At 34.1% G+C, this 144179-nt stretch overlaps 2 pseudogenes; both read right to left on the bottom strand.

Moving 5' to 3' along the window:
• Positions 1-27334: 27334 nt before the first annotated feature.
• LOC127878363 (glutamate receptor 2-like) lies at positions 27335-92657 on the bottom strand (annotated as a pseudogene).
• Positions 92654-137296, bottom strand: LOC127878362 (glutamate receptor 2-like; annotated as a pseudogene).
• Positions 137297-144179: the final 6883 nt, after the last annotated feature.

Below are 144179 nucleotides of genomic sequence, written 5' to 3'. Positions count from 1 at the left end.
TTTTGGACGATTTATTATAAACGCGACTTATTTCACATGTTTTCTACATGTACTGTATGTCGACATATCTGAATTGTCAATTGATCACATTTTCCTTATTTCGTGTAATGTGCATTGTTTATAACCAAAGCATATACTTTTGACATTTAACTTAAATATTAAGAATGTACAACAAGCCATACACATATCGCACAGTTCATGAATAATCTGCTACGTTTGCTTTCCTTTTTAATTCACGTAAGGCATAGAGCTGTGTAAAGTATAAGATGGTAGAAATAGCACCACACTGGAATTGGGAACGTCCCATTTTGTACATGGGTATTTTCTACTCATTTATCTGTTGTGTACTGGAATGTTTTCCATTCTTTGTGTATTTATATATTAAATTATTTTCTCGTAGAATAAGGGCATTTACCATAGATAAATAAAACATTGTGCAAGTTTAAACATAATTATGTTTGTATGCAGAAATCTGCAAATGCAACCGAGTTTACCAACAGCTATTATTAGATAAACTGCTCCGGTTCATTTGAACAGCAGTAATGTAGAGTACATGACGTAGCGTGTGACGAAGAAGAAAGTTTATCGCGTTCATAAACTCATTTGAATAAAGTGATAGAATGGCATGAGGGTCTTTATTTAACTATGCTTAAATAATTATTGAAGACCCTGGATGCAAATCGTCAATTATTGAGTTAAATGGATTATTAAATGGATTTTAAAGGATAATTAAAGGTAAGATACTAGTTCTTACGTGTTTTGATTTTTGTTTGTACTTTTGTCGTTTCCCTGTTCTCGGGGAAATGATTTTAATATGGCCCATGTCATGGGCGCCATTGATGCATCGGATCACACACGGCATACCCATAACATTATATAAAAAACACGTTCTGCGCGTCCTTAAATTCGTCGTCCGAAGTCGGAAAACGTATTGCCCTGTATTATATTTTGTCAAATAAAGTGTCAGTCGCTGCAATTGTCTGTTTACTCGTCAAAATTGTCAAGGTCTTCGATAGCTAAAGAAACTTCAGCGTACAGTTTATTTAGACTATTGACAGACCTGTACAAAGTCGCGCCAGTCAAAAATCATAAAAAGCGACATTTAAAGTTATGGTAGCCAGAACTAGGTCGTCGATGGTGTACATGTATGTTGACATCGACAGCATTTTGTCAGGAGCAATCGCCGCCATATTGGATTTTGATCATTTTCTTTCGAAAATAAAATGAATTATAGTAAAGTAAAATCTTCTTTTCGCGGTCGTAATGTGTTAAAATTCGCATACTGCGTAAAATTAAATGTAGGCATATGGTGATATTTTTACTTGTTTTACAGTTTGTGTGAATTTTTTAAAGACTATTTTTCGTACCAGAACAAATACATGTATATCACTACGCATGGTTACATTTGTTAGATTTTAAGCGCTATTATGACTGAATTAAAATTATTAGTAAGGTTATTAGATCTATTTTTGTTGAATGTCACGTTGAAAAAATCAAATGGGATAAATAGAATACTAGGATTAGCGTTGAATACAGAGAAGTTTATGTTGCTCGGCTCGAACACCGAAAGCGCTCGCCAAGGCTCGCGCTTCCGGCGTTCTAAGCCTCGCAACATAAACTTCTCTGTATTCAACGCTAACCTAGTATTCTCTATATATTTTAATGTAACATTAACACAATGTAATATGTTGACATATTTTAGTGATGATGTGTTCGCAACTACAAACATGTGTTATATTTTGTATCAAATACTGTGTATTTTGGGCCAACGGCCTTTATTTACCTAATAAACTGAGTTGAGTTGAGTTGATAAGTGTAAGACAATATTTTATGATATCGACCCAAACGTACAATTCAGTAGCTATTTGATATAATAACACTCGTTGCATCCAAAATTAATTTCTCATAAGGGCTACTTGAAGGGCTGCTGTTGTCAACGATCATGTGGTATTACTATCAGATGGACTATGACAAATAAAATATTGTATACAAATCAACTATTATGATGTACACACCAGATCAAGACGCCTAAATGCAATCTGGTCCCACATCAAATAACATAGTGCGATCATAGCAAATTATTTGAAGATATGTGGTATTTGTTCTTCTTACACCCAATATTATGGAAATTATGTATTATTAATCTGCATCTAATCCAAATCCATGTATATTGTATAAATTATAATTTTCAATTTACTGGCTATTTACTGACTGACATTTTGTCATTGCATACGTGCAAAAGCGAAATTTAAACCACGGAGACAGAAACTGTACCGTTTGTTATTTGTATGCATCGTTAGATTTGTGTAAATAAACAATTACACAAAGCATGCGTTTCATTTAGTTGCGAAGCAAAAATACCATTAATGAAAAACTATAATATTCTTATCGCCCATCTTTGAATCGATAGCACTGTTTAAGACGTATAAGATTTCATCTGGTATCAGTTTGTTTAAAATAATGGTAATCATCAAGACATGCATCAATCCATCAATGCGCTGTGACAGAAAGATAACTGAAATTGGGAATCGATGTTGCTCATGTAAATTGACTTTTAAGATTGATCACAATGGACATATGTGTCCTGCTCTAACCAACGATTTGTATATATCTATGTACATTTCCACTTTGCGTGTATCTCAATACGAATGGGATAGCGGCCTGGTTGTTATCGGTATCACTGGACAGTTAGCAAACAAGTTGCATGTATTTCTTTAACTGCACGGAACTAAAAATGTATCTCTATAAATGTGTAACAGACATGTTTCATTTTACATGTTGCTGCCTTATATAGCCAGTGCTATATATGTTGGCTTTTTCCTTCTATTAAATAGCATAACAGCGCAAATTAAATACTTAAAATGACTAATTTGTATTTAGTCCCTTTTCATATATGTTAACAGCATAATAGCTGATTGCCACCCTTTCGCATATTTTTTGTTGTAAAATGTAGTCACTGTTTTTTAAGTATTCCCACTACTGCCATGTATTATGTTTATATATGTTCATTACTTAATTCTGTATTATCACTTACTTTTCACATGACCTATTGATATATCTATTATAGTATGGTTAACACTGACGATGTACTATGTACAAGTCGTAATAAATATTCTGTTCTGTTTAACGGCATCATCTTTCAGAAAAGAGAAATGCATATGTATGTTTAGATAACACCAACATTTTATTTGCTTACGGTGACAGCAACTAGTTAAGTCTATCCGCTAATTGTTCCAATCAATATATAAAGATGGCACTTGGGTGCCGATCATCAAATGATCTTACCATCTCAATTTTTCTGATTTATTATTTAAGTTAACGAAAAATTATGCAGTCAAAATGTAGCGTAAGAACGTGGTCGATTGCTTAATGTTTTTGCCTTCTGGTTTGGTCTTGTGCAGAGTGCAAACATTGAGTTCGTCATCTCATATGAAACGCTAGGTAAACTACAACTTATGAAGGCATTTACAAACCGCACTTAATTTTACAATCATACAATAATAAACAACCATAAACATCCACTAGATGCATGAGTTGACATTGTGGCAAATATGTTCAATGACGATATAACAGTTAACCAAACTGCTGGTCTCGTGTTCAAGGCGCATGTAGTCGGTATTTACCTGAAATTTAGATACGTATCAAAACATTGCATATTCCGAGTTTTGAAAACTAATGAATTATCTAACAATCATTGAAAAGCATAATGAAAAATCATTTCACAAATTGCTACACAGTTCCAGACGTATTAGAACTCATGCCTGCATGCGCCTACACAAAACGCAAACTTCGATAAGATTTTTAAAACACTACAGTGCCGTTATCATTTGTGATCATGCTCATTACGATACATCATAAACATAACATTCATAAATTTCACTTTTACTTATAGTTTTCAAATTTAAAATGTTATTAATAATATATAATTTTTAATTCATGTAATGATTTTTGGTTGCCAATAATGCAAGACTACATTTGGAGTGTCTGTGTTTATTTGTATTTATAACGAAGCAATGTTATGTATTACTACCACCACTATAACGAATCTCATAAAATAGTTTAATGATATGTGCAATAGGTCTAGTAAGTGTTTTTGGTGTATTAGATAATGCAGTGTTAAAACATTAAACGACACACGTCATAACTGTCCTCGTGGCAAGCTTTATTTAAACTTGTTCATAAACAATGGCCGCCTTTGGGTGAGAGTATTTTGTTTAATCAGTTCAACTTCTACTGTGCGGTACGAACATTACACGAACATTAATTACAGTAGAACAGTAATGTGTTATGCGGACACAATTGAATGGAAGTTAAGGAAACCGCTTCTATGCATGCGTTTGTTACATTTGTTTTAATGACTAATTTGACAACGGGACTAAATAAACTAATTGAGGACAAACAATCCAAAGTGGAATAAAACAAGTGCATCTAAAATACGAATAAATCAAATTAAAACCAAACTTAACTCAGAACGTTGTTATATTATTTAGGTACGAGATGAACACTCTCTCCCGCTTTTGCAACTTCTAGCACCGTGTACAGATGTTTAAACGTGAATACACGTCTATACATTCTCACGTAACATCTTAATGCGTGTTTGTTCATTATTAGAAAAACGTAACTTGGTGCATAGTATACACCGGCAACAAATATTACTGAGTATCGGTGGAAATTTTCTCGGTTAAAAATTCCAATGGTTGAGTGACAACATACCATTATACCCGTAACAACTTAAATTTCTTTGTGCGCGCAAATTAAAAACCATGTGTCGATGTGGATATGATTTTTAACATATATTCAACGTTTCACTAACATGCTATAATTTTTACGAGCCAAACGCGACGAATTCCGCGGAACAATTTACATTTGACATGACACCTAAATATTGGCAATCTCCACGCAGAGTTGTCGTTCCTTGCTCTCACATACACCTCTGCGTAAGGCTCAGCATGCCATTTTGCCTATCAAATAGGTAAAACCGAACAAACGCATTCAATGTATAGTTGAGTGGATATTTAAGATCGCATGCATTTAATTAAGAAATATGACTTTTAAATTTACGATTAATCGTGCAAAAACTTGCGAGTTTAAATGCAACTCTTTGAACTATTTTATTGCCCATTTACGCAGATGGAATCATTCCACTCACTTCACAAATGTAAACAATTGAACATAATTTTTATTGAGTGACTCAGGAATTGCTTCGACGTGTGTATGTATGTTGGTTTCTTAACATAAAAAAACCATATTAATTTTATAATAATGAATTAAGACTGATATAAGATATCATGGTATGAGATGGTTTTCTTTAATGATGTGAATGCAATGTAACCGTCGTGCAAGATATTGTTTAGTATACTGTAACCTCAATGATGAACGCTTGGAATGATCATGACATGAATGAGACGCTTTCATAACAATAGTCCGTTCTGAGCCCAACACAGAGGTGAATGTAATGTAACCGTCGTGCAAGAGATTGAAATATTGGAAGAAAAATGTGTTTTCAAAAAAACAAAATTTGTGTATATCACTTTACCCGGTTTAAGAACTTGATCTCGTTGTTGCTGTGCGAAATATAGACTTAATTGTAACAATAGTTAACGGTATTTCATACGATTATAAAAATGTGAGTTAGTATTGTGTGACCATACTATACACACCGACACAAACTTAATTTATATATTGGCAAATGAATTCCCAAAGGAAACTACTCGAACAAACCTATGCGTATTTGTGTATTAGTTTCCATTCAAACTGTTATTCTATATTATCGATGTGCGATGCTTAAATCTATCGCATTGTATTTGTACGGGCATATGCGGGCATTAACCGCTTAAACATCAGTTGTGTACCCATCTAAAGACCTACCTTTATCACTCAAAATTGTTTGCCACGCGTCTTTTTTTTTCGTGATGATATGTATTTAAATTTAAAGCTACATTTACACTTCAACAAATTCTATACCACATGTTTAAACATACCTCAAGAGAAAAAAACCACTGGACGTCATTATTTTGTGTCAAAGTGTATTCAAAATTTCGCATTTTTTTTCTCCCTGAACATAAGTCTTTTGTTACAATTTTATTTTGCATCCTGTTTCTGTTCACCGGCCTTAAAAGGGAAGTAAGGCAAGCCGTCAGTAAAACACTGATTCACTTTAGGTCATGATACTTTTTAATAAAGCATTTTTATAAAGATATAAACTCATATAAAATGCATTCCCTGAATCTCGATGCAATTAAAGAAAAATCAGTGTGTCGCTTCAAAACGGCGGCGTGGCGCATCGCTGCGGAGAAATGACCGGATAAAATACTTACTCTGATTCAAGAAAGGCTACAAAGTCGATCATTTTAAGTGAAGACAGTATATTAAACTGCGGACAGAATTTATACCCAGCGATATACCTTCATTTATGAAATAGTTCGTTTGAAAACAAGCGTATTGTATAATTAAACGTGGATAATCATTGTCATGAAAATTTATTTGACACATTTTATTCTTATGTTTGTGTTAAATCTGTTTATAATGTAATCAAAAGCTATAGCCAGCGTGTATTCCTTCTGCTGAAGAAATATACCACACACGCAAACACATCTAAATTATATAACAGCGTAGAAGATGTGAAAAGCATTGTGTTTTACCAAGAAACGTAATACATTAAATTATCCTGCTGAAATAAGTATTTTTTGACAAGCATTAAACTGATTTTGTGAACAATAATGTCATGACATGTATTGTTTTATTACCGTACATGGCTATCAAATAAGCAAAAGCCCGTAAAAAATGTAGCACCTTTTATCATCTAATCTGAAAAAATATCAATTTATCGTATCAAAAGAGTAACAAAATGAATAAATCGCTGATTGACAAATAGATAACAGTCAATCTTTTAATTATTAAACTAACTAACTAGGTACAAAAAATAAGGGCCAAAATATTGTGTTATAAAACCTACTCATTTTCTTTTATATAAACGACAACAAACGCATTTTTTATCAAACCCAAACAAAACACCAAGCAAAAGCAATTACTGACACTCATTCAGAGGTCAGAGGTCAGGCAAGATTTGGCTTCTATTAATGTAAAAATTGACGATGTAAACACTACCCTTAATAATCTTAAACATAAAAATAAACAAACCTAAATCGGAAAATAAAATGTTATGGAATGAAACATCATCAATGAAACCTAAAATGGATAAATTAGAATCACAGTCACGACGAAATAACCTGAGTTTTAATGGTATAAATGGAACTTTATGAAAAGTGGAGCAGAAAGTATGATCATTTATGAGAGACGAACTAAATATGCCAAACTATGCGAATGTGGAGATCGAACGAGCACACAGACTTAAATCTAGGGACGCTCAAAATTGTACGATTATTGTTAAATTTTGTAAATACAAGGACAGAGAATCCATTCTCTCAATGGCCATACGAAGGCTTAAAATTACATAATTTTCAGTCAACGAGGATTTCACTGAACGTGTTAAGTCACACAGGCGTGAACTCGGCAAACGATTGTTTGAAGAGAGAGCACGAGGAAACTACGCGGTTATGAACTATTACAAGCCGTTTATATAGTAAACAATAAGGTATTCGCATACGATGAAAACAACCAAACAATTATCGAAATTGGCACAGCACGTGGACGTGCTAATCGTCGACTAGGGGCGTGGTCGAGGCCCAACGAATACACGTGCTGGTGTTTATGAACTATTGAACGTTTTAAGCTGGAACGTGAATGGACTTGGTAAATTTAGAAATAACGTATGCGTAAAACAATATATAAATGAAGTTGATGTCATAGGATTACTTGAAATATGGAGTAATTTTAACTCTGAATTCGATAATTTTCTCGAGCAATATACACACTTTGAAAATGCACGCCTAAGGCATTACATGCAATACGCAATAGTGAAGGAGTCAGTGTTTTTAAAAGAGACCACTTTATTACATCAGGTTTTGTAAAACGGATTTTTTAATGATTTTAAAGATTGTATTTTACTTTTTTATAAAATCAAGTATATTCACTAATTTGAAGGATTTAATAATGTACTCTGCGTATGTAGCACCAGAAGGCTCTATAATTTACGATACGTTATGTGAACATAATGGTATCGTATTACTTGAAAGCAATTTATTACTGATAAAAGAACAATATCCAAATTGTTACATATACCTTACCGGTGATTTTAATGCAAAAAAAACGAAAGATTTAAAGGATTTTATATTATCAGATAGTTTGAAAAATTTATATTATTGCGAAGTTGATTATGATGAAGATTTGTTTGATCTCTCTCGGCAAAATAGAGATAGAGAAGTTAATAGATATGGATTGTCTTTGATTGATTCGTGTTGTAGTCATAATTTGCATATTGTAAATGGCCGATTTGTAGATGATTGTAATGGTAATTTTACATGTATTGCCAACGGAGGCCATAGTGTGGTAGACTATCATATCGTATCAAGTGAATTGTTTAACTGTATCGCAAACTTTAAATGTACAAAATTATGATATCTCTGTTCATTTCCCTTTGTACGCTCAGTTAAAGTTCCAAACTACCGAGAAATTGCAGGAGGAGCAAGTCGAGTTATCCGACACGATAAGTTATAATCGTTATATCTGGCGCAAATATGGTCATGAAACGTTCATAGAAAATTTTACGCGTAATTTCGCGTCTTTGAAAGATAATATTGAAAGTAATATCCGAACAAATGGCAACGATGCAGCTTTAAAAATAATACATGTTTATAAGATGTCTGCCGAACATATGATTTTTAGGCACAATAACCCATTACGTAACAAACAAGAGCCTTGGTGGGACAGGCAATGCTTGTTAGCAAAACGAAAGAAATACTCTCTTCTGACGCTTTCGTTCAACTAATAATAACGTCGATTTTTTAAAAGTATAAGGTAGCTAGATCATCTTTTAAAAAACATGTGTAATGCAAAACTATGCACGTATCAACGTAAAAACGATTTTCACTTATAAAATCTATCAATAATCCAAAAACGTTCTGGAAACTAGTAAGAGGACGCACACAGCCTGAAACGGAAAGCAATTCTGTTTCCCCTGGAAACTTGCGATATTATTTTCAATCTTTTCTTTACAGTGATGACAAGATTCCAATCAATAATGCCCGATTTGATAACAGTGACGATTATGATAAAAATAGCCCTTTTAATAGACCAATAAGAGATGAAGAAATAAATATCAGTATATCTAAGCTGAAAACTGGTAAATCCCACGGTAAGGATGGGAAAGGGGCGGAATTTTATATAAACACACAACATATTGTACTTCCTATCTTGAATAGTCGTTTTAATCAATTTTTATTTACAGGTATATTTCCGGAATCGTGGTGCGAAAGTATTATAATCCCAATATTTAAATCGGGCAGTAAGGAAGAACCGGCTAATTACAAAGGAAATTCACTGGTTAATGTAATGTATAAAATTTTCTCAAGTATAATTATTGACCGTATAAATGAGTGGGCAGAGAAAAACACCATTATAGAAGAGTCACAAGATCTGGGTACTCGGTTTTAGATAACCTTTTTTTTGTCCAGAGCATGATTCAAAAGTATACGTCGAAACCTGGTGGTCGTTTCTACGTACTATACGTGGACTTTAAAAAGTCCTTTGATCCATTGGTTTATTTCAAGCTTTTTACCAGCTTATATGACAAAGGTATGAACGGCAAGATTCTAATTGTCATGCAATCGATGTACGCAAAATTACGCGCACAAATGAAAAAAATGCTGTTACAACATTTTGCGAAGATACCTGGTATGCAGATTAACCTAAATAAAACCGAAATTATAGTCTTCCGTAATGGTGGTCCTTACGCAATTATGAAATGTGGTTTCTAAATGGTCAAAAGGTTAAAGTGGTTTCAGTCTATAAATATAACGGTCTATTATATACTCCAAAGCTATCGTGGACAGCTGCTAAATCCAAGTTGGTGGCACAAGCACGCAAAACATTCTTCTCTGTCAAATAGTTTCGAGTTCCCTTTGGTTATTTAACCCATAGTGACATTTTTAAACTTTATGACACTATGGTTGTGTCCATACTCACAGTTGGGGCTGAAATTTGGGGTTATGAATACTGTGATATAATTGAAAGATCACAAATCGAATTTTGCAAATATTTCTTAGGCGTCGGCTCGACGGTTAATAACAGCATAGTCTTAGGGGAATGTGGTAGATTGTCACTTTGTTGTGTGTATTATCTGAAATGCATTAAATACTGGTGTCATTTACTACAAATGCCTAATCATAGATATCCAGTAAATTGTTACAGAATGCTGAAGTAATTAGATGATATTAGAAGGAAACATTGGGCAATATATGTGAAGGAACTCTTATTTAAATATGTTTTTGGTTTTGTCAGGGTTGCCCAGGACGTAGGCGATATGAATATATTTTACAATGTTTTAAACAGCGTATACAAGACTGTATAACCCAAGACCGGCACAATGAGATTAATGCATCTCCGCGCTGCGACACTTACAAACAGTTCAAGTCACTTTTAACTCCGGAGAAATATTTAACTATAATTGTATCGTTGAAGTCACGATGCGCATTTGCTCGTTTTATGTGTTCTAAGCATAAATTGAACATTGAACTTGGCAGGCATTTTAACGTACAGCGCGAAAACCGAACCTGCTTATTTTGTTTAACAAGATTTGACGTACATGTATTGGAGAACGAATTTCATGCGTTCTTTGAGTGTCCCCAGTACACTGATATATGAACAAGTTATTTGTATAATTGGTTTAACGGCAAAAGAAACGAAACGTCATTTAATATCATAATGAGCAGCACTGATATTTCTGTTGTAAAACAATTAAAATTCTATGTTACGAAATTAATGAATGTCATTGGGAATATAAATTAACCTTGATAACAAACTTTGTTATGTAATAATTTTTGTTGTATAATAGTTAGAAAGACTCTGCTTTTGTCACCAAATGCCGAAAAATAATATGTTTTTCAAATATAGATGATGGAACTATATACGTGTATGCACTGGTAACAAGCATTTTGTATAATTTTGAAAATGTTTATTTGTTAAAACCACCATTTATACTAGGTGGCATTTATCATTATGAAATTGTAAATGAATGATGTATTTTGGGCCGGAGGCCTTTATTTACATGATATCTACTAAATCTTGAAATCTTGATTATCAATTAACCATGACAAACCATCCTACCAAAATAGAATTACAAAAATAATCAATAAACTGCTCATGGGATGTTCTAATTGATCCATTTTGACACGAACTGATAATGTTATCTATTGCTAAGACTGCTATGAATAATTGAGTATATATTAAGTGCATTGGCGTCCAGACATGGGGGCAAGTGGGGTCAGTTGACCCCCCTGTGAAAAATCTAAACTCGTAAAATTATGATTCCTGAATTGAACAATTGTTTTAATATAATATAAACTCCCGTTGACATGTAAACAAATCATGGATATGGTTATTGCACAATTAATTTATTATCAAAACATTGTTTTAAACGTGATTCATTTATGAAAAATCGAGGGAAGAATTAAATCAATTAACATTTATTAAGTCCCTGAATAGGAAATGAAGGCAACATGGTCTCTGCCGAATTTCTCGATGGTTTATTGTATAGAACTATTCTTGTCGGTTTTCGATACGGTCCCTTTGAACGCTCATCATGCATAATCCTGAGAGCCTGTAGTCAGACATGGTGGATCTTAGCCATGTCTTGACTCGTCACAGCGTGCTAAATGATCGTTCCACCGTACAAGTGGTTGCGGGCAGGGTAAGTAATATGATCATCGCCTCATGCACTGCTGGAAACAAATCCGTTTTGGGGGCGATTGCCTTCTGCAATTCGCCCATAGGTAACATAATATACGTATACCGACGAAAGAAGTCCGTTACTGCATTCAACCACTTTGCATCCAGAATTCTGCATTCGCAAACAAAATAGCTCCGATCGCATGATATAAGTATTAATGCGCACAAACATTATCACGTGACCAATTGAACATGTGTTGACAAACACCCTTGGATTGTAACAGTTTGACATCATCAGCTTACAGCGCGCATTCCATCCATGGCAACGTCTTTTCACTGTGGCATTAGCACCCGAGTTACAAGCAGTTCTCATGGAAGGTGTATACAGCGACGAAATATCGGTTCAATACTGAACTGTCTACACTTTACCGATACAGCGCATTTATGTTCTTCCGTTTTAAGAAATCAACTGCGTTCGCGATATGGGCGACACAATTTAATTACCACGCGCTACATATTTACTGTCAAAGTAAACATCTCAGTGTTCTCAAATTTACTTAGATAAAATCATGTGATCATTTGGCAAAACGTAACTTATATATTAAACTGTTATGCAGAATTTGAATGTAAATGGATAAATAAGCAGGCGAAGTCATTTTCATTAATTATTATAAACAAATAATATGTTAAACATAATAATTCTTTTGAGTAAACAGACTGCTAATTTAAGTTGAAGCAGTCTGTTTATTCAAAATAAAGGTTTGATGTGCGAATATTTTTTGATAAAAAAATTACCCAATGCGTTCCACTTTGTCCGTCCAATTAGTCGATAAAAAATTCCCTAGTTGACCAGACTCCTTTTCCCAAAGTTGCCAGGAAAACCCCTGTATATTAAAGTGAACTATCTAGCTGTGAAAAAGTGAAAAAAACTGAAATTTTGTTTTAAAGGACATATCTTTAGAACTTCAGAGATGGGCATAGTTGATAGCTTGAATACATATATGAATAATAATTGAATCTACATGATGTATAGAAACCTTATGACAACGTTTGTCTTCACGAAATCCCAGATACATATTACTCTAAGTCAGAGTAAAAACCTAGGTCACCAGTTCAAATTATAATAATCAACATTGTATTCACAAATTGTTTCGCAGTTATGAATTGGCACGTACGACAATGACTGGTTTTAAAAAGCAGCATTAACTTCTAACCCCAATAGCTTAATCATATATTATGTTGACAGCCTGTCACCCTTCCTTAATTCCATCGGTTTTATTCAACAAAGGTGATTGGTCGGCATCACGGTGTTTAGTGTCTTTACGACCACACAATTTGAGCAAAATCGTCCCATCAGTACTTTCAGTACTTTGATTTGACCAAGTCAACAAAATATGACTTATTCTGTTCGATGGATTCCTTCATGCTTATGTTGTGTATTGTTCAAATATATCGATTCGATAAAATTCGTTGATGGTTCGGACTATCTTTATTGCTCGATCGAAATGTGTATGTGGTTCGGACGGAGTTGACATAACATGAACGCAGGCATATTAGATTCTGAAAATCGGCTACCAAGAGACTGGATCAGTTAGTCAATGAACGCAATATAAATTGTGTCCGCATTTTGTCGGATGATCGGTGAACATCGATTGCAGATTATCGACGTGTTATTTTTTTACACCGATCATGTCTAATTGAACGGCCTGAAATGCTTTCGTGCTGGGCTCTACAATGGACGAATATTTGGCTATTACTAGTATGTGGCGCGTTTTCACAAATGTTTTCGTTCTAGTTGCCGTCCATAGCTGATGTGCAGTCTGTCGTCCTTTCTTATTATGTTTGTTTTGCGCTAAATATTCTTACTGACGGCGTATTTCGATGAAATTGTTAGCGACGGTTCGTATGCTTTAATACTTTGCAGTCAACCATATTTTGCTTAACAATTGTGTGTTCGGAACTAGCCGTCTTCTCTAAGGGCTCCCTCTGAAATAATTAATGATTGTTTCACAGTTCATGGTATTACGTACGTTATGTATGTTATGTACGTCAGAAACTGTTTGTATATCATTTACAACAAGATTAATACGGTAAGCCGAACAATGTACAAACACGGCGATAGGTTAATCGCCTTTAATACGGGCGTGTACACCATGTTCTTTTCCAGCCATATTCGAGAATCCATCGTATCCTCGGCCGCGTAGCTTGTTCAAGTTCAGACCGTACTTCTTGCACTGTGTTACGATTGTCCCTGCAATAGTTTCTGCGTCCATTTAATCAAGTCTGTAAATCCAATGAACTCTTCTCTTATGAAGAGTTTCTCTTCATCGAAAAATCTCCGATAGACAGTTTCTCCGGTCCAGAGATATCTTTTTAAGTGATGACTGATGAGAATGCTAAATGAGAAAAGTACCTATGATCGATAGAAAATAAGTATAATGAACTCAAATACAGTCAATTGCACATCCTGATTCGTAATTCACCAGATATACTTCATAATGCACCATTATCTGGCCTTATTCTCAAAATTGTCTACGCCTCCGGCGGCAAATGGGGACATAACCCCCCTTGACCGCCTCTAGGATTATTCCTGCGGACGCCCATGGTTAATTGGCCGTAAAGTATTGCGTATCAGCGGGATTTTGTGACACATTTCATATTGACAAACTGTGAACAAGTCCCTTTGATAACAGCAACAACGACATTTATAAGCTCTATAGCATTTATTGCCTTTTAGCGGAATACTGAATTCTAAGTACACACGTGTAATTGCAGTGTTATAAGACGGATGAAAAGTAGGTAATTATAGAAGTAAACAAGGACTTACTGATACATAACATAACTTGTATCAATTTTAAATTTATAAAGCTGATATATAAGAAAATTAAAATTACGACATTGTCGATTGATTAAATTATAATTATGTACATGTTTAATCTCGTACTCTTATTTGTATAAATGGATTAATCCAAAATAGTTTACCCTAAATTTAGTAACATCGCAAAATTAACACACTTTAAGTCTTGAAACAGAACAGGACAACCCTCACGGTGCTTATACCATGTGTCTTTTTCGGGTCGGTGTTGGGAAAATAAAGCGTGACCCAGTTAACATTTTTAAGGATCTCTTTTTCAATATTTCACCATATTTTTATGGGACAAAGTGGAGAGCCCGCTCATTCGTAAGAGTTTTCTATAGGTATCATGACCATTTTAAACAAATAAGTTTTTTTTCAGTAAAGTGCAACTGCACGTTTTAACGGTTAGAACAATATCGGATCAATGTGGGGACTTCATATTAAAAACGCGCGGTTGCACTTTACTGAAAAAATACTTATTTGTTTAAAAAGATCACGATTACTATAGAAAACTCTCACGAATGAGCGGGCTCTCCAGTTTAACCCATTAAAATGGTGAAATAGTTCAAAAGACATCATTTAAAATGTTAACTGGGTCGCGCTTTACTCTCCCAACACAGATCTTAAAAAGTCACGTGGTATAGGCACCGTGATCCTATTTCCTCTCTAACAACCCCTCGGTATGAAAAGATGATTCGTAGCATTGCTTTGTAACGCTTGTATTTGACGTCAGCACAGTTTCACGTTTCAATAAATGTACTTTTAGGTCTTTTAAATGCGTATTACTCATAAAGCTTTAAAAATGAACACTAATTGGTATGTGAAATCTTTACAGCTTTGTTTTCTATTTAACACCACTATGACATCACAGAGAATAATAGCGCACTTTAAAAACGTCGCCGAATAGTTATTATGTCAGCAGATGCCTTTATCTTTAACGTGTACAATAATGCATGTCGCGCTAACACAACTATTTGTGCACACGTTTAAATTGCGAGACTGCGACACAACACAATCCGTTCTGCATGGTTGTTAGTTATTTACCTGCCCAACCATTTTCAATGTTGCAACACACACATTAATAGTACATAGAATTAGAATATGATGAACATACAAATCCATTGAACTTGGCGATCTCAAAGACACTGTTGACATATACTTATTTCAAGGCAAGTAAAGGGAAATTATACATTTTCACTAAGTGGTATTTGTTACTGAATGTCGTATTGTTAAGGATTCTAATACATTGTAAAATACATAAATTTGTTATAATTTGATATGCTGATGTCAATAAAAAATGGTATAATGAACAGTTAGCGCAATACTGTAATTGTAAGTACATTTAATTCATATAATATGCCTATTTATAAAGCGTAATGCTAAGTTGTAAATATGTGCACACAGTTAAAGATGATTTAAATTTAATAAATTGCTTAGACAAGAAGTGAGAAAAAATTTATATACATATTAAACTGCCATTACTTATTCTCGATTTAATAAAATATATAAATAAACACGTAACACTATAATACGCATTCATGATTGCGATTTACATCATTTTATGGCACTTACCAATGTTTATTTCAGTCTCTCCAAAAGAGCCGACAGAGAACAGAAATGTGAACACAATACTTACTGAATTGTTGTGTATCATTTTAATGCGATGGTAAATAAATTTACTAGGCTCTTGAAGAGTTAATCACCTGCTGTCAATGGTATAAGCGCTCTCATTAGTTGACGTCAGTAAAAATAGAGATCCAATATCGCTCTACAGTTATCGTATCGAAAATAAATATTATGTTCGATGCTGGTATTTACCAAGTATTGATCAAAGCGCCCAAAGCAAGTTAATGACAACTCGTAATTGTTAATTTATTAAGCACAACTGCCATAGCATTAAAACAATCGTTACAGCGCAACCAAGCATTGAAACATATAATATCCAACTGTAATATTTTTAGTAGACCATGTCAAGGCGCAATTACTCTTCAGTACTTCGACTTTGGAAAACTTGAAACTTAATACAACAGTATTTGCCATGTGCACAAGTGTCTACGTAGCTATACATATTCAACGGCTTTGCAAAATTATGAATATTAACATAAAACAACACTAAGATAATTAAACATATGTAATCAGAAGGGACCTTTGCCAATATCTAACACAGTGGTCACTCCGAGTAAAAAGATAATTGACTGACAAAGAGAAGTTGTTGTCTACAAGAATTTACTGGGACCCGAAAATTGCGGGTTGGACTTTAGACTATATGAGATCATCATCTATAAAACGTCAAATTTATAAAACTGAAGTTGGATGAGTTACCGATACACAGCCAGATATTGAATTGGACTCTTCAAAGCTTTAAAACTGTTCGACGCTAGAAACACCGATGAGAAAAAACGGTAACATACCACCGTTTAGATATAAAACATTAATATATATAAGAATATGTAAACAACGGTCATATCGGAAACATATGTGTATCAATAACGATTGCTTTCAAATTTCACTTAGCCGTGCTAAACCTTAACATGGTTACAACGTTTGCATTTGATTCTTATCATTTGCTAAAGCAATCACGGTAAATGGAAGAACCCATGATTCTGTAATCTCAAGGACGCGCTTTACAAAATAGTAACACGCAGCTTTTTGATTTGAGTGAGTTTTTGATAGCAGTTCATTTTGTGAGGAGATAATGTCAATTATATCATATATTTTCTGAATTTTGAAATTATTTTATCACTGGGAATTTAATACGTAGAACCGTCAATTAATTTAACATTAGTATCTTACATGGTATAATTAATTCAGATTTTGATGATATCGATTATTCATCTGACCAACCCAGTGTGAGGGCCCAAATAGATAAAATACATTAAAGTCATGGTATAAAATAACTTGATTTGTGAAAGTCCACTACATTACGTATTGTCCATGGCGATTATGTGTTTTTGGTAAATTTTCTCAAATTACTGTTTTGAGCGAGGAAAGCAAGTTCCAGTTGTTATCAAAATTCCCAGTAGGTAATTTTAACAAATGGAGCGTTCGAGCACCGTCGCAGAGCATAACAGAATAAATCTTTATTATGTTTCACAGGTCACATAATACAATGAACATACATGTATCGTGACAACAGGTGAGCATTTATTAATTACGTAATTACAAAGTTTCGTGAAACATTTGGAAATCCGTAAGAGAAAAACTATAAGAAATATATGGGTACGGCATGAAGGTAATCTTTTGAGTTTTATCAGCTACTCAGCTGTTACAAAAGATTATATAAGGATATCATTTACCGTTAACCGATAATAATTAATACATATTCTAACACTACACGCGACTTTTTTTTATAGACAAAGAAGGAAATCAAGTGTGGTTTATTCTGCAATAATTATGGGCGGAGCTTAATGTTTTGAAAATAGTTCCGAATAAATAAAGAAAATATTGCAGTAAAATGCTCGTGCTAAAACCCGCTCTTAAAGAAATGTAATAAATGTCACATGAGGGAATCCCGTATTATATATATGTTTTTATAGAAACTGTTATAGCAAATATATAGGATCTGACACGAGTTGTCATATCATACCATATTTTATTAAACGAGTTCAGGATTTTGTTAGTAGGCGAGCCTTTGGCGAGCTTACTAACAAATTTACTGGACTAGTTTAATAAAATATGGTATGATATGTCTGATAATGACAACGAGTGTCAGATCTTTTTTATCACGTGCTTTTAAATGAGCAAATTAAAAAAAAAACGCAGACATAATGATAAATCCCGAATGTTGTTTACATTTTGTGACGTCATTTGACGTTGCAACGTCATTTCAGCAAAATAACAAAATACGATTGGTCAATAAACGAATACTAAGCCATTGAAAACGCTCTAAAAGTAAATAACACATGTGTAGGATAAAAAAAAATTGTAATGGTTATATTACATGGGAAACAGGGTATGGCATGTGATAAATATTTAAAAAAAATAGAAAAAAAATAATAATAAGAGATTCCCTAGTGTGATAAATGTAGCATGTATATAAATGTAATGAAACAACAAATTGTATATCTGGTTATAAGTGGCATAACCACGCCTTAAAAGAATGTTATTTGTTAGGAAACGTAATTAAGCGGCCCATCCACACACAATATCATTGTCAATTGTATTGACTCAATAATATTGACAGAACATGTTTTGCCCTCAAGTGTAAACAAATATTAATCAATATTTTGTTCATTTGTACTTCGGTCATCATTCAAACAAGAAAGAAAATTGACAATGCGTCAATAAATATTTGAGCTCTCTGATTTTCATCAATACATTGACGGTGTCCTTAATATCATCCATTCACTATCAATTTTATTGTCAATCTTCATTATTGACAATAAAATTGACAATGATATTGTGTGTGGATGGGCCGCAAGAATACATTTATAGCATGTCAGCTTTTCAGTAGCATCAATAAACGTGACGTCATTTAGTTTCTTCGATTTTTGTTCTCAATGAAAGTGACGTCATTTGCAAAATATGTATGAATGAAAATGACGTCATATGTTTGTACAATTCAATGACGTCACTAAATAGTGTACTAAGAAGGGCGGAGTATTGAAAAATATAGGTCACGTCCAAAAGCTTGAACCAAATCAATCAGAATCGTGTTAGAATCGAAAAAAAATTATATTTTTCTATGATGGTTTGTTGTCGAATAACCCACAGTAAGTAGTATAGCTGCGTGTTATCAAATCACTCGTGCTTCACATTCGTGATTTAATTCCTACGCATCTATACTCCTTACTGTGGGTTATCCGACAACAAACCATGATAGAAAAATATTTTTTCTTAACTAACCTATATGATAGCGTCCACACAGTGCTGAACTTTATTAAGTGTCAGTGAAACCAATTCAGTAAAGAGGATGTAAAACTACTGTCTTATTTCATGAAAGTGATCAACTACAGGAATGATACAAGGAATGAACACAAAATGACGATACATATGGTAATAACCACTGAGGTTACTCTTATTAGGCAGATAAATTTTTTTATTAATTATCAAATATACAACAAAGTAAGTTATATCGGATCGTTCTCGATTGTTGTATGAGTACACTCCTTGCCTGATGTTTCTATGTGGAATATATGTTTATCTCTTCAACTGCTATTGGTAGGCAAGAAACTTGCCTTCGAATAGCAGTTCTACTGCTACATTTGCTTCATCTTACCGAATATTGACCGCTGTTCGGGTTGCTCAATTATCCTTAAATGGTAGTTTTAATTAGCTCACAGTTAGCATTTTCAAAGAACATGTCATCAAATTATTGAATAATAGTATGTACATTAAAAGGAACTGTGATACGCAAAAATTAATATCTTAAACCAAGCAAACAGGTATGGCATGTGTAAACCTTGAAAAGCATTTGTTCATAAACGACACGTGGATAAGTAAACGATAAAAAGGCAAGAATGGATAAGAAAATAACTAATCAATAAAGATGGCAAAGCTGTAAGCATATTGTGCATAAAGCAATTTAAGTATTTGACTTTATTACAAAGGTTTAATGGCCGTTGCGAACTTAAGAATAAGTGATAGTAAATGTGAAGAAATCATTCCAACATTGAAAACATTTGTATGGAAAAGCGTCAATTTATCAGGCGTATGTTGACGACCTCGAGGAAAGTAAGGTACACTTGTGTCGAAATCTATTGCACGGCGGTAATCAATTATACCGTACATTGTGTAGTTCAGATTCTGAGCAAATTTCATCCAGCATCGACTGATAAAGTCATATATCATAGGAGTTATTTGGTAGGACACACCAATACGTGTTAGTTTTTCAATCGGATTGAACAAACCATGATTTATTTTGGTCTGATAAATCGGGGCTATGAAAACTAATTCAATAATAAGTATTTTGTTGTTAATATTTGCCTTTGTAAGTCAAGTTGAATGAATTATTTTATACAACTTAAATGATTCGAAATTTATTTAAGTTTTATACATATATATATTTTTAATTATATTTTGTTTTATCCGTTTATTGCATGTGTAATCGGACTTTAGCTAGTTCGCGTTCATTTGCGGTCTCAGGAACGCCTCCCTTGCAAACAAAACTGATCCTCATACATTTACATGTATTTAATATGATGTAAGCATGATTCACATGAAATAAACATGGTGGGAACTTGGATATTAGCATATACATTAAACTGCTCCAGACATCGTGCATGGTATACGTACATAGGAGCAACTAGAACGTGTAAACAAGTTTTAGTCTCGAACTTACACAATAGCAAATAACCATTTTGGCATCTATTAAGTTTAACCTTTTTTAGTGGGAATATAGACGAACACTTTCGTATTAACATTTACGACTCATTTATACAATTGTTCCTTAACACCAATTTCTCGTTTTAAATTGTTAATTGCAAGGCTATTTCTTCCATAGGGTTTGTGGTAAAATATTGTGCAAAATAGCAGGTCATTGATCAAACACGCCAACCAAAGAGAAGAACTTTTGCCTTCAATACCTGTCCACACAATGATTATTTTTCAATTTCATCTCGTACTTGCCAGACGAAATATGAGTTGTTACATCAGCAATACAAATTACAATATATTGACAAAATTATGCATGTATATTACGTGATAAGAATATACATTAGGATGTTAAGTTAGAAAACACTTGTCTAAACCAAATTTAGTATATTAGAATTTTGTAATTGCTGATAAGATGAACTTATAATAAATTACTTGTTTATGTTTTGCTTATACTGTTGCCAGTATAACAAACTTGTTCCTGTAGATGTCTGTCAAAAGATCGGAGCACAAAGTTTCAAAAATTCGAAACATATCAAATTGCCAGAGTGTTTATGGTAACTATGGTCTATTAAGCCAAATACAATATCTCAATGACAGTGGATGACTGACGACTAATATGTATAATATAGCGTCTCTGACTTACCAAAAAATCTAAGACCGCTGTATGTCATAGTTGCGGTTTTTAAGCTAACAATTACTATTAAACAAGTCTAATAAACAAAATGTGAAAATATATGGAACGATTTTTGATTGCATCCGATTACTTACGACTCTTGATTCTATGTTCACAGCGCCCAAATTCGCAATTCTCTGAGCTTGATATTGACAGGCTCGCAAGTTGCTTTAGGAAAATCCGTTTATGGGCAGAAAACAAATAGGGCACTGAATAGTAACTGGCTACTTCCTTAATCTTGATTACTGATCTAATTCTCATTTGCTGCGATGAATCGAACATTCGCCGCTGAGCGATGTTTTCTATGTTCATTGAATAGTATTTCTAGTTTTCTCATAGTTGGTATTTTGCAAAAGCTTTAGCTTTATCTGATACCCTATAACAGCAATATAATTCAACATGCAATAGCATTAATGTAAGTTAAACTATTGCGTTTGGTTCATTAAATAAGAAATCGGAATTATAATGGTCTTGTAGATTGTGTTTTCAATCACAATTGCATTAATTCTTAATTTTCTCTTATTCATTAAAAAGCGAAAGGTTGAATAGTTAACTGACTTCTTGTTATGACTATTAAACAGTTAACACGATATACTGATTGTATAAACATAAACAATTAAACATGGGTATCGCTTATGGGTATACTGTACATGATTTTCTTTCCCTTGGTAGCGCATACATTGTTTAATTTTCTTATGTTTAATTGTCGATTGTGGTTTAAAACACAACACACAACGCATGCTAAATCTGCCTTACGGCCTTTAATTGCAATTAACTCAGATCTGTTGCAAAGATTCATTAAACTGTTTTACCAAAATTGTTTATCCTGACCATGTCCATAGGACGCGAAACCTTTGCTTTTGTTAAAATGTAAAATATCGGACATAAATGCACCAAAAATACCCATACGCACATTGTTAAATGATGATATATATTTATACAGTTTCATCACTTAAGCAATTATCATTTTGGATTTAATTTTGTCATTGTTTTACAACTAAGACCATAACTCGGTTAATGCCGTGAAATGCCAATGTTCAGATGCCAGTTTATTTAAATATATATATAAATTGATAGAACTGGATATACAGATAAGGGATTTACAGTACATTAATTTGCCACACATGAAAATTATCACATAATAAATACATAGTAACCTTGTAGCTGGTGTTCCTGATACTGTGGTGAACATCGCTCATGTCTTTCCTGCTAAATGATCAGATCAGACACTGCACAAACACCATATTTAGTAAATTAAGGTTGAGTGTGATTATTTAACTGCTACCGTTGCGTTCTGGCACATGTGTGTTACCTCTAGATCACGGCTCCGCCCCAGTTAAATAGCTGAAGACAAAAGTTATATAAAACAACATAAACATATAAAAGTAAACTTATTTATTGATGTTACTTATCGTTTCTATTTGTATCAGTATATCTGTAAGACCGTCCAAGAAGAACATCTAAGTTTTCTCGTTCTTCCCTCTGTAGTGTTTATTGGACCATCGATAGCTGATTATTATTTTGTAAATAATTGGTTCTCAAATGTATGTTAAAATCATAATTTTGGTAATATTATCGTGTTTCAGTAAGATTTAAAGCAGCTAAACGCTGATTACCGAATCGCAGAATCGCCTATCATAGGTTTAACCCCTTAAAGTAATGATAGTGTTGAACATATATTTTACGCACTCCAAATTACTGGAGTCGCGGGAGAGACCCTTACGGTCACTGCCCCAGCGCGCCTGGAAATATCAAGTGTCCTGAACCACGATCAATGACTTTTTGAGAGTCAGAAAACCCAATCAAGTTTATATTTTTGTTGATGTGTTCCTTTGTTACTCGAGTTTACTTATGTGTTATTTACGCATTGAGTTATGTGACTTTCATTTATTTTTAATATGTATTTATTTATCGTATTCTGTTTTGTTCACTTTATTAAATATGCACTAGCACTACAACTGACAATACAACTAACTCATTCAATCGTTGTCCAAATGGTCGTTCTTTTTCAAAATTGTGTAAGTGAACATTAATACATAAAACTGTTAATCCAACCGCTAACTGTGTGCACACGAAACATTCACTGTTTGTCTTAGTGGGCGTTCTCTCGAAAACTTAACTTACTGATATCAATGAAACAAGTATATATAGAAATCGTGTAAGTGAGCGTGTATACATTAAACTGATCATACAACCATTTACTGTTTGCACACATAAACAATGTGCACATGTAAAATATTTACTGTGACATAGAACTGGACTAAACAAATGCCTTCTTGTGTGTTCATTTTCACGTTTTGATAAATTGACAAAATTGAAAAAAGTAGTTTCAGAATCGCAAATTTTCGTTTTAGTTAGAGGGGCGTTGCTAGCATTTTTTAAGATGTAGGCCCGGATAAGATATATAAAAACGGGGGATCGGTGGTCCACCCCCGGAAATTTTGTATATCCTATGTGTGGTGAGATTTAAAGCATATCTAGAAAAATAATAAGATTAGAAAATGTAAGACTTTGGTCTGTTTTTCTTTGATATTTTACTGTTTTATCTCAATGTAAGAGAACTAAATTGTACTGTATTATATTTATACCAGAGAACTAAATTTTAAAACAATATGGAACAGAAAAACATTTAAAAGTGTAACACTCCACTTATTCACAAGTCAAACCATGGGGAATTCTTTCCAATAGTGCTGTCTGCAAGTCTATTACGGCACGTTTTTGTTCGGCATCAAGGGACCGAACCGACCCGGATTCAGTCAATGGTTCGGGAAACGGGTCAAGTGCTCCATTTTAATTTTCCGCTGTAATAAACATCATTCAGAATGTTTCTTAAAAATCCAACGATAATCGATTACAACTTACCTTAGTGTTGAAAGGGAGACTAGTAGATCTACATGTAGATCTATGTAAACTTGTTACAACAAGTCACGTGAAAAAAAGCGAGCTACAATCTATGCACATAGAAAGAAGTAGAGTTTATAATTGGCAGATATGTCCTTTGAACACGACCTGAATCAATTGTCTGAGGATTATGTCAATATGAAATGCAGATTTCTAACAATTCACACACACCCCGTCCTTAAGGGTCAACATTTTAATGCGTTTTTCGGAGTTGAAGCATTTTTTTCATGTTTCAACCAAAATTGTAGGCCCGGGCCGGCTGGGCTTAATCGCAGCTACGCCACTGAGTTATGATATTTGTGAGGAAAAGTAATAATGAACATTTACCAAGCTCTAATCTAGCCATTATATGCATCTTTTGACGATTTAAAAACCTGAAAATTGCGCCAAAGTGTTATGTCAATCTAGTCTAGTTGACAAAAAATCACATTAGCGGGCCTGGTTTTACTTTTATTGTAAAGCTTATCATATAAATGATTGCTTGAACTAACACGTTTCGTGACGGCTATGCTCAGTTAAACTGTTTGGCCTGGGGGTTTTCTTTGCAACGTAAACCAAAATAACATTACAAGCCAACGATTTAGGAAATTATTAACAGTGTTAAATACTGATGTTTAAACCCGTTTAATATGACGCAAGGGTAAAGTGTTTTGTTATTTGTGTAGAGCTTTAAAAAGCATATTTTCGTACATACCACAGTGCAGATTTGCACAATTCCATCATATTTATTTCTTGTACTAAAATCTTTGCCCCTTCCGACCACCCAACAGCCTTAAAGAGTGTTTAAAATTGCACATTAAAAACCCGAATAATGCATGTTTAGCTAAATTAATATGTTATGCAATAACTTTGTGGAACTCTATCCAAGTCATAATAGTCATCATCATCACTTTCTTGACTGGCCTGGCCGTTCGGAGGGGGGTGGAGGAAAGACGACAAAGGGATCTTCCGCCAGTCATGTCTGTTGCGGGGTGTTGAGAGCAACTTACCCAGTGGGCATCAAACGTTTTACGAACGTTGCTGAAACGTTATATTTAGGTCGCAACGTCGGAAACCGAACGTTGCCATAACGTTGCATACAAAACGTTACCAGGACGTTTCATCCTAACGTTGCAAGGACGTTTCAGAAACGTTGCATTCTGGTCGCAACAGAAGTAACCACTTCCGAACGTTTCTTCAACGTTGCACGCGAAACGTCGGTCGAACGTTTGAGAAGGATGTTGCAACAACGTTGCATCTAGATAATTATGCACTCTTTTATCGTCAGCAGTTTCTGCAGTTTTATCCCTTGAATTCAGTATCGCCGCTAGTTTTTTCCCTCGAATTCAGTATCGCCACTAGATGGAATGTATACTTTGTTTTTCAAATAATTATTCTGATTGTAGAATAACATAAACCTTTGTTAATTATCGATCTGCGAATTTTGAACGACAGAATATTAAACTTAAAATAAAAATTCAAACCACGTTGTTTAATCTCGCATGTTAACTCATGTGCTAGGCGTCGAATTCTGGTCTTTGTTTTGTTTTGCCGGCCAGTTTGAAATGTTTTGCGTAGAGCGATAGTCGGAAGGATAACCAGAAAATTTACCAGTCAAATTCGAAATTATAGTATATTATGTAAATCAGAAACACATCCTTCTTCAAGTATCCACAGGTGGTTAGCGTGTGGCTATGATATTAATAAGTGAAAACATCATTTTGAATGATAAATAATCATATTATAACGAAAAATCAACTTTTCTGAAAGAAATTCACTATCAAATATATATATAACAAGATATTCAATTCAAAATCACCCGAAAACAGGATGCATCGCTTTGAACAGTCATTAATTCATCAATTGTGCAGCGATTTTCATGAATCTGGTCTAATTCAACGCAAAAATGAATTTTCTTTCTGGAAATGTACATATCTTGTACTATTTCTAAAAATGCTGGGTCAAATTTTAAGAAATAACGAGTGGTAAGTTAACAGTACTTTATAATAATACAGTTCCTGCATCGCATGAATGAAAAGATGATTTCTTGTAAATTTTAGAAATTCAATTTTTTAAATTGTACAAATCAGTTGCTTAAACTTTAAGATGCTTAAGATGAACTTTTACTCAAAATCGATGGATAAAATAAATTGTTTAAGTTTCAGTTTAAGTTAACAAAATTTGCTGAAACTATCAAATGTCGCCGATAGATAAATGTGTTTTGTTTTTACATACTTGATAGTAAATATAACAGCTAATTCAAATTTAAAAATACTGCAACGTTTAAATGCAACCTAAATAGAACGTTGCAGCAACGTTGGAAAAAACGTAAGGAAAACTTATATATACACCTTTGTGACAACCAAACTGCAACATTTGAATGGAACCTAAATACAACGTTGCAGCAACGTTGGGTGCCCACTGAGTATCTATTGGGAGGGACTTCCACTCTTTCACATTGTATACCCAGCTTTTTTTCTGACTGCCTCGACAGCGTCACTCTCTAACGAGCCTGTTGATGTGTCCAACAAATACTAGCTTTCGTCGTTTAAATGGACGCCAGGAGGGTTTTTTTGTGGACCAACAAGTGCTGCTGTCATGTTCCGGACGTACTCGTTGGTTTTGTGCACTATGTAGTTGTTCTGAGCAGTCTTATTAGACACTTGTGTTAAATGCCTGTGTTTTGTGCTCGCGTTTAGTGTCCTGGTCTAGGAGCCGCGTAATATACTGGAGACTGTTGAGCCTGTGTCTGTCGGGGAAGCTGATGGAGCTGCTTGTCCACAACCTGCTTATTTATACCATCGCTACGGTTGTCATGGTAATTCTTATTCGGACCTCATAGGTACTGGTACTGTACTTGAACAGAGGTACTTCTTCCAGCTATTTTTCCGTTCATGGTTATACTGGTGTTGTTCCTGATGTTCACCATGAACGTCGACTGCCCCGTGCTGACCTCCATTCGATATTCTTTGCTCTTTCATGGTCTGTTGATGAGGTCTTTGAGTTTACTGCTGGTGCCACCTATTAGGTCAATTTCATTGGCGAATATCACGTTTGAGATCGGTCTTCCACCAATGTTAATGTAGGCGTGGTGATTTCGGAGGGACTTCTTCATTATCTTCTTAAGACAAATATTAAACAAAACGGGGTAGATAAGAAACTTCTGATAGGCACCCACTAATGTCATGAAGAAGTCACCCATTGTCCATTGTTTGTCAATTGAGAAGTACTGCGCTATGGGCGTTTCCGTAGTTAAGTGATGACTTGCACCAGCCCTTGGTCAATGTTGAACTCTCCCATAACCTGCCATGGGCCATCAATCATGCAACACGCTGTTGAACGCTTTCTTTAAGTTGGTGGTATAGTTGAGGAGCTCGAGTTGGTGTTGCAGGTGTGTCTCTATGATCTATCTCTATAGCCGACTTGACGTCAAGTACTAATGTTAAATGTTACTATAACGCAAATATCGATTACACAGCTTTACACTAATAATCTCAACATATCAAGGATCACACGGCCAAAACACGGAACAGCAGAACTGAGAATTTAAATGTTTTTTTCAACCAGTGTTCATTTTGTTATAAATGCAAACGTTTTTGTTTTGTTTTGTTTTTGCAAAAGTTATATTTAATAAATTGTTACATTCGTCCATGCATAAACATAATACATTTTACACAATTAAATTTACTAAACAGTTTATTTTACTATGGTTTTTATGGTACTTACTCCGAGAATAGTGGCTTTCAAATAAGTAACGTTACACCCGATGACACAACGAATATACAATCGGCATTAACACACAAAACCAGTTCGTTTAATGTTTCAAGTATCGTCCCATTCTTCAAATTAATTTGTGGGCGCGTCAATCCTACTGACATTCAATATCTGGAGGCGCAAAATGGCAGACAACAGATTGGAAACGTGGATTGGGAAGCAAGAGGGGAATCTGAGCAATCTATTGGAAATTAATCGACAAGTTGCTATCAATTACTTTGAGAAAAAGTTATCTTTGTTATTAATCAAACATAATAAGGATGTCGTTTTGTTGGGCCAATTGTGTTTTCACAGTAATGAATTTCCGAAATATAAAAGCAGTTATTAAAGGGGCCTTTTCACAGATTGTGGCATGTTTCGAAGTTTGTCATTAAATGCGTTATATTGATACATGTAAACATTGGATTTTAAAAGCTCCAGTAAAAACTCAAGAATAAAATTTAAAATAAGAAAAAAGTAACCCTCAGCAGGGCTCGAACCACTGACCCCTGGAGTCTTGGAGTAAAAGAAAACCACTTAGACCACTCGACCATCCGTCCTCATTCAATGCTGCAAGTATTTTATACCTTATATAAGTAATCCTCGTAGTTTCAAAAATATAACGACAACAACAGAGATCTCCAAATTATTCAATAATTTCTCGTCGCAACGCTGTACAATTTTCAGGTTTTAAAATCGTCAAAAGATGCATATAATGGCTAGTTTAGAGCTTGGTAAACTGTTTCCTCACAAATATCATAACTAAAACGAAAATTTGCGAATCTGAAACAACTTTTTTTAATTTTGTCAATATACCCAAACGTGAAAAGGCCCCTTTAAATGCTCAATGCAATGTTTGAATTCTCGCATAGAATTAGCATCATTATTTGACACAAACCTGACACGATAAATACAAAGTTGTGTGTGAAAGATACTGTCTTAAAGTGAAGTTGTTGTCGTTATATTTTGGAATACTACAAGGATTGCTCATACGAAGCATAAAATACATCGCCTATTGTATGAGCACGGATGGCCCAGTGGTCTAAGCGATAACTTTTACTCCAGGGGTCTGTGGTTCGAACCCAGTTGAGGGTTACTTTTAAAAAAAAAAAATCTTGTTTTTTACTGGAGCTTTTTAGATTCAATGTTTAAATTTATCAATATAAAGCATTTCATGACAAACTTCAATACATGCCGGAATCTGTGAAAAGACCCTATTAAATCCTTTATAGCAAAGTGATTTCGAAGTTTTACAATTATGTATTTCATAAAGCCCTTCTGTATATCGTTGTTATTAGTTCAAGAAATAACAAACTGACATTAATGAAGAAGTGCTGCTTGTGTAAGTTTTTACGAATATTAAATGACCGCATTTCAGAAAAAGGAAAATCTTGAATCAGACCTTATTGACTGCTAATTTAGATTAAACGCTTAACGACAAGGGACAATCTAATAACCCTGAGGTAAATTGCTTTTTGTTCGTAATTCGTCAGTTGCAGATGTAATTTCAGCTACGGTAAATTCCTTCTAGTTATATTACACAAGGTTATAAAAACATAAATTTGCGCTCCAGATTGGTATCGATAGGCTCTCATATTTGTGCAAGGATTGTATATTACAAATATGCAGCAATAGAGATACTATATGTTGCAACGTTTCTTCGCATCAAAATTGAGAACGAATGGTGATCTGGGATTTAAAAATGCGTCATGAAGTGAGTGATCGTATAATACAATATTTAACTAATATGATTTACATGTTCTGTTATGTAACTGATTGTCTTTACTTAACGCATAATTATTGTAATATTCATGCGTACCACAATATAAATTTTTAAGGATATCAGTTTTGAGAACCATGCATTCAATTAGAAACACGCCTTATAGCCGAGGTTTTAGTATTTTTTCAACAAAAAATGAGTCGTTTAATTCCGTTGTATTATTTTTTGTAAGTCGCATGTTGTTGTTTTGTTGTTGTTGTTGTAGGTCGTAGTGGTTTTTCAATTAGTGGAGCCATCCCTGTTTATATAGATAACAGGAAATCGACGGTCATCGTCGAACAAATGAGATATATTAGCTTGTTTCAATCATATATCCAGATGGTAAGAGTACTCACTCAGTACCATGTGAAACGGTGATACATTATTTCAAATTTAGTCTTATAAACTTGATTGATTACGTGGAAATTTGGCACTTTTATTGTTAGCTATTTCATACTGTCTTCTCAAGTCAACAATACAGGGCTATGATTTTCACAACAATCAAAATCAAAATGAATTAAAGTAAACGTGTAAGACGAATATGTTCTCAAATACCTTTTTTTTCTTTTTAGCAGCAAAATCGTTACAGTAGGCCGTTGGCTTGAAAGCATGATCTCGATTTCACTTTGACCGGAAAGCTTTCGAATGGAAATTGTCGATATTCACACTGGCACATCCATTTCATCAACAAGGAATACATTTAATGTACTGTGAAACCATTATATGTCGTCAGGCATTAATTTTCGTATATTTCGTCAGTCGACCGATTGACGAATTCAAGATCCTAACGAACAATTATGTCCCATATTTGAACAAATTAAGACTGAATTACCAAAGGCATGATGCACTAAAATCCAACGTAATCCACGCATACATACTCCGTCTGTTACGTAATCAAGATAAATCCGGTGTTGACACAAAAGGATGTAGATTACACAGTGTACTTAACTGACACGTGACATTGCTCTAAAACGCGAAAGCAGTACAGCTGTATCGACTGCGTTGACTTCGTTAAGTAGAATTGTAATGATAAGCGCTAATTGTTAACAACTTTATTACCCATTGTGTGTATTGTGTTTTTCAGTGTTGTTGCAACTTTATTACCCATTGTGTGTATTGTGTTTTTCAGTGTTGTTGCAGAAGACTATACAGCCTCCACGCACTGAATTAGATCCGGATCAAAGACAATAAACAAAATTATAAGATGGTGATGTATATACTTAACGTTTTCATTCTCCGCATTGATTACAAATAAATACAGAACATTTTGATTTGTGTTTGGTTGTTTGCGTTTAACTACAATACAGGTATACAAATTGCTTGTGCTTCGTTTTATGGGCTATCGATCTTTTAATCATTGACATCTTTTACAAGTTTTACGATACATGTTTCAAATAATTGTTACTTGTAGCAATTGAAAACGTAACAGGTAAAGAGAAATAAGCAATCATGACGATTAGTTCCATCCAAACGTAGGGAAATTGTTTTCAAAAATTCACTTTTATTTTTGCGCGATTTCCAAAAATCCCCGGAAAGCACGTGTTTCGAATGACTTGGGTATGACGCAATAAAACATTGCTTTGTATCCTATTGCATTCAATCCAATTTAAACTCACTCGTCCATTGGTTGTAACAATTAAATGTGAACTTTGCCCTATGAAACCACTGTCCCATAATGCACTGTGAATTTTATACTTCCGAAAATTATTGTACTTAAAGTGATCAAATATTTACGATGCAAAACTCTTGAAACTTATTGAAAACTGACCAAACTGTTTGCTAACACTAATTTTAACCAATAATCTTAGCACCTTCTCTAATTTGCGCCGATTAAGGTAAGATTGTTATTAGTTTGGCCATGATAATAAATTAATCGGACCAATTGGCAATTGGCTTCACTGTTTCAAACCCGGGTTTCAAACACTCGTTAACGGTTATTCGGTCCCACTAATCCGCAAATCATAATAATGATACACTAATGGGGGCAAATTACTGATGGCCTGATAACAAAAGACTAGTATATTGACATGTCACAAACAGGCCCCACCTCCTGCAAGTGACTCTCAAGTGTCCTCCCTCTTTCCCCACTACGATTTTTCGCAACCGCGATATATTTCGGACAAACAAATCGGATATTGACTGAGGCATTTTTTTTCAAAGTCAGAAATTGGCGAATTTAAGTGCTGACGAAAACGTCATTGTTATAAAATGACGAAATTTCGTGCTGGCGAAAATAAATGATTTCACCGTATTTTACGAAAACAATAGGAAATTTAGTTTATTGATCAATAAAGAACGATATTAAGATGCACTAATCATGTAAATGATTGTTTATTGAACAATAAACACCTTCTATACGATGACTGTCCTGAGCTCAAGTTAAAGGCTTTTTATTCGCTGTTATTTGCGTTTGATGATTATCATTCATGAAGACCATTTCGTTTTCGCACAATATTTCAGCAATTAATTACCAGTTTTCTTGAAACCAATGTCAGTCATACTTAAAGGTGATAAAACTGCGAACAATACTTGCCTCGGTATGGACTTCGCCTTCTTGACTAGCACGTGATTACCCCCTCTGTAATATGAGTGTATTTGATGTTTCAGAGATACCTATATTATTGTATCCCATTGAAAATGGGCTACCTAACGTAATGAGATGTGAACGTATGGAAATGATAACATATAAAACGAACGACTTTTTAAATTTGGTTGCAACATTTAATTGCGTATTGCAATCTTAATATTTACACTTGCGTGGTTAAGGCCCTACACGCAATCAACATATTGTTATCAAACCTGAAAAAAACTATAGTTGTAAACCAAATTTAAAATCGGAAAATGACATACGTCTTTTAACTTAAATCTTGCAAAATTAAATAATGTTTTCTTTTTTTAATGAATCACAAAACAACTCACGTAATTTTGAAACGTGACACAAGGAATAGTCCAGGGATATACTAAATTTGTCTTAGAATCGCTTATTTCGTAACATCAATACAGAGGCAAACATACGTATGGCACGCCTGAACCACAAAAATGAGAAAAACTAAGTTTAAGTTACTTAAACTAGGTTTTTCTCTACTTAAATTCAATTTAAGTTACTTAATTCGAATTAACGCTGCTTAAAATGAATTTAAGTAGTTTTTGTGGTTCCCGCGGCGTTAACGCTAATTAAAACACCGAAAATGCATTGACGGTGCTTAATGGTAATTTTCTTACTTAAGTTGAATTAATTCAACTTAACAAGGATTTTCTCTATCAATTGTACTATTTTCAATTAAGTTGCGTTAAAATAGGTTTTTCTACTTAAAATATGTTTTTAGTTACACGAATTCAACTTTAGTAAGGAATTTTACTTAAGTTGTAAAGTCGAATTGTTTTGATTGGTCAGTTAATGATCCGGAAGACCTAAGCCAATCAGAAACTATTAAATTAAATTAAAATATCACCTGGGTAATTTCTGATATGTGTACTTTTTGGGATTGTTTACTTATAAGTTCACTGCCAATACTGAGATACTGGAGACTGTTTTTTTTCCATTTAAATACTAAAATCAAAGCCAAAATTTACATGTATAGAATATAATTAAGTTGGATTCGGTGACACGATATAATCTTTAATTTCTACCTGGGACATATAATATAGTCCCAGCTTCTACATACAAGCTGGTATGACTACTCGTATACAAGACAAGTTATTACTACAGGTAAATGCGATATGACCCGGAAATATATAGACGGGCGGATCGTTTTTGATGTTTATTGCATAGTTACTGACTGTCAGCAAAATTTGATGATGAAAGGGTGTTTTGAATGTTATTCCAGACTAAAACAAATTTTAGCTGACTTAAGATTCTAATCCAAATTTATAATATCTGTATTTTTTGCTCGTACCACATGGCAATCTTTTTCTTCCGACCTCGGGCCTGAATTTATTAACAAACCTGACAACCAATCAAAACGCTTGTTTCATATGCTTATTTTCGGACGCGAGTTTTGACTTAACGATAATTAATAATTCAACTTAAGTAAAAAATTTATTACTTAAGTAATAATTAAATACAATTAACGATGCGAAAGCACTTAAATTAATTTTAAGCAGCGTTAAATGCAATTTAAGTAACTTAACGGTAATTAAAATCAATTTTTGTTGTTCGGGCGCACTTAACGAGTTAAACTAAGTTTTTCTCTGCTTAATTCATTTTTCTCACATAAATAGAAAATAACTCTTCTTAACTACTTAATGCATTTAGTAGCGTTAATTCGAATTAAGTTACTTAAATTGAGTTTAAGTAGTGAAAAACTAAGTTTAAGTTACTTAAACTTAGTTTTTCTCTTTTTTGTGGTTCAGGCGTGCCATACATACGCACAATTTACTAGAAAGATTTGAGTTACATTTCTTCGTCGGAATGTATAATACCAAATGGATAATGAGTTATAACATGCGTTTCGATATACCTATGACTGCTTCAGACCGATTTCAGTCTAATAATAATACTTAAATGCACATCTCAAATGTTTATACGTTTGGTTTCTATTTGTGTATCTAGTAACGTTAACAAAACTGAATTCTGACTTTTGTTACACAATCGTGAAAAATTTCGGTGACTTCAGAGTATTGATAACTATGTGTTTGCGTGAATATAGCCTGTGGCGGAAATAATTGGTATTCACCAATCCTGTATGAAGTGTTATTCATAATAATGTAACGCTACAGAATGACACCTTTTAATGAATGTTGGTAATGTTTCAGCGGGAGAAGTATGTGCCGCGCGGTTTCCAATAATTGTTTCAATAGACGTTCAACCGCTTTATTCTGCCTCTGTTGCAAACATTGACCCAATAAAGCAGGGTCAAATAAAATAGTTGATCTCCGGCAGTACCTCGCGTGACCAAGATCTAGCCGTAAGTACGTATTCCTACGCGCCGATTAACATGTTTTGATATTTAAATTTACAAAATGTACATACGAAGTTCCTTCGAAATGTTCTGTCAAAACAAAATTAATTGATTGTTAAAGTAATTAATGTGTATTAAATTTAAGCAAACATATGGCAATAAAGTTATCAATTTCGCCTTTAAATTTCTCTACTCATAAACTTTAATATACGGCGTTTCTTTAAATAAACAGTAAGTTACACATAACTAATACACACTTATTTTCGGTCGTCTGCATGTGTTTTTTTTAAATGAAATTTCATTAAAACGAACAAACTAACACTATGTTAAATAATTAATTTAAAATGAAGCAGGATCAGTAGAATACATGATTAGTGACGAGATGGAGAACGTTTATCCGGTTCGGCCCGAAAAAAGGAAAAAATGTCTCGCTTTATTTCCTTTTTCTAAGCCTCACCGGATAAACGTTCTCCATCTCGCCGCTAACCATGTATTCTCTATTCATCCGGTTAGTTTAAACTTATGGTGGGGCATGAGTGACTCTTGTTTCCGCCAAAGAATTATTAGGACTCTCAGAAAGGCCAACATTGCAGCTCGCATTTTACATTTATAACGTGAATTTAAATGTCCGCATTCCGTCTGCTGAAGTTGAATTTGACAGCTGGAGCGCCTCGCCCAGAACCGATACGCCTGGGGAAATTTGGTCGGCGGCCTACATGTTGTTAACGTTTCTTGAATGTTAGCTCGGTTGTGAAATGAAGTGTTCATAATATGCAACAGAAAATGTTTATTGCATGGATTTGGAAAATAACGAAAATTAGCAACGTGGAAAATTGCAAAAAAAAGCCTCCGATGGGATTCCAGTGTCAGCATGTCGATTCTTAACATATACATAGACAATGTTTTGGTTTACAACTGCGGCTGGATGATTTTTGATTTTTATGTTTTTAATTCAGATAATTTATTGGTGTGGATAAAGGACCGGTTCTTGTGGGCGTGTATTAATCAATCAGTTTCACGCCTATCCTGTGTTCTTGTGGTCGTGTATTAATCAATCAGTTTCACGCCTATCCTGTGTTCATTCACACCAGCGATACATCTCGCACATCATACATGTGCGGTACATGTGCGTGTAATTATGTTTGTTTTGCTCACCTAAGCGCAAAGTGAATTGTATTAATGTTTAAACCTTTTTATTTTAGCTCGATTTCATAGAAAGCCTCAGTCTTATTGAAACGCTCTCAAGTCCGTTTCCTGGTGTCTTTGGGGGAAATCTAAAGAACGCTCCCACAGTGGGGATCGAACCCATGACCACTCGGTTGCTAGGCAGACACTTGACCCATTAAACCACGGCGACCTCTTTAATGATTGTATTAATGTGTTACATTCTTTTCGCGTTAACCCAAATTCTCTCAAATATAACCATCGCCCCTGTAAGACTTGTTGCAGTAATACAGATCCTAAAATGTGAAATAGATTGAACGCAGTTTGAAATTGCATAGGGTACTAATAAAAATTAATGTTAATGTAATAAGAGGTCGTTAATGTCAACACTAAAGCAATTTTAACATTCTGTAACAATACAAATTATTAGTTTTAGTACGTTTGAATATTGGCGATTACAGTTCTAGAGATATATTAAATGGCTCACATTAGACAAAAATTTTGCAATCCACGACCATCAATTTTCGCAAACATGAGAAAGAAACAGTAATTCATATCTAGTCTCTATCCAAATAGAAGAAACTGAAATGATTTACTGATACAATTAAAATAAAATCAACATAACAAAGTAAAATATAATTATTTGTGTGTAAATTAATAATTATCTTTAGCTATATTTTGTTGATTTTACTATCTTTCTTATAGACCTATCTTGCCTCAGTCTTGTATATATTTTTAATAATATATAAATGCCAATGCCAGATTTAAAGCCTCACACCTTGAAATAGAAGTAAATTAAAGTATAAATAAGAAAATATTCTATCTATGCCAATTAGAATATATTTTATATGCTGGTTACAAGGTAAAAATCTGTCTTTTTGCGTTTTAAAACTTAAAAATTGCCGCGTTTGTTGAAATGGACGTATACGTCTAGAAATCCTACTTTCGGTTTTAAAAGCGGTACCGTTTGAAAAAACATAAATTACTTGCTAACTAGGCTATAGATTTAATAACAATTGTGCACACTTTCGAATTGCATCTATATGTATTGATTTACATGTATTTCATTTCAATGTGTGTTGCGTTAAGGACGTAAGCGGAAGTTTAGTTTTACGCAAACTTGTCTTTACTGCAACACCGGTTGTGCAATAAGTGTATGCTTTTTCGGATATTCAAATAAAAACGGTATGTATATTCAATAAGGGAATGATACCAGGAAATAAAGAGTTATGAAGTTTAGAAAATTGATGAACAATGTATAGCCCCTAAATTACATAATAAGAATCAGCCATCATCCCTACGACCACACAAACCTTTTTTTATCGCATGATTGTAACAACAAGCATTAATCTCATTACGGAAAAACAGTCAATACTTCCTTATAACTGAACATGTTTGGGTCATAAGTAAGATTAAAACGGACAACTTTCCTTCATTTCAAGCAATTTTTATTGAATCATCATATTTTAAATATGCCATCAAAGTATATGTGTTATATATATAAACTATAATCAAAATCGGTATGTACGTTTTATGCTATGTCAAAAAGCGGGACACTTTTATAACTTTAACTCAAACAACGGCTTCAGATATAAACTTTAATGTAATGTTGTTTTAGATAATTTACTACATAGAATATCTGATGAATTAAAATAATTCATGCACGACGCTATGATACGTCTTAAACATGTGCGGATGTGGCTGCATCTTGCCGCACGTGCATATAGTATTACTTGAATAAAAATTGTTCGCTTAATTTATTTCTCTTTGACCAATATGATTCGAAAAAAAACTAAAATTTTGTTTATTTTTGGTAAGCAATTGATTAAAAAAAACATTGATGTACACTAAGTCATTAACAGGCTGGTCAATCGTTTATCAAAGTATTTGAACGCGCGCTGGAACCGCGCGTGCAATCCATTTATAATACACACATGTCGTCAGATAAAACGAATGCTGTGCAATCTAAATCTATCTAACTAAATATTAACGTGTAGCATAGGGGAATTTGATAAGGCCCGTATTCTGTGAAAACAACATCTTTTAAAATACAAGTATATAATGGATTCTCAATAAGATATATTCTTCTAACATTTTATAGAAAAATGACCCGCATTATATTGAGCAAACAGAATCGGATATTTATTTATTTAGTAAATTTTCAGTCGTGACGTGTTGGAACTTAGCATTTATTGTTATATGTTGATTTGAAATGTAATTTTATTTCTATCTAAGCTCGCAATTATGCACTACAAAAACACAATCCCAAATACGTTTTGGAATCGTTCGATGCTTACAAAATATTTCATTGTTATATAAAAACCCTCGTAATTGTCCTTAAATCCAAAGCGTCTAGCTAGTTTCGTCATTGAAATTACGTCACATGAGATACGTCAATTGAATATAGGGATAATACATGTTTTCGAGGGCATGGTCATCTTTCGAGGGCATGCGCAGCACGAGGGCAGGAACGGATTTTGAGAGAGCCCGCAGATGATCATGTCCGAGAAAATGTGTATTTTCGCTATAATTGCATAATAAAAATCACACATACCAAAATAAATTAAAATAACAGTGAAAACATTATGTGTTATTCATTCGACATCGATAAAATAATTCGATTATTTCATATGACGTCATACAGTTCAAGGTTGTGTTTTACATATACCTCACTCGGTCATCATCATAAATGACGAGGCAGTTTTCGATTTAAAATGTGTTTAAACAGTGGATTAATGAAAATTTGAAATGCAGCCGCGAAAAGTAAGAAATGAGGAATTATTTTGGAATTTACTGGTAATGACGGATGAAAATATCGTCAGAATAAGTCATTGTTTTCCTATAAGTCTCTTCCGTCAGGTCAATCTTGTTTCGTTCCAAATAAATTTTCTAAAAATTAATACTGCCAACATATTGTCACTTATTTCAAGCATACGGCAGGAACGTTGAAGGTACATAAACACTTACATTTACAGCACAGTCTTGAGAAAATAACCTTAACTTCATTGACGTTGCCAATTAAATAAAGCTGTTTTCAAGAGTGCATGGTATAATTTTAAAAGTGGATTGAAATATTCATTGCCTTTATCCCTGCGTGCATGAGGAAACTAGTGCTTATTCAGTTCCCCATTTATGCTTATTCCCCATTAATTTATTGTATCTAAAAACACATTCTATTCTATGTTTCAGGTTTGGGTTCACTTGGACATTTGTTTTGTTGGAACTCCCCAAACCTGGCAAATACCGAGTCTGGTTTCCTTTTTCATAGCCCGTTGCCTGGCAACGCGGGACAGACAACTCTCGGTGGGGACCAGTCCGTCAGCTCAGTAAGCCTCCAACCATTTAAGAGATAAGAGCTTCTCTGCCAAATCAGAGGTCCGTAACATGTGGTGATGTTAGCGAGAATTCTTGTGTGGATTTGATGCCTGTTGGTTTTTGAATATTTAGTGCTGAGAATTTGTGGCAATCGTGTTCATGTGAGTCGTTGGATATAATTGTGAATGGTGTTTTAAAATGATATATAATATTATTACTTAATGTAAATTTTTTTAGGTTTATCGTGATAAGTATAAACATCCTCTTGGAATTAAATATGTACAATTGTTCAGTTACTAGTATATGGACTGCGTCTAGTGAAAACGGGTGTCATATGCATCGGCACAGAGTGGTCGGGAGCTATCATGTCCACTTTAAAGACATATACAGATTCGTGTTCTTATTAGCAGATAACGTACCGCCTGCCCATACTGCGAATGGGCAGGCTTGTCTGGAGCTATGCTGGCTGCATATGGCATAAGACTCATTTACGCATGACGCTGATTATTTGAGACCATTTACTCAAATATTTGAATATCGAATATTGAATCGACTACAAAGCTTGTCTCTTAAGCAAAATTGTCATACATATAGTTTCTGAGATATAGCCCTTAAAAATGTGTAACAGATGGAGGGACGAACGGGAAATGCAAAACTATATCCCTTCGCCTTCGGTGGGGGATAAATATAAATACAGTCGAATGCATACGTCACCTGAGAACAACGGTCACCTGCAGACAACGGTCAGTCTGGAATCCCCCCCACACACACACACACGAAAATCACTCTATAATACACTTGAGAATAACGGCCACTTGTCCATAACGGCCAATGGCAACTACATTCCACTCCGAAATTCATTTTTGAACTGTAAACAACGGTAACGCAACAGTCGTTTTCGAGCCGCGAAAATTAAAAACACTGCGCATCAGTTGTCCGTCTATTTTGCGGAAAAGAATCTGATAGCGGTAATTGCCTTTGAAAGTTCTATGACCGTAAGTCATGTTTGAACGAAAAAAATCAACGGTCACGCGTCAGCCGTTTCGAGTCGCGTAAATTACAAACAAAAACGAAAAAGGTGCACATACAAATGCGAATGTTTATAAGTAGCAATTATCGGTTGCATTCATAACAAAAAAGCATGAGCGCGTGACGAAGTCAATACATTTTTATTGCTGATAAGGTGTTAATAACAACACTTAACTATCGAGTGTTGTTATAAGAAGGCGATAGAAGGATTAGTGATCTTCTATTCAGGAAAAATGTACACTAAATTGCAACTTTTATAACAAACTAAATATTTTTTACAAGATTTTGGCGTCTTTTTCTTGAATTAGAACGATACGGTAATACCGTACTGTCGGTTTATGGCAGCGAATCCGCTTTTATAATTGTTCGGACATGACGTCAATGACACGTGCCAATCTTTCTATAAAACTACATCCCAATGAGTGTAATACAAACTGTCGAATTTACTGAATAAACTATCGGTTTATGACAGCGAATCCGCTTTTCAGACTTGTTCGGTCGTGACGTCAATGGCACGTGACAAGTTTTATTTACCGAATTAACCAGATGTATGAGTAGACAACTATACTAGCGTTGATCACGTCGTTGATTTAGTTTAAAGAAATGAAATAAAATCAATTTATACGATATTTATCTGTATTTTTCAATGTAAGTTAATCATGTTATTATGTAAGTTATTGGCAATGAGCCTTTGTTTCAAACTGTATGCAAACGACTGGGTGGAGTAACGACGTAGCAATACAACCAACTGACCAACCATCTAAATATTGTGATCCGGAAACAACGATCACCTGTGGATAACGGCCACTTTGGTAATATCCCTTGGCTGACCGCTGTTTTCAGGTTTGACCATTCATTCATCAAACCGACACATTTATGTGGATTGCTACTGTATCTGAGGGGCATTGTTGTAAAGATTCACTAAAAATAAACGAATATTTCGTACAATATTCCGAAAAAGAAAGTAAACACGTAAAAAAATATATTTTGGCCAAAATTTCAACGCGCAATTGGCTTCGTAGTTCTCATGAATTCGTCGTTCTTCCGACGCTGCCCGAAGCCAGTTTTGCATTCGCTGGTAAATGTTCGGATATAGTGGTGGGAAATTAACATGGAATATATTGTCGTTCAAAACATAATACAAACACTTCAAAACTATTAAAACTCATGAACAAATGCCCATGAAACAATGCGAAATCTCCTTTAAAATACAAAGGCTAAAGACAACGTACTCTGTATGCTACGGGTATTAAGAAAACATTAAAAAACATTTATGTTATTATAGTTTTTGAGGAAAGAATTAATGCACTGCAGTAAAAGAATTGTTCAAGATATATTGTATGGACGTTTTACTATAAACATATTACTATATAAAAAAAATACACGGCTATCGAGCCAACTATCGACGAAAGCTCGTGTGATCACTCACTATTATTTACTCAGACTTGTCTGTCGCTGTCGTAAATAATCGAGCAGATTAGTTATACGAGAAATTCATTCGGGGGCAAGTGTAATGAGATTGTGCTCTTGATGCATGTGTTGTGTCTGACCCTTGTGCATGCTGGATATTGGAGGCAATACATTGTTAGTATTTAAATCAGATGTTTCGTTTTACTTCCAATCTTTGTGCACGTACAAATAAACATACAATCTTGATATGTGCAATAATTAAACAAAAATATTGTTTGGTTCTCAAGTACATGAAACGCATCCAACAATACATATCAGAGGCTTTTTCTCACGTTAGATATAAACTATATCAAGGCATTATGTGAACAGTCTTCGCAGGACGACTTTGGCATGGCTTCATAATCATCGACGCAGAGCGTTAATCAAATGCAAACACAGTGGAACGTCATCTGCCATAAAACGGGAAGAACTCTTATTTTAACACGTGCTACTACACCTATGGTAAAGTGCCAATTACAAACCAGTCGAACACATCATATCAGTATCAACGCAGCACACACAAAAAATGGACAACTTTATCAATACACGTGTTTTAAATTGACCAGAAACGCATTAATATTGATTTACACAAACCTCACGTGGAACGATTTCATGACATCGTCGTTCCTTGATTCTCCCGTTACCTCCGTGAATGACTTGGGACATTTTGTTGGAATACTGAATGGCTGCGTACATTCGAATATTATTGTACCTGGTGTGCAATTCTCGACTTTGAACGGTTTTGGAGTTCTTCGTGTATGCATGTTTATTTTCTATTTAGATTTGCAATTGGATCCCGTGTAATTCATCGTTCATGTTTTCGCACATTCGTCGAGTTTATTAACATCACAAAGTGCTTTACTAAAAACAATAATAAAATGAACATATGTCATTATTGCAAATGTTATTGTTAAGCGCGCCTGGTATTTATCTATAACTTTGAATGATGCAATAATACCTGTGTAATTGCACGGAATATGAATTTCGGGATAAATAATGTATACTATTAATTAAATAGAAAGTATTATAAGAGCAATCTTGAAATTGCAATTAATTTATAATAACATAATGCAAATGAACAAAACAAAATTAGTTTAACTCAAATCATAACTGAGATGTTAACCAACGTGTGTTCACTTATCAGCGCGTTTCCCGAATATAAGATTGATGATCGCATACGCAAACCGTGTTGCCAATATCATTAATCATGGGCGTTTGATTATCAAAACACATTTAGCAAATAAGCAATCAGTCTTGCGATCACTCAAAATAATGTCCCCGGAGCTATACATACTTGCTGTTTTCCACTTTTAATTGAGTAATTTCTTTTGTGCACATCATTATTACTGTTATTATTACTATTACAATTATCATTATTATTATTATTATTATTATTATTATTATTATTATTATTATTATTATTATTATTATCATTATTATTATTATCAGTCATCATCGTCGTCGTCGAAGTAGACATAAAAATGTTGATAAAATGTTTTCGATCTTAGACCGTTAGTAGAAGGAAGGCATTAACCATTGGTAATATCACAAGATTAATGTCTAATTACGTATAATATTTGACCTGTTTTGTCAGGCCCATTCTATATATATTATGTTCATATTCTTACATTTGCATAAGGCAGGAGGCATTGACACCGCGTCAATTTCAAAGTCCAAAGCTCAAACTAATCAAGCGATTATTGTTGTTAAAGAAACAAACAACATAAAAAATTATTTCTTTGTTGGATTGTAAAGTAATAATTAAAATGTATTATCGTAGTCCATGAGGCCCCTATATTAAATACTCTTAAAAGGTTTTGGTGTAGTGTACTTTACTCATGGTTACAATAAAAATAAATACCTTATACTCGTTGAAGAAATTGACTGTAATATGCGTATTCATTACCTATTAAGCTGTCGAAATTTTGTTTCTTATCGTAGTTTCTCGTCAACGCTGACAACCTAATCCAGAACGATAGGAAATCGAATAATATTTACCCAGACACTATTAAATCTTTTGTAATTCAAAGGCTAAAATAAATACATGAATCATCCGGATGAGTGTAGGGAGATCGGAGTTGATCCATTAACCATGGCTGCAAATGAACATTTGCCATGCAAACATTTCCGACTATATAAGTTTTCATGTAGAAAATAAGTGGCATGTTTCAAGCTCTGATTATGTATGTAAGCATCATTCAAGTAGTATGTGTTTATTGGGATTGTATTAGTTGTGTCTTAGTTAACTTGTTGTTATTGTTGTTTTCTATATTGAAACACAATACAGTGAGCTATTCTCGGATGCACTATTCTTATTAAGGATGCGTAGCCTTTCTTATCTAATGAAGTATTTCGCAGTCTGTTATTCGTTGATGAATGGTTAACATAAAGTTAACTGAGCAATTCGAACTGTTTAATTTCGACGAGTTGCCTTTTGTACATTTCAGTAAAACCTCGTTCTTCCACTCTTAGTCCGCTTTCTCTTTTTACTCCTTACCCTGTCTCTCTCACAGGTGGTTAGCGCGTGGCTATGATATTAATAAGTAAAAAAACACAATTTGAAGGAAAAATAATCAAATTGTAACGAAAAATCAACTTCTCTGAAAAATAAAGTTTCACTATCAAATATATATATATATATAACAAGGTTTTCAACTCAAAATGACCCGAAAATATGGTGCATCGCTTTGAAGAACCATAACTTCATCAATTATTCAGCGATTTCCATGAACGCGGTGTTCTTCAATGCAGAAATGAATTTCCTTTCTGGAAATTTAATAGTCGTGTAATATGTTAACACATGCTGGGTCATGTTTTAAGAAATAACACGATACACAACTCGCGTGACGATGTGTCTGTTTCAAGTAGCCACTTAAAGGGCCCAAGATTCAGTTGCAGCCACCAGTCACTCAGACACTTTCCATCAACATCAACACATTCCTGCAACTATCATGATTCACAATTCAGTATATTAGTATTATAGTGTTAATAAAATTAAACCCCCAGTCACAGAATCTTGCTTTCTTTTTGAACGTGACTAAATAAACCATTTACATAATATTGCTTGTCTTGTGTAGATCCCTGAAAAGTACTTAATATCTTTTTGCATAAAATGGTCACAGATAAAAACAATCATTTGAAATTGAAGATATTGCTTACTTGATTGTTAGCCATATGCCAGGCACATTGTCTGGCTGCTTTTTAAGAATATTGAATTTTGGACTCTATATGCCATTGTTTCAGGAGAGCCTTGTCCAAGCGTCCCATCATGGCCTGCCCCACACTGTCATACCTAGTTGATATGTTGTTGTTGATGATGCAGAAAGCACGTTTGCTAGTCTAACTGAAGCACGTTCCAATATTTTTAGGGAAAAGCTATGCAATAATCAATTCTTTGATAAGTTTCATTCTGTGTATCCTTCTTTGTATGATATAAAGTATCAAGTATATGTAGCATATGCATAACATAAGTACTTATATAATTGTCATTTAATATTTGAAATGTTAAGATATTTTACGAACCTATTGTGTGTGCTACTTTTCGTATTGCAACCTTTTCTACAGAAATTTAACAAAAGACGTATGTGATCAGACCAAGACCGTAATTCAAACCTTTCAGGCATTAGTATCAAAATTATGTGTAAACCCGTTTCTTCAAAGAGCCTATTTACTGTGCACAATTTTGTATAAGTCATAAGTCTTTTATCATTTGAAGCTTTCATTTTTTTGTTCAACTGACTCATTCAAGTTTATTCATTATAATATGCAGCATTTTAATAAGCCATTACTCTTTAAAAGTGTATTATTTGAAATTATGTAACTTCTCATAATCAGTCATTCAATTATTTAAATTGTTACATGTCCATGTTTCAATTAGTCATCATTTTTAACTTAATTATATGATCAATGTTTTGTATGGTGTGATGCTATTTTACATTGATGTTTGTTTATCTTATGATATTATTTTACGTGCTTCTGTTCATTTGTTTTTGTTTAATTTTGCTTGATTATAGTAAATTGTTGTCTATGATGATGCATTTTTAATTATTTGATGATTGATGATTGTATATGATAAAAAATGATTCATGTTTTATAAAATCTATATATATGTTGGATCTATTGGAGACTTAACACAAATATTTCAAAGTTGAACAATATATATATATCGAAATTAGCTAGCGTGTGGAGAAACCCACTTATGTGCAGCTAAAAACAGAGCTGACCTATTGAAAATCCTTTCAAAATCGTATAAAATAGCAATTGTTATTAATATAATGAAATCACAATGGGTGAATAAAATGGGCCATGTTAAAATGGTTATTCTTGCTATATGTAAAGTAATATATACAACACAACATAATCTCTGTTTATTAGCATAATAACTTGTATAAATATTTTAATTACAGTATACAAGTACACGGTACATGTGTTGACAGATCAAATAGCGATTGAGATGCTCCGTGAGTGGTTTTGATCACGTAATCCGTTATGGCAACAACTGATCAGTTTATGCATGAATTACGCTGTGATATAAAATGTTTGACACAAAAAGATATTCTCTGATTTTTTCAAACAGATTGTATTGTTTGCTTTAACAGTAAGCTAAGGTAATATGTTAATAGTCTTTGTATACTATTAAGTATATTATTCGGTTTCGTTGTTACATACCGAAAGCAATTAAAATATCAAACAGCTGGACGATACCGAAGATAAACCTTCAAAACAGCGCATACGTTCAATATATTTTTCCCGGCTTTGGAATTTGCAAATATTAAAAAGAGAACGATGTTAGCCCATTTATCATTTGCACAAACCAGGGGAAAGGTCATCTACATTACAGATAATAATTGCCTTTTCAACCTTGCAAATGATTGCCCAGAAATGATTGCCATGCAGACAAAAAGCAATATGTATAACAATAAAGCGGTTGAAAAAATATGTCATGACATATTTTATGATACACATAGGATAATAATATTAATATAATAGAGTTGTTTGAAAATAAAGCTGTCTGTTTTATAGGTAGGATAGGAAAAAGTGGGCTCTATTTGAAAACAGATCTAAAAGTCGGCAGATATTGTGCGAAGTGTAAAACCCATTGCATTTTAACGACAAAAGTGTGTATATGGGTTTTATTGAACTGTGCCGGATTTCATTAGTTGATGCTGTTGATAGATATTAGTTCAAAAGCCTATTAATGAAACGACGAGTACAAATATTTTACAAGAAGTAAAAAAAATGAAATAGCATAATAACATGTTTACGAATACCACTGCACAATTCTCCAAATAGTCCGATATTCGCGATATGTATTGAACTGCTTTGCAGGAAACGGCGTTATGTATCAGTCACTAATCAGGCTGTAATTGCCTTGTTGTCTCGCGGCTTCCGGAAATAGGGAAAGTTTCTGACACGTAATAATTTCTGAAAGATTGAATGTTGTGCCTCATGTTAGATTCTTCAGGAGAAAGTGTTGTTTAAGTAGGATGAAAAAACTGCTGTCAGTTGAATTTAAACATTTATAAACGTACTTAAATTTACATATCAGAAGGTGAAGAATTCGATTCGTACTTGACACTATGCTCATCATTTAACAATATTTAAAACCCAAATCTCCAAATATTTTTTTTCAATTTATGTCACAGATTATATTTGGTACCTTATAGCAACAGAGTAAACCCTACTTAAATACTATATTGTCATGGTGACGATCTTGTTATTATTAAATGTGCGGTTTTGACTCTGTAATGAATCAAGTAAGAATGGGAAATGTTTTCGTAAGGTCGATGGTAAAATCCAGCTTTTGAACATGCAAATGATTAAATCTATGTTTTGGATCCGGGTTTTCAGTAAATAAACATGGATACTTGTATATGAAATGATTTCCTTTTACATGCATTAAATTACTTATCTTTTCGGTCCAATTGAGATTTAATAAACATAAAAATATTGCTGGTATTTGCATGCGTTACTAATGGTCGATGATTAATTTTCAATTGCTTGATTCTAGATGGGTTCTTACACCAGGAAACATAAAATTAATTAAAAAAAACAATCAGGCTTGTATACATGTTAAGGAGCGCAACACCGCAAATCGCATTGTGCAGGCCTGTCAGTCATTAAGACGTTTATGCATTTCTATAAAACGTGTGTAAATAAAAAGTAATAATACATACCTCACTATATATAGTAACAAATTTGAACAGTTTTTATGTCATTATAACCATTGCGGGGTCATTATAAATAATCGGCACTCACGCTCGGGCCGATTATTTATAATCGGCCCTCAGACTGTGTGCGCGTGACGTTTAAGGGGTGTTGCGGCAGTTTATTTAACCGAGGATATATTTATAGCAACACCGATGATGCTATTATCACAACTCAATATTTTTGTTATCAGTATCATCAGAAATGACCGAGTTGGTTCATAATACAATTGTCAGTGGTTCGATTCCAGGCGGGGTTAACTTTTTTTTTACTTTTTTTTCTTTCTTTAATTTCATACTTGTTTTATACTGGAACTCTTTAGTCCTGTTGTTTACATTTATCAATTAAAAGCATTTAAACACAAACTTCAAAACATGCCGAAATCTGTGAACATGTAAGGTATTAATGATTAAGGTCGAGTTTGATACTGTATGGTATTATGTTAATATTGTTTTTTATTAATTTCTTTTGGTAAACTGTTGTGATCCCAGTTAAGATTGTAAACAATTTCTAATGTTTATGCATATTTCTGACAATCTATGTACCGGTACTTGGGTTTTGTCTTATTGCTGTTTTTTAATGAAATTTGACGTCTAGACGGTAGGGATAATTAAAACAAAAAATCTCTGTTAAAAGTGCGGTGACCCCCTTTTTTATTTGTGTTTTATGATAAAAATACGTAGATAAACATATTTGAGCAGTTTCGCAGAATTCTATTCGGCAGATTTTTTTTAAATTCCATTTATGTGGTTAAAATAGTAAAAAAATGATTTTTTTGTGGTGACATAAAAAAAATAAAAATAAAAATTCTTAAAATTTAACTTGTGTATTCCATTTGAATGATCGTGTTTGGTTTAATTAAATGGTATATGATGTATATTAGCTTAAATAATATCTACATGTTGCCAATTTCATAGATTATTAATTATTTTTACGCAATTAGAGATTTTTCAGTTTTATTGAAAAAGAACATGTTATATAATGGTGAATAAAATCAAAACAAGGCCGGTGACCCTATGTTTTTATTTCATTTTTCATATAGTATGTGTATATATCTTAAATATAATATTTTAACAAAATCCATTTGGTGGAAAAAAATCAGCAAAATTGCAGCAACACTCCTTAACTGGAAAAAATGGCGTCCATATTCAGTCTTAGCCACAAATCAACGGATTTATCAATCTTAATTATATTATTAAATGACAAGTAGCACGCAATTTGAATAATACAAATATCGATTGAAACTGAAACTCTGCTTCACATTGGATTGATGCCTCTATTTGAGCTTTAACAGGATTCACAAAACAGCAAAAATTATAAAAGTAAAATACACACTTACCTCTATGACAACTTTAATCCGATGCTTATAATAATAAAAAACAACGATGTGCAATCCGTTTTCTGTTATTATATTCTTTTATCTTAATTCATTTTGAATCACACTTTTTTAAACGATTGTAGCGAATGCTAACCACTGTCACCAAAACACGATTTACAAAATCGAATGACTTGTCTGAGCTCCGATCACAATTATTTTATCAAAGCTTACAATTATGCTCGACAAATGCACAATCCGAATTTTTGCTTTCGTTCGATGCTTCAAAAACATTTAATGTAAACATTTCGTGAACTCGCTAAAAACGGTGTTTTTCGTCACAGAAAGTACGTCACATAAATACGTTATAATTGGGCAATTAATTGAATGAAAATAAAAGTACGGAAAGCTGGTTCTGTAAAATTTAGAGAAAGAACAAAACAAAGATAAACAAAACAAAATAAGATATATATTATAGAAGTTAATACATGGCTGAGCCGGGCCGGGCAGTGAGAATCGGTCCCAGGTCGCAAACGGCCCTTGGGCCGTTATGCTCCCTGTGGGCCAATTGACACTTCCCGGCCCGGTCAGCCGTGTATTATCCTCTAAATATTTGCATTGATAATAACTATACTAGATAAAGATAATATTTATTCGCGCAAAGGCTATTTTCATTAGGAAACACCGAAACCAAAAAAAACAATGGCATAACCCATTCTACCCAGTCTTCGGTAACACTTTGACTCGTCCACTAGTTAAAACCCTTGTCCTGGTGCAGAATCGATCTTTCTCGAGCTGTTGCATATCCGATTAAGTCGCTGGTTTACATAATTCTACTCTTTTCTTTCAACGTGGATTTCTAAATTTGAATTGAAGTCTGCCTTTTCAAAGAAGAACTTTTTTCATTTTGGACAGTTTTATCTTGTTTGCAAAATTATCATTTATAATATAATGTTCAGTGTATATTTTGGGGAAGATATCAAATATTTGCGGTTTAACAATTCAGGTAGACCGATCACGTGGTTTCATAAGTTTGTTTTAAACTCCCCCTTTCCAATGCCATGGACACAGTTTATCTCTTTAGTTGTACATTATTAGTGGATTGTATATGTAGTACATAGAAAACATTATATATTCTGGGAAAATATATTAAATAGTTTGCGAAGTTATTAGGAATTAAGATAGACCGACCACTTTATTGTATGCTTCTCAAAATTGTGTTTGGTCAATTAAATAAATGCTCAATAGTTAGTTGCCTTGAATTATGAGACAAAGCTTTGTTTTTATAGGATTTATTTTTTGCATTAATCCTGTAGAAATAACAATACTACATAACTATGTTTCGTTTGCATAATGCCACCACAGGTCAATGACGTCGGTTTGAGGTTGCGCAGCCGTCGCAAGCCATGGGCATGGATATTAGAATTGAAACCAATCGCACGGAACTGGAGGTTACGGCGCCGGAACTAGAACCGTTCAATCGTCTAAGCGGGTTTCAAGCGAGCAAGGTCGTTTAAAGATTTGTTTATGTCTCATGTTTCATTCAAGACAATGCAAACATTTGAAATGGAGAATTTGTTACCTCGGGGTCTCTATGTACACAATTCATATAAATCACACAGCAAAGAGTATAAATTTGAGAATTGATTGTGTCTGATTCCGGCGTCATTAAATAATTTAAGTTATAAAATGTTTGGTCTAACGTTTTAATGATTTATATGGCTATACTAACCACTTTCGGTTAAAGTACCAATACATTTATGGGATGCCAAGCTAAGAAATTACAAAAAAAAATATTTTAAAAGGATAATTGGCATTGATGCTGGTTTGTGTTGGTTAAAACAATATGTTCAATCAAAGGTCGCATCTTCTTTTTTATCGGCTAAATCCCTAACTGCATTTCGCCCACAACAATAAGGGGTGCTGCGCCAGTTTTGGGTGGCTTATTTATCATTTTAGATAATTTGGATTGTAAATCTTTGGTCAAAACACATTATACGCCGTGTACATGAAATAAAACCATTAAAGATGCTCGTCAAACACGAAACATTCATATATATATTTCACATATATAAATATGTGTTCTTTGGCCAGACCTGTTATGTAGTTTGCCGTATATAGCTATTTGACTCGATTTTTTTATGGTATTGTGAATCATGCTTAAGTTCATGGAAAAACGTATTAAATCATTAAACACTAGTATATATCATGATTATGTTTCAAATAAATTATTCATATATTTATTAACATGCCATATGTGTATGATAATAATTTAATACGCGCAATATATTAATCTTTATGTTCTAAAGATATTTCGTTTTCGCCCAAGTAAACGCGATAACGTTAAAATAACGATTCCGAAACGGGCTGACCTTGATTCCTTGCGAGATGGAATGCAATACATTTAAAAGGTCATGATTGCACCGCTTCAACAACAGCTGATGTAAAACCGAATACAATAACAATTTAAAGGTCAATTTTGAAATCTTTTTTAAGTATCCGGATAATATATGAAACAACAATACCTAAAAAAATACTCGTCACAGAATGAAAATGTGTAGTTATTGCTAAATTGAGAAAGGCCTTTAAGTACAAACGCTCTGGTGCTTTCAATGTGCCAAATCTCAATGAGCACACGCAAACTATCCATTTCGAGAGTTGAGTGCGCAACGGCTTTATCTACTTCGCCTTTGAAAAGGAGATTAAATAGTCTCCTTCTGAACGCTCAGTTTAAATCGTTGCAAAACGCAGTTCTACATCCCTATGGGTGTCAAATTAAACCACGAAGAATAAAAATTTTGTGAAGGCGTTAACCGCTCCAAGTTAGACAGTTTAATTATCTGCTAAACACAAACACAAATAATTTCACGTTCTCTATTTTGCGCAGTTTTTGGTATTTTTCAAATATGCGGAAATTTGATTTAAGGGTTCTGAAGATATCACCGGACAATTACACAAGTCGAGAAAGTCCAAAACGGGGGTAAGACAGTTTACGCCGAAAAGATCAAATTGAGGTTGGACAACAATTCTCTAGTAAGTTTAAAAATTATCTGCTATCTTAAAGAGCGCACAAGGCTTATAGGTTTGTATTATCAATGTTTGAGGCAATCTGTCGAATCACAAAAAAGATTCCCGAATACGTTACATTCTTTTCTCTCCGGCAATACGCGTATCCATCAGTAAGGCAACATTTGTCGGCAATAAGCCACACAAAATAAACGACTTCGATGAATCTGCCCGAAAATATTGAGTGCGTCAAATGCTAGAAGGTTTAGTGTACTCACGTTAGAAGAGATTCCGGTTCCTAATAGCTCAATCCTTTCTTCGAATGCTGCTGGTAAGTTAATTGTCGATCACACTACGAAGTAAAACTATTTATCGCTTCAATTTCGTGGGACTAAAACGCACTACTACCCGTAAGCGATCTTGCCTTGCCTGGCAAGTCGGAGGAATTCGGCTCACCCTATAAGATCCTCTGACGAGCCAGATAACCATTCTTCATCCACGTCATCAACCTGTTATTCTATTTATTCTGTCACAAATTTTCTTTTTATTTTATGGGTTTTTTTTCACCGTTTATTTACATTGTAAAAGAGTTTAACTGGAGAGTTTCGCTGGAATAATGACGTCATTTCGTCAAAAAATGACGTAATTTCACAGTAAAACAGAGATATTAGGTTACCTTGTCATCTAGCCTAATATCTTTTGGGATATTAGGTTACCTGATTATCGGGCTGATTTAAAGGCATGTGACAGGATAAATAGAGAATAATAGGTTGGTGACGTGGATGGAGAATGGTTATCTGGCAAGTCGGAGGAATTTATTGGGTGAGCCGAAGGCGAACCCGATAAGATCCTCCGACGAGCCAGATAACCATTCTCCATCCACGTCACCAACCTATTATTCTATTTATCCGGTCACATTTACAACATTCGTTGAAATGTTTTTAAAATATCTAGTTTTCGAGTATTTTGTGTTTAAATAGTTAATATGGGAAAACCAACGCGCGAACAAAAACATTGTGACGTCACGTCATGCAAAGCGCTTAGGCTAGCATCCATCTTGTTAAACAACACATAAATCGAGTTAATCGTTATAAATTCAATACACAAAGACGAAATTATGCTGTTTAAATAATAATATTTAAAAAAAGTACTTAACATGTATTTGGTTTTTTTTTAAATAGAAAAAAGTATATTTTATTAATAGAAAATAGTAAAGGCATGGGCATGCGCGGAGCGCAACTGACGGATATTCGATCTCACGTGGTCAACTAGCCTAATATATTTTGGGTTATTAGGTTACCTGGTTATCAGGCTGATTTAAAGGCATGTGACAGGATAAATAATGCTAACTGGTTGGCTAGCAGTGCCGTGTTGTTTACACATATATAATATATAAATAAAAAATAAAAAGTAGTTGATAGTAACCCAGTAGTGTAATGTTGAACATCCGAATTTTGCTGTTTGTTTTTTTCGAAGTATTGTACAAGTTACTGGTAGACACACATATGTGGAACCGTAACTTATAATTAACTGATTGTTGTGTTATATCTGATACCATAATTTCGCCGTAGTATTACTCCTCACATTAAAAAACTACTATGTGTAAATTTGATCTAAAGTTTGAAAAGTTAACGGTCTAGCACCGTATGGTCTTATTTTTTATAGTAATCGGATATTTAAGGTCGCGTGAGGAGCGTCTGAATAATCTTCAAAGGCGGAATATGCCTAGAAAATATGGATTAATATATAAGTTATCCATATCCCTTTAATCAACGACTTGAACTGTTGATCGTCCACTGACATGGTAACGAAATCCGACCCGATCTATATCAGATTTGTCTTACCATTATCGATGCATAGTTGGCTTCTTACAAAAGCGTTTACCGGAAGCGATCCAAGTGTTGTCCTTAATCCTACCGCGCTCAAGCTAGCGCTACGCTGATAGTAACAAATCAGAAAACAAATATAGACATTGTCTTAATACGCTAATAACGTCACTATTCATAGATGCAGGAGGCTGCTATATCAAATTCACATGTACTTTTCAAATCCGATGACGCGCATCAGTGTATAATGTTAAACACTTTGCCCGTGGCAATTTATAGCTTTTAATTTTAGCAAGTTTTTCTCCAAGACCGATTTAACTCATTGTTATTGCTTGTCAAGGCTGGCGTGTGTTCATAACCGCTGTATGGCGGAAGGCCCTCTTTCTGCGTCAGTGGTAGTTTCGGGCATAGCAATTTCCCGCCACGGGAACCTGTGTAATACAAATTAGCCCATTCAAATGCCAAACCTTCAAAATAAAAAATTGTGTTGTTAAACGTGTTTGCGTTTGTCGTTGAATAACTTATATGTTCTATTTGTGACGAACTTTACAGGCGGGAACGGAGAAGACCAGTTGCCCCAATCTCTTAGCGTGTATTAGAACAGGCTCCAGAGGAAGAGTGGCGAACCAGGACTCAACGTTTTATTATATGTGACACTGAGACAGAGATGTGCACATGTTGTAAAAGCCGTTTTAGGTTGCGCTAAGTTTTAGCTGCCCAAATTGGAGATATTACTTACTTTTCACATTGTTATTATTTTAATGTACGATGACTACACGATTTTTTGAATTTGACCTTTGTAGTGATGCTTTTAATTTCGTGAGTTTGATATTTTATAAGGTCAATTTCAATTAAATTTACAGTATGTGTTACAATTATGCTGAGTCCAAATTTCAACAAATTCGTTTAAAAATAACGTAGCTATATGGATTTGAATACGTGTTGCGTTAGAAAAGTCCCAAAGGGCATTTGCCTCGGCAATTATTCACTACTAAATACCCGTAAAAAGAGTGGCAATTGCTGGATTCGTTCCCAAGTCGGTTCAAAAGCTAAGTTTTGAACTGTGTTATTGATTCATAAACCGTTATAAAGATATCACACCAATAACGTCAAAACAATGGAACAGTCGTGAATTTAAAATTAGAAAAAAACCAGCTCAGAAGAAGGCTTACCGGTAATAGTTAAAATGTCAATCTGATGAATTCGATGTTGCGGCATATAAATCCGGATCATTTTCAACTATAACTGCACACATAAACTGTACTCATGAAAAAGGATTTTGCAATAGGTAGAAGAGTACATGCGAATTCACTGGACTTAATAAATCACACAAACGTAAACATATTTTGCAGTCATGAAAAGAGGTGATCTTACCTGTAACATATATATATTATAACGAACGGTCGTTATAATAATGTACATGAAGGTGTGGTAATGTATATAGATCTGTTACAGCTATTACCAATTTCGTTTGAATATATAAATATACTATATAGTTTATACATATATATACTTGTTACATAATTATAATATTAATATTCGAAAAGCGGGAATTTGTAAAACCAAAGTATTGATTACGTTAGTGTGGCAAGGTCAGGACAGACAGGACAGGACAGAGGCTCCCAACAACGCCGACCTTACACACACCGATCCAACAAGACTATACATACATCGAGATCGAGACAATTGCTTCGAGATGCCGGGGTTCTTGGATTTGTTACTTCACGTGTGTTACGTCTCGTATCGTGTCTTAAAGAAGCAATCGTTATGTACTATGTTTTCCTATTAGAAATCAGATAGACTAGTTGTACGTGTTTTCATTCTAAGAGACCGTTCGTTCATTTAATGTACACATCAGTCAGTGCTATGCTTTAAATGACAGCGATCTGACAAAAACATGTTCACCAAATGCACGAGATGATTTATTTATATGAGCAGTGTACATATGTTTTATGGTTATTCGATTTAATTTTGGCATAAGAACAAACCAAGTCTTTTGTGGCTGTATTTAGTCTTCATAATATACAAATATTTTTAGAAATATATTGTAATGGCCTATAAACAGAATAATGATATTATACATACGTAATTTCTTTGTAACAGACTGACGACACACTTTGAGCCTGTTTACATGTGAACATACTGAGCTTGCGTTTTAAAACAACGCCCATTTCAAGAAAAGTGTATTTATCTGCCACACAACGACGTATTTGAATTACTCTGCAACGCGGCTTTTTGCAGCAGTGATTATGTACGGTACACAACCAGCTTTTGTAATGAACATCTTCATAAAAATATATATATCTCGTTAGAGTGTGCATCAACATTATTTTATTCAACAATTATGACATACTAATAGGCAGCATTTAAACACTCAAAACTCAGTTATATTGTTGTATGTGTTTGCCATTACGGTGAAATTGTCAGGTATTCGCAGTTTACTAGAAAACATACATTATATAATATTTTTATAAGCAACATAAAAAAATTGGAAATCTTCTTCATTACTTGTGTTCGTAATAATTCTTATAGCAAAACATAAATAACAGTGATGTATAAACACAAATAGGTTTGAAACAAAATATGTATATACAAATGCTCTTTAAATGTGCACAATTTCGATTAAGGAACCTTTAAACCCTCTGTTTAAGTGAACATTAGTGTAAATTGCTAAATCTTGACCATGGCTTTATGATTTTTTACCTCATAATGTGTTGGCTCAATTTGGCCGTTTCTATAGATTTTGATAAAAAAACATGCTTCTATATTTTCAATTAATAGGAAAAATGTACCTATGAAAATTCATGCCTCATGACATGGAAGAGTATCAAAGGGAAATCATCTTCTGTTTTGGAATTTCACATTCTGTGACAATATCGCCGAGGAACTGCTGTCTGGCAGAATATTGATTTGGCTTTTACAATTTATAAAGTCATCCACAGGGCCTGTCATGGCAGCATATTGAGTTAATTATTAATATTCATTTATTATTTGATATTATTGTAATGTCATGTGCTTCGAAGTAAAACAGTTATCATTAAAATGAATGAATTCCTTTTATAAAATCTGTAACACAGAAAAAAAGTAGTTTACATATTTGTTCTCAATAATTGTGTTGCAATAAATATTACTCACAAATAACTATCCACACAGGAAATATGAGATTTTTTTGTATGGATAAAATTCAACTATGTTTTGTGTCAGAAATCCCTTGATACAGAAATGTATCAAGGGATAATGTCATTCTGTTTCTGTTAAGGGTAACTTCAATCTGAATCTTGCAAAATCTTTAAGCGTTTTTGTACTGATATGGATTTTTTTCGTCTCAGTCTTTGGTGTCAGACTTCCGGGGTAAATTTGTTATAATTGAAAAAAAAATAATTGGATAGTGCAGTGAATAACAATTGCTTTAGCTACGTAAATACACACGTTGGAAATCTTCTTCTCGAGAACACGAACCCGGTATGGGACTGCTATTACTGGGACCATGCTAGAGTTGTTGTTGTTCGGGATAAAGAAACAACCTACCATACATCCCCAAATCGCAGAAGATGTGACGCCAACATCCAGATGTGATGTGGTGTAGCTGTTTACGATTAACCACCCTTTCATGCACCATGTATTGTCTCTACCGGCGTTTGAAATTAGTAAAATTAATGTTGTTCCTAAATTTTCTTTTCATTTTATAAAATGATCTTTTTTATTTAATTCATTACATTATGCCTCAGTTATTTGTATATTGATATCATGTTTCGCTGGTGACTGGTGCACTGGTAAACGATGAAGACAATTATTTGAAAAAAAAATTAATTAATATTATATGTGATAATTTGTATTTCTTTTATTGGTTTTAATTTCTTTTCGTTAAATGCGTGTCAAATTCGGCATGCCTTTTAACCTTTTCAATCCTTCAATACTTTGCTTGACCGTTTCAAGGCGGCGACCTTATTCCAATAATTTACTTTCATCCGGATAAGCATTTACCAACAGTGTAGAGGCAAAACGTCACTTGCTTTGACTAACCAAAAGAAAACATTGAGATAGCAACGACAATCTCTCTACCACTGATGTCTTCGAAGTGTATTGTAAGGCTTTATAAATGGCAACGATATAACACGAATAACCGACATTTTGAAACAGTACTTGCAAGTACAAATCGGCATGATATAGTATTAAAAGAACTAAAACGATGCATCCAGGGGAAGAGGACAACGACAACGAACGAGGCATGGTATTGTAATGCGCATGGGGGGGGGGTTAGAGGGTTAGGCTAGGGGTAGGGTTAGGGTTAGGGGTCGGGTTTGGGTTCGGGTTAGCCTTAACCCTAACCTTAATCCTTACCCGACCACCAATCTTAACCCTAACTCTAACCATAACACAGGGTTATCTCCCTATACCATGCCTCGCTCGTTGTCATTGTCCTCTTTCATTGCATCCAGACGCTAATCGTTTGTAAGTGAATTATAAAGAGCAAAGCACTACGAGAAGACAGCCGTGTTGCAAAATGACGTCATGTAACATCGTTTATTGAGTGACAATGTTTGGTCCACATACCGATAAGTAAGGATCCAAGTGATGAATTGTTTGTTCCGATTTGTAACGTTTTTCATCTGAATGCTCTGACCGAATGACGACATCAATATGTACAGTAGAATTATGTTATTATCATGCAATTTAACAATATGTAATTCGCATACATTTGGCATTTAATACGTGTTGTAGATCATATTATATTCTGATAATGTGTTTACGGCACGCTGAAATAAATAAATAGGCTGTAGTCCACGCCGAAACTAAATACAAACCCGGGCCGAAACAAGATTAGCCCGACAGGCAGCCGACGGGAGTACAGCGTGCACTAAGTCGATTACGGGGTATAACTCTTGTTTGTCCGAAATGGGCCCTTAAAGGACCTACTCGCCATGTAAATAGAGCATATTAAACGCTAAATAGGCTGTGGTCCACGCCGACCTTAAATAGAAACCAGGGCCGAAACGAGATCAGCCCGACAGGCAGCCGACGGGAGTTCGGAGAACACTAGGTCGCTTCCGGGGGATAACTATTGTTTGTCCGAAATTGACCCTTAAAGATGCATACACACTCGCAATGTAAATAGAGCATACTACGCTGAATAGGCTGTAGGTGACGCCGACCCTAGTTAGAAACCCGAGCCGAAACAAAATATACCCGACGGGCAACTGACGGCAGTTCAGCGTGCACTATGTCGCTTTCGGGGGATAACTCTAGTATGTTGGAAATGGGCCTTTAAAGGTGCATATCCACTCGCCATGTAAATAAAGCATAATACGCTAAATAGGATGTACTTGACGCTGACCCTAATTAAAACCCCGGGCCGAAACTAGATCAGCCCGACAGGCAGCCGACGGGAGTACAGCGTGCACTAGGTCGCTTCCGGGGGATAACTCTTGTTTGTCCGAAATGGGCCGTTAAAGTTGCATACCCACTTGCCATTTATATAGAGCACAATACGCTAAATAGGCTGTAGTCCACGCCGACCCTAATTAAAACCCCGGGCCGAAACTAGATAAGCCCGACAGGCAGCCGACGGGAGTTCTACGTGCACTTGGTCGCTTCCGGGTGATAACTCTTGTTTGTCCGAAATGGGCCCTTAAATGTGCATACCCACTCGCCATGTAAATAGATTATAAATCGCTAAATAGGCTGTTGTCCACGGCGAACCTAATTAGAAACCCGGGCCGAAACTAGATCAGCCCGACAGGCAGCAAAAGGGAGTTCAGCGTGCACTAGGTCGCTTCCGGGTGATAACTCTTGTTTTCCGAAATGGGCCCTTAAAGGTGCATACCCAATCGCCATGTAAATAGAACATAAAACGCTTAATAGGCTGTAGGTGACGCCGACCCTAATTAAAACCCCGGGCCGAAACTAGATCAGACCGACAGGCAGCCAACGGGAGTTCAGCGTGCAGTAGGTCGCTTCCGGGGGAAAACTCTTGTTTGTCAGAAATTGGCCCTTAAAGGTACATACCAACTCGCCATGTAAATGGAGCATAATACGCTAAATAGGCTCTAGGTGACGCCGACTCTTATTACAACCCCGGGCCGAAACTAGATCAGCACGACAGGCATTCGACGTGAGTTCAACGTGCACTAGGTCGCTTCCGGGAAATATGTCATGTTTGTCCGAAATGGGCCTTTAAAGATGCATACCCACTAGCCATGTAAAAAGAGCAAAATACGCTAAATAGGCTGAAGGTGACGCCGACCCTAATTAAAACCCCGGGCCGAAACTAGATCAGCCCGACAGGCAGCCGACGGGAGTACAGCGTGCACTAGGTCGCTTCCGGGGGATTCCTCTTGTTTGTCCGAAATGCGCCCTTAAAGGTGCATACCCACTTGCCATTTAAATAGAGCAGTATACGCAAAAAAGACTGTAGGTGACGCCGACCCTAATTAAAACCCCGGGCCGAAACTAGATCAGCGCGACAGGCAGCCGACGGAAGTTTTACGTGCACTTGGTCGCTTCCGGGTGATAACTCTTGTTTGTCCCAAATGGGCCCTTAAATGTGCATACCCACTCGCCATGTAAATAGATTATAAATCGCTAAATAGGCTGTAGTCCACGGCAAACCGAATTAGAAACCCGGGCCGAAACTAGATCAGCCCGACAGGAAGCAAACGGGAGTTAAGCGTGAACTAGGTCGCTTCCGGTGGATAACTCTTGTTTGTCCGAAATGGACCCTTAAAGGTGCATACCCACTCGCCATGAAAATAGAGCATAATACGCTTAATAATATGTAGATGACGTAGACCCTTATTAAAACCCCGGACCAAAACTAGATCAGCCCGACAGGCAGCTGACGGAAGTTGAGCGTGCACTAGGTCGCTTCCGGGGAATAACTCTTCTTTGTCCGAAACGGGCCCTTAAGGGTGCATACCCACTCGCCATGTAAATAGAACATAATACGCTAAATAGGCTGAAGGTGACGCCGACCCTAATTAGAAACCCGGGCCGAAACTAGATCAGACCGCCAGCCAGCCAACGGGAGTTCAGCGTGCAGTAGGTCGCTTCCGGGGGATAACTCTTGTTTTTCAGAAATTGGCCCTTAAAGGTACATACCCACTCGCCATGTAAATAGAGCATAATACGCTAAATATGATGTAGGTGACGCCGACCCTTATTAAAACACCGGGCCGAAACTAGACCAGACCGACAGACAGCCAACGGGAGTACGGCGTGCACTAGGACGCTTCCGGGGGATTACTCTTGTTTGACCGAAATTGGCCCTTAAAGGTGCATACCCACTTGCCATGTAAATAGAGTATAATACGCTTAATTGGCTGTAGGCGATGCCGACCCTAATTAAAACCCTGGGCCGAAACTGGATCAGCCCGACTGGCAGCAGACGGGTGTTCAGCGTGCACTCGGTCGCTTCCAGGGGATAACTCTTGTTTGTCCGAAATAGGCCCTTAAAGGTGCATACCCACTCGCCATGTAAATAGAGCATAATACGCTAAATAGGCTGTAGGGGACGCCGACCCTAATTAAAACCCCAGTCCTAAACTAGATCAGTCCGACAAGCAGCCGACGGGAATTGAGCTTGCACTTGGTCGCCTCCGGGGATAACTCTTGTTTATCCAATATGGGCCCTTTAAGGTGCATACCAAATCGCAGCCGACGGGAGTTCAGCGTGCACTAGGTCGCTTCCGGGTGATAACTCTTGCTTGCCCGAAATGGGCCCTTAAAGGTGCATACCCACTCGCCATGTAAAAAGAGCATAATAGGCTGAATAGGCTGTAAGTGACGACGACCCTAATTAAAACCCCGGGCCGAAACTGGATCAGCCCGACAGGCAGCCGATGGGAGTTCAGCGTGCACTAGGTCGCTTCCGGGGGGTTAACTTTTGTTTGTCCGAAATGGGCCTTTCAAGGTGCATACCCCGTCGCAATGGGAATATTGCACAGTCATATAATATATTTTGAAACTATGTACCAAACTTGCTCAATAGGCTAAATAAGCTTAATATTTCAGCTTAATAGGCTAAATAGTCTAAAAAGGATGTATATATCAACATATGTACTTTACCGGCTAAATAGGCTAAAAAGGCTAAATCGGCTAACTTCACACACGTCATTGAATACGTGTTGCAGATCATATTATATTCTGATAATGTGTTTACGGCACGCTGAAATTATCGCTTTATTTAATATAGAATTATAATTAATTATTTCGCTTGTTGCCACGAAAGCGTAACTAAACCACCGTTGTCTCTGCTGGCGATTGTACATTATAACACCAGCAGACGAAAGTGTGCACTTTTGCGTAGCATAGAAGTATAGACAAATCTGTTATAAGAAACGAAAAGTTTGAACTCCTAACCAGATATTATTAAAAGATCTTTTTCCATGTATCGAATTTCATGCTCGAGTCTAAATCACAAACAAAAGACGCATGCGTTTTGTATGAAATACTTGATTCACTTAATACGTTATTTACACAAGATGTGTGTATCTTATCCTGATAAAAAATTGAAAAGAATCTATCTTATAAGTCCATTCGTATCATTTTCTAAATTATTGTGAGCGTGTCATATTGGTATACTAGTATAATAACTCTATCACTAAATTGCACTCAAACCCATGTATAAGAATAAAACAAATTGGACTCTTAAGTAAACGAGACATGCTTGTGTGTCATTGGGTGTCATGTTAGCCGATTTTAGCAGCTTACAATTAGAACAAAATAATTGTAACATTTATGAAGACCCCAACATTTGGTCACAGGTCAGAACATGATATGGCCAAATGTAGTTCTCCTTGAAAACTCCCTGTTATTATCAAATAGATACACAACTTCTTGTTTTAAGACGGCTGTTGAATTATTCGAGTTGAATATTTTTTTTGAACGAATACATCAATTTATACGCATCGTAACTCAAAAATGCTTGTCAATTGACCGATGTACAACGGTCGATAAAAACAGTTTTACGTTAATACATTATTGCAAACAAATGCTTCATAATGGTAACTATATTCCAACAAATTATTGTTCATGTAAACCCTTTATTTGCAAGCGAAGAATTATTCGGCAGACCAACACAATTTGGTTATGACAAAATACTTATATAAAACTGTAACACTAAAAAACAACGGAAAAGACACAGTTAATTCATCTTAAAGGTAAAGATAAATTATTAGTGTGTGTGTGTGTATCGCTTATTTCAAGAAAAATTATAACATGGTTCAGACAAGTTTTTTTTAAATTTCAGTGCGATAACATGCTAGAAATTAAAGATACACATTTTTTTAACAAGTAAGAATTTAACAATAAAAAAGTTGTTATATATTGTTTGCAATTTCAAATTGAATTCTTTACTGTTTACACAAAAACGGAAAGAAGAAAGGACAACATCTAAATTCACTACACCATATCACAACAAACGTAAAATATGTATTAAGATGTTTTGAATGTGTGTAATTATACGAATACATCTTCATTGAAATAAAAGCCTCGGATAACATTTCATATAATGGTATTATTCAATATCGCATTTAGTCATCTAACCAGCAAATATTAAAACTGCCTATTATTGAATACATGTAGGTCAGGATATAAAGAGATTCAACACCATGCACGTTCTAACGGTAAACGCGTTATTTACTTAAATCTAAAGGTAACTCTCGCTCTTTATCAATAACAAGATCTATTTGCAATTATAACACGAAAAATTGCATAATATGATTGCATGTTTAGGTTGCGCGTGGTATAAGCTGCATGTGCAAAGATCTTGCAACGATCACAAAACAAGCAATGGTAACACGGCGTTCTGATTGCAGAGAAATGAGTGTACACTTTTAAAACAAATTCAGTCAAACAAACTTTCCCTTTCAGTGTATGGCAACAATTAAATATCATTATGTGTGTATGTAGTGACTCACATTTCTAATAATTGTTTGACGTATACCCATGGTGACCTACGAAACGCGAACTAGTGCCATCTGAAATATATATGTTAAGTCATTTTTTAACTGAATGATCTCATCTATATTATCATGTGGCATTATTATCTATATTGTTGACAGCTGATAATTCTCAACTTATCAATGTTATTTGCAAAAATATAATAAACATATAACGCTTTAGCCGCATGGTCTTGGTAAGCGTTGGATTGTTGTATTGCAGTAATGGTGTGGTAACTCATTTTAATCAAAATATTGTGTGCGTTTTGTTTCCAAGTTCTGTCATTACGAGTGATTAAATTCAATTGTCATTAAAGCCCAAATAGACCAAGCAGTTATATATTATTAAATAGATTGCAGAAATTGAGTTCAAAATTGCATTTACCTCTTTGACACTCTTTGATATTCGTTTAGCAATATACTCCCCAAGGCAAACGACAGCTGCAATGGCGACTCCTCCAACAAGTATGAAGAAGACGCCGGCCACATTCTCAATCTGCAGTTCTGAAGTATCGTCCGTAGATGGCTTGGCATAATCGGGGCAGTTCCTGCGGCCCCACCACCTGAAATTTCAATTCACGCTTTAACACGCTTTTGTTTTAATTCTGGTTGTGTCAAAAACTGTAAACACAATCTTAAACGGGTTTCTTTTACATAAAACAAAATAGCTGCACTTCTGACAGCCTCATCCGAGTCAGGTTAGCTCAGTTGATAGAGCTTTGGACGACAAGTCCAAGGATCGCGAGGTTGATCCCCGCACAAGCCACTTAACTGGTGTGGGGAAGAGTCAGTACACAATATGTACGACCATTCTCCTTCTACTTCTGATTTAAGTTGGAAAGTTGTCAGTATGTATTGTGAGTATAATATTTTCAGAAAAACATCTTGTTAACATTGGCTAGTGTTTCATGTTAGGCAAGTTAAAATATAATAACCTACGACAAACAGTGCAGTTCATCACTGCATCACAACTGCAAGTATAACGGCCATAAGAAGAAGATGGAACGCATATGTAAGTAAGTAAACTATAATCACCAGAATGATTGACCTGTAAACAAGATTGTAACATACTTGTTCTCCATCTCGTTTAGTCGTCCAGTGTCACTCAGCTTTAGTATCGCCATTGAAAGTTCTTCTGTATATGTTGCCCCGGTTGGAACACCGATCCCAAAGCCTTTTGGGTCAAACGGTGGCCCAACCTCCATTAAATCGCAATCCTCGATGGTTTTGTATTTGTTGACGGTGGTATCCCAAAAGAAAGCGTAATTCCCTTCATTGACTTTATTGAAGCCTTCCTCGGTCGTGTCCACCATTGAAGATGGTTGGATTTCTGACATTTGGGCCCACATCTTAGAGAAGTGCTCAATATCTGTATTCTTGAAAAAGCCGCTTATACCACTGCTTTTTACAGTACCGTACTTGATCCTCGTCTGAGATGCTAAGTCGGTTACTGTCTGTATGGGAGTATTCATTTTCTTTACACTAAGGAAAGCGGCCAAATTTGCCGTATACGATGAAATGAGAATTAAAGCAAAGAACCACCACGAGGACGTTAATATTCGTCCAGGAAGGGTTGATGGAGAAGCATGGGTACCACCCTGCAACAAGGACCCGAAGATGAACCAGAAACATTCTTTGAAGCTTAGAGATGGATATTCTGTCCGATTGACGTTTCCAATTCGCTCCAAGACATACAAAACAATACTGACAAACACAAAGGCACCTATGGTACAGAACCACACAACGGGATGGAGAGGGTTTAAAAACTCGAAGTACGAGGTCGTTGATTTTGGTACTTTCATGAGCACGCTTATGTATCTTGTCATAAATGGTTTTGTGAAATCCACGGCTTCTTCACGCTGCGAGTTGATGCTAAGTGGCGCCACGGACATGGTTGCATTCTGGAATTAACATTTACATTTCGTTTTTTTTGTTGTTAGTGTTCAGATAATATAGTACTTAAACAAAGTAATGAATGAGCTTATCACAATGTGTTTTTGTAGTTGGAAGTTTTTCGGAATTACGAATCATACATTAAATTTTTACATACTGTTGTTATGTGCCGTGGAAGACATTTTATGCCCCCGGATCGAATGAATGTGTCACAAACTTTAACATTGGTCATAACTTTTGCAATATTGAAGATAGCAACTTAATATTTGGCATGCATGTGTATCTCATGGAGCTGCACATTTTGAGTGGTGAAAGGTCAAGGTCATCCTTCAAGGTCAAAGGTGAAATATATGGCCTCAAAGCGGCGCATTAGGGGGCATTGTGTTTATGACAAACACATCTCTTGTTTGTTTATGAAAGGATATGCTTGGTTTAGCCCATTCGTTTTCGTATGAAATTTATTAGTATCATGTACCTAACCTTGTTATATGCACCAAGGGCAATATTACTTTACAGTTGATAAACATGTATAACTCTTAAGTAACACACTAGTCAGTTTATGCAACCAATATATAAAGAAATTTAATTAAATTGTTATATTGACTTGTTTACATATTTATGTATGTTTGAAATATATTATTTTATGAATTTACAAACAAAACTGTAATATTTGTAATAATTTTTTATAATAATAATTACACCCCAAAAAGATAAAATACAAGCGCGTCGACCGGATATTCCAAGAAGAAATGCTTCAATGCTACAACTATACCACACTGGTTTCAACTTTAAATTGTAAGTAAACGTAATGTCGATAACACGGTCAGTATAAAGATTTCTTAAAGGATCTTTATAATAATTGCTACTTTACTTGTATTAATACAAAAAAAAAATGTTTTAAACGATATGTGTTTCCATTTTGATTTTGCATTACTGTTTGCAAGTGCCTTCGAAGGAACATGCTTATAAAATTATGTATAAGTATTATGGACACATTTTTATTTTACAGCTCAACTTTACCCCTGAAATAAGCTCTCCAATCATTCCATTCCAGCTCCCGTCGACTTTTTTTGATCCAAACTTTCCGTCGTGGACTAGATAAATATCGTACTGAAAGTTAAGCATGTCCGCCACCTCTTTGATAAGATCCACTGCAAACCCTTCGTACTGGTCATTCCCAGTACGGACTTTGTAGTCATGTTTCAGCATGCAGAAGGGTTTTTCCTGTTGTACAAGTCAGGTGAATTACAAAGTGTTATTCGTGTTCAAACATCGTATATTATTATACCCTTATACATTGGAAACTTGCAATATACAATGTTTCATAACAAATTCAATATTATTATTTATTTTTTCAATCATTTATACCCATTTATGATGTGATAAATCAATATGTAATTTGAACATTTGTATTGGACATGATTAAATGTCACAGTAAACTTTTCAAATTGTTCTTGTCTTTTTATGTATTAATTCAACATCGTGGAAATATTTTGGCATATTGCGATCCCCGTTTGTTTTCTTAATTGCACATAAGTCTATAAATAGTGGGTTTAAGTAGTTTAACTTGTTCAAACAAAGCATTATGAAAGTATATATATTGCTAGTCTGATATGTTTTCACTGTTAAGGTTAAGAATATGTGTTAACTATTTACGAAAATATTGTATGTGTTACTGTATTGGTTTTCAAATACAACTTTAATCATTAGGACAGAAAAACTGTAAACAATCATGTGTTGATAATTGTTTTGTAAGCCGGGCATTACCCCAAATTTTACGGATGCATATGTTGGAAACTTACAAGAATGGTCACGACCTTAGCAGTTCGGCCCACAAGAGGAAACGGTGACGTTCTATTGCCTATGCCGATGCGGCCGCGTATCTGGAGCCGTTCAGTAAACACAGATGGTGGACTCGCCAACCACACGCCGAGCTAAAATGTATACGTTTGCTGTTATACGTCAAACATTGCATCAATGAGTCTGCAAGAAAGAATGTCGTCCTTCATGTGCCTTCAATACATAAAATGCTAAAAAAGTAATTTATATATTTTACATATTGTTGATTTTGTTTTACAGTTTCTTAGATAGCTTACGACTTTCTTAGGTTTAGTTAGCATACAGTTATACACTCGATATATATAGTACTTATAGCTGTTTAATATATGATGTAAGTTGGTGGACTTCCGGTGTTAATAATATTACCGCAGAGAATTCATACACAGACATTTCGCCAGAAAAGGCAGACAGTTCTGTCAGGATAATGCTGTAGTTGGTTCTCTTTCCTTTCTCATCGAACTGTACAAAACCGGACATTCCCTGTACACTCACCTAAAACAGTAGTACACAATAATTAAGATCACCCATAGAGAGTTTATATCTACCTTTTGTATTTTTATGTTATTTGTCACGATAATACAATAAAAATCGACTGTTGAAAATGCCTTAACTGAATGCGATGAAAACACATTTAGAGATTAACACAACTTATTTTCGTTCGGTAAATATTTAGAACAGATCAGTAATATCAGACCTTTACGTACTAAGGATATTCTTTGTTTAAGTTCAGTTCTTATTCCCTCTATGGAATCATTATCAAATGCTTCGCCAATCACATTTTTAATGATTAACATGCAGTCCTCCGCCAGCGATTGGTTGACTTTGCCCGCATCATGCCACTGGGTTTGAACGGTGGAGTTATAAGGAAGAAGACTGAAGAGCGTGAAGTTCACGTGGATGTCGTGATATGACTGGAATATGTCAACTAGCTGATCTTCCTGTCACGAAATTGGGTAATTCAATTTAATATTGTTTGTGTAATTAATTTAACATTTTCGCATAATTATGTATGTAAGTCAATTATATTAAGTTTTTTTCAGTCAGTCCTGCAAAGAAAGAATCTAATATACTGCAATATTGATGTATAAATTCAATTCAATAAAAACTGTTTTCCTTTATCGGATTTTACCGCGCATATGTTTGGGTCAAACTATAAATGACAATCACTAGGTCATTTATCATTCAACGCTTCGTTAGTTAAAGATGTTCTCTCCGAAATAATAAAAGTATTGACGAATACTATTTTTCAATATTGACTTAGTTATGCCAGGAGTTTTGTTTGTTTGAATATACTGTATAGTTTTAAATTTGAAGCTTCGACAATAAATTAGGACGTTGCCATTTTGCCACTTTGTGAGAAGGCCTAAAGAGACATATATACTTAATATATACCGAGATTATTTGTTAAATTAAAGTATACTAAAAAAGAAACTACATCATATATACGTGTACGTTGTACAGTAACGTATATTTAAACAACTCTGCTATGCGAGACATTGTTAGGCAGATTAATGCAAATCTTCAATAATTTCATGATACTTTAATCTTAAGTCATTAATAATGGCTGGCAAATTATATTATGTTGACTAGAAAATTCTGAATTAAACGTTCTTATAGTACAAAAAAATGTTTTAAAATATATTGTCCTATTTTTATTTAACTGTTTTAGCAATAAATATGTGATTCTTAATATATTGTTTGGATTTTAGGCCCGATTATTATGAAAAATATTGAAACTTGTAGACTCCTAATATGGCTTTAATCTTACCGGATCATAGAAGAACCATTCGTATGGCGTCGACAACATCGCTAACGAACGTGCCTGTAAATTGATTTTAAAATCACATTATGAAAATCAAAATATATATTTTTTTAATTATCTTAAGCTCTCTTTCGTTCATTTCTTTCCATGAATTTAATTTTAAAGTCACAATTAACCAGTTTTAAATCGGAATAAATAGCACTTTCATAATCAAAATAATAGCACATTTGAGTGAAAGTGCTTTATGTTTGCTATGTTTTATTGATTCACCATTTAATATGTTCATCAGAGAGATAATATTGACATAAGATGCAATAACCTTTGAGACGCCACACACATTATTCCCATGTTTGCCCCGTGCCAATTATTTACCATTTCAACGAGTCTATGTATGTTTGACTTCTTGCAGAACACAATCGAACGCTGCATGAATACTCGTCTCATATGTATCAGGTGATCTCGCACCTGCTCGTCTGTTGTTATGGGATCCAGGCGCCAAGACTTAACAATAAGTTCATGATTGGTCAGGAGTTTCTCTACAGCTGTGATACCTTTGACAAAGACAACAATTCGCACACGTTTATATATATAGAGATATAATATCTACAAATGAATAGAAATGGCTCATGCATGTAGTAAAATTAGTAATCTAGCTATAAGACTTGTAAAAAATTTAACCAAAGAGTTCAATTTATTTACACGATGTATTTATGTGTGTTTGTCTATTTTTAGTAAATATTTACAACTATGCATGTTTACCATGCTATATGTGTTTGTGTTATACGAGTGCCGCTATTTATTGTAATTATATGTGCATGTAATTGTATAGGCTTTGTTTTGATATGATGCCAGGCAAAGTGTCTCAAGAGGCTGTCAGTAATTTTCTTTTTTAAATAAACTCTAAACACTATATTCTGTAGAAGTGGTAAAAGAAATATATACAAACTATTATACTTGTTTCACACATTAACGGGTTCATACAATGTTATTTTACTTTTATTTAGGAATTGTGTTATTGTTCATTAATAATATCTTTATATTCAGTAATTCGAGTAATGCAACGTTGTTAAAGATATTAAGGCATCCGGTGAATAGCGCTCTAAAGTAAAAGAAGACTTAAAATACAATTATGATTATGATTATTTCACCTATTGCATTTTAGTATGGATCTTCTAAGCAAACAAATCACCATAAAATCCATGCACTTGTAAACAATATGGTTCTTATCATACGATTTACAATGAACTTACATTGTACTTTCCGAATCTGTATTTATACTGAATTTTTGCAATATACAGATGGTTCTTCAGTAAAACACGACGGCGTTTAAACTATTTTGACTTCAGATTTCTTGTAGAGAATATTATGTAAAAAAAGTATTCATAAAACTGTTGTATGTTTTCCACCATATTTTTGAAAGTATTTTTAGTGTTTCATTTGGTTATTTACACTTGAATTAACCATTTTTGGACTTAAGTGAGCCGTACAATACTAGACTTTTTGTACTCGCATTTATAGTATTCGCAACTAGTTTCGTAATTACATTATATCACAGTGCGTTGGCGTTATTTCAGTAATTTACGAAGACCTTTGATGCCACATCGCAATTACAAATTCAATTGCTTGAGGCATAAACCGTATTAAAAATGACCGTACGAATTTCCCTGGTGTGCGAGTACATTAATTCCCAGCCGAGATGACTGATGCTGGGACTCGGATTATAAAAAGCCGTTTTTTTAACTAAAACATTTGCTTGATATTGCGATTGCGATTATAAATATATATTCGATTTATATACGCCGATGATACACTTAATCGCTTTATTTGTGTGATCAAAAGATAAACCAAACGCAATTGATTTACGTGTACCTTTTTGGTCGTCGAAGAATATACTGACATCCTGCCATTTGTATTTTTTGACGAGATCTAGGATGGCTTGACAAAAATCATCCAAAGGAAGCATTTGGAACGATGAAAAGGTGTATTCCGATGTCATTTCCGTTGTTGTAAGGTAACTTATGTTCAAAACTTCCGTTGCCAAAGAAATATGCTTGTCAAATTGCCCAGCAATGACATGGATATTGTTTTCTTTTAGACTGTCGATGGCTGTAATGTAAGAGGATGTTTTGGATTGCAGCTGGTTTTGCTAGTATTCATGTTTAAACAAACAATTATGGCAAATGTCTGTTCGTGCATGATAACTGTCATTATTATCGCAATCATCATGAGACGTACTTAAATATGCGTTGTTGTAAGTAACACAACAAAAACACAACAACAAATGATATCGAGAAAGTTTAAATAGACTTCAAAAAAAATGTTGCATATATAATATGTATTTATTGTATAAGAAGGTAAATCAGATTACTAACCTTTCTTTATTTTGGTATATTCTGAATCGGTTTCCCCGATATCGAATGTGTGTATGTTGGCTTTCACATGCCCCAAGTACTTGGAAGCAAGGACCGGCGTAATAAGATATTTCCATTCCTGCAGGACAGCTGACAAAATAAAATGTATGATGAATTACTTGTCTTTTATATGAAACAGTCATCGTAAAGGACGACACAAGTTTGTTTTCTTTCTACCCAGATTTTACTATTTTGTAGTATTTGTCTCGATTCAGGAGAGTGCACCTCGAGAAATATTAGAAATAGATCATTTATTCTTACCATCTGCTAGTCTTCATTCAAAATATGAAAAGTGTAAGAGGTTTGATATAACCTGCATAATACTTACAGAGAAGTGTAACACAATATTTCGTGACGTTGCCCTAAACGTTCAATTCAGTAGCTATTTGATATAATAACACTCGTTGCATCCAAAATTAATTTCTCATAAAGGCTACTTAAAGGGCTGCTGTTGTCAACGATCATGTGGTATTACTATCAGATGGACTATGACAAATAAAATATTGTATAAATATCAACTATTATGATGTACACACCAAAAGAAGGCGCCTAAATGCAATCTGGTCCCAAATCAAATAACATAGTGCGATCATAGCAAAAAAATGAAGATATGTGGCATTTGTTCTTCTTACACCCAATATTATGGCATTTATTTATGATTAATCTGCATCTAATCCAAATCCATGTATATTGTATAAATTATAATTTTTAATTTATTAGCTACTTACTGACTGACCTTCTGTCATAAAATAAGTTCAAGAGCGAAATTTAAACCACGGAGACAGAAACTGTACCGTTTGTTATTTGTATGCATTGTTATACTGTCCTGATAGAGATTTTTGTAATTAAACAAATACTACAAAGCATGCGTTTCATTAAGTTGCATAGCAAAAATACCATAATGGAAAAATATAATATTCTTATCGCCCATCTTTGAATCGATAGCATTGTTTAAGACGCATAAGATTTCATCTGGTATCAGTTTGTTTAAAATAATGGTAAACATCAAGACATGCATCAATCCATCAATGCGCTGTGACAGAAAGATAACTGATACTGCGAACCAATGTTGCTCAAGTAACTTGACTTTGAAGATTGACCACAATGGACATATGTTTCCTGCTCTAACAAACGATTTGTATATATCTATTTACGTTTCAACTTTGCGCGTATCTCAATACGAATGGGATGGCGGTCTGGCTGTTGCAAGGTCGCGAAATCGATATCACTGGACAGCTAGCAAACAAGTTGCATGTATTTCTTTAACAACATTTTTTTTCAGAAAAGAGAAATGCATATGTATGTTTTGATAGCAAATAATATACTTTATTAGGCAAATCGGCATAACGCCTTTGGCAATTTACAAATACAATATTACAAAAGAATGGTCCTAGCAAAACAACATGTATAGTTAAAAGTGCAGGATATCAAAATATTAATGTAAAAATACATATCGAAAAACAAACAGAAGCAATACAATCTAAGGTTTGGGAACGTCGTTGTTACATAGAAAAATATACACATTTTGCCAGGCGTCTTAACAATTATGTTTGAGTTGACGACATAAGCTTAATAAATGTATTCATTGTATTAAAGGCATTTGGGTTATTATATTTTCGTCTTAAATCTTAATACAAGGGACAACAAAGTACAAAGTGGACTTCCGCTTCAACTACATTTAGGTTACACAGTTTACAAAGTCTTCTACTCTATCAACCTTATTAAATCAACCTGTTTTGACCTAATGCTGGTAAGAACGCAGTCTCAGTTTTGTTAATGCGATTCTATAATTATCATGGTCTACTGCATCTAGATATTTTTCATATTTGAAAACAGTTTTAAATTTGTTAAAATAGTATAATTCGCTGTGTGAGCTTACAATTTCGCATCAATTCTGTATATATTGATCGCGTATTTTTTGTTTTAACATATGCACATAGCAACCGTTATAATCGAACATTGACGTTTTGATAGCACCAACACTTTATTTGCTTACGGTGACAGCAACTAGTTCAGTCCATCCGCTGATTGTTCCAATCAAAATATAAAAATGGCGAGAGCCGATAATCAAATGATCTTGCCTCAATTTTTCTGATTTGTTTATTTCAGTTAAGGTCAAAATGTATCGCGAGAACGTGGTCGATTGCTTAATGTTTTTGCCTTCTGGGTTGGTCCTGTGCAGAATGTAAACATTGAGTTCGTCATCTCATATGAAAGGCTAGGTAAAATACACTGTATGAAGGCATTTAAAAACCGCACTTAATTTTACAATCTTACAATAATATGCAGCCATAAAAATCCACTAGACGCATGAAATGGCATTGTGGCAAATATGTTCAATGACGATATAACAGTTAACCAAACTGGTCTCGTGTTCAAGGCGCATTTAGTCGGTATTTACCTGAAATGTAGATACCTATCAAAACATTGCATATTCCCAGTTTTGAAAACTAATGAATATCTAACAATCATTGAAAAGTGTAATGAAAAATCATTTCACAAAGTGCTACACAGTTCCAGTCGTATTAAAACTCATGCCTGCATGCGCCTACACAAAACGCAAACTTCGATAAGATTTTAAAAACACTACAGTACCGTTATCATTTGTTTTCATGCTCATAACGATACATCATAAACATAACATTCATAAATTCTAAACATTTACTTATATTTTTTCAATTAAAAATGTTATTTATAATATATAATTTTTATTCATGTAATGATTGTTGGTTGCCAATAATGTAAGACTACATTTGGATTGTCTGAGTTTAATTTTATTTATAACGAAGCCATGTAATGTATTGCTACCACCACTATAATGCATCTCAATATATTTAATAATATGTACAATAGGTCTAGTATGTGTTATCCTGGTGTATTAGATAACAATAGTTTACGGTATTTCATACGATTATAAAATTTTGAGTTAGTATTGTGTGACCATACAATACACACCGACACAAACTTAATTAATATATTGACAAATGAATTCCCAAAGGAAACTACTCGAACAAACCTATGCGTATAAGTGTATTATTTCCATTCAAACTGTTATTCCATATTATCGATGTGCGATGCTTAGATGTATCGCATTGTATTTGTACGGGCATATTCGGGCATTAACCGCTTAAAAATCAGTTGTGTACCCATCTAAAGACCTACCTTTATCACTCCAAATTGTTTGCCACGCGTCTTTTTTTTTCGTGATGATATTTATTTAAATTTAAAGCTACATTTACACTTCAACAAATGCTATACCACATGTTTAAACATACCTTAAGAGAAAATATACACAGGACGTCATTATTTTGCATAAAAGTGTATTCAAAATTTCGCATTATGTTCTTCTCCCTGAACATACGTCTTTTGTCACCACTTTATTTTGCATCCTGTTTCTGTTCACCGGCCTTAAAAGGCAACTAAGGCAAGCCGTCATTAATACACTTAGTAACTTTAGGTCATATACTTTTTAGCATTTTTATAAAGATAACTCATATAAAATGCAATCCCTAAACCCGATGCAATTAAAGAAAAAGCAGTGTGTCGCTTCAAAACAGCGTCGTGGCGCATCGCTGCGGAGAAATGACCGGGTAAAATACTTACTTTGATTCAAGAATGGCTACAAAGTCGATCATTTTTTTAGTGAAGACCGTATTTCTAAGCTACGGACAGAATTTATACCAAGCGATATACCTTCATTAATGAAATAGTTCGATTGAATACAAGGATATTGTATAATTAAACGTGGATAGTCATTGTCATGAAAATTGATATGACACTTTATATTCTTATGTTTGTATTAAATCTGTTTATAATATAATCAAAAGCTATAGCCAGCGTATTTTCCTTCTGTTGTAGAAACATACCACACACCACGCAAACATATTTATATTATAGAACAGCGTGGAAGATGTGAAAAGCATGTTTTAACAAGAAACATAAAACATTAAATTATCCTGCTCAAGTATTTTTTGACAAGCATTGAAATGATTGTGTGAACAATAATGTAATGACATGTATTGTTTTATTACCGTACATGGCTATCAAATAAGCTTTTGCCCGTAAAAAGGTAGCACCTTTTATCATCTTATCTGATAATCAAATAAACAAACTGACAGTACTGGTGTGACGATGCTTTTGAAGAGGATAGATATAAAAGCATCAATTTAAGTTTATCTGCATCACCACAATTGTGTATGTGGGTACGACAATTTTGGGTACGAAAAAAAAAATGGGTACGAAAATTTTGGGTACAAAAATTATGCCAAAAAAATGGGTACGAAACAAATTGGGTTACGAAAAAAAAATTGGGTACGAAAAAAAATTTGGTTACGAAAAAAAAAATGGTGCGAAAAAATTGGGTACGAAAAATTTTGGGTACGAAAAAAAAAATTGGGGGGTACGGGGAAGTAGTACCCGTGGGGAACTTTACCCATTCAGCGAAACTTGGAGGCGGTTACATTCTCGATCAAATATAACAAGAAATATCTTTAAAAAGATATTCGACGTGTATTTTCGTATTTTCTGTACCACTTATCTTAAAGGACTTAAAATACAATTTTTTGTCCTGATTTCATGAAGACTTGACCATGCATGTCCTAGATTTCAAAATCAAGGATCTGGTCTGACACATTGGTAACATTAACGTTAAACTGTTACCAGGCTTCTGAAATTAGTTTTTATTGAACTATGTAAGGAAATCTAAATCAGGCACTGATTTTCCTTGTTTTAAAACAGTCATAGATCAGTTGTGGCCTCTCGGTAATGACCCATTTTTGCTTCCATGTCTCACCCCTAAAAACTTTCCGCACTTCTGTAATAGCAAATCTGGATTTAGGTGATCTTCAATCGTACATTTAAACTTTAGCTCTGTTACAAGAGTGCTGGTAAAGTCAAGCCACATATTTAAATCTAGGCCATGTCAAAATCAAAGACAAACGAAAGATACGTTCATTAATTATTGTCCAATTGTTTACTACTGCTGCGAATTTTTATATAATATAAGTGATGACCATCATGTGAGAGAAAATTCACATTATCTTAGTATATCATGTTTAGCAGCCGTAATATAACAAAGTTGGCTAGTTTTCATTGTCGCTTCTGGGGATCAAACCCGCAGCGCAACCTCCTGCAATCAAAGTCGACACTCTACCACTAGGATTTTTGGAAGATTCTGAAATTGTTCGATCTCTCGAGAGCAACCAAACCAAAAATTAAGTCAAATATTGCCGACTCGGTTTTATTGAGTCGGTTCATGAAGGATAATGGAGCTCGATTGGTAATTGTCGGCTCGGGTACTACTTACATGTACCCCGTGTACTCTTAAGTATACTTACATGTACCCCGGGTACGGTAAATATACGTAATCGTACTCGGTCGATATTATACTGTACCAGAGTTGTATTCCCGCCCAAGATCCGATGTCGTAAAACGCGCAACCGATTATCTTAAACAAACTTCTCTTAAAAAAACAAGTGCATCAACATGCTTTTTGAGTATGTGTTCCGATAATATAGAGGTCATTTAACAGAAAATTTACATAAATGTAAATATATTATTAATACAAAAAATAGCCGACAACGACTGATTAAGTGTTAAATTTCCCGGGTACGTTTAAGTATGTTTACCGTACCCGGGGTACATGTAAGTATACTTAAGAGTACCCAGGGTACATGTAAGTAGTACCCAAGCCGACAATGAACAATCGAGCGATAATGGAAGGTGCAACATCTCTCACGCCCCCTAGCATAGCTTTAAGCAATATTCAATTCTCAACAGGAAAAAACTTTAGTCATTGATCCCGAGGGACAAGAAAATAAAGATTAATGTTCGAAATAAATCATTTAATTAATGACAATTCTATTATTTGAGCCAGGTCACAGGAAAAGCGCCGTCCAATCAGTATCCAATTAAACTATTTGTTATTGTCAGGAAACCGCTTTAAAGCAAACAGATTGCAAGCGACCGCAGGCTGATCTGGATCCAAACTGGCCACAATCGCCTTTATATCTCTTTTTCTGTGACACAGTTCATTTAACTTTAAAATGAAATAAAGTACAAAAAATAGAAAGAAAAAGAGTACAAACCACTAAAGAGTTTGTAATCAATGTTGAATTTCAGGACAGCTTGGTGATCTGCAAATCCCCTATGATATGTTGATATCGGGTATCATAGTCATTCAATAAGTCGCAAAATGCTCGAATACAATTTATAAAACAAAGTGTCTTAAATTGACAACTAAAATTACCAGCATGCTAGTTTTGCCGTGTCAAGCTGTCAAGATCCAGAAAGTCCTTCATTCACATCAAATATATCCTTCGTATTCCATCCATTGATAACATTCTCCTAGCAGAGTTGTCGTTCGTGCCTCAACATACAATAATGGCCGCGCCCATGAGAGAATGTTGACACTCGTGTCAAAACTTTTTAACAGCAATAATCGGCTTGTTTGACTATTTAGAAACTGTCATTTAGGATATTTGAGTTATTTATTCACTAAATCTCCGCGATATGACCTAATATGTGTTTAACACAGAAAACAATAACCAACAAACGAATGAATTATCAAACATAGTGTGTGTACTGATGTGGCTCTGTAATTTATGTTAGAAAAGTTTATTAAATATGCAAAAAGAGAGAGCTCTTAAGCGAGCTTCGTAGATATCATAGTGCTATTATGGTGTTTATATACCATACTCGCTTTAACGTTTACAAATGGCAGGTTCGAAATAATTCGTTTTCTTTACACTCATGATCGCGTTTAACGTGAATTATACACGTTTTCATTCGCAATTTATTTACAGAATCACGACAAATGTCTAATACAATACAGAAAATGCATAGTTGTTTCATTGATCTATAAACATATAATGGATTGAATATAACTGATTTAAAATTTACGTTTTCAAACTATTTTTAAATCTTTTTCTCAGAATATGCTGTCCTATTTATAGCTGAGCTTCCTTTACCTTTATCAATGATAATCAGCGAGGTATGCCGATTAGAATTAAACAAACTTCTCTTTAAAAAAAACTGCATCAACATGCTTTTTGAGTATGTGTTCCGATAATATAGAGGCCATTTTACAGAAAAATGACATAAATGTGAATATACAATTAATTAAAAAAAATAGCCGACAACAACTGATTTAGCGTTAAATTTCCCGGGTACGGTAGAAAAATCGAGCAATCTCAATCGGACTGGCTCGGTCTTTTACATAGGTCGCCATTGTGAAGAAGATAACTTAGACGAGCTGCTGAAGCAGCATCCTCAAAAATTCAATTTGTCGTATCAAAAAAAGTAACAAAATGAATAAATCTCTGATAGGCAAAAAGATAACAGTCAATTTTTTTAATTCTTAAACTAACTCAAGAGATATCAAAATATTGTGTTATAAAACCTATTAAAAATTTTATAAAGACGACAACAAACACATTTTTTTATAAAACAAACAATACGCCAAGCAAAAGCAATTGCTGACACTCATTATCAATTAACCATGACAAACCATCCTACCATAATAGAATGACAAAATAATCAATAAACTGCTCATGGAATGTTCTAACTGATCAATTTTGACACGAACTGATAATGTTATCTGGACGAATGATGGACATAAAAGAATAGATGATGGGATCTATTACTCAGACTTCTATGAATAATTGAGTATTATGTTAATTAGCCGTAAAATATTGCGTATCAGCGGGATTTTTTGACACATTTCCTATTGACAAACTGTGAACAAGTCCTTTTGATAACAGCAACAACAACATTTATAAGCTCTTTAACATTTATTGCCTTTTAGCAAAATGCCAAATACTGAATTCTAAGTACACAAGTGTAATTACAGTGTAATAAGAAGGATGAAAAGTAGGTAATTATAGAAGTAAACAAGGACTTACTTATTTATCACTTTTTACATTATTAAAGCTGTTATAAGAAAATTATAATTACGACATTGTCGATTGATTAAATTATAATTATATACATGTTTAATATCGTACTCTTATTTGTATAAATGGAATAATCCAAAACAAAATATTAAACTCTTAATTTAGAAACATCGCAAAATTCACACACTTGAAGTCTTGAAACAGAACAGGACAACCCGATTTCCTCTCTAACAACCCTCGGTATGATAAGATAATTCATAGTATTGCTTTATAACGTTTGTATTTGACGTCAAAACAGTTTTACGTTTCAATAAATGTACTTAGGTCTTTTAAATGCGTATTACTCATAAAGCTTTAAAAATGAACACTAATTGGTATGTGACACCTTTACAGCTATTTTTCTATTTAACACCACTATGACATTTAATTTCGAGACTGCGACACAACGCAATCCGTTCTGCATAGTTGTGAGTTATTTACCTGCCCAACCATTTTTAACGTTGCAACACACACATTAATAGTACATAGAATTAGAATATGATGAACATACAAATCCATTGAACTTGGCGATCTCGAAGGCACTGTAGACATATACTTATTTTAAGGCAAGTTAAGGAAAATAATACATTTTCACTAAGTGGTATTTGCTACTGAATGTCGTATTGTTAAAGATTCTAATACATCAATTTGTTTTAATTTATAATGCTGATGTCAATAAGATATGGTATAATTAACAGTTTAACGCAATACTGTAATTGTAAGTACATTTAATTCATATGATACGACTATTTAAAAAGCGTTATGCTAAGTTGTAAATAAGTGCACACAGTTAAAGATGATTCAAATTTGAAATATTGCTTACACAAGAAGTGAGGAAAAAATTATATATATTGAACTGCCATTACTTATTATCGATTCAATAATTTATATATATATATATATATATATAATTATAAATAAACACATAACACTATAATACGCATTCATGATTGCGATTTACATCATTTAATGGCACTTACCAATGTTTATTTCAGTCTCTCCAAAAGAGCCGACAGAGAACAGAAATGTGAACACAATACTAACTGAATTGCTGTATATCATTTTAATGCGATGGTAAATAAATTTACTAGGCTCTTGAAGAGTTAATCACCTGCTGTCAATGGTATAAGCGCTCTCATTAGTTGACGTCAGTAAAACTAGAGATCCAATATCGCTCTACAGTTATCGTATCGAAAATAAATATTATGTTCGATGCTGGTATTTACCAAGTATTGATCAAAGCGCCCAAAGCAATTTAATGACAACTCGTAATTGTTAATTTATTAAGCACAACTTCTATAACATTAAAACAATCGTTACAGCGCAACCAAGCATTGAAACATATAATATCCAACTGTAATATTTTGTGTAGACCATGTCAAGGCGCAATTACTCTTCAGTACTTCGACTTGGGAAAACTTGAAACTTAATACAACAGTATTTGCCATGTGCGCAAGTGTCTACGTAGCTATACATATTCAACGGATTTGCAAAATTATTAATATTGACATAAAACAACACTAAGATAATTAAACATATGTAATCAGAAGGGACCTTTGCCAATATCTAACACAGTGGTCACCCCGAGTAAAAAGTTAAATGACTGACAAAGAGAAGTTGTTGTCTACAAGAATTTACTGGGACCCGAAAATTGCGGGTTGGACTTTAAACTATATGAGATCATCATCTATAAAACGTCAAATTTATAAAACTGAAGTTGGATGAGTTACCGATACACAGCCAGATATTGCATTGGACTCTTTTCAAAGCTTTAAAACTGTTCGACGCTAGAAACACCGATGAGAAAAAACGGTAACATACCACCGTGTAGATATAAAACATTATTATATATAAGAATATGTAAACAACGGTCTTATCGGAAATATATGTGTATCAATAACGATTGCTTTCAAATTTCACTTAGCCGTGCTAAACCTTAACATGGTTACAACGTTTGCATTTGATTCTTATCATTTGCTAAAGCAATCACGGTAAATGAGAAGAACCCATGATTCTGTAATCTCCAAGGACGCGCTTTACAAAATAGTAACACGCAGCTTTTTGATTTGAGTGAGTTTTTGATAGCAGTTCATTTTGTGAGGAAATTATGTCAATTATATCATATATTTTCTGAATTTTTAGTTATTTTATCACTGGGAATTTAATACGTAGAACCGTCAATTAATTTAACATTAGTATCTTACATGGTATAATTAATTCAGATTTTGATGATATCGATTATTCATCTGACCAACCCAGTGTTAGGGCCCAAATAGAATAAATACATTAAAGTCATGGTATAAAATAACTTGATTTGTGAAAGTCCACTACATTACGTATTGTCCATGGCGATTATGTGTTTGTGGTAAATTTTCTCAAATTACTGTTTTGAGCGAGGAAAGCAAGTTCCAGGTGTTATCAAAATTCCCAGTAGGTAATTTTAACAAATGGAGCGTTCGAGCACCGTCGCAGAGCATAACAGAATAAATCTTTATTATGTTTCACAGGTCACATAATACAATGAACATACATGTATCGTGACAACAGGTGAGCAGTCATTAATTACGTAATTACAAAGTTTCGTGAAACATTTGGAAATCCGTTAGAGAAAAACTATAAGAAATATATGGGTACGGCTTGAAGGTAATCTTTTGAGTTTTATCAGCTACTCAGCTGTTACAAAAGATTATATAAGGATATCATTTACCGTTAACCGATAATAATTAATACATATTCTAACACTACACGCGACTTTTTTTATAGACAAAGAAGGAAATCAAGTGTGGGTTATTCTGCAATAAGTATGGGCGGAGCTTAATGTTTTGAAAATAGTTCCGAATAAATAAAGAAAATATTGCAGTAAAATGCTCGTGCTAAAACCCGCTCTTAAAGAAATGTAATAAATGTCACAGGAGGGAATTCCGTATTATATATATGTTTTTATAGAAACTGTTATAGCATATATAGGATCGGACACGAGTTGTCATATCATACCAAAGGCTCGCTTACTAACAAAATCCTGAACTCGTTTAATAAAATATGGTATGATATGTCTGATAATGACAACGAGTGTCAGATCTTTTTTATCACGTGCTTTTAAATGAGCAAATTAAAAAAAAAATACGCAGACATAATGATAAATCCCGAATGTTGTTTACATTTTGTGACGTCATTTGACGTTGCAACGTCATTTCAGCAAAATAACAAAATACGATTGGTCAATAAACGAATACTAAGCCAATGAAAACGCTCTAAAAGTAAATAACACATGTGTAGGATAATAAAAAAATTGTAATGGTTATATTACATGGGAAACAGGGTATGGCATGTGATAAATATTAAAAAAAATAGAAAAAAAAATTAGAGATTCCCTAGTGTGATAAATGTAGCATGTATATAAATGTAATGAAACAACAAATTGTATATCTGGTTATAAGTGGCATAACCACGCCTTAAAAGAATGTTATTTGTTAGGAAACGTAATTAAGCGGCCCATCCACACACAATATCATTGTCAATTGTATTGACTCAATAATATTGACAGAACATGTTTTGCCCTCAAGTGTACACAAATATTAATCAATATTTTGTTCATTTGTACTTCGGTCATCATTCAAACAAGAAAGAAAATTGACAATGCGTCAATAAATATTTGAGCTCTCTGATTTTCATCAATACATTGACGGTGTCCTTAATATCATCCATTCACTATCAATTTTATTGTCAATCTTCATTATTGACAATACAATTGACAATGATATTGTGTGTGGATGTGCCGCAAGAATACATTTATAGCATGTCAGCTTTTCAGTAGCATCAATAAACGTGACGTCATTAAGTTTCTTCGATTTTTGTTCTCAATGAAAGTGACGTCATTTGCAAAATATGTATGAATGAAAATGACGTCATATGTTTGTACAATTCAATGACGTCACTAAATAGTGTTTTAAGAAGGGCGGAGTATTGAAAAATATAGGTCACGTCCAAAAGCTTGAACCAAATCAATCAGAATCGTGTTAGAATCGGAAAAAATATATTTTTCTATGATGCTTTGTTGTCGAATAACCCACAGTAAGTAGTATAGCTGCGTGTTATCAAATCACTCGTGCTTCACACTCGTGATTTAATTCCTACGCATCTATACTCCTTACTGTGGGTTATCCGACAACAAACCATGATAGAAAAATATTATTTCTTAACTAACCTATATGATAGCGTCCACACAGTGCTGAACTTTATTAAGTGTCAGTGAAACCAATTCAGTAAAGAGGATGTAAAACTACTGTCTTATTTCATGAAAGTGATCAACTACAGGAATGATACAAGGAATGAACACAAAATGACGATACATATGGTAATAACCACTGAGGTTACTCTTATCAGGCAGATAATTTGTTTTATTAATTATCAAATATACAACAAAGTAAGTTATATCGGATCGTTCTCGATTGTTGTATGAGTACACTCCTTGCCTGATGTTTCTATGTGGAATATATGTTTATCTCTTCAACTGCTATTGGTAGGCAAGAAACTTGCCTTCGGATAGCAGTTCTACTGCTACATTTGCTTCATCTTACCGAATATTGACCGCTGTTCGGGTTGCTCAATTATCCTTAAATGGTAGTTTTAATTAGCTCACAGTTAGCATTTTCAAAGAACATGTAAATCAAATAATTGAATAATAGTATGTACATTAAAAGGAACTGTGATACGCAAAAATTAATATCTTAAACCAAGCAAACAGGTATGGCATGTGTAAACCTTGAAAAGCATTTGTTCATAAACGACACGTGGATAAGTAAACGATAAAAAGGCAAGAATTGATAAGAAAATAACTAATCAATAAAGATGGCAAAGCTGTAAGGATATTGTGCATAAAGCAATTTAAGTATTTGTCTTTATTACAAAGGTTTAATGGCCGTTGCGAACTCAAGAATAAGTGATAGTAAATGTGAAGAAATCATTCCAACATTGAAAACATTTGGAAAAGCGTCAATTTATCAGGCGTATGTTGACGACCTCGAGGAAAGTTAGGTACACTTGTGTCGAAATCTATTGCGCGGCGGTAATCAATTATACCGTAAATTTTGTAGTTCAGATTCTGAGCAAATTTCATCCAGCATCGACTGTTTAAGTCATATATCATAGGAGTTATTTGGTCGGAAACAACAATACGTGTTAGTTTTTCAATCGGATTGAACAAACCATGATTTATTTTGGTCTGATAAATCGGGGCTATGAAAACTAATTCAATAATAAGTATTTTGTTGTTAATATTTGCCTTTATAAGTCAAGTTGAATGAATTAGTTTATACAACTTAAATGATTCGAAATTTATTAAAGTTTTATACATATATATATTTTTAATTATATTTTGTTTTATCCGTTTATTGCATGTGTAATCGGACTTTAGCTAGTTCGCGTTCATTTGCGGTCTCAGGAACGCCTCCCTTGCAAACAAAACTGATCTACATACATTGACATGTATTTAATATGATGTAAGCATGGTTCACATGAAATAAACATGGTGGGAACTTGGATATTAACATATACATTAAACTGCTCCAGACATCGTGCATGGTATACGTACATAGGAGCAACTAGAACGTGTAAACAAGTTTTAGTCTCGAACTTACACAATAGCAAATAACCATTTTGGCATCTATTAAGTTTAACCTTTTTAGTGGGAATATAGACGAACACTTTCGTATTAACATTTACGACTCATTTATACAATTGTTCCTTAACACCAATTTCTCGTTTTAAATTGTAAATTGCAAGGCTATTTCTTCCATAGGCTTTGTGGTAGAATATTGTGCAAAATAGCAGGTCATTGATCAAACACGCCAACCAAAGAGAAGAACTTTTGCCTTCAATAACTGTCCACACAATGATTATTTTTCAATTTCATCTCGTACTTGCCAGACGAAATATGAGTTGTTACATCAGCAATACAAATCATAATATATTGACAAAATTATGCATGTATATTACTTGATAAGAATATACATTAAGATGTTAAGTTAGAAAACACTTGTCTATAAACCAAATTTAGTATATTAGAATTGTGTAATTGCTGATAATATAAACTTATAATAAATTACTTGTTTATGTTTTGCTTATACTGTTGCCAGTTTAACAAACTTGTTCCTGTAGATGTCTGTCAAAAGATCGGAGCACAAAGTTTCAAAAATTCGAAACATATCAAATTGCCAGAGTGTTTATGGTGACTATGGTCTATTAAGCCAAATACAATATCTCAATGACAGTGGATGACTGACGACTGATATGTATAATATAGCGTCTCTGACGTACCAAAAAATCTAAGACCGCTGTATGTCATGGTTGCGGTTGTTAAGCTAACAATTACTATTAAACAAGTCTAATAAAAAAAATGTGAAAATATATAGAATGATTTTTGATTGCATCCGATAACTTACGACTCTTGATTCTATGTTCACAGCGCCCAAATTCGCAATTCTCTGAGCTTGATATTGACAGGCTCGCAAGTTGCTTTAGGAAAATCCGTTTATGGGCAGAAAACAAATAGGGCACTGAATAGTAACTGGCTACTTCCTTAATCTTGATTACTGATCTAATTCTCATTTGCTGCGATGAATCGAACATTCGCCGCTGAGCGATGTTTTCTATGTTCATTGAATAGTATTTCTAGTTTTCTCATAGTTGGTATTTTGCAAAAGCTTTAGCTTTATCTGATACCCTATAACATCAATATAATTCAACATGCAAAAGCATTAATGTAAGTTAAACTATTGCGTTTGGTTCATTAAATAAGATATTGGAATTATAATGGTCTTGTAGATTGTGTTTTCAATCACAATTGCATTAATTCTTAATTTTCTCTTATTCATTAAAAAGCGAAAGGTTGAATAGTTAACTGACTTCTTGTTATTACTATTAAACAGTTAACACGATATACTGATTGTATAAACATAAACAATTAAACATGGGTATCGCTTTTGGGTATACTGTACATGATTTTCTTTCCCTTGGCAGCGAAAACATTGTTTTATTTTGTTATGTTTAATTGTCGATTGTAGTTTAAAACACAACACACAACGCATGCTAAATCTGCCTTACGGCCTTTAATTCCAATTAACTCACATCTGTTGCAAAGATTCATTAAACTGTTTTACCAAAATTGTTTATCCTGACCATGTCCATAGGACGCGAAACCTTTGCTTTTGTTAAAATGTAAAATATCGGACATAAATGCACCAAAAATACCCAGACGCACATTGTTAAATGTTGATATATAGAGAATAACAGGTTACTGCCTGATCTTTTTGTAATATATCAGGTAAGGCTTAGAATAATATAACGGCGAGACTTGCCGAGCCGTAATTTTATTCTTGCCGAGCCTGATATATTACAAAAAGTTCATACAGTAAGCTACTAACCTGTTTATCTGTTAATTATACCTCTACGTCCCCGCTTTTAAAGAAATAATGAAAAAATCTCTAAAAAGCGAATGACGTCATGAGCACGCGCGCTTAATATTTGTAAAACTTGTTTTTTGCTCGTTGTGTTGCATTTTGTGTTTAAAATATATATTACATCTTGGTATCAAATTGTTTGTTTTGTTGAATCTGATTCGATTTTACTAAAAATTATTACCTAATAGTTGATTCCGAGTAATATGACCATCCTTCGTTATATCAGGAAACGGTATATCGGGCAGATATCAATGCGGTGGTATGATAGATATTTATACAGTTTCATCACTTAAGCAATTATCATTTTGGATTTAATTTTGTCATTGTTTTACAACTAAGACCATAACTCGGTTAATGTCGTGAAATGCCAATGTTCAGATGCCAGTTTATTTAAATATATATATAAATTGATAGAACTGGATATACAGATAAGGGATATACAGTACATTAATTTGCCACACATGAAAATTATCACATAATAAATACATAGTAACCTTGTAGCTGGTGTTCCTGATACTGTGGTGAACATCGCTCATGTCTTCCCTGCTAAATGATCAGATCAGACACTGCACAAACACCATATTTAGTAAATTAAGGTTGAGTGTGATTATTTAACTGCTACCGTTGCGTTCTGGCACATGTGTGTTACCTCTAGATCACGGCTCCGCCCCAGTTAAATAGCTGAAGACAAAAGTTATATAAAACAACTTAAACATAAAATAGTAAACTTATTTATTGATGTTACTTATCGTTTCTATTTGTATCAGTATATCTGTAAGACCGTCCAAGAAGAACATCTAAGTTTTCTCGTTCTTCCCTCTGTAGTGTTTATTGGACCATCGATAGCTGATTATTATTTTGTAAATAATTGGTTCTCAAATGTATGTTAAAATCATAATTTTGGTAATATTATCGTGTTTCAGTAAGATTTAAAGCAGCTAAACGCTGATTACCGAATCGCAGAATCGCCTATCATAGGTTAAACCCCTTAAAGTAATGATAGTGTTGAACATATATTCTACGCACTCCAAATTACTGGAGTCGCGGGAGAGACCCTTACGGTCACTGCCCCAGCGCGCCTGGAAATATCAAGTGTACTGAACCACGATCAATGACTTTTTGAGAGTCAGAAAACCCAATCAAGTATATATTGTTGTTGATGTGTTCCTTTGTTACTCGAGTTTACTTATGTGTTATTTACGCATTGAGTTATGTGACTTTCATTTATTTTTAATATGTATTTATTTATCGTATTCTGTTTTGTTCACTTTATTAAATATGTACTAGCACTACAACTGACAATACAACTAACTCATTCAATCGTTGCCCAAATGGTCGTTCTTTTTCAAAATTGTGTAAGTGAACATTAATACATAAAACTGTTAATCCAACCGCTAACTGTGTGCACACTGTTTGTCTTAGTGGGCGTTCTCTCGAAAACTAAACTTACTGATATCAATGAAACAAGTATATATAGAAATCGTGTTAGTGAGCATTTATACATTAAACTGATCATACAACCGTTTACTGTTTGCACACATAAACAATGTACACATGTAAAATATTTACTGTGACATGGAACTGGACTAAACAAATGCCTTCTTGTGTGTTCATTTTCACGTTTTGATAAATTGACAAAATTGGAAAAAAGTAGTTTCAGAATCGCAAATTTTCGTTTTAGTTAGAGGGGCGTTGCTAGCATTTTTTATTTAAGATGTAAGCCCGGATAAGATATATAAAAACGGGGGATCGGTGGTCCATCCCCGGAAATTTTGTATATTCTATGTGTGGTGAGATTAAAAGCATATCTAGAAAAATAATAAGATTAGAAAATGTAAGACTTTGGTCTGTTTTTCTTTGATATTTTACTGTTTTATCTCAATGTAAGAGAACTAAATTGTACTGTATTATATTTATACCAGAGAACTAAATTTTAAAACAATATGGAACAGAGAAACATTTAAAAGTGTAACACTCCACTTATTCACAAGTCAAACCATGGGAATTCTTTCCAATAGTACTGTCTGCAAGTCTATTACGGCACGTTTTTGTTCGGCATCAAGGGACCGAACCGACCCGTTTTCAGTCAATGGTTCGGGAAACGGGTCAAGTGCTCCATTTTAATTTTCCGCTGTTATAAGCATCATTCAGAATGTGTATTAAAAATCCAACGATAATCGATTACAACTTACCTTAGTGTTGAAAGGGAGACTAGTAGATCTACATGTAGATCTATGTAAACTTGTAACAACAAGTCACGTGAAAAAAGCGAGCTAGAATCTATGCACATAGAAAGAAGTAGAGTTTATAATTGGCAGATATGTCCTTTGAACACGACCTGAATCAATTGTCTGAGGATTATGTCAATATGAAATGCAGATTTCTAACAATTCACACACACCCCGTCCTTAAGGGTCAACATTTTAATATGTTTTTCGGAGTTGAAGCATTTTTTTCATGTTTCAATTAAAATTGTAGGCCCGGGCCGGCTGTGCTTAATCGCAGCTACGCCACTGAGTTATGATATTTGTGAGGAAAAGTAATAATGAACATTTACCAAGCTCTAATCTAGCCATTATATGCATCTTTTGACGATTTAAAAACCTGAAAATTGCGCCAAAGTGTTATGTCAATCTAGTCTAGTTGACTAAAAATCACATTAGCGGGCCTGGTTTTACTTTTATTGTAAAGCTTATCATATAAATGATTGCTTGAACTAACACGTTTCGTGACGGCTATGCTCAGTTAAACTGTTTGGCCTGGGGGCTTTCAACCAAAATAAAATTACAAGCCAACGATTTAGGAAATTATTAACAGTGTTTAATACTGGCGTTCAAACCCGTTTAATATGACGCAAGGGTAAAGTGTTTTGTTATTTGTGTAGGGCTTTAAAAAGCATATTTTAGTACATGCCACAGTGCAGATTTGCACAATTCCTTCATGTTTATTTCTTGTACTAAAATCTTTGCCCCTTCCGACCACCCAACAGCCTTAGAGAGTGTTTAAAATTGCACATTAAAAACCCGAATAATGCATGTTTAGCTAAATTAATATGTTATGCAATAACTTTGTGGAACTCTATCCAAGTCATAATAGTCATCATCATCACTTCCTTGACTGGCCTGGCCGTTCGGAGGGGGGTGGAGGAAAGACGACAAAGGGATCTTCCGCCAGTCATGTCTGTTGCGGGGTGTTGGGAGCAACTTACCCAGTGGGCATCAAACGTTTTACGAACGTTGCTGAAACGTTATATTTAGGTCGCAACGTCGGAAACCGTCAGTTGCCATAACGTTGCATACAAAACGTTACCAGGACGTTTCATCATAACGTTGCAAGGACGTTTCAGAAACGTTGCATTCTGGTCGCAACAGAAGTAACCACTTCCGAACGTTTCTTCAACGTTGCACGCGAAACGTCGGTCGAACGTTTGAGAAGGATGTTGCAACAACGTTGCATCTAGATAATTATGCACTCTTTTAGCGTCAGCAGTTTCTGCAGTTTTATCCCTTGAATTCAGTATCGCCGCTAGTTTTTTCCCTCGAATTCAGTATCGCCATTAGATGGAATGTATACTTTGTTTTTCAAATAATTATTCTGATTGTAGAATAACATAAACCTATGTTAATTATCGATCTGCGAATTTTGAACGACAGAATATTAAACTTAAAATAAAAATACAAACCACGTTGTTTAATCTCGCATGTTAACTCATGTGCTAGGCGTCGAATTCTGGTCTTTGTTTTGTTTTGCCGGCCAGTTTGAAATGTTTTTGCGTAGAGCGATAGTCGGAAGGATAACCAGAAAATTTACCAGTCAAATTCGAAATTATAGTATATTATGTAAATCAGAAACACATCCTTCTTCAAGTATTCACGGGTGGTTAGCGTTTGGCTATGATATTAATAAGTGAAAACATCATTTTGAATGATAAATAATCATATTATAACGAAAAATCAACTTTTCTGAAAAAAATTCACAATCATATATATATATATATATATATATAACAAGATATTCAACTCAAAATCACCCGAAAACAGGATGCATCGCTTTGAACAGCCATAAATTCATCAATTGTGCAGCGATTTTCATGAATCTGGTCTAATTCAACGCAAAAATGAATTTCCTTTCTGGAAATGTACATATCTTGTACTATTTCTAAAAATGCTGGGTCAAATTTTAAGAAATAACGAGTGGTAAGTTTACAGTACTTTATAATAATACAGTTCCTGCATCGCATGAATGAAAAGATGACTTCTTGTAAATTTTAGAAATTCAATTTTTTAAATTGTACAAATCAGTTGCTTAAACTTTAAGATGCTTAAGATGAACTTTTACTCAAAATCGATGGATAAAATAAATTGTTTAAGTTTCAGTTTAAGTTAACAAAATTTGCTGAAACTATCAAATGTCGCCGATAGATAAATGTGTTTTGTTTTTACATACTTGATAGTAAATATAACAGCTAATTCAAAATTAAAAATACTGCAACGTTTAAATGCAACCTAAATAGAACGTTGCAGCAACGTTGGAAAAAACGTAAGGAAAACTTATATATACGCCTTTGTGACAACCAAACTGCAACATTTGAATGGAACCTAAATACAACGTTGCAGCAACGTTGGGTGCCCACTGGGTATCTATTGGGAGGGACTTCCACTCTTTCACATTGTATACCCTGCTTTTTTTCTGACTGCCTCGACAGCGTCACTCTCTAACGAGCCTGTTGATGTGTCCAACAAATACTAGCTTTCGTCGTTTAAATGGACGCCAGGAGGGTTTTTTTGTGGACCAACAAGTGCTGCTGTCATGTTCCGGACGTACTCGCTGGTTTTGTGCACTATGTAGTTGTTCTGAGCAGTCTTATTAGACACTTGTGTTAAAATGCCTGTGTTTTGTGCTCGCGTTTAGTGTCCTGGTCTAGGAGCCGCATAGTATACTGGAGACTGTTGAGCCTGTGTCTGTCGGGGAAGCTGATGGAGCTGCTTGTCCACAACCTGCTTGTTTATACCATCGCTACGGTTGTCATGGTAATTCTTATTCGGACCTCATAGGTACTGGTACTGTACTTGAACAGAGGTACTTCTTCCAGCTATTTTTCCGTTCATGGTTATACTGGTGTTGTTCCTGATATTCACCATGAACGTCGACTGCCCCGTGCTGACCACCATTCCATATTCTTTGCTCTTTCATTTTCTGTTGATGAGGTCTTTGAGTTTACTGCTGGTGCCACCTATTAGGTCAATTTCATTGGCGAATCTCACGTTTGAGATCGGTCTTCCACCAATGTTAATGTAGGCGTGGTGATTTCGGAGGGACTTCTTCATTATCTTCTTAAGACAAATATTAAACAAAACGGGGTAGATTAGAAACTTCTGATAGGCACCCACTTATGTCATGAAGAAGTCACCCATTGTCCATTGTTTGTCAATTGAGAAGTACTGCGCTATTGGCGTTTCCGTAGTTAAGTGATGACTTGCACCAGCCCTTGGTCAATGTTGAACTCTCCCATAACCTGCCATGGGCCATCAACCATGCAACACGCTGTTGAACGCTTTCTTTAAGTTGGTGGTATAGTTTAGGAGCTCGAGTTGGTGTTGCAGGTGTGTCTCTATGATCTATCTCCTTAGCCGACTTGACGTCAAGTACTAATGTTAATTGTTACTATAACGCAAATATCGATTACACAGCTTTACAATAATAATCTCAACATATCAAGGATCACACGGCCTGATCACGGAACAGCAGAACTGAGAATTTAAATGTTTTTTCAACCAGTGTTCATTTTGTTATAAATGCCAACGTTTTTGTTTTGTTTTGTTTTTGCAAAAGTTATATTTAATAAATTGTTACATTCGTCCATACATAAACATAATACATTTTACACAATTAAATTTACTAAACAGTTTATTCTACTATGGTTTTTATGGTACTTACTCCGAGAATAGTGGCTTTCAAATAAGTAACGTTACACCCGATGACATAACGCATATACAATCGGCATTAACACACCAAACCAGTTCGTTTAATGTTTCAAGTATCGTCTCATTCTTCACATTAATTTGTGGGCGCGTCAATCCTACTGACATTCAATATCTGGAGGCGCAAAATGGCAGACAGCAGATTGGAAACGTGGATTGGCAAGCACGAGGGGAATCTGTGCAATCTATTGGAAATTCATCGACAAGTTGCTATCAATTACTTTGAGAAAAAGTTATCTTTGTTATTAATCAAACATAATAAGGATGTCGTTTTGTTGGGCCAATTGTGTTTTCACAGTAATGAATTTCCGAAATATAAAAGCAGTTATTAAAGCGGCCTTTTCACAGATTATGGCATGTTTCGAAGTTTGTCATTAAATGCTTTATATTGATACATGTAAACATTGGATTTTAAAAGCTCCAGTAAAAACTCAAGAATAAAATTTAAAATAAAAAAGTAACCCTCAGCAGGGCTCGAACCACTGACCCCTGGAGTCTTGGAGTAAAAGAAAACCACTTAGACCACTCGACCATCCGTCCTCATACAATGCTGCAAGTATTTTATACCTTATATAAGTAATCCTCGTAGTTTCAAAAAATATAACGACAACAACAGAACTCTCCAAATTATTCAATAATTTCGCGTCGCAACGCTTTACAATTTTCAGGTTTTAAAATCGTCAAAAGATGCATATAATGGCTAGTTTAGAGCTTGGTAAATGTTCAGTATAACTGTTTCCTCACAAATATCATAACTAAAACGAAAATTTGCGAATCTGAAACAACTTTTTTTAATTTTGTCAATATACCTAAACGTGAAAAGGCCCCTTTAAATGCTCAATGCAATGTTTGAATACTCGCATAGAATTAACATCATTATTTGACACAAACCTGACACAATAAATACAAAGTTGTGTGTGAAAGATACTGTCTTAAAGTGAAGTTGTTGTCGTTTATTTTGGGATACTACAAGGATTGCTCATACTAAGCATAAAATACATCGCCTATAGTATGAGCACGGATGGCCCAGTGGTCTAAGCGATAACTTTTACTCCAGGGGTCTGTGGTTCGAACCCAGTTGAGGGTTACTTTCTTAAAATTTTATTCTTGTTTTTTACTGGAGCTTTTTAGATTCAATGTTTAAATTTATCAATATAAAGCATTTCATGACAAACTTCAATACATGCCGGAATCTGTGAAAAGGCCCTATTAAATCCTTTATTGCAAAGTGATTTCGAAGTTTTACAATTATGTATTTCATAAAGCCCTTCTGTATATCGTTGTTAATAGTTCAAGAAATAACAAACTGACATTAATGAAGAAGTGCTGCTTGTGTAAGTTTTTACGAATATTAAATGACCGCATTTCAGAAAAAGGAAAATCTTGAATCAGACCTTATTGACTGCTCATTTAGATTAAACGCTTAACGACAAGGGACAATCTAATAACCCTGAGGTAAATTGCTTTTTGTTCGTAATTCGTCAGTTGCAGATGTAATTTCAGCTACGGTAAATTCCGTCTAGTTATATTACACAAGGTTATAAAAACATAAATTTGCGCTCCAAATTGGTATCGATAGGCACTCATATTTGTGCAAGGATTGTATATTACAAATATGCAGCAATAGAGATACTATATGTTGCAACGTTTCTTCGCATCAAAATTGAGAACGAATGGTGATCTGGAATTTAAAAATGCGTCATGAAGTGAGTGATCGTATAATAAAATATTTAACTAATATGATTTACATGTTCTGTTATGTAACTGATTGTCTTTACTTAACGCATAATTATTGTAATATTCATGCGTACCACAATATAAATTTTTAAGGATATCAGTTTTGAGAACCATGCATTTAGTTAGAAACACGCATTATAGCCGAGGTTTTAGTATTTTTTCAACAAAAAATGAGTCGTTTAATTCCGTTGTATTATTTTTTGTAAGTCGCGTGTTGTTGTTTTGTTGTTGTTGTTGTAGGTCGTAGTGGTTTTTCAATTAGTGGAGCCATCCCTGTTTATATAGATAACGGGAAATCGACGGTCATTGTCGAACAAATGAGATATATTAGCTTGTTTCAATCATATATCCAGATGGTAAGAGTACTCACTCAGTACCATGTGAAACGGTGATACATTATTTCAAATTTAGTCTTATAAACTTGATTGATTACGTGGAAATTCGGCACTTTTATTGTTAGCTATTTCATACTGTCTTCTCAAGTCAACAATATAGGGCTATGATTTTCACAACAATCAAAATCAAAATGAATTAATGTAAACGTGTAAGACGAATATGTTCTCAAATACCTTTTTTCTTTTTAGCAGCAAAATCGTTACAGTAGGCCGTTGGCTTGAAAGCATGATCTCGATTTCACTTTGACCGGAAAGCTTTCAAATGGAAATTCTCGATATTTACACTGGCACATCCATTTCATCAACAAGGAACACATTTAATGTACTGTGAAACCATTATATGTCGTCAGGCATTAATTTTCATTAATTTCGTCAGTCGACCGATTGACGAATTCAAGATCCTAACGAACAATTATGTCCCATATTTGAACAAATTAAGACTGAATTACCAAAGGCATGAGACACTAAAATCCAACGTAATCAACGCATACATACTCCGTCTGTTACGTAATCAAGATAAATCCGGTTTTGACACAAAAGGGTGTAGATTACACAGTGTACTTAACTGACACGTGACATTGCTCTAAAACGCAAAAGCAGTACAGCTGTATCGACTGCGTTGACTTCGTTAAGTAGAATTGTAATGATAAGCGCTAATTGTTAACAACTTTATTTCCCATTGTATGTATTGTGTTTTTCAGTGTTGTTGCAACTTTATTACCCATTGTGTGTATTGTGTTTTTCAGTGTTGTTGCAGAAGACTATACAGCCTCCACGCACTGAATTAGATCCGGATCAAAGACAATAAACACAATTAAAAGATGGTGATGTATATACTTAACGTTTTCATTCTCCGCATTGATTACAAATAAATACAGAACATTTTGATTTGTGTTTGGTTGTTTGCGTTTAACTACAATACAGGTATAGTCAAAGTACTGGCAGTACTGGTGTGACGATGCTTTTGAAGAGGATTGATATAAAACATCAATTTAAGTTTATCTATATCACCACAATTGTGTATATTGATACGAACATTTGGGTACGATAAAAAATTTGGGTACAAAAATTTTGGGTACGAAAAAAAAATTGGTACGAAAAAAATTTGCGTACGAAACATTTTTGGTACGAAAAAAAGTTTAGGGGTACGGGGAAGTAGTACCCGTGGGTAACTTGACCCATTGAGCGAAACTGGGAGGCGGGTCACATTCTTGTTCATTAAGTATGGCAATACATTCATGATGATTCTCGAAAGTAGGTATGAGCACATAGCCGGACCATGTGAGCTCAATCGTATGAGCACTTGACTATCCGAGTTCGCCCACGAACATATGGATAAGTTAACTAATAGCGAAATGACCTTATACATGTATATGCTGAAATTTAACAATCGAACGAAATATCAAACATGGTATGTACACTTAGGTGGTTGTGTAATTTCTGTTAGAATATCGTATTCAATATGTAAATTTTAAATGATTGTGCCCGCACTTGAGTTTGTTGCCTTGTTTGAGTCTATACGCGCCTAGGCTGCACCCAGTGTGTGTATTTGTGTTTTTCCAAGGTAATGAGTTACCTCCGCGCTGAGGCTGCATAATGTTGGGACCCGGAGTGTGTCCAGCACTCCTACCTAATAAGATTAGATTGACGACAGTTGGGACGAATTTTGAATGATAGCTGCAATTTCCAGCTATTTGTTTTGTACTGAAATACTTTTTAATTTTTTATATGGTCAAATGCTGCGGGGGGGGATGAGATTTTCCGGAAAAAAACAACTGTCAGGAATGGTGACTACAAAATATACAAAATATAACATTGCGCCGGGAGCGGGAATCGAACCAGTGTCGTAAAGGTGAAAAAGCGAACGTCCTTACCACTGCGCTAGCGGGACGGACAATTACGCTAAGAAATGTTGTTTTATCTATATATATCATAGCAGTGCAGCGTTTACAATTTGCAGGGTCGAAATCGTTCGCATTCTTTAGTTTTGTGATCACGTAAAAAGTTAATTTTACATGTTTTTATTCGCAATTTATTTACTAAATGAGAACAAATATCAAACAAAATAGAGAAAATATATAGTTGTTTCATTGGTCCATACAAATAAAATGGATGTAAAATTACTAATTTGAAATTAACGTTCTGATACACTTATAGTATCTGTTTCCCCAGGATATGCTGTTCTATTAATATTTACCTTTATCAACACGAACGACAACTCTGCTAGGACAATGTTATCAATGGAAATCAACGAGCAATCTCCTACGCAGTGGCGAATGCCAAGGGAAGTAACTGAAAAATCGAGTTATCTCAATCGGACTGGCTCGGTCTTTTACATAGGTCGCAATTGTGAAGAATTGTTTTACTGGTTATCAAACCTTGGACGCTGCTGTTCCAGCATCGTCAAAAATTGCTTGTGCTTCGTTTTATGGGCTATCGATCTTTTTAATCATTGACATCTTTTACAAGTTTTACGATACATGTTTCAAATAATTGTTACTTGTAGCAATTGAAAACGTAACAGGTAAAGATAAATAAGCAATCATGACGATTAGTTCCATCCAAACGTAGGGAAATTGTTTTCAAAAATTCACTTTTATTTTTGCGCGATTTCCAAAAATCCCCGGAAAGCACGTGTTTCGAATGACTTGGGTTTGACGCAATAAAACATTGCTTTGTATCGTATTGCATTCAATCTAATTTAAACTCACTCGTCCATTGGTTGTAACAATTAAATGTGAACTTTGCCCTATGAAACCACTGTCCCATAATGCACTGTGAATTTTATACTTCCGAAAATTAGTGTACTTAAAGTGATCAAATATTTACGATGCAAAACTCTTGAAACTTATTGAAAACTGACCAAACTGTTTGCTAACACTAATTTTAACCAATAATCTTAGCACCTTCTCTAATTTGCGCCGATAAAGGTAAGATTGTTATTAGTTTTGCCATGATAATAAATTAATCGGACCAATTAGCAATTGGCTTCACTGTTTCAAACACTCGTTAACGGTTATTCGGTCCCACTAATCCGCAAATCATAATAATGATACACTAATGGGGGCAAATTACTGATGACCTGATAACAAAAGACTAGTATATTGACATGTCACAAACAGGCCCCACCTCCTGCAAGTGACTCTCAAGTGTCCTCCCTCTTTCCCCACTACGATTTTTCGCAACCGCGATATATTTCGGACAAACAAATCGGATATTGACTGAAGCATTTTTTTTTCAAAGTCAGGAATTGGCGAATTTAAGTGCTGACGAAAACGTCATTTTTATAAAATGACGAAATTTTGTCCTGGAGAAAATAAATGATTTCACAGTATTTTACGAAAACAATAGGAAATTTAGTTTATTGATCAATAAAGAACGATATTAAGATGCACTAATCATATAAATGATTGTTTATTAAACAATAAACACATTCTATACGATGACTGTCCTGAGCTCAAGTTAAAGGCTTTTTATTCGCTGTTGTTTGCGTTTGATGATTATCATTCATGAAGACCATTTCGTTTTCGCACAATATTTCAGCAATTAATTACCAGTTTTCTTGAAACCAAGGTCAGTCATACTTAAAGGTGATAACACTGCAAACAATACCTGCCTCGGTATGGACTTCGCCTTCTTGACTAGCACGTGATTACCCCCTCTGTAATATGAGTGTATTTGATGTTTCCGAGATACCTATATTATTGTATCCCATTGAAAATGGGCTACCTAACGTAATGAGATGTGAACGTATGGAAATGATAACATATAAAACGAACGACCTTTTAAATTTGGTTGCAACATTTAATCGTACCGCGTATTGCAATCTTAATATTTACACTTGCGTGGTTAAGGCCCTACAAGCAATCAACATATTGTTATCAAACCTGAAAAAAAACTATAGTTGTAAACCAAATTTAAAATCGGACAATGACATACGTCTTTTAACTTAAATCTTGCAAAATTAAATAATGTTTTCTTTTTTATGAATCACAAAACAACTCACGTGATTTTGAACCGTGACACAAGGAATAGTCCAGGGATATACTAAATTTGTCTTAGAATCGCTTATTTCGTAACATCAATACAGAGGCAAACATACGCACAATTTACTAGAAAGATTTGAGTAACATTTCTTCGTCGGAATGTATAATACCAAATGGATAATGAGTTATAACATGCGTTTCGATATACCTATGACCGCTTCAGACCGATTTCAGTCTAATAATAATACTTAAATGCACATCTCAAATGTTTATACGTTTAGTTTCTATTTGTGTTAACGTTAACAAAACTGAATTCTGACTTTTGTTACACAATCGTGAAAAATTTCGGTGACTTCAGAGTATTGATAACTATGTGTTTGCGTGAATATAGCCTGTGGCGGAAATAATTGGTATTCACCAATCCTGTATGAAGTGTTATTCATAATAATGTAACGCTACAGAATGACACATTTTTATGAATGTTGGTAATGTTTCAGCGGGAGAAGTATGTGCCGCGCGGTTTCCAATAATTGTTTCAATAGACGTTCAACCGCTTTTTTCTGCCTCTGTTGCAAACATTGACCCAATAAAGCAGGGTCAAATAAAATAGTTGATCTCCGGCAGTACCTCGCGTGACCAAGATCTAGCCGTAAGTACGTATTCCTACGCGCCGATTAACATGTTCTGATATTTAAATTTACAAAATGTACATACGAAGTTCCTTCGAAATGTTCTGTCAAAACAAAATTAATTGATGGTTAAAGTAATTAATGTGTATTAAATTTAAGCAAACATATGGCAATAGTTATCAATTTCGCCTTTAAATTTCTCTACTCATAAACTTTAATATACGGCGTTTCTTTAAATAAACAGTAAGTTACACATAACTAATACACACTTATTTTCGGTCGTCTGCATGTTTTTTTTCCAATGAAATATCATTAAAACGAACAAACTAACACTATGTTAAAAAAATAATTTAAAATGAAGCAGGATCAGTAGAATACATGATTAGTGACGAGATGGAGAACGTTTATCCGGTTCGGCCCGAAAAAGGAAAAAAAATGTCTCGCTTTATTTCCTTTTTCTAAGCCTCACCGGATAAACGTTCTCCATCTCGGCGCTAACCATGTATCCTCTATTCATACGGTTAGTTTAAACTTATGGTGAGGCATGAGTGACTCTTGTTTCCGCCAAAGAATTATTAGGACTCTCAGAAAGGCCAACATTGCAGCTCGCATTTTACATTTATAACGTGAATTTAATATGTCCGCATTCCGTCTGCTGAAGTTGAATTTGACAGCTGGAGCGCCTCGCCCAGAACCGATACGCCTGGGGAAATTTGATCGGCGGCCTACATGTTGTTAACGTTTCTTGAATGTGAGCTCGGTTGTGAAATGAAGTGTTCATAATATGCAACAGAAAATGTTTATTGCATGGATTTGGAAAATAACGAAAATTAGCAACGTGGAAAATTGCAAAAAAAAAGCCTCCGATGGGATTCCAGTGTCAGCATGTCGATTCTTAACATATACATAGACAATGTTTTGGTTTACAACTGCGGCTGGATGATTTTTGTTTTTTATGTTTTTAATTCAGATAATTTATTGGTGTGGGTAAAGGACCGGTTCTTGTGGTCGTGTATTAATCAATCAGTTTCACGCCTATCCTGTGTTCATTCACACCAGCGATACATCTCGCACATCATACATGTGCGGTACATGTGCGTGTAATTATGTTTGTTTTGCTCACCTAAGCGCAAAGTAAATTGTATTAATGTTTAAACCTTTTTATTTTAGCTCGATTGCATAGAAAGCCTCAGTCTTATTGAAACGCTCTCAAGTCCGTTTCCTGGTGTCTTTGGGGGAAATCTAAAGAACGCTCCCACAGTGGGGATCGAACCCATGACCACTCGGTTGCTAGGCAGACACTTGACCCATTAAACCACGGCGACCTCTTTAATGATTGTATTAATGTGTTACATTCTTTTCGCGTTAACCCAAATTCTCTCAAATATAACCATCGCCCCTGTAAGACTTGTTGCAGTAATACAGATCCTAAAATGTGAAATAGATTGAACGCAGTTTGAAATTGCATAGGGTACTAATAAAAATTAATGTTAATGTAATAAGAGGTCGTTAATGTCAACACTAAAGCAATTTTAACATTCTGTAAAAATACAAATTATTAGTTTTAGTACGTTTGAATATTGGCGATTACAGTTCTAGAGATATATTAAATGGCTCATATTAGACAAAAATTTTGCAATCCACGACCATCAATTTTCGCAAACATGAGAAAGAAACAGTAATTCATATCTAGTCTCTATCCAAATAGAAGAAACTGAAATGATTTACTGATACAATTAAAATAAAATCAACATAACAAAGTAAAATATAATTATTTGTGTGTAAATTAATAATTATCTATACCTATATTTTGTTGATTTTACTATCTTTCTTATAGACCTATCTTGCCTCAGTCTTGTATATATTTTTAATAATATATAAATGCCAATGCCAGATTTAAAGCCTCACACCTTGAAATAGAAGTAAATTAAAGTATAAATAAGAAAATATTCTATCTATGCCAATTAGAATATATTTATATGCTGGTTACAAGGTAAAAATCTGTCTTTTTGCGTTTTAAAACTTAAAAATTGCCGCGTTTGTTGAAATGGACGTATACGTCTAGAAATCCTACTTTCGGTTTTAAAAGCGGTACCGTTTGAAAAAAAACATAAATTACTTGCTAACTAGGCTATAGATTTAATGACAATTGTGCACACTTTCGAATTGCATCTATATGTATTGATTTACATGTATTTCATTTCAATGTGTGTTGCGTTAAGGACGTAAGCGGCAGTTTAGTTTTACGCAAATTTGTCTTTACTGCAACACCGGTTGTGCAATAAGTGTATGCTTTTTCGGATATTCAAATAAAAACGGTATGTATATTCAATAAGGGAATGATACCAGGAAATAAAGAATTATGAAGTTTAGAAAATTGATGAACAATTTATAGCCTCTAAATTACATAATAAGAATCAGCCATCATCCCTACGACCACACAAACCTTTTTTTATCGCATGATTGTAACAACAAGCATTAATCTCATTACGGAAAAACAGTCAATACTTCCTTATAACTGAACATGTTTGGGTCATAAGTAAGATAAAAACGGACAACTTTCCTTCATTTCAAGCAATTTTTATTGAATCATCATATTTTAAATATGCCATCAAAGTATATGTGTTATATATATAAACTATAATCAAAATCGGTATGTACGTTTTATGCTATGTCAAAAAAACGGGACACTTTTATAACTTTAACTCAAACAACGGCTTCAGATATAAACTTTAATGTAATGTTGTTTTAGATAATTTACTACATAGAATATCTGATGAATTAAAATAATTCATGCACGACGCTATGATACGTCTTAAACATGTGCGGATGTGGCTGCATCTTGCCGCACGTGCATATAGTATTACTTGAATAAAAATTGTTCGCTTAATTTATTTCTCTTTGACCAATATGATTCGAAAAAAAAACTAAAATTTTGTTTATTTTTGGTAAGCAATTGATTAAAAAAACATTGATGTACACTAAGTCATTTACAGGCTGGTCAATCGTTTATCAAAGTATTTGAACGCGCGCTGGAACCGCGCGTGCAATCCATTTATAATACACACATGTCGTCAGATAAAACGAATGCTGTGCAATCTAAATCTATCTAACTAAATATTAACGTGTAGCATAGGGGAATTTGATAAGGCCCGTATTCTGCGAAAACAACATCTTTTAAAATACAAGTATATAATGGATTCTCAATAAGATATATTCTTCTAACATTTTATAGAAAAATGACCCGCATTATATTGAGCAAACAGAATCGGATATTTATTTATTTAGTAAATTTTCAGTCGTGACGTGTTGGAACTTAGCATTTATTGTTATATGTTGATTTGTAATGTAATTTTATTTCTATCTAAGCTCGCAATTATGCACTACAAAAACACAATCCCAAATACGTTTTGGAATCGTTCGATGCTTAAAAAATATTTCATTGTTATATAAAAACCCTCGTAATTGTCCTTAAATCCAAAGCGTCTAGCTAGTTTCGTCATTGAAATTACGTCACATGAGATACGTCAATTGAATATAGGGATAATACATGTTTTCGAGGGCATGATCATCTTTCGAGGGCATGCGCAGCACGAGGGCAGGAACGGATTTTGAGAGAGCCCGCAGATGGTCATGTCCGAGAAAATGTGTATTTTCGCTATAATTGCATAATAAAAATCACACATACCAAAATAAATTAAAATAACAGTGAAAACATTATGTGTTGTTCATTCGACATCGATAAAATAATTCGATTATTTCATATGACGTCATACAGTTCAAGGTTGTGTTTTACATATACCTCACTCGGTCATCATCATAAATGACGAGGCAGTTTTCGATTTAAAATGTGTTTAAACAGTGGATTAATGAAAATTTGAAATGCAGCCGCGAAAAGTAAGAAATGAGGAATTATTTTGGAATTTACTGGTAATGACGGATGAAAATATCGTCAGAATAAGTCATTGTTTTCCTATAAGTCTCTTCCGTCAGGTCAATCTTGTTTCGTTCCAAATAAATTTTCTAAAAATTAATACTGCCAACATATTGTCACTTATTTCAAGCATACAGCAGGAACGTTGAAGGTACATAAACACATTTACAGCACAGTCTTGAGAAAATAACCTTAACTTCATTGACGTTGCCAATTAAATAAAGCTGTTTTGAAGAGTGCATGGTATAATTTTAAAAGTGGATTGAAATATTCATTGCATTTATCCCTGCGTGCATGAGGAAACTAGTGCTTATTCAGTTCCCCATTTATGCTTATTCCCCATTCATTTATTGTATCTAAAAACACATTCTATTCTATGTTTCAGGTTTGGGTTCACTTGGAAATTTGTTTTGTTGGAACTCCCAAAACCTGGCAAATACCGAGTCTGGTTTCCTTTTTCATAGCCCGTTGCCTGGCAACGCGGGACAGACAACTCTCGGTGGGGACCAGTCCGTCAGCTCAGTAAGCCTCCAACCATTTAAGAGATAAGAGCTTCTCTGCCAAATCAGAGGTCCGTAACATGTGGTGATGTTAGCGAGAATTCTTGTGTGGATTTGATGCCTGTTGGTTTTTGAATATTTAGTGCTGAGAATTTGTGGCAATCGTGTTCATGTGAGTCGTTGGATATAATTGTGAATGGTGTTTTAAAATGATATTTAATATTATTACTTAATGTAAATTTTTTGAGGTTTATCGTGATAGACATTAAATAATAATTTAGTAAGTGTTCAAACTTTGTGAATTAATGCAAATCTTTAAAAGTATAAACATCCTCTTGGAATTAAATATGTACAATTGTTCAGTTACTAGTATATAGACTGCGTCTAGTGAAAACGGGTGTCATATGCATCGGCACAGAGTGGTCGGGAGCTATCATGTCCACTTTAAAGACATATACATATTCGTGTTCTTATTAGCAGATAACGTACCGCCTGCCCATACTGCGAATGGGCAGGCTTGTCTGGAGCTATGCTGGCTGCATATGGCATAAGACTCATTTACGCATGACGCTGATTATTTGAGACCATTTACTCAAATATTTGAATATCGAATATTGAATCGACTACAAAGCTTGTCTCTTAAGCAAAATTGTCATACATATAGTTTCTGAGATATAGCCCTTAAAAATGTGTAACAGATGGAGGGACGAACGGGAAATGCAAAACTATATCCCTCCGCCTTCGGTGGGGGATAAATATAAATACAGTCGAATGCATACGTCACCTGAGAACAACGGTCACCTGCAGACAACGGTCAGTCTGGAATCCCCCCCCACACACACACGAAAATCACTATATAATACACTTGAGAATAACGGCCACTTGTCCATAACGGCCAATGGCCACTACATTCCACTCCGAAATTCATTTTTGAACTGTAAACAACGGTAACGCAACAGTCGTTTTCGAGTCGCGAAAATTAAAAACACTGCGCATCAGTTGATGTCTATTTTGCGGAAAAGAATCTGATAGCGGTAATTGCCTTTGAAAGTTCTATGACCGTAAGTCATGTTTGAACGAAAAAAATCAACGGTCACGCGTCAGCCGTTTCGAGTCGCGTAAATTACAAACAAAAACGAAAAAGGTGCACATAAAAATGCGAATGTTTATAAGTAGCAATTATCGGTTGCATTCATAACAAAAAAGCATGAGCGCGTGACGAAGTCAATACATTTTTATTGCTGATAAGGTGTTAATAACAACACTTAACTATCGAGTGTTGTTATAAGAAGGCGATAGAAGGATTAGTGATCTTCTATTCAGGAAAAATGTACACTGAATTGCAACTTTTATAACAAACTAAATATTTTTTACAAGATTTTGGCGTCTTTTTCTTGAATTAGAACGATACGGTAATACCGTACTGTCGGTTTATGGCAGCGAATCCGCTTTTATAATTGTTCGGACATGACGTCAATGACACGTGCCAATCTTTCTATAAAACTACATCCCAATGAGTGTAATACAAACTGTCGAATTTACTGAATAAACTATCGGTTTATGACAGCGAATCCGCTTTTCAGACTTGTTCGGTCGTGACGTCAATGGCACGTGACAAGTTTTATTTACCGAATTAACCAGATGTATGAGTAGACAACTATACTAGCGTTGATCACGTCGTTGATTTAGTTTAAAGAAATGAAATAAAATCAATTTATACGATATTTATCTGTATTTTTCAATGTAAGTTAATCATGTTATTATGTAAGTTATTGGCAATGAGCCTTTGTTTCAAACTGTATGCAAACGACTGGGTGGAATAACGACGTAGCAATACAACCAACTAACCAACCATCTAAATATTGTGATCCGGAAACAACGATCACCTGTGGATAACGGCCACTTTGGTAATATCCCTTGGCTGACCGCTGTTTTCAGGTTTGACCATTCATTCATCAAACCGACACATTTATGTGGATTGCTACTGTATCTGAGGGGCATTGTTGTAAAGATTCACTAAAAGTAAACGAATATTTCGTACAATATTCCGAAAAAGAAAGTAAACACATAAAAAAATATATTTTGGCCAAAATTTCAACGCGCAATTGGCTTCGTAGTTCTCATGAATTCGTCGTTCTTCCGACGCTGCCCGAAGCCAGTTTTGCATTCGCTGGTAAATGTTCGGATATCGTGGTGGGAAATTAACATGGAATATATTGTCGTTCAAAACATAATACAAACACTTCAAAACTATTAAAACTCATGAACAAATGCCCATGAAACAATGCGAAATCTCCTTTAAAATACAAAGGCTAAAGACAACGTACTCTGTATGCTACGGGTATTAAGAAAACATTAAAAAACATTTATGTTATTATAGTTTTTGAGGAAAGAATTAATGCACTGCAGTAAAAGAATTGTTCAAGATATATTGTATGGACGTTTTAATCAACGTAACATATTACTATATAAAAAAAATACACGGCTATCGAGCCAACTATCGACGAAAGCTCGTGTGATCACTCACTATTATTTACTCAGACTTGTATGTCGCTGTCGTAAATAATCGAGCAGATTAGTTATACGAGAAATTCATTCGGGGGCAAGTGTAATGAGATTGTGCTCTTGATGCATGTGTTGTGTCTGACCCTTGTGCATGCTGGATATTGGAGGCAATACATTGTAAGTATTTAAATCAGATGTTTCGTTTTACTTCCAATCTTTGTGCACGTACAAATAAACATACAATCTTGATATGTGCAATAATTAAACAAAAATATTGTTTGGTTCTCAAGTACATGAAACGCATCCAACAATACATATCAGAGGCTTTTTCTCACGGTAGATATAAACTATATCTAGGCATTATGTGAACAGTCTTCGCAGGACGACTTTGGCATGGCTTCATAATCATCGACGCAGAGCGTTAATCAAATGCAAACACAGTGGAACGTCATCTGCCATAAAACGGGAAGAACTCTTATTTTAACACGTGCTACTACACCTATGGTAAAGTGCCAATTACAAACCAGTCGAACACATCATATCAGTATCAACGCAGCACACACAAAAAATGGACAACTTTATCAATACACGTGTTTTAAATTGACCAGAAACGCATTAATATTGATTTACACAAACCTCACGTGGAACGATTTCATGACATCGTCGTTCCTTGATTCTCCCGTTACCTCCGTGAATGACTTGGGACATTTTGTTGGAATACTGAATGGCTGCGTACATTAGAATATTATTGTACCTGGTGTGCAATTCTCGACTTTGAACGGTTTTGGAGTTCTTCGTGTATGCATGTTTATTTTCTATTTAGATTTGCAATTGGATCCCGTGTAATTCATCGTTCATGTTTTCGCACAATCGTCGAGTTTATTAACATCACAAAGTGTTTTACTAAAAACAATAATAAAATGAACATATGTCATTATTGCAAATTTTATTATTAAGCGCGCCTGGTATTTATCTATAACTTTGAATGATGCAATAATACCTGTGTAATTGCACGGAATATGAATTTCGGGTTAAATAATGTATACTATTAATTAAATAGAAAGTATTATAAGAGCAATCTTGAAATTGTAATTAATTAATAATAACATAATGCAAATGAACAAAACAAAATTAGTTTAACTCAAATCATAACTGAGATGTTAACCAACGTGTGTTCACTTATCAGCGCGTTTCCCGAATATAAGATTGATGATCGCAAACGCAAACCGTGTTGCCAATATCATTAATCATGGGCGTTTGATTATCAAAACACATTTAGCAAATAAGCAATCAGTCTTGCGATCACTCAAAATAATGTCCCCGGAGCTATACATACTTGCTGTTTTCCACTTTTAATTGAGTAATTTCTTTTGTGCACATCATTATTACTGTTATTATTACTATTACAATTATCATTATTATTATTATTATTATAATTATTATTATTATTATTAGTATTATTATCATTATTATTATTATCAGTCATCATCGTCGTCGTCGAAGTAGACATAAAAATGTTGATAAAATGTTTTCGATCTTAGACCGTTAGTAGAAGGAAGGCATTAACCATTGGTAATATCACAAGATTAATGTCTAATTACGTATAATATTTGAGCTGTTTTGTCAGGCCCATTCTATATATATTATGTTCATATTCTTACATTTGCGTAAGGCAGGAGGCATTGACACCGCGTCAATTTCAAAGTCCAAAGCTCAAACTAATCAAGCGATTATTGTTGTTAAAGAAACAAACAACATAAAAAATTATTTCTTTGTTGGATTGTAAAGTAATAATTAAAATGTATTATCGTAGTCCATGAGGCCCCTATATTAAATACTCTAAAAAGGTTTTGGTGTAGAGTACTTTACTCATGGTTACAATAAAAATAAATACCTTATACTCGTTGAAGAAATTGACTGTAATATGCGTATTCATTACCTATTAAGCTGTCGAAATTTTGTTTCTTATCGTAGTTTCTCGTCAACGCTGACAACCTAATCCAGAACGATAGGAAATCGAATAATATTTACCCAGACACTATTAAATCTTTTGTAATTCAAAGGCTAAAATAAATACATGAATCATCCGGATGAGTGTAGGGAGATCGGAGTTGATCCATTAACCATGGCTGCAAATGAACATTTGCCATTGCAAACATTTCCGACTATATAAGTTTTCATGTAGAAAATAAGTGGCATGTTTCAAGCTCTGATTATGTATGTAAGCATCATTCAAGTAGTATGTGTTTATTGGGATTGTATTAGTTGTGTCTTAGTTAACTTGTTGTTATTGTTGTTTTCTATATTGAAACACAATACAGTGAGCTATTCTCGGATGCACTATTCTTATTAAGGATGCGTAGCCTTTCTTATCTAATGAAGTATTTCGCAGTCTGTTATTCGTTGATGAATGGTTAACATAAAGTTAACTGAGCAGTTCGAACTGTTTAATTTCAACGAGTTGCCTTTTGTACATTTCAGTAAAACCTCGTTCTTCCACTCTTAGTCCGCTTTCTCTTTTTACTCCTTACCCTGTCTCTCTCACAGGTGGTTAGCGCGTGGCTATGATATTAATAAGTAAAAAAAACACAATTTGAAAGAAAAATAATCAAATTGTAACGAAAAATCAACTTCTCTGAAAAATAAAGTTTCACTATCAAATATATATATATATATATATATATATATATATATATATATATATATATATATATATATAACAAGGTTTTCAACTCAAAATGACCCGAAAATATGGTGCATCGCTTTGAAGAACCATAACTTCATCAATTATTCAGCGATTTCCATGAACGCGGTGTTCTTCAATGCAGAAATGAATTTCCTTTCTGGAAATTTAATAGTCGTGTAATATGTTAACACATGCTGGGTCATGTTTTAAGAAATAACACGATACACAACTCGCGTGACGATGTGTCTGTTTCAAGTAGCCACTTAAAGGGCCCAAGATTCAGTTGCAGCCACCAGTCACTCAGACACTTTCCATCAACATCAACACATTCCTGCAACTATCATGATTCACAATTCAGTATATTAGTATTATAGTGTTAATAAAATTAAACCCCCAGTCACAGAATCTTGCTTTCTTTTTGAACGTGACTAAATAAACCATTTACATAATATTGCTTGTCTTGTGTAGATCCCTGAAAAGTACTTAATATCTTTTTGCATAAAATGGTCACAGATAAAAACAATCATTTGAAATTGAAGATATTGCTTACTTGATTGTTAGCCATATGCCAGGCACATTGTCTGGCTGCTTTTTAAGAATATTGAATTTTGGACTCTATATATGCCATTGTTTCAGGAGAGCCTTGTCCAAGCGTCCCATCATGGCCTGCCCCACACTGTCATACCTAGTTGATATGTTGTTGTTGATGATGCAGAAAGCACGTTTGCTAGTCTAACTGAAGCACGTTCCAATATTTTTAGGGAAAAGCTATGCAATAATCAATTCTTTGATAAGTTTCATTCTGTGTATCCTTCTTTGTATGATATAAAGTATCAAGTATATGTAGCATATACATAAAATAAGTACTTATATAATTGTCATTTAATATTTGAAATGTTAAGATATTTTACGAACCTATTGTGTGTGCTATTTTTCGTATTGCAACCTTTTCTACAGAAATTTAACAAAAGACGTATGTGATCAGACCAAGACCGTAATTCAAACCTTTCAGGCATTAGTATCAAAATTATGTGTAAACCCGTTTCTTCAAAGAGCCTATTTACTGTGCAAAATTTTGTATAAGTCATAAGTCTTTTATTATTTGAAGCTTTCATTTTTTTGTTCAACTGACTCATTCAAGTTTATTCATTATAATATGCAGCATTTTAATAAGCCATTACTCTTTAAAAGTGTATTATTTGAAATTATGTAACTTCTCATAATCAGTCATTCAATTATTTAAATTGTTACATGTCCATGTTTCAATTAGTCATCATTTTTAACTTAATTATATGATCAATGTTTTGTATGGTGTGATGCTATTTTACATTGATGTTTGTTTATCTTATGATATTATTTTACGTGCTTCTGTTCATTTGTTTTTGTTTAATTTTGCTTGATTATAGTAAATTGTTGTCTATGATGATGCATTTTTAATTATTTGATGATTGATGATTGTATATGATAAAAAATGATCATGTTTTATAAAATCTATATATATGTTGGATCTATTGGAGACTTAACACAAATATTTCAAAGTTGAACAATATATATATATCGAAATTAGCTAGCGTGTGGAGAAACCCACTTATGTGCAGCTAAAAACAGAGCTGACCTATTGAAAATCCTTTCAAAATCGTATAAAATAGCAATTGTTATTAATATAATGAAATCACAATGGGTGAATAAAATGGGCCATGTTAAAATGGTTATTATTGCTATATGTAAAGTAATATATACAACACAACATAATCTCTGTTTATTAGCATAATAACTGTATAAATATTTTAATTACAGTATACAAGTACACGGTACATGTGTTGACAGATCAAATAGCGATTGAGATGCTCCGTGAGTGGTTTTGATCACGTAATCCGTTATGGCAACAACTGATCAGTTTATGCATGAATTACGCTGTGATATAAAATGTTTGACACAAAAAGATATTGTCTGATTTTTCAAACAGATTGTATTGTTTGCTTTAACAGTAAGCTAAGGTAATATGTTAATAGTCTTTGTATACTATTAAGTATATTATTCGGTTTCGTTGTTACATACCGAAAGCAATTAAAATATCAAACAGCTGGACGATACCGAAGATAAACCTTCAAAACAGCGCATACGTTCAATATATTTTTCCCGGCTTTGGAATTTGCAAATATTAAAAAGAGAACGATGTTAGCCCATTTATTATTTGCACAAACCAGGGGAAAGGTCATCTACATTACAGATAATAATTGCCTTTTCAACCTTGCAAATGATTGCCCAGAAATGATTGCCATGCAGACAAAAAGCAATATGTATAACAATAAAGCGGTTGAAAAAATATGTCATGACATATTTTATGATACACATAGGATAATAATATTAATATAATAGAGTTGTTTGAAAATAAAGCTGTCTGTTTTATAGGTAGGATAGGAAAAAGTGGGCTCTATTTGAAAACAGATCTAAACGTCGGCAGATATTGTGCGAAGTGTAAAACCCATTGCATTTTAACGACAAAAGTGTGTATATGGGTTTTATTGAACTGTGCCGGATTTCATTAGTTGATGCTGTTGATAGATATTAGTTCAAAAGCCTATTAATGAAACGACGAGTACAAATATTTTACAAGAAGTAAAAAAAAATGAAATAGCATAATAACATGTTTACGAATACCACTGCACAATTCTTCAAATAGTCCGATATTCACGATATGTATTGAACTGCTTTGCAGGAAACGGCGTTATGTATCAGTCACTAATCAGGCTGTAATTGCCTTGTTGTCTCGCGGCTTCCGGAAATAGGGAAAGTTTCTGACACGTAATAATTTCTGAAAGATTGAATGTTGTGCCTCATGTTAGATTCTTCAGGAGAAAGTGTTGTTTAAGTAGGATGAAAAAACTGCTGTCAGTTGAATTTAAACATTTATAAACGTACTTAAATTTACATATCAGAAGGTGAAGAATTCGATTCGTACTTGACACTATGCTCATCATTTAACAATATTTAAAACCCAAATCTCCAAATATTTTTTTCAATTTATGTCACAGATTATATTTGGTACCTTATAGCAACAGAGTAAACCCTACTTAAATACTATATTGTCATGGTGACGATCTTGTTATTATTAAATGTGCGGTTTTGACTCTGTAATGAATCAAGTAAGAATGGGAAATGTTTTCGTAAGGTCGATGGTAAAATCCAGCTTTTGAACATGAAAATGATTAAATCTATGTTTTGGATCCGGGTTTTCAGTAAATAAACATGGATACTTGTATATGAAATGATTTCCTTTTACATGCATTAAATTACTTATCTTTTCGGTCCAATTGAAATTTAATAAACATAAAAATATTGCTGGTATTTGCATGCGTTACTAATGGTCGATGATTAATTTTCAATTGCTTGATTCTAGATGGGTTCTTACACCAGGAAACATAAAATTAATAAAAAAAACAATCAGGCTTGTATACATGTTAAGGAGCGCAACACCGCAAATCGCATTGTGCAGGCCTGTCAGTCATTAAGACGTTTATGCATTTCTATAAAACGTGTGTAAATAAAAAGTAATAATACATACCTCACTATATATAGTAACAAATTTGAACAGTTTTTATGTCATTATAACCATTTCGGGGTCATTATAAATAATCGGCACTCACGCGCGGGCCGATTATTTATAATCGGCCCTCAGAATGTGTGCGCGTGACGTTTAAGGGGTGTTGCGGCAGTTTATTTAACCGAGGATATATTTATAGCAACACCGATGATGCTAGTATCACAACTCAATATTTTTGTTATCAGTATCATCAGAAATGACCGAGTTGGTTCATAATACAATTGTCAGTGGTTCGATTCCAGGCGGGGTTAACTTTTTTTTTACTTTTTTTTCTTTCTTTAATTTCATACTTGTTTTATACTGGAACTCTTTAGTCCTGTTGTTTACATTTATCAATTTAAAGCATTTAAACACAAACTTCAAAACATGCCGAAATCTGTGAACATGTAAGGTATTAATGATTAAGGTCGAGTTTGATACTGTATGGTATTATGTTAATATTGTTTTTTATTAATTTCTTTTGGTAAACTGTTGTGATCCCAGTTAAGATTGTAAACAATTTCTAATGTTTATGCATATTTCTGACAATCTATGTACCGGTACTTGGGTTTTGTCTTATTGCTGTTTTTTAATGAAATTTGACGTCTAGACGGTAGGGATAATTAAAACAAAAAATCTCTGTTAAAAGTGCGGTGACCCCCTTTTTTTATTTGTGTTTTATGATAAAAATACGTAGATGAACATAGTTGAGCAGTTTCGCAGAATTCTATTCGGCAGATTTTTTTTAAATTCCATTTATGTGGTTAAAATAGTAAAAAAATGATGTTTTTTGTGGTGACATAAAAAAAAAAAAAAAAAAATCTTAAAATTTAACTTGTGTACTCCATTTGAATGATCGTGTGTGGTTTAATTAAATGGTATATGATGTATATTAGCTTAAATAATATCTACATGTTGTCAATTTCATAGATTATTAATTATTTTTACGCAATTAGAGATTTTTCAGTTTTATTGAAAAAGAACATGTTATATAATGGTGAATAAAATCAAAACAAGGCCGGTGACCCTATGTTTTTATTTCATTTTTCATATAGTATGTGTATATATCTTAAATATAATATTTTGACAAAATCTATTTGGTGGAAAAAAAATCAGCAAAATTGCAGCTACACTCCTTAACTGGAAAAAATGGCGTCCATATTCAGTCTTAGCCACAAATCAACGGATTTATCAATCTTAATTATATTATTAAATGACAAGTAGCACGCAATTTGAATAATACAAATATCGATTGAAACTGAAACTCTGCTTCACATTGGATTGATGCCTCTATTTGAGCTTTAACAGGATTCACAAAACAGCAAAAATTATAAAAGTAAAATACACACTTACCTCTATGACAACTTTAATCCGATGCTTATAATAATAAAAAACAACGATGTGCAATCCGTTTTCTGTTATTATATTCTTTTATCTTAATTCATTTTGAATCACTCTTTTTTAAACGATTGTAGCGAATGCTAACCACTGTCACCAAAACACGATTTACAAAATCGAATGACTTGTCTGAGCTCCGATCACAATTATTTTATCAAAGCTTACAATTATGCTCGACAAATGCACAATCCGAATTTTTGCTTTCGTTCGATGCTTCAAAAACATTTAATGTAAACATTTCGTGAACTTCCGCTAAAAACGGTGTTTTTCGTCACAGAAAGTACGTCACAGAAATACGTCATAATTGGGCAATTAATTGAATGAAAATAAAAGTACGGAAAGCTGGTTCTGTAAAATTTAGAGAAAGAACAAAACAAAGATAAACAAAACAAAGTAAGATATATATTATAGAAGTTAATACATGGCTGAGCCGGGCCGGGCAGTGAGAATCGGCCCCAGGTCGCAAACGGCCCTTGGGCCGTTATGCTCCCTGTGGGCCAATTGACACTTCCCGGCCCGGTCAGCCGTGTATTATCCTCTAAATATTTGCATTGATAATAACTATACTAGATAAAGATAATATTTATTCGCGCAAAGGCTATTTTCATTAGGAAACACCGAAACCAAAAAAAAACAATGGCATAACCCATTCTACCCAGTCTTCGGTAACACTTTGACTCGTCCACTAGTTAAAACCCTTGTCCTGGTGCAGAATCGATCTTTCTCGAGCTGTTGCATATCCGATTAAGTCGCTGGTTTACATAATTCTACTCTTTTCTTTCAACGTGGATTTCTAAATTTGAATTGAAGTCTGCCTTTTCAAAGAAGAACTTTTTTCATTTTGGACAGTTTTATCTTGTTTGCAAAATTATCATTTATAATATAATGTTCAGTGTATATTTTGGGGAAGATATCAAATATTTGCGGTTTAACAATTCAGGTAGACCGATCACGTGGTTTCATAAGTTTGTTTTAAACTCCCCCTTTCCAATGCCAAGGACACAGTTTATCTCTTTAGTTGTACATTATTAGTGGATTGTATATGTAGTACATAAAAACATTATATATTCTGGGAAAATATATTAAATAGTTTGCGAAGTTATTAGGAATTAAGATAGACCGACCACTTTATTGTATGCTTCTCAAAATTGTGTTTGGTCAATTAAATAAATGCTCAATAGTTAGTTGCCTTGAATTATGAGACAAAGCTTTGTTCTTATACGATTTATTTTTGCATTAATCCTGTAGAAATAACAATACTACATAACTATGTTTCGTTTGTATAATGCCACCACAGGTCAATGACGTCGGTTTGAGGTTGCGAAGCCGTCGCAAGCCATGGGCATGGATATTAGAATTGAAACCAATCGCACGGGACTGGAGGTTACGGCGCCGGAACTAGAACCGTTCAATCGTCTAAGCGTGTTTCAAGCGAGCAAGGTCGTTTAAAGATTTGTTTATGTCTCATGTTTCATTCAAGACAATGCAAACATTTGAAATGGAGAATTTGTTTCCTCGGGGTCTCTATGTACACAATTCATATAAATCACACAGCAAAGAGTATAAATTTGAGAATTGATTGTGTCTGATTCCGGCGTCATTAAATAATTTAAGTTATAAAATGTTTGGTCTAACGTTTTAATGATTTATATGGCTTTACTAACCACTTTCGGTTAAAGTACCAATACATTTATGGGATGCCAAGCTAAGAAATTACAAAAAAAATATCTTTTAAAAGGATAATTGGCATTGATGCTGGTTTGTGTTGGTTAAAACAATATGTTCAATCAAAGGTCGCATCTTCTTTTTTATCGGCTAAATCCCTAACTGCATTTCGCCCACAACAATAAGGGGTGCTGCGCCAGTTTTGGGTGGCTTATTTATCATTTTAGATAATTTGGATTGTAAATCTTTGGTCAAAACACATTATACGCCGTGTACATGAAATAAAACCATTAAAGATGCTCGTCAAACGCGAAACATTCATATATATATTTCACATATATAAATATGTGTTCTTTGGCCAGACCTGTTATGTAGTTTGCCGTATATAGCTATTTGACTCGATTTTTTTATGGTATTGTGAATCATGCTTAAGTTCATGGAAAAACGTATTAAATCATTAAACACTAGTATATATCATGATTATGTTTCAAGTAAATTATTCATATATTTATTAACATGCCATATGTGTATGATAATAATTTAATACGCGCAATATATTAATCTTTATGTTCTAAAGATATTTCGTTTTCGCCCAAGTAAACGCGATAACGTTAAAATAACGATTCCGAAACGGGCTGACCTTGATTCCTTGCGAGATGGAATGCAATACATTTAAAAGGTCATGATTGCACCGCTTCAACAACAGCTGATGTAAAACCGAATACAATAACAATTTAAAGGTCAATTTTGAAATCTTTTTTAAGTATCCGGATAATATATGAAACAACAATACCTAAAAAAATACTCGTCACAGAATGAAAATGTGTAGTTATTGCTAAATTGAGAAAGGCCTTTAAGTACAAACGCTCTGGTGCTTTCAATGTGCCAAATCTCAATGAGCACACGCAAACTATCCATTTCGAGAGTTGAGTGCGCAACGGCTTTATCTACTTCGCCTTTGAAAAGGAGATTAAATAGTCTTATTCTGAACGCTCAGTTTAAATCGTTGCAAAACGCAGTTCTACATCCCTATGGGTGTCAAATTAAACCACGAAGAATAAAAATTTTGTGAAGGCGTTAACCGCTCCAAGTTAGACAGTTTAATTATCTGCTAAACACAAACACAAATAATTTCACGTTCTCTATTTTGCGCAGTTTTTGGTATTTTTCAAATATGCGGAAATTTGATTTAAGGGTTCAGAAGATATCATCGGACAATTACACAAGTCGAGAAAGTCCAAAACGGGGGTAAGGCAGTTTACGCCGAAAAGATCAAATTGAGGTTGGACAACAATTCTCTAGTAAGTTTAAAAATTATCTGCTATCTTAAAGAGCGCACAAGGCTTATAGGTTTGTATTATCAATGTTTGAGGCAATCTGTCGAATCACAAAAAAGATTCCCGAATACGTTACATTCTTTTCTCTCCGGCAATACGCGTATCCATCAGTAAGGCAACATTTGTCGGCAATAAGCCACACAAAATAAACGACTTCGATGAATCTGCCCGAAAATATTGAGTGCGTCAAATGCTAGAAGGTTTAGTGTACTCACGTTAGAAGAGATTCCGGTTCCTAATAGCTCAATCCTTTCTTCGAATGCTGCTGGTAAGTTAATTGTCGATCACACTACGAAGTAAAACTATTTATCGCTTCAATTTCGTGGGACTAAAACACACTACTACCCGTAAGCGATCTTGCCTTGCCTGGCAAGTCGGAGGAATTCGGCTCACCCTATAAGATCCTCTGACGAGCCAGATAACCATTCTTCATCCACGTCATCAACCTGTTATTCTATTTATTCTGTCACAAATTTTCTTTTTATTTTATGGGTTTTTTTTCACCGTTTATTTACATTGTAAAAGAGTTTAACTGGAGAGTTTCGCTGGAATAATGACGTCATTTCGTCAAAAAATGACGTCATTTCACAGTAAAACAGAGATATTAGGTTACCTTGTCATCTAGCCTAATATCTTTTGGGATATTAGGTTACCTGATTATCGGGCTGATTTAAAGGCATGTGACAGGATAAATAGAGAATAATAGGTTGGTGACGTGGATGGAGAATGGTTATCTGGCAAGTCGGAGGAATTTATTGGGTGAGCCGAAGGCGAACCCGATAAGATCCTCCGACGAGCCAGATAACCATTCTCCATCCACGTCACCAACCTATTATTCTATTTATCCGGTCACATTTACAACATTCGTTGAAATGTTTTTAAAATATCTAGTTTTCGAGTATTTTGTGTTTAAATAGTTAATATGGGAAAACCAACGCGCGAACAAAAACATTGTGACGTCACGTCATGCAAAGCGCTTAGGCTAGCATCCATCTTGTTAAACAACACATAAATCGAGTTAATCGTTATAAATTCAATACACAAAGACGAAATTATGCTGTTTAAATAATAATATTTAAAAAAAAGTACTTAACATGTATTTGGTATTTTTTTAAATAGAAAAAAGTATATTTTATTAATAGAAAATAGTAAAGGCATGGGCATGCGCGGAGCGCAACTGACGGATATTCGATCTCACGTGGTCAACTAGCCTAATATATTTTGGGTTATTAGGTTACCTGGTTATCAGGCTGATTTAAAGGCATGTGACAGGATAAATAATGCTAACTGGTTGGCTAGCAGTGCCGTGTTGTTTACACATATATAATATATAAATAAAAAATAAAAAGTTGTTGATAGTAACCCAGTAGTGTAATGTTGAACATCCGAATTTTGCTGTTTGTTTTTTTCAAAGTATTGTACAAGTTACTGGTAGACACACATATGTGGAACCGTAACTTATAAATAACTGATTGTTGTGTTATATCTGATACCATAATTTCGCCGTAGTATTACTCCTCACATTAAAAAACTACTATGTGTAAATTTGATCTAAAGTTTGAAAAGTTAACGGTCTAGCACCGTATGGTCTTATTTTTTATAGTAATCGGATATTTAAGGTCGCGTGAGGAGCGTCTGAATAATCTTCAAAGGCGGAATATGCCTAGAAAATATGGATTAATATATAAGTTATCCACTTGAACTGTTGATCGTCCACTGACATGGTAACGAAATCCGACCCGATCTATATCAGATTTGTCTTACCATTATCGATGCATAGTTGGCTTCTTACAAAAGCGTTTACCGGAAGCGATCCAAGTGTTGTCCTTAATCCTACCGCGCTCAAGCTAGCGCTACGCTGATAGTAACAAATCAGAAAACAAATATAGACATTGTCTTAATACGCTAATAACGTCACTATTCATAGATGCAGGAGGCTGCTATATCAAATTCACATGTACTTTTCAAATCCGATGACGCGCATCAGTGTATAATGTTAAACACTTTGCCCGTGGCAATTTATAGCTTTTAATTTTAGCAAGTTTTTCTTCAAGACCGATTTTTACTCATTGTTATTGCTTGTCAAGGCTGGCGTGTGTTCATAACCGCTGTATGGCGGAAGGCCCTCTTTCTGCGTCAGTGGTATTTTTGGGCATAGCAATTTCCCGCCACGGGAACCTGTGTAATACAAATTAGCCCATTCAAATGCCAAACCTTCAAAATAAAAAATTGTGTTGTTAAACGGGTTTGCGTTTGTCGTTGAATAACTTATATGTTCTATTTGTGACGAACTTTACAGGCGGGAACGGAGAAGACCAGTTGCCCCAATCTCTTAGCGTGTATTAGAACAGGCTCCAGAGGAAGAGTGGCGAACCAAGGACTCAACGTTTTATTATATGTGACACTGAGACAGAGATGTGCACATGTTGTAAAAGCCGTTTTAGGTTGCGCTAAGTTTTAGCTGCCCAAATTGGAGATATTACTTACTTTTCACATTGTTATTATTTTAATGTACGATGACTACACGATTTTTTGAATTTGACCTTTGTAGTGATGTTTTTAATTTCGTGAGTTTGATATTTTATAAGGTCAATTTCAATTAAATTTACAGTATGTGTTACAATTATGCTGAGTCCAAATTTCAACAAATTCGTTTAAAAATAACGTAGCTATATGGATTTGAATACGTGTTGCGTTAGAAAAGTCCCAAAGGGCATTTGCCTCGGCAATTATTCACTACTAAATACCCGTAAAAAGAGTGTCAATTGCTGGATTCGTTCCCAAGTCGGTTCAAAAGCTAAGTTTTGAACTGTGTTATTGATTCTTAAACCGTTATAAAGATATCACACCAATAACGTCAAAACAATGGAACAGTCATGAATTTAAAATTAGAAAAAAACCAGCTCAGAAGAAGGCTTACCGGTAATAGTTAAAATGTCAATCTGATGAATTCGATGTTGCGGCATATAAATCCGGATCATTTTCAACTATAACTGCACACATAAACTGTACTCATGAAAAAGGATTTTGCAATAGGTAGAAGAGTACATGCGAATTCACTGGACTTAATAAATCACACAAACGTAAACATATTTTGCAGTCATGAAAAGAGGTGATCTTACCTGTAACATATATATATTATAACGAACGGTCGTTATAATAATGTTCATGAAGGTGTGGTAATGTATATAGATCTGTTACAGCTATTACCAATTTCGTTTGAATATATAAATATACTATATAGTTTATACATATATATACTTGTTACATAATTATAATATTAATATTCGAAAAGCGGGAATTTGTAAAACCAAAGTATTGATTACGTTAGTGTGGCAAGGTCAGGACAGACAGGACAGGACAGAGGCTCCCAACAACGCCGACCTTACACACACCGATCCAACAAGACTATACATACATCGAGATCGAGACAATTGCTTCGAGATGCCGGGGTTCTTGGATTTGTTACTTCACATGTGTTACGTCTCGTATCGTGTCTTAAAGAAGCAATCGTTATGTACTATGTTTTCCTATTAGAAATCAGATAGACTAGTTGTACGTGTTTTCATTCTAAGAGACCGTTCGTTCATTTAATGTACACATCAGTCAGTGCTATGCTTTAAATGACAGCGATCTGACAAAAACATGTTCACCAAATGCACGAGATGATTTATTTATATGAGCAGTGTACATATGTTTTATGGTTATTCGATTTAATTTTGGCATAAAAACAAACCAAGTCTTTTGTGGCTGTATTTAGTCTTCATAATATACAAATATTTTTAGAAATATATTGTAATGGCCTATAAACAGAATAATGATATTATACATACGTAATTTCTTTGTAACAGACTGACGACACACTTTGAGCCTGTTTACATGTGAACATATTGAGCTTGAGTTTTAAAACAACGCCCATTTCAAGAAAAGTGTATTTATCTGCCACACAACGACGTATTTGAATTACTCTGCAAAGCGGCTTTTTGCAGCATTGATTATGTACGGTACACAACCAGCTTTTGTAATGAACATCTTCATAAAAATATATATCTCTCGTTAGAGTGTGCATCAACATAATTTTATTCAACAATTATGACATACTAATAGGCAGCATTTAAACACTCAAAACTCAGTTATATTGTTGTATGTGTTTGCCATTACGGTGAAATTGTCAGGTATTCGCAGTTTACTAGAAAACATACATTATATAATATTTTTATAAGCAACATAAAAAAATTGGAAATCTTCTTCATTACTTGTGTTCGTAATAGTTCTTATAGCAAAACATAAATAACAGTGATGTATAAACACAAATAGGTTTGAAACAAAATATGTATATACAAATGCTCTTTAAATGTGCACAATTTCGATTAAGGAACCTTTAAACACCTCTGTTTAAGTGAACATTAGTGTAAATTGCTAAATCTTGACCATGGCTTTATGATTTTTTACCTCATAATGTGTTGGCTCAATTTGGCCGTTTCTATAGATTTTGATAAAAACCATGCTTCTATATTTTCAATTAATAGGAAAAATGTACCTATGAAAATTCATGCCTCATGACATGGAAGAGTATCACAGGGAAATCATCTTCTGTTTTGGAATTTCACATTCTGTGACAATATCGCCGAGGAACTGCTGTCTGGCAGAATATTGATTTGGCTTTTACAATTTATAAAGTCATCCACAGGGCCTGTCATGGCAGCATATTGAGTTAATTATTAATATTCATTTATTATTTGATATTATTGTAATGTCATGTGCTTCGAAGTAAAACAGTTATCATTAAAATGAATGAATTCCTTTTATAAAATCTGTAACACAGAAAAAAAGTAGTTTACATATTTGTTCTCAATAATTGTGTTGCAATAAATATTACTCACAAATAACTATCCACACAGGAAATATGAGATTTTTTTGTATGGATAAAATTCAACTATGTTTTGTGTCAGAAATCCCTTGATACAGAAATGTATCAAGGGATAATGTCATTCTGTTTCTGTTAAGGGTAACTTCAATCTGAATCTTGCAAAATCTTTAAGCGTTTTTGTACTGATATGGATTTTTTTCGTCTCAGTCTTTGGTGTCAGACTTCCGGGGTAAATTTGTTATAATTGAAAAAAAAATAATTGGATAGTGCAGTGAATAACATTTGCTTTAGCTACGTAAATACACACGTTGGAAATCTTCTTCTCGAGAACACGAACCCGGTATGGGACTGCTATTACTGGGACCATGCTAGAGTTGTTGTTGTTCGGGATAAAGAAACAACCTACCATACATCCCCAAATCGCAGAAGATGTGACGCCAACATCCAGATGTGATGTGGTGTAGCTGTTTACGATTAACCACCCTTTCATGCACCATGTATTGTCTCTACCGGCGTTTGAAATTAGTAAAATTAATGTTGTTCCTAAATTTTCTTTTCATTTTATAAAAGGATCTTTTTTATTTAATTCATTACATTATGCCTCAGTTATTTGTATATTGATATCATGTTTCGCTGGTGACTGGTGCACTGGTAAACGATGAAGACAATTATTTGAAAATAAATTTAATTAATATTATATGTGATAATTTGTATTTCTTTTATTGGTTTAATTTCTTTTCGTTAAATGCGTGTCAAATTCGGCATGCCTTTTAACCCTTTCAATCCTTCAATACTTTGCTTGACCGTTTCAAGGCGGCGACCTTATTCCAATAATTTACTTTCATCCGGATAAGCATTTACCAACAGTGTAGAGGCAAAACGTCACTTGCTTTGACTAACCAAAAGAAAACATTGAGATAGCAACGACAATCTCTCTACCACTGATGTCTTCGAAGTGTATTGTAAGGCTTTATAAATGGCAACGATATAACACGAATAACCGACATTTTGAAACAGTACTTGCAAGTACAAATCGGCATGATATAGTATTAAAAGAACTAAAACGATGCATCCAGGGGAAGAGGACAACGACAACGAACGAGGCATGGTATTGTAATGCGCATGGGGGGGGGGGTTAGAGGGTTAGGCTAGGGGTAGGGTTAGGGTTAGGGGTCGGGTTTGGGTTCGGGTTAGCCTCAACCCTAACCTTAACCCTTACCCGACCACCAACCTTAACCCTAACTCTAACCATAACACAGGGTTATCTCCCTATACCATGCCTCGCTCGTTGTCATTGTCCTCTTTCCATTGCATCCAGACGCTAATCGTTTGTAAGTGAATTATAAAGAGCAAAGCACTACGAGAAGGCAGCCGTGTTGCAAAATGACGTCATGTAACATCGTTTATTGAGTGACAATGTTTGGTCCACATACCGATAAGTAAGGATCCAAGTGATGAATTGTTTGTTCCGATTTGTAACGTTTTTTCATCTGAATGCTCTGACCGAATGACGACATCAATATGTACAGTAGAATTATGTTATTATCATGCAATTTAACAATATGTAATTCGCATACATTTGGCATTTAATACGTGTTGCAGATCATATTATATTCTGATAATGTGTTTACGGCACGCTGAAATAATCTCTATATTTAATATATAATTATAATTAATTATTTCGCTTGTTGCCATGAAAGCGTAACTAAACCACCGTTGACTCTGCTGGCGATTGTACATTATAACACCAGCAGACGAAAGTGTGCACTTTTGCGTAGCATAGAAGTATAGACAAACCTGTTATAAGAAACGAAAAGTTTGAACTCCTAACCAGATATTATTACAAGATCTTTTTCCATGTATCGAATTTCATGCTCGAGTCTAAATCACAAACAAAAGACGCATGCGTTTTGTATGAAATACTTGATTCACTTAATACGTTATTTACACAAGATGTGTGTATCTTATCCTGATTAAAATTGAAAAGAATCTATCTTATAAGTCCATTCGTATCATTTTCTAAATTATTGTGAGCGTGTCATATTGGTATACTAGTATAATAACTCTATCACTAAATTGCACTCAAACCCATGTATAAGAATAAAACAAATTGGACTCTTAAGTGAACGAGACATGCTTGTGTGTCATTGGGTGTCATATTAGCCGATTTTAGCAGCTTACAATTAGAACAAAATAATTGTAACATTTATGAAGACCCCAACATTTGGTCACAGGTCAGAACATGATATGGCCAAATGTAGTTCTCCTTAAAAACTCACTGTTATTATCAAATAGATACACAACATTTTGTTTTAAGACGGCTGTTGAATTATTCGAGTTGAATATTTTTTTTGAACGAATACATCAATTTATACGCATCGTAACTCAAAAATGCTTGTCAATTGACCGATGTACAACGGTCGATAAAAACAGTTTTACGTTAATACATTATTGCAAACAAATGCTTCATAATGGTAACTATATTCCAACAAATTATTGTTCATGTAAACCCTTTATTTGCAAGCGAAGAATTATTCGGCAGACCAACACAATTTGGTAATGACAAAATACTTATATAAAACTGTAACACTAAAAAACAACGGAAAAGACACAGTTAATTCATCTTAAAGGTAAATATAAACTATTAGTGTGTGTGTGTGTGTGTATCGCTTATTTCAAGAAAAATTATAACATGGTTCAGACAAGTTTTTTTAAATTTCAGTGCGATAACATGCTAGAAATTAAAGATACACATTTTTTAAACAAGTAAGAATTTAACAATAAAAAAGTTGTTATATATTGTTTGCAATTTCAAATTGAATTCTTTACTGTTTACACAAAAACGGAAAGAAGAAAGGACAACATCTAAATTCACTACACCATATCACAACAAACGTAAAATATGTATTAAGATGTTTTGAATGTGTGTATTTATACGAATACATCTTCATTGAAATAAAAGCCTCGGATAACATTTCATATAATGGTATTATTCAATATCGCATTTAGTCATCTAACCAGCAAAGATTAAAACTGCCTATTATTGAATACATGTAGGTCAGGATATAAAGAGATTCAACACCATGCACGTTCTAACGGTAAACGCGTTATTTACTTAAATCTAAAGGTAACTCTCGCTCTTTATCATTAACAAGATCTATTTGCAATTATAACACGAAAAATTGCATAATATGATTGCATGTTTAGGTTGCGCATGGTATAAGCTGCATGTGCAAAGATCTTGCAACGATCACAAAACAAGCAATGGTAACACGGCGTTCTGATTGCAGAGAAATGAGTGTACACTTTTAAAACAAATTCAGTCAAACAAACTTTCCCTTTCAGTGTATGGCAACAATTAAATATCATTATGTGTGTATGTAGTGACTCACATTTCTAATAATTGTTTGACGTATATCCATGGTGAACTACGAAACGCGAACTAGTGCCATCTGAAATATATATGTTAAGTTTTTTTTTTAAACTGAATGATCTCATCTATATTATCATGTGGCATTATTATCTATATTGTTGACAGCTGATAATTCTCAACTTATCAATGTTATTTGCAAAAATATAATAAACATATAACGCTTTAGCCGCATGGTCTTGGTAAGTGTTGGATTGTTGTATTGCAGTTATGGTGTGGTAACTCATTTTAATCAAAATATTGTGTGCGTTTTGTTTCCAAGTTCTGTCATTACGAGTGATTAACTTCAATTGTCATTAAAGCCCAAATAGACCAAGCAGTTATATATTATTAAATAGATTGCAGAAATTGAGTTCAAAATTGCATTTACCTCTTTGACACTCTTTGATATTCGTTTAGCAATATACTCCCCAAGGCAAACGACAGCTGCGATGGCGACTCCTCCAACAAGTATGAAGAAGACGCCGGCCACATTCTCCATCTGCAGTTCTGAAGTCTCGTCTGTAGATGGCTTGGCATAATCGGGGCAGTTCCTGCGGCCCCACCACCTGAAATTTCAATTCACGCTTTAACACGCTTTTGTTTTAATTCTGGTTGTGTCAAAAACTGTAAACACAATCTTAAACGGGTTTCTTTTACATAAAACAAATTAGCTGCACTTCTGACAGCCTCATCCGAGTCAGGTTAGCTCAGTTGATAGAGCTTTGGACGACAAGTCCAAGGATCGCGAGGTTGATCCCCGCACAAGCCACTTAACTGGTGTGGGGAAGAGTCAGTACACAATATGTACGACCATTCTCCTTCTACTTCTGATTTAAGTTGGAAAGTTGTCAGTATGTATTGTGAGTATAATATTTTCAGAAAAACATCTTGTTAACATTGGCTAGTGTTTCATGTTGGGCAAGTTAAAATATAATAACCTACGACAAACAGTGCAGTTCATCACTGCATCACAACTGCAAGTATAACGGCCATAAGAAGAAGATGGAACGCATAAGTAAGTAAGTAAACTATAATCACCAGAATGATTAACCTGTAAACAAGATTGTAACATACTTGTTCTCCATCTCGTTTAGTCTTCCAGTGTCACTCAGCTTTAGAATCGCCATTGAAAGTTCTTCTGTATATGTTGCCCCGGTTGGAACACCGATCCCAAAGCCTTTTGGGTCAAACGGTGGCCCAACCTCCATTAAATCGCAATCCTCGATGGTTTTGTATTTGTTGACGGTGGTATCCCAAAAGAAAGCGTAATTCCCTTCATTGACTTTATTGAAGCCTTCCTCGGTCGTGTCCACCATTGAAGATGGTTGGATTTCTGACATTTGGGCCCACATCTTAGAGAAGTGCTCAATATCTGTATTCTTGAAAAAGCCGCTTATACCACTGCTTTTTACAGTACCGTACTTGATCCTCGTCTGAGATGCTAAGTCGGTTACTGTCTGTATGGGAGTATTCATTTTCTTTACACTAAGGAAAGCGGCCAAATTTGCCGTATACGATGAAATGAGAATTAAAGCAAAGAACCACCACGAGGACGTTAATATTCGTCCAGGAAGGGTTGATGGAGAAGCATGGGTACCACCCTGCAACAAGGACCCGAAGATGAACCAGAAACATTCTTTGAAGCTTAGAGATGGATATTCTGTCCGATTGACGTTTCCAATTCGCTCCAAGACATACAAAACAATACTGACAAACACAAAGGCACCTATGGTACAGAACCACACAACGGGATGGAGAGGGTTTAAAAACTCGAAGTACGAGGTCGTTGATTTTGGTACTTTCATGAGCACGCTTATGTATCTTGTCATAAATGGTTTTGTGAAATCCACGGCTTCTTCACGCTGCGAGTTGATGCTAAGTGGCGCCACGGACATGGTTGCATTCTGGAATTAACATTTACATTTCGTTTTTTTGTTGTTAGTGTTCAGATAATATAGTACTTAAACAAAGTAATGAATGAGCTTATCACAATGTGTTTTTGTAGTTGGAAGTTTTTCGGAATTACGAATCATACATTAAATTGTTACATACTGTTGTTATGTGCCGTGGAAGACATGTTATGCCCCCGGATCGAATGAATGTGTCACAAACTTTAACATTGGTCATAACTTTTGCAATATTGAAGATAGCAACTTAATATTTGGCATGCATGTGTATCTCATGGAGCTGCACATTTTGAGTGGTGAAAGGTCAAGGTCATCCTTCAAGGTCAAAGGTCAAATATATGGCCTCAAAGCGGCGCATTAGGGGGCATTGTGTTTATGACAAACACATCTCTTGTTTGTTTATGAAAGGATATACTTGGTTTAGCCCATTCGTTTTCGTATGAAATTTATTAGTATCATGTACCTAACCTTGTTATATGCACCAAGGGCAATATTACTTAACAGTTGATAAACATGTATAACTCTTAAGTAACACACTAGTCAGTTTATGCAACCAATATATAAAGAAATTTAATTAAATTGTTATATTGACTTGTTTACATATTTATGTATGTTTGAAATATATTATTTTATGAATTTACAAACAAAACTGTAATATTTGTAATAATTTTTTATAATAATAATTACACCCCAAAAAGATAAAATACAAGCGCGTCGACCGGATATTCCAAGAAGAAATGCTTCAATGCTACAACTATACCACACTGGTTTCAACTTTAAATTGTAAGTAAACGTAATGTCGATAACACGGTCAGTATACAGATTTCTTAAAGGATCTTTATAATAATTGCTACTTTACTTGTATTAATACAAAAAAAAATGTTTTAAACGATATGTGTTTCCATTTTGATTTTGCATTACTGTTTGCAAGTGCCTTCGAAGGAACATGCTTATAAAATTATGTATAAGTATTATGGACACATTTTTATTTTACAGCTCAACTTTACCCCTGAAATAAGCTCTCCAATCATTCCATTCCAGCTCCCGTCGACATTTTTTGATCCAAACTTCCCGTCGTTGACTAGATAAATATCGTACTGAAAGTTAAGCATGTCCGCCACCTCTTTGATAAGATCCACTGCAAACCCTTCGTACTGGTCATTCCCAGTACGGACTTTGTAGTCACTGTTTCCGCATGCAGAAGGGTTTTTCCTGTTGTACAAGTCAGGCGAATTACAAAGTGTTATTCGTGTTCAAACATCGTATATTATTATACCCTTATACATTGGAAACTTGCAATATACAATGTTTCATAACAAATTCAATATTATTATTTATTTTTTCAATCATTTATACCCATTTATGATGTGATAAATCAATATGTAATTTGAACATTTGTATTGGACATGATTAAATGTCACAGTAAACTTTTCAAATTGTTCTTGTCTTTTTATGTATTAATTCAACATCGTGGAAATATTTTGGCATATTGCGATCCCCGTTTGTTTTCTTAATTGCACATAAGTCTATAAATAGTGGGTTTAAGTAGTTTAACTTGTTCAAAGAAAGCATTATGAAAGCATATATATTGCTAGTCTGATATGTTTTCACTGTTAAGGTTAAGAATATGTGTTAACTATTTACGAAAATATTGTATGTGTTACTGTATTGGTTTTCAAATACAACTTTAATCATTAGGACAGAAAAACTGCAAACAATCATGTGTTGATAATTGTTTTGTAAGCCGGGCATTACGCCAAATTTTACGGATGCATATGTTGGAAACTTACAAGAATGGTCACGACCTTAGCAGTTCGGCCCACAAGAGGAAACGGTGACGTTCTATTGCCTATGCCGATGCGGCCGCGTATCTGGAGCCGTTCAGTAAACACAGATGGTGGACTCGCCAACCACACGCCGAGCTAAAATGTATACGTTTGCTGTTATACGTCAAACATTGCATCAATGAGTCTGCAAGAAAGAATGTCGTCCTTCATGTGCCTTCAATACATAAAATGCTAAAAAAGTAATTTATATATTTTACATATTGTTGATTTTGTTTTACAGTTTCTTAGATAGCTTACGACTTTCTTAGGTTTAGTTAGCATACAGTTATACACTCGATATATATAGTACTTATAGCTGTTTAATATATGATGTAAGTTGGTGGACTTCCGGTGTTAATGGTATTACCGCAGAGAATTCATACACAGACATTTCGCCAGAAAAGGCAGACAGTTCTGTCAGGATAATGCTGTAGTTGGTTCTCTTTCCTTTCTCATCGAACTGTACAAAACCGGACATTCCCTGTACACTCACCTAAAACAGTAGTACACAATAATTAAGATCACCCATAGAGAGTTTATATCTACCTTTTGTATTTTTATGTTATTTGTCACGATAATACAATAAAAATCGACGGTTGAAAATGCCTTAACTGAATGCGATGAAAACACATTTAGAGATTAACACAACTTATTTTCGTTCGGTAAATATTTAGAACAGATCAGTAATATCAGACCTTTACGTACTAAGGATATTCTTTGTTTAAGTTCAGTTCTTATTCCCTCTATGGAATCATTATCAAATGCTTCGCCAATCACATTTTTAATTATTAACATGCAGTCCTCCGCCAGCGATTGGTTGACTTTGCCCGCATCATGCCACTGGGTTTGAACGGTGGAGTTATAAGGAAGAAGACTGAAGAGCGTGAAGTTCACGTGGATGTCGTGATATGACTGGAATATGTCAACTAGCTGATCTTCCTGTCACGAAATTGGGTAATTCAATTTAATATTGTTTGTGTAATTAATTTAACATTTTCGCATAATTATGTATGTAAGTCAATTATATTAAGTTTTTTTCAGTCAATCCTGCATAGAAAGAATCTAATATACTGCAATATTTATGTATAAATTCAATTCAATAAAAACTGTTTTCCTTTATCGGATTTTACCGCGCATATGTTTGGGTCAAACTATAAATGACAATCACTAGGTCATTTATCATTCAACGCTTCGTTAGTTAAAGATGTTCTCTCCGAAATAATAAAGGTATTGACGAATACTATTTTTCAATATTGACTTAGTTATGCCAGGAGTTTTGTTTGTTTGAATATACTGTATAGTTTAAATTTGAAGCTTCGACAATAAATTAGGACGTTGCCATTTTGCCACTTTGTGAGAAGGCCTAAAGAGACATATAAACTTAATATATACTGAGATTATTTGTTAAATTAAAGTATACTAAAAAAGAAACTACATCATATATACGTGTACGTTGTACAGTAACGTATATTTAAACAACTCTGCTATGCGAGACATTGTTAGGCAGATTAATGCAAATCTTCAATAATTTCATGATACTTTAATCTTAAGTCATTAATAATGGCTGGCAAATTATATTATGTTGACTAGAAAATTCTGAATTAAACGTTCTTATAGTACAAAAAAATGTTTTAAAATATATTGTCCTATTTTTATTTAACTGTTTTAGCAATAAATATGTGATTCTTAATATATTGTTTGGATTTTAGGCCCGATTATTATGAAAAATATTGAAACTTGTAGACTCCTAATACGGCTTTAATCTTACCGGATCATAGAAGAACCATTCGTATGGCGTCGACAACATCGCTAACGAACGTGCCTGTAAATTGATTTTAAAATCACATTATGAAAATCAAAATATATATTTTTTTAATTATCTTAAGCTCTCTTTCGTTCATTTCTTTCCATGAATTTAATTTTAAAGTCACAATTAACCAGTTTTAAATCGGAATAAATAGCACTTTCATAATCAAAATAATAGCACATTTGAGTGAAAGTGCTTTATGTTTGCTATGTTTTATTGATTCACCATTTAATATGTTCATCAGAGAGATAATATTGACATAAGATGCAATAACCTTTGAGACGCCACACACATTATTCCCATGTTTGCCCCGTGCCAATTATTTACCATTTCAACGAGTCTATGTATGTTTGACTTCTTGCAGAACACAATCGAACGCTGCATGAATACTCGTCTCATATGTATCAGGTGATCTCGCACCTGCTCGTCTGTTGTTATGGGATCCAGGCGCCAAGACTTAACAATAAGTTCATGATTGGTCAGGAGTTTCTCTACAGCTGTGATACCTTTGACAAAGACAACAATTTGCACACGTTTATATATATAGAGATATAATATCTACAAATGAATAGAAATGGCTCATGCATGTAGTAAAATTAGTAATCTAGCTATAAGACTTGTAAAAAATTTAACCAAAGAGTTCAATTTATTTACACGATGTATTTATGTGTGTTTGTCTATTTTTAGTAAATATTTACAACTATGCATGTTTACCATGCTATATGTGTTTGTGTTATACGAGTGCCGCTATTTATTGTAATTATATGTGCATGTAATTGTATAGGCTTTGTTTTGATATGATGCCAGGCAAAGTGTCTCAAGAGGCTGTCAGTAATTTTCTTTTTTAAATAAACTCTAAACACTATATTCTGTAGAAGTGGTAAAAGAAATATATACAAACTATTATACTTGTTTCACATATTAACGGGTTCATACAATGTTATTTTACTTTTATTTAGGAATTGTGTTATTGTTCATTAACAATATCTTTATATTCAGTAATTCGAGTAATGCAACGTTGTTAAAGATAATAAGGCATCCGGTGAATAGCGCTCGAAAGTAAAAGAAGACTTATAATACAATTATGATTATGATTATTTCACCTATTGCATTTTAGTATGGATCTTCTAAGCAAACAAATCACCATAAAATCCATGCACTTGTAAACAATATGGTTCTTATCATACGATTTACAATGAACTTACATTGTACTTTCCGAATCTGTATTTATACTGAATTTTTGCAATATACAGATGGTTCCTCAGTAAAACACGAAGGAGTTTAAACTATTTTGACTTCAGATTTCTTGTAGAGAATATTATGTAAAAAAAGTATTCATAAAACTGTTGTATGTTTGCCACCATATTTTTGAAAGTATTTTTAGTGTTTCATTTGGTTATTTACACTTGAATTAACCATTTTTGGACTTAAGTGAGCCGTACAATACTAGACTTTTTGTACTCGCATTTATAGTATTCGCAACTAGTTTCGTAATTACATTATATCACAGTGCGCTGGCGTTATTTCAGTAATTTACGAATACCTTTGATGCCACATCGCAATTACAAATTCAATTGCTTGAGGCATAAACCGTATTAAAAATGACCGTACGAATTTCCCTGGTGTGCGAGTACATTAATTCCCAGCCGAGATGACTGATGCTGGGACTCGGATTATAAAAAGCCATTTTTTTAACTAAAACATTTGCTTGATATTGCGATTGCGATTATAAATATATATTCGATTTATATACGCCGATGATAGACTTAATCGCTTTATTTGTGTGATCAAAAGATAAACCAAACGCAATTGATTTACGTGTACCTTTTCGGTCGTCGAAGAATATACTGACATCCTGCCATTTGTATTTTTTGACGAGATCTAGGATGGCTTGACAAAAATCATCCAAAGGAAGCATTTGGAACGATGAAAAGGTGTATTCCGATGTCATTTCCGTTGTTGTAAGGTAACTTATGTTCAAAACTTCCGTTGCCAAAGAAATATGCTTGTCAAATTGCCCAGCAATGACATGGATATTGTTTTCTTTTAGACTGTCGATGGCTGTAATGTAAGAGGATGTTTTGGATTGCAGCTGGTTTTGCTAGTATTCATGTTTAAACAAACAATTATGGCAAATGTCTGTTCGTGCATGATAACTGTCATTATTATCGCAATCATCATGAGACGTACTTAAATATGCGTTGTTGTAAGTAACACAACAAAAACACAACAACAAATGATATCGAGAAAGTTTAAATAGACTTCAAAAAAAAAATGTTGCATATATAATATGTATTTATTGTATAAGAAGGTAAATCAGATTACTAACCTATCTTTATTTTGGTATATTCTGAATCGGTTTCCCCGATATCGAATGTGTGTATGTTGGCTTTCACATGCCCCAAGTACTTGGAAGCAAGGACCGGCGTAATAAGATATTTCCATTCCTGCAGGACAGCTGACAAAATAAAATGTATGATGAATTACTTGTCTTTTATATGAAACAGTCATCGTAAAGGACGACACAAGTTTGTTTTCTTTCTACCCAGATTTTACTATTTTGTAGTATTTGTCTCGATTCAGGAGAGTGCACCTCGAGAAATATTAGAAATAGATCATTTATTCTTACCATCTGCTAGTCTTCATTCAAAATATGAAAAGTGTAAGAGGTTTGATATAACCTGCATAATACTTACAGAGAAGTGTAACACAATATTTCGTGACGTTGCCCTAAACGTTCAATTCAGTAGCTATTTGATATATTAACACTCGTTGCATCCAAAATTAATTTCTCATAAAGGCTACTTAAAGGGCTGCTGTTGTCAACGATCATGTGGTATTACTATCAGATGGACTATGACAAATAAAATATTGTATAAATATCAACTATTATGATGTACACACCAAAACAAGACGCCTAAATGCAATCTGGTCCCAAATCAAATAACATAGTGCGATCATAGCAAAAAAATGAAGATATGTGGCATTTGTTCTTCTTACACCCAATATTATGGCATTTATTTATGATTAATCTGCATCTAATCCAAATCCATGTATATTGTATAAATTATAATTTTTAATTTATTAGCTACTTACTGACTGACCTTCTGTCATAAAATACGTTCAAGAGCGAAATTTAAACCACGGAGACAGAAACTGTACCGTTTGTTATTTGTATGCATTGTTAAACTGTCCTGATAGAGATTTTTGTAATTAAACAAATACTACAAAGCATGCGTTTCATTAAGTTGCATAGCAAAAATACCATAATGGAAAAATATAATATTCTTATCGCCCATCTTTGAATCGATAGCATTGTTTAAGACGCATAAGATTTCATCTGGTATCAGTTTGTTTAAAATAATGGTAAACATCAAGACATGCATCAATCCATCAATGCGCTGTGACAGAAAGATAACTGATACTGCGAACCAATGTTGCTCAAGTAACTTGACTTTGAAGATTGACCACAATGGACATATGTTTCCTGCTCTAACAAACGATGTGTATATATCTATTTACGTTTCAACTTTGCGCGTATCTCAATACGAATGGGATGGCTGTTGCAAGGTCGCGAAATCGATATCACTGGACAGCTAGCAAACAAGTTGCATGTATTTCTTTAACAACTTATTTTTTTCAGAAAAGAGAAATGCATATGTATGTTTTGATAGCAAATAATATACTTTATTAGGCAAATCGGCATAACGCATTTGGCAATTTACAAATACAATATTACAAAAGAATGGTCATAGCAAAACAACATGTATAGTTAAAAGTGCAGGATATCAAAATATTAATGTAAAAATACATATCGAAAAACAAACAGAAGCAATACAATCTAAGGTTTGGGAACGTCGTTGTTACATAGAAAAATATACACATTTTGCCAGGCGTCTTAACAATTCTGTTTGAGTTGACGACATAAGCTTAATAAATGTATTCATTGTATTAAAGGCATTTGGGTTATTATATTTTCGTCTTAAATCTTAATACAAGGGACAACAAAGTACAAAGTGGACTTCCGCTTCAACTACATTTAGGTTACACAGTTTACAAAGTCTTCTACTCTATCAACCTTATTAAATCAACCTGTTTTGACCTCATGCTGGTAAGAACGCAGTCTCAGTTTTGTTAATGCGATTCTATAATTATCATGGTCTACTGCATCTAGATATTTTTCATATTTGAAAACAGTTTTAAATTTGTTAAAATAGTATAATTCGCTGTGTGAGCTTACAATTTCGCACCAATTCTGTATATATTGATCGCGTATTTTTTGTTTTAACATATGCACATAGCAACCGTTATAATCGAACATTGACGTTTTGATAGCACCAACACTTTATTTGCTTACGGTGACAGCAACTAGTTCAGTCCATCCGCTGATTGTTCCAATCAAAATATAAAAATGGCGAGAGCCGATAATCAAATGATCTTGCCTCAATTTTTCTGATTTGTTTATTTCAGTTAAGGTCAAAATGTATCGCGAGAACGTGGTCGATTGCTTAATGTTTTTGCCTTCTGGGTTGGTCCTGTGCAGAATGTAAACATTGAGTTCGTCATCTCATATGAAAGGCTAGGTAAAATACACTGTATGAAGGCATTTAAAAACCGCACTTAATTTTACAATCTTACAATAATATGCAGCCATAAAAATCCACTAGACGCATGAAATGGCATTGTGGCAAATATGTTCAATGACGATATAACAGTTAACCAAACTGGTCTCGTGTTCAAGGCGCATTTAGTCGGTATTTACCTGAAATGTAGATACCTATCAAAACATTGCATATTCCCAGTTTTGAAAACTAATGAATATCTAACAATCATTGAAAAGTGTAATGAAAAATCATTTCACAAATTGCTACACAGTTCCAGTCGTATTAAAACTCATGCCTGCATGCGCCTACACAAAACGCAAACTTCGATAAGATTTTTAAAACACTACAGTACCGTTATCATTTGTTTTCATGCTCATAACGATACATCATAAACATAACATTCATAAATTCTAAACATTTACTTATATTTTTTCAATTAAAAATGTTATTTATAATATATAATTTTTATTCATGTAATGATTGTTGGTTGCCAATAATGTAAGACTACATTTGGATTGTCTGAGTTTAATTTTATTTATAACGAAGCCATGTAATGTATTGCTACCACCACTATAATGCATCTCAATATATTTAATAATATGTACAATAGGTCTAGTATGTGTTATCCTGGTGTATTAGATAACAATAGTTTACGGTATTTCATACGATTATAAAATTTTGAGTTAGTATTGTGTGACCATACAATACACACCGACACAAACTTAATTAATATATTGACAAATGAATTCCCAAAGGAAACTACTCGAACAAACCTATGCGTATAAGTGTATTATTTCCATTCAAACTGTTATTCCATATTATCGATGTGCGATGCTTAGATGTATCGCATTGTATTTGTACGGGCATATTCGGGCATTAACCGCTTAAAAATCAGTTGTGTACCCATCTAAAGACCTACCTTTATCACTCCAAATTGTTTGCCACGCGTCTTTTTTTTCGTGATGATATTTATTTAAATTTAAAGCTACATTTACACTTCAACATATGCTATACCACATGTTTAAACATACCTTAAGAGAAAATATACACAGGACGTCATTATTTTGCATAAAAGTGTATTCAAAATTTCGCATTATGTTCTTCTCCCTGAACATACGTCTTTTGTCACCACTTTATTTTGCATCCTGTTTCTGTTCACCGGCCTTAAAAGGCAACTAAGGCAAGCCGTCATTAATACACTTAGTAACTTTAGGTCATATACTTTTTAGCATATTTATAAAGATAACTCATATAAAATGCAATCCCTAAACCCGATGCAATTAAAGAAAAAGCAGTGTGTCGCTTCAAAACAGCGTCGTGGCGCATCGCTGCGGAGAAATGACCGGGTAAAATACTTACTTTGATTCAAGAATGGCTACAAAGTCGATCATTTTTTTAGTGAAGACCGTATTTCTAAGCTACGGACAGAATTTATACCAAGCGATATACCTTCATTAATGAAATAGTTCGATTGAATACAAGGATATTGTATAATTAAACGTGGATAGTCATTGTCATGAAAATTGATACGACACTTTATATTCTTATGTTTGTATTAAATCTGTTTATAATATAATCAAAAGCTATAGCCAGCGTATTTTCCTTCTGTTGTAGAAACATACCACACACGCAAACATATTTATATTATAGAACAGCGTGGAAGATGTGAAAAGCATGTTTTAACAAGAAACATAAAACATTAAATTATCCTGCTCAAGTATTTTTTGACAAGCATTGAAATGATTGTGTGAACAATAATGTAATGACATGTATTGTTTTATTACCGTACATGGCTATCAAATAAGCTTTTGCCCGTAAAAAGGTAGCACCTTTTATCATCTTATCTGATAATCAAATAATCAAACTGACAGTACTGGTGTGACGATGCTTTTGAAGAGGATAGATATAAAAGCATCAATTTAAGTTTATCAGCATCACCACAATTGTGTATGTGGGTACGACAATTTTGGGTACGAAAAAAAAATGGGTACGAAAATTTTGGGTACAAAAATTATGCCAAAAAAATGGGTACGAAACAAATTGGGATACGAAAAAAAAAATTGGGTACGAAAAAAAATTTGGTTACGAAAAAAAAAATGTTGCGAAAAAATTGGGTACGAAAAATTTTGGGTACGAAAAAAAAAATTGGGGGGGGGGGGGGGTACGGGGAAGTAGTACCCGTGGGGAACTTTACCCATTCAGCGAAACTTGGAGGCGGTTACATTCTCGATCAAATATAACAAGAAATATCTTTAAAAAGATATTCGACGTGTATTTTCGTATTTTCTGTACCACTTATCTTAAAGGACTTAAAATACAATTTTTTGTCCTGATTTCATGAAGACTTGACCATGCATGTCCTAGATTTCAAAATCAAGGATCTGGTCTGACACATTGGTAACATTAACAAGAGTGCTGGTAAAGTCAAGTCACATATTTAAATCTAGGCCATGTCAAAATCAAAGACAAACGAAAGATGCGTTCATTAATTATTGTCCAATTGTTTACTACTGCTGCGAATTTTTATATAATATAAGTGATGACCATCATGTGAGAGAAAATTCACATTATCTTAGTATATCAGGTTTAGCAGCCGTAAGATAACAAAGTTGGCTAGTTTTCATTGTCGCTTCTGGGGATCAAACCCGCAGCGCAACCTCCTGCAATCAAAGTCGACACTCTACCACTAGGATTTTTGGAAGATTCTGAAATTGTTCGATCTCTCGAGAGCAACCAAACCAAAAATTAAGTCAAATATTGCCGACTCGGTTTTATTGAGTCGGTTCATGAAGGATAATGGAGCTCGATTGGTAATTGTCGGCTCGGGTACTACTTACATGTACCCCGTGTACTCTTAAGTATACTTACATGTACCCCGGGTACGGTAAATATACGTAATCGTACTCGGTCGATATTATACTGTACCAGAGTTGTATTCCCGCCCAAGATCCGATGTCGTAAAACGCGCAACCGATTATCTTAAACAAACTTCTCTTAAAAAAACAAGTGCATCAACATGCTTTTTGAGTATGTGTTCCGATAATATAGAGGTCATTTAACAGAAAATTTACATAAATGTAAATATATTACTAATACAAAAAATAGCCGACAACGACCGATTAAGTGTTAAATTTCCCGGGTACGTTTAAGTATGTTTACCGTACCCGGGGTACATGTAAGTATACTTAAGAGTACCCAGGGTACATGTAAGTAGTACCCAAGCCGACAATGAACAATCGAGCGATAATGGAAGGTGCAACATCTCTCACGCCCCCTAGCATAGCTTTAAGCAATATTCAATTCTCAACAGGAAAAAACTTGAGTCATTGATCCCGAGGGACAAGAAAATAAAGATTAATGTTCGAAATAAATCATTTGATTAATGACAATTCTATTATTTGAGCCAGGTCACAGGAAAAGCGCAGTCCAATCAGTATCCAATTAAACTATTTGTTATTGTCAGGAAACCGCTTTAAAGCAAACAGATTGCAAGCGACCGCAGGCTGATCTGGATCCAAACTGGCCACAATCGCCTTTATATCTCTTTTTCTGTGACACAGTTCATTTAACTTTAAAATGAAATAAAGTACTAAAATAGAAAGAAAAAGAGTACAAACCACTAAAGAGTTTGTAATCAATGTTGAATTTCAGGACAGCTTGGTGATCTGCAAATCCCCTATGATATGTTGATATCGGGTATCATAGTCATTCAATAAGTCGCAAAATGCTCGAATACAATTTATAAAACAAAGTGTGACTTAAATTGACAACTAAAATTACCAGCATGCTAGTTTTGCCATGTCAAGCTGTCAAGATCCAGAAAGTCCTTCATTCACATCAAATATATCCTTCGTATTCCATCCATTGATAACATTCTCCTAGCAGAGTTGTCGTTCGTGCCTCAACATACAATAATGGCCGCGCCCATGAGAGAATGTTGACACTCGTGTCAAAACTTTTTAACAGCAATAATCGGCTTGTTTGACTATTTAGAAACTGTCATTTAGGATATTTGAGTTATTTATTCACTAAATCTCCGCGATATGACCTAATATGTGTTTAACACAGAAAACAATAACCAACAAACGAATGAATTATCAAACATAGTGTGTGTACTGATGTGGCTCTGTAATTTATGTTAGAAAAGTTTATTAAATATGCAAAAAGAGAGAGCTCTTAAGCGAGCTTCGTAGATATCATAGTGCTATTATGGTGTTTATATACCATACTCGCTTTAACGTTTACAAATGGCAGGTTCGAAATAATTCGTTTTCTTTACACTCATGATCGCGTTTAACGTGAATTATACACGTTTTCATTCGCAATTTATTTACAGAATCACGACAAATGTCTAATACAATACAGAAAATGCATAGTTGTTTTATTGATCTATAAACATATAATGGATTGAATATAACTGATTTAAAATTTACGTTTTCAAACTATTATTAAATCTTTTTCCCAGAATATGCTGTCCTATTTATAGCTGAGCTTCCTTTACCTTTATCAATGATAATCAGCGAGGTATGCCGATTAGAATTAAACAAACTTCTCTTTAAAAAAAACTGCATCAACATGCTTTTTGAGTATGTGTTCCGATAATATAGAGGCCATTTTACAGAAAATTGACATAAATGTGAATATACAATTAATTAAAAAAATAGCCGACAACAACTGATTTAGCGTTAAATTTCCCGGGTACGGTAGAAAAATCGAGCTATCTCAATCGGACTGGCTCGGTCTTTTACATAGGTCGCCATTGTGAAGAAGATAACTTAGACGAGCTGCTGAAGCAGCATCCTCAAAAATTCAATTTGTCGTATCAAAAAAGTAACAAAATGAATAAATCTCTGATAGGCAAAAAGATAACAGTCAATTTTTTTAATTCTTAAACTAACTCAAGAGATATCAAAATATTGTGTTATAAAACCTATTAAAAATTTTATAAAGACGACAACAAACACATTTTTTTATAAAACAAACAATACGCCAAGCAAAAGCAATTACTGACACTCATTAACAATTAACCATGACAAACCATCCTACCACAATAGAATGACAAAATAATCAATAAACTGCTCATGGAATGTTCTAACTGATCAATTTTGACACGAACTGATAATGTTATCTGGACGAATGATGGACATAAAAGAATAGATGATGGGATCTATTACTCAGACTTCTATGAATAATTGAGTATTATGTTAATTAGCCGTAAAATATTGCGTATCAGCGGGATTTTTTGACACATTTCCTATTGACAAACTGTGAACAAGTCCTTTTGATAACAGCAACAACGACATTTATAAGCTCTTTAACATTTATTGCCTTTTAGCAAAATGCCAAATACTGAATTCTAAGAACACAAGTGTAATTACAGTGTAATAAGAAGGATGAAAAGTAGGTAATTATAGAAGTAAACAAGGACTTACTGATTTATCACTTTTTACATTATTAAAGCTGTTATAAGAAAATTAAAATTACGACATTGTCGATTGATTAAATTATAATTATATACATGTTTAATATCGTACTCTTATTTGTATAAATGGAATAATCCAAAACAAAATATTAAACTCTTAATTTAGAAACATCGCAAAATTCACACACTTGAAGTCTTGAAACAGAACAGGAAAACCCGATTTCCTCTCTAACAACCCTCGGTATGATAAGATAATTCATAGTATTGCTTTATAACGTTTGTATTTGACGTCAAAACAGTTTTACGTTTCAATAAATGTACTTAGGTCTTTTAAATGCGTATTACTCATAAAGCTTTAAAAATGAATACTAATTGGTATGTGACACCTTTACAGCTATTTTTCTATTTAACACCACTATGACATTTAATTTCGAGACTGCGACACAACGAAATCCGTTCTGCATAGTTGTGAGTTATTTACCTGCCCAACCATTTTTAACGTTGCAACACACACATTAATAGTACATAGAATTAGAATATGATGAACATACAAATCCATTGAATTTGGCGATCTCGAAGGCACTGTAGACATATACTTATTTTAAGGCAAGTAAAGGAAAATTATACATTTTCACTAAGTGGTATTTGCTACTGAATGTCGTATTGTTAAAGATTCTAATACACTGTAAAATACATCAATTTGTTTTAATTTATAATGCTGATGTCAATAAGATATGGTATAATTAACAGTTTAACGCAATACTGTAATTGTAAGTACATTTAATTCATATGATACGACTATTTAAAAAGCGTTATGCTAAGTTGTAAATAAGTGCACACAGTTAAAGATGATTCAAATTTGAAATATTGCTTACACAAGAAGTGAGGAAAAAATTATATATATTGAACTGCCATTACTTATTATCGATTCAATAATTTATATATATATATATATAATTATAAATAAACACATAACACTATAATACGCATTCATGATTGCGATTTACATCATTTAATGGCACTTACCAATGTTTATTTCAGTCTCTCCAAAAGAGCCGACAGAGAACAGAAATGTGAACACAATACTAACTGAATTGCTGTGTATCATTTTAATGCGATGGTAAATAAATTTACTAGGCTCTTGAAGAGTTAATCACCTGCTGTCAATGGTATAAGCGCTCTCATTAGTTGACGTCAGTAAAAATAGAGATCCAATATCGCTCTACAGTTATCGTATCGAAAATAAATATTATGTTCGATGCTGGTATTTACCAAGTATTGATCAAAGCGCCCAAAGCAATTTAATGACAACTCGTAATTGTTAATTTATTAAGCACAACTTCCATAAACATTAAAACAATCGTCACAACGCAACAAAGCATTGAAACATGTAATATCCAACTGTTATCTTTTTTGTAGACCATGTTAAAGCACAAAAGCTCTTTAGTACTTCGACTTGGGAAAACTTGAAACTTAATACAAAAGTATTTGCTATGTGCGCAAGTTTCTACGCATTTATACATATTCAACGGCTTTTGCAAAATTATCATTGCACGTTTATTATATTGAACTATTTTAATTGTAAACAGAACAGAACAGAACAGAATATTTTATTTTAGCTTAAGCATACAGCTCATCGCCATAAACATACATATGCAATAACAGCATGCGTGACAATTATATACAAAACATACATCCTTTTGAGGAAAGATCAATTAAAAAAGTAATGACATACAACATGTTTAGTGAGAATGTCACATGGATGGGGTTAATACAAAGTGATCATGTAATGTTAACACGAAATTTAATAATTGTTACAAATATAACATTATTCTAAGCCTATTGTCTTTGTGGAAGATATATCATTTATACTACACATATAGCACATCTTCTCGTACCTTAAAGCATTTTAAACAAAAAATGGCAAGTTTTCTTAACACTATTTTGTTTGAACAATTAAGTAGTTCGATAAACTTGAACATACTAGGTCGTGATCTGTAATACTTTGGAATTAATGTATTCCTAATATCGGCATAATAAGGACATTTAATAACAAAAGCAAAAGCAAAATTATCAATCAATATATTGACATAAAACAACACTAAGATAATTAAACAAATGTAATCAGAAGGGACCTTTGACAATATCTGCCACAGTGGTCACCCCGAGTAATCAAAGTACTGACAGTACTGGTGTGACGATGCTTTTGAGAGGATGGATATAAAAGCATCAAGTTAAGTTTATCTACATCACCACAATCATCACAATGATTATCAATAAAGATGGCAACGCTGTAAGCATATTGTGCATAAAGCAATTAAAGTATTTGTCTTTATCACAAAGGTTTAATAGCCTTTGCGAACTTTAGAATAAGTGATAGTAAATGTGAAAAAATCATTCCGACATTGAAAACATTTGTATGGAAAAGTGACAATTTATCAGGCGTATGTTGGTGACCTCGAGGAAAGTTAGGTACACTTGTGTCGAAATCTATTGCGCGGCGGTAGTCAATTATAATGTAAATTTTGTAG

Source organism: Dreissena polymorpha, chromosome 4 (assembly GCF_020536995.1).
Source record: "Dreissena polymorpha isolate Duluth1 chromosome 4, UMN_Dpol_1.0, whole genome shotgun sequence".
Classification (NCBI taxonomy): domain Eukaryota; kingdom Metazoa; phylum Mollusca; class Bivalvia; order Myida; family Dreissenidae; genus Dreissena; species Dreissena polymorpha.
Note: the sequence above shows the minus strand (reverse complement) of the source record. Positions and strands in the feature narration are given on the sequence as shown.